The 133,552-nt window shown below is 44.9% G+C and overlaps 3 protein-coding genes across 15 annotated transcripts; all 3 read left to right on the top strand.

The window, feature by feature from the left end:
• The first annotated feature begins 15,790 nt into the window (after positions 1-15,790).
• Positions 15,791-60,954, top strand: PRDM10 (PR/SET domain 10). Of its 10 annotated transcripts, XM_066203642.1 has the most exons (24): positions 19,675-22,193; positions 25,403-25,594; positions 27,355-27,522; positions 29,106-29,165; positions 31,840-31,959; positions 32,912-33,119; positions 33,508-33,749; positions 34,809-35,012; positions 36,928-37,000; positions 37,631-37,748; positions 38,705-38,834; positions 40,897-41,121; positions 46,153-46,500; positions 48,259-48,414; positions 49,152-49,331; positions 50,152-50,262; positions 51,298-51,498; positions 52,040-52,183; positions 53,248-53,418; positions 54,646-54,786; positions 55,370-55,538; positions 56,128-56,240; positions 57,002-57,076; positions 57,625-60,953. In XM_066203642.1, the coding sequence occupies exons 2-24, from the start codon at positions 25,502-25,504 to the stop codon at positions 57,691-57,693; spliced, it is 3,519 nt and encodes a 1,172-aa protein (XP_066059739.1). In that variant the 5' UTR covers positions 19,675-22,193; positions 25,403-25,501; the 3' UTR covers positions 57,694-60,953. The 10 variants fall into 10 exon arrangements, with proteins under 10 accessions (XP_066059737.1, XP_066059733.1, XP_066059735.1 ...); XM_066203640.1 differs by lacking the exon at positions 19,675-22,193 and adding an exon at positions 15,791-15,811 and having other exon boundaries at positions 57,002-60,954; XM_066203636.1 differs by lacking the exon at positions 19,675-22,193 and adding an exon at positions 15,904-16,060 and having other exon boundaries at positions 57,002-60,954.
• Positions 60,955-61,385: 431 nt separating this feature from the next.
• On the top strand, positions 61,386-79,450 carry NFRKB (nuclear factor related to kappaB binding protein). 3 transcript variants are annotated; one of them, XM_066203398.1, is made up of 26 exons: positions 61,386-61,411; positions 61,994-62,270; positions 62,684-62,885; positions 62,977-63,104; positions 64,176-64,350; positions 64,545-64,646; positions 65,216-65,289; positions 65,703-65,787; positions 66,024-66,204; positions 66,403-66,511; positions 66,970-67,096; positions 68,051-68,116; positions 69,065-69,144; positions 69,229-69,269; positions 69,687-69,747; positions 70,574-70,748; positions 71,083-71,189; positions 71,624-71,747; positions 72,132-72,208; positions 72,835-73,055; positions 73,550-73,844; positions 74,525-74,743; positions 75,176-75,952; positions 76,789-76,895; positions 77,636-77,771; positions 78,509-79,450. In XM_066203398.1, the coding sequence occupies exons 2-26, from the start codon at positions 62,148-62,150 to the stop codon at positions 78,632-78,634; spliced, it is 3,918 nt and encodes a 1,305-aa protein (XP_066059495.1). In that variant the 5' UTR covers positions 61,386-61,411; positions 61,994-62,147; the 3' UTR covers positions 78,635-79,450. The 3 variants fall into 3 exon arrangements, with proteins under 3 accessions (XP_066059495.1, XP_066059494.1, XP_066059493.1); XM_066203397.1 differs by lacking the exon at positions 61,386-61,411 and adding an exon at positions 61,615-61,699; XM_066203396.1 differs by lacking the exon at positions 61,386-61,411 and having other exon boundaries at positions 62,038-62,270; positions 69,690-69,747.
• A 7,437-nt stretch (positions 79,451-86,887) lies between these two features.
• On the top strand, positions 86,888-108,118 carry ST14 (ST14 transmembrane serine protease matriptase). 2 transcript variants are annotated; one of them, XM_066203531.1, is made up of 19 exons: positions 86,888-87,015; positions 97,192-97,351; positions 97,574-97,701; positions 98,272-98,342; positions 98,756-98,916; positions 99,352-99,387; positions 99,666-99,903; positions 100,038-100,177; positions 100,595-100,692; positions 101,178-101,287; positions 102,094-102,224; positions 102,477-102,581; positions 103,605-103,712; positions 104,069-104,182; positions 104,352-104,480; positions 104,841-105,027; positions 105,671-105,945; positions 106,246-106,382; positions 106,895-108,118. In XM_066203531.1, the coding sequence occupies exons 1-19, from the start codon at positions 87,010-87,012 to the stop codon at positions 107,054-107,056; spliced, it is 2,496 nt and encodes an 831-aa protein (XP_066059628.1). In that variant the 5' UTR covers positions 86,888-87,009; the 3' UTR covers positions 107,057-108,118. The 2 variants fall into 2 exon arrangements, with proteins under 2 accessions (XP_066059628.1, XP_066059627.1); XM_066203530.1 differs by lacking the exon at positions 86,888-87,015 and adding an exon at positions 89,100-89,224.
• The last annotated feature ends 25,434 nt before the right edge of the window (positions 108,119-133,552 follow it).

The following is a 133,552-nucleotide window of genomic DNA, read 5'->3' as shown; positions in this document are numbered from 1 at the left end:
GAAAGCGCATATTTATGATTGCAAAAATGTGCTCTGAAAGAGTAATGTTAAACTCATGATAAAAGGAGCTAACAGAAATCATCAAGGAACGCATCTGGTACCATTAAACTCTCCGGGAGCAGCAACTTTAGCGAACTGGTGCATTGAGATCCTGTCAGTACCTGGAGAATGAATTCAGAGAAGTGAGGAAATCTTTGAAGATTCCCAGCATTCTCTTAAACTCCTGAAATTAAAGCATAAAATTAGTCTAGCCAGTGAATTGTAACCCAACCCTATACAGCTAAACTTGATTGCAGATGTAAATGGGGGATCACATCATTCGTACTAGTTCTGTGTGACAGGTATGTGCAAGGTAGAGCTTGCAAAAGTAGAGCTGAGTCAGTCTGGGTTTTTAGGAGATAGAATGCAAACTGAAGTTAGAAAAAACTAAAGAATGTGGTGGGATTAAGTAAAGAACTCCCTAATCCTTATTATTTGATATCATAATCATACTCTGTCATCCTGATTTTCAGCTTTCTGATTTGTTTTCATATTTCTACTGCAGTTTCTCACGCATTTAACATAAACAAAGTAGATTGTTTTCACATTCCTCTCTGTGATGAACTGCTGGTTTGACCACTAGGGTCAGAAGGGTGTTCCTCTCATCCTCCAGTCCTTGACCAAATCCCAAAAACTATGTAAGTTGAAATTCCCAAATAAACTTCCTTCTTTTCTCGCTTCTCAACCTGATGGGTGAGCGTTGTTCTTTCGTGTCTTAATTTGTAACAATATTCCAATATTATTACTGCAGAACACAATTCAGCAATATTAAGAAATACTAAGCATTGCATCTAGGAAAAATATAGTGCACAACTTGCACAAATGATGCCCAGCTAACTGCCCAACTCATCTGGAGCCATCCTGCCCTTCCAACAAGACCTCTATCGGTCACCAAGGCTATGTAAGGGGCAGAAAGCAATGCAAAACTGTTATTAGCCAACTCATTGATCCAACATCCAGCTATTTAAGTGCCTGTGGGACATAATATTTCTCCAGACCTATAAATAACACCAGAAGGTTGCCATCCTGATCTGGAATTGGACGTCTGTATTTGGCTGCAGGACTTCCATCTGGAAGTCCAGGGTTCCTGCAGCCTTGCAGCTCAGCCTTCCATCTGTGACTCAAAATGACAACACACTGGGGACAAGATGTACAAAGTCCAACAACAGTGAGATGAAGGAAACTGCTGAAGAAACTGAGCTTAAGATATACAGTCAAAATGAAAATGCTCTATAGAAAGAGGGTAACAAGAAATGCAAAAGCCTTGAGAGGCAGACAGGAGCTTAGAAACAAAAAGATGACTTCTAGGGGAATCCAGTGTAGTTTAGAAGACTGAAAGGATGGAGAATAATGAAAAACAGATGCATTGCACATGGGGTCATAACATAAAAACAGGGATAAATGGAATAACTGCAGACATGAGGAAAAGCAGCACAGAAATCTGTGAAAAGAAGTGACAGAGTAAATGGTGGTGGACAGCAAGCCTTTCTGTTTCTGCCCAGAGACTTCTTTAAAATGGATTGGCATGGAAGGGAGAAAATCTACCCTTCATTATACCAATAAAGCCTTAACTCTTGATGGCCATCTTCCCACTGTTCTGGTCCATGCCTGAAACAGTGCCATTCTTCTGGCTTCCACTGAGGTGTTCAAAGTGGGCAGATCTGCACAGCAGTTTGTGCTGTGTTCATCTCAAACAGCACAACCCTTGCCTACAGCATGTAACAGACTGTTAAGGAAACAAGCCTGGCATTAATACTCCTGTAAATGAAAACTTGAAAATAACCCTTCTGTTATGTTTGGAGATATTATGGATTTGCTGAAGCACTAGCACAGAAAGGTAAAATTTAAAATTACATTGGAAAATGAAAAATGCATTAATCCGGGATGCTTAAGGGCAGCACAAGAGAGTGGCTGCTAAAGAAAGCTGCTGCTCCTTCAACACTTGGCATATGAATCTCAGCATCCAGAAAATGTGCTAAATCTATGATCTCCTCTCATTTCTAGATGGGGGGCAAAACCAACGGTGAATTTACTGGACAATTTGTTTTTCTGAAGACTATCTAAGGAAAAAGCAACGTCTGAGAGACACAAGGAATCCATTTTGGAATCGAGTTGCACATATGTAGAATTCACTTCCCAGGAAAAGAAATTACTTCTGATATATAATTCAATAGAGTAATGAGCCCACACTCAGAATGAGGATCCCAAATGTAGAAACAGCAGAGACTAACCACTATTTCGGCTAATACACAAACTGAGAATTTATGCTGCTCATTTTCTCTCTCCAGATGGATCCGAGGCTTTGAGCACTGGCAGGATCTCAAGGCAGAGCAATGCTTGATGCTTCTCCAAGGAACTGGACACAAACATTGAACCTGACAGAGAACTCAAAAGACTGACAGTCTAGAGGTCTACAAGTAAAGGCACAATGAAAATGCTGTGAGAGGGAGAGAGGAAGGAGAGGCTCCTTTGCATAAAATATTTAGTGAACTCTCATCCTCTTGCTCAGTGAGACATATCTTCCTGCAATGGCATCCTGTCTCCTTTATCTCTTCTAGTCCACCTGTGAAGACTGAAGCGACGTTTAACCTCTGAAGATGGCACAATCAGTCATTCATGTATCAAGGCAACCAAACCATTCCAACTTAAATAAGCTGAGGCCCACAGTTGTGGCAGAGAAGCCATCTGAAAGAGAAAAAGCCCACAATTAAAAAGAATCCATCAACTGATAGTGGTTCATTATGGTGCTGAGATTTCTCATGTTGTCCTTGGATCTTTCTTCCCTCACCCCTCCTCTGCTTGCCTATCTCAGTCATTTCAGCAGTGTGAAAGGTTGTTCATTTTACAGAGGTCTTCTAGAAGAAAGATGAAAATTCAAATATGTTATATTTAGCTGCAGTTCCACATAAGTCAGTATTATTGCAGCTTTTATATTACATCCTAATTTGTCCCACAAATGTATGTGTCAAATATTAAAGTAGAATGATTAATGACTGTCTTGGTTTGGAAAGACAGGTGTCTGCCAGGGAAAGCTGGAGCTTCCCCTGGAATGAAGGGTGTAAACTCCCTCCCTCCAAATTATTATACTTTTGCAATTAGGGGCTTTCAGGCAAAGATATGGGAATGGGAATAACAGCTCTTTACTAGGAATATTACAAATACAAATGTAGTAGTACAAAAAAAACAAGCAAACGAAAAATCCTAGAAACCCTGAAAGAGTCAGAATATGACCTGACACCCTGTTGCTCAGGGTGTTGGAAGCACTCCAAATAAGTCCTCCTGGAGTAACAGATGTGGTTCCGTTGGAGTACAGATGATCCTGTAGAAGAGTCCAGTCCTGGCGACGTGGGTCCAGTCTTCCTCTGGGAAATCCAGTGGAAAAAACAGGCTGCCCTGCTGTTGTGAAATCTCAGCTTTTATCCAGGTAGGAATGCTTGGCTCCTCCCACTGGGTGGAACATCTCACAATGGGATGATGTAATTTTATCAGTCATGTGGTAAGCCTTAATAGCCCATTAACAGAAGATATCCTCCAGAGGGAGGATGGGCCGTGGAAGTGATAAGGAACATTACTCAAACTGGTTTTAACACCTGCCCCCTCCCCCCTGGAGTTATGAGGAATGGGTTATACAGGAGATAAAGAAAAAACCCAACTGGTTTCAACAGATGGCAAATAGAGTACACATTTTTGGTTACATATTGCAACCCAAGACAATGACATCAAACATAATGAAAGGATTCAGTATTGATACAGGAGACTTGCTTGAAAAGAATAATTTTAACTTCTTTCACACATAATTTATTTTTGTCCTCTACTGTAAAAGAAACCTGAAATTGAAAATAAAAATGGCTTATGCTACTGGCAAGCAACAGAAGAGATCTGATTCATGATTTAATCCTCATTCAGTATTCATTGGTAGATTAAAAGCCAAATCATCGTAACAAATGGCACAGCAATGAACAACACGGAATATAAAAACCTCAGGACTTGTCCTGCTAAATAAATGTGGAATCATTTGCATCTTTGAAGATAAGTGTAATTCAACAGCAAGAAATTGATCCCTCTCTCTGCAATCAGGTCTGATTCAGCACCTCTTCCATCAGGCATCATAGAATTGCCTGTGCTAACAAGCTGTTTCATGGCACACCAGTTGCCTTTTATTTCACCCCAAATCACTTGTTTGAGCAGTTACTCAGTTTGCAAGAACAGGGTGTGTGAGGAAGGAACTCACGATACAGGACCAGGCAATAAGGAATTTAAAATGTTTAGGAGACACATCATGTCTGTAGTAATGCACATGTCTGATAATGTGAATTACTAGGAACTGTAGTTTTCCATCAGCTGCATGGTACCTTTAAGCACTTCTTTTTCCTGTTGCACTTAAAAGCAGAACAACTCCAAAAATCCATTCCTTACTTTAATTTGGTATCAGCACAGAAGGCTGCTGTTTGCATCATTCTGTTTAAACAAATATTAAGACATTTCCTGTTACAATCATCACTGGGGCCTCACAGTTCTCAAATACCGAGTCATACTTCTTATTTCAACACAGCAATATTGACTTTAGGCGCTGGAAATGCACACCTGGAGACACAGGACTTATAGCTTTGCCCTTTGGCACTATCGCCAGACTCAACATTGGGAAGGAGCTGTAGGGTCTTTTCTGAGTAGCAGCTTGGTCTTCAACTGAGAGTTGGAGGAAAATCAGTGAGATAGAGGAATTCCCAAGCACAGGAATTCATATTTGTAGACCTTGCTCTACAAGTTTTTCATTTCCGTGCCCCAAATACACCCAGGGCTCTACAGCACTACTGACTTACAAACTCATTCAAGAAAGAGACTTTGTATCGTGCTCCAGGGTTTTTATATCCTTTGAAACAGAGTTCTTTGTAGGGCCACAAGAAGTGAGATGTAGCAGTGCTTTGGCAGCTTTTAAACTCCTAAGGCAGCAAGTTTGAATATAGTTTCTGTTGGTAATAAGAAATAAAGAAATACATGTATTTGAAGTCAGTATCAGTTGAATAAAGGCAAAGAGCAGGACACAGCTGAAAGGAACTAGAACATGTAAGAAGAAGCTGAATCCCAGTGTCTCCAAGGGAAGGAGGGGACCGCCTACAACTTCCACCCCAAACCTGTGGCCTGAGGGGGAGAACAGTCTCTTTCTGAATCACATTTTCTCAGAAGATAAGTCAGCTCCTGAGAGGTCTTTAACAAAATCCCTGTCCTGTAACTTTCCAATAGTCTTTTCTCATATCTTGCAGAGGGCTGAATTTGAAGTTGCTCCTTTTATTTAACCATGATTTTCCCTCATGGGAAGAGAGAACAGCCCCATGTCTTTTGCCATCACAGCTTGCTTGCCATGGCTTGAAGATCCCTTTTCTCCCCCAACATTAAAGATATTTTGCCCCACAATAATGAAAAACATCATTTTGCAGGACAGCTTTACCCTGGTATCAGTGTATTCAGTGTTTTTGGAAGCACATTACAAGGCTTCCCCCAACTCTAGGCTTTCCTGCCTTGTCCCAGTCACTTGTTTGACTCCCCAAGGTCTCCACCAAGATGCAGCTCATTGGCTAAGTTACAGAAAAGGAGTCTTAAGTAGAGCACACTATTGAGATTTGCGTTTTCACTTTATAATGCAAATGGCTGGTAGTTAATTCCCTTTTGGGATTTAAGAGCTGAATTTAAAATGGAAAATGATGATACAAAAATATACATCAGAAAGCATTGCAGTGTGAGTAATGAATACTTCGCCACATGAATGCAGATTCTTGGGGTAAGCAGACATCTTCATTTCTTCATTTAAAATCCGTATTTTAAGAGTTTCCCTCAAAACTGCTTTTGGCTAAATTCTTCTCTAACATACTTGTTGGTATGCTCTCAGTGGACAACAACAAGGGCAAAATTTGACCAGGTTTTCTATTTTTTAAAATCTCATAGATCAGCAAAGTTAAACACATCAATATTTTACAGGGCATGATAAATAACACCCTTATTTCTGTTAAGAAGTCTAACGAGACCTTTTCCACACTTACTGAAAATACAGCTGGACAACAGACCCATTTGCCAGTTCCTTGTCGACTGGGAAGGCTAAAAAGCAATCAAAAACAAGTAGCTGCTTAGCAAAGATGTTCAATCACTATTCACTGACCAGTTGCAAAAGTCTTCTATCATCTCCCTTTCTTTTTCATAACTACCATTTTACTTCTAATGGGGGAAAAAATAACCATATATAATTATGTATGCTTAGATCAATTTATGCTTAAACACATATACAGATACACCCCTGCAACCTTAAAGGGACCTGGGGATGCAAGTACTCTAATCTGCATTTAAAATTCAGAGTGCTCCACTCCTTACATGATCAGGCCTTAAGTAACTCAACCAGATTCCTTCTACTTGTTCTGTCTTCTGGAAAATATATCTTTACATAATCCTTCAAAAGAATCACTTCTATGCACACAGACACTGGCACAAACACATCCACCAGTTTTCATAAACCTTATCCCAGTAAAGGATGGAACTGCATCAGCATGAGAAGAAAACTACAGATCACAGCAGGTAACTGCAAAGTTCCTGATCTATGTTTAGAAGGGCATAAACCTGGGATCAGGTTGATAAACTAGAAATTATTTGTATTTGGATACACTTCCTTTGGAACATGGGTGCAGAGCTGTGCCCAGGGAGCACATGTGGGGGGTGAAAGGGGAGCAGCCCCCAAGCCAGGTATTCCCCTGGCCAACACCATGTGCTGATCCAGCATCAGCTGGATCATCTAGAAAAAGCACACGGGTCGACCTCTTGGCAGGGTCAGTAATTAAATATCTGTACCACCTCAAAACCTAAAAAACAATGACTTACACAAGCCTTATTTCAAGCTTTCCCTTTGTCAGTACAAGAATATATCAAATAGTCAAACTTTTCGGTTTTGCCCTTCTTTTGTTTCTATGTTTTTCTGCACATTGCAAACTGTCCAGGTTCTCCAGGCTCTGTTCTCTTTTGTTTTGTTTTGTTTTGTTAGACTGACTTCAGTGAAACCCTAGATCTGAAAGTCCCCAAAAAATCAACAAAGAACGTATTTCAGTGTGTTAAATTTGAGAAGTCACAATAAGGGCTGTGGTATGGTACTATGATATCACTCACCAAGAACTGTTACTTCATTGTGAATGGAAACAGCATCTGGCACGGGGTAGGAAATCATTTACTAAAGGAGCATCCAAGCAATGAAAAATAAGAAAAATAAGATTCAAATGAGTTTATGGCTATGTAAGTTGTCTTCATTGAGAAGATGTTTCTTTAAAGTCAGGGAAGGAAAAATATTGCACAATATGTCTTTTTTCTACCTTCAACTCCAGTGTTTGCCAATAGCTTCTCAACAATTGTGTGATTCACTGTTGAGTATTCCATGCTGAGAGAAGCCAGCATTCTGTTCAGCACAGGGCTCTTTCATTACTTTTTATTTCATATTTCTGTTATCAACCAACCTACCAGCTGTGAAATAAAACCTGGAGAAAAGCTTTGAAAGGAGATAATTTCCCAGCAGGTGTCAGAGAAATACTGAATTGACTTTTACTCTTAATTACACCTTCTTTGTGGTTTTGCTGTGTCGCATTTGCTTTATACTAAATGAAATAGTATTATTTTAAAACACTTTTTTCTACACTAAAAGAGAAAGTGAACAGGTCAAAATAAAACTAGGTAAGAGATGGGAATAAAAGAGAAACAGGCATCACCAGCACAGTTCCTAAAAGTTCTGCAGGGAATTAATGAGAAAAGAGCAGAGAAGAGGAGCCAGGATGTGGAATTCAGTGAAAAGATCAATACATGAAATCACAGAATCCCAGAAGGATTTGCAATGGAAGGGACCACAAAGCCCATCTAATTCCACCCCTGCCAAGGGGACACCTTCCACTAGACCAGGTTGCTCCAAGTCCCATCCAACATGGCCGTGAACACTTCCAGGGATGGGGCAGCCACAGCTTCTCTTTGCACATTTACAACCTTTGGAGGCTGAGGACAACCACTAGGATGTGAAGCAGCTCATTCAACTTTTAGGGTATTCTCGGGTGAAACAGAACTCACCAGGGGGATGAATTCGGCTTGTATTAAGCTGATCTAAGTATTGAAAAATGACCTTGTCATCTTAAGCCCATTCCTGTCCTTTGCCTTCCTGAACACCTCAGCAACTATAAGAATAACTTTCAAGATAATCTTACTCCAGTGGCAAAGACATTTCAGTGTAAAACTCAGGTTTTGAAGGGCTGGGCCTGCACCTGGCAAGTCTCTTGATTAAAACTACTCAAAATTTGCTTTGAGAAATGCCATTGCTACTACCATGCTCTATTATTCAGGCAAATTCACTAAGCAGCAGATTTTGGAAATCTGAGATATTTTGATAAACCTGAAGAGCCCAGATCCTACCTGAGCTCCCAGCGGGGTGTACTAGCTTTAGAGACAGTCTTCCCAAGCAAACAGATTTTAGAGCCCTGGAAAATACCAAGCGTACTCTTAACAGCAAAACTCTAGAAACAAGTCTCCAGGGGGTTGCCTGCAAAATGAAGGCAGAGCAAACCCGTCATGATGCAGGACACACAAACACTCTCAGCTGGAACTGCAGCAAACCTTTTATTGTGAACTGCAGACTCATGCTCAGGCAAGCAAATCTGGAATTTTTCCACTACGTGCAAGCTGGGGTTACAGGAGTTCAAAGCAACAGTTTAACAATTCCATAATAACAGAGAAATGCAAAGTCCTGTCATAACTTTACCATGTAAATCTGCTGCTTTGAAGAAAACATCTTTGTTTTGGGTCAGGCTTGCCAGGTGCCTAGGCACACCTGGAATACGTAACATTTGAGTGCACCCAGATAACATCGCCTGAGCTTTGACAGTGAGGATTGGTTCCTGAAAAAAGACTGGTTCAAAATAATTAGGTCATGCTCTGTTCACTAAAAGATTTTGGGGAAGCAAATTTGTTATTTCTTCCCAGGCTAGCGTATCTGCATCCTTCCTCCAGTGCTGTTTCACTGAAGCACAGCAGAAGCCATGCCAGCATACCCTGCTCTGGGCATCTCCGTGCTTTTCCCCTGAACTGCACATTCTTATGTTTTTCCTGTCTGTGTGACTACTGAAGTTTCTTATTTGTAGCCATCTGCACCTGGGAAGAGGCTGCAGCTTCAATCTTAATGGCCGTCTTGGAAGATATAATTTAGTTTTTATCAGGTTCAGAGATAAGGCAGCATTAACTCCCTGAAAAATCCTGGCACTTGCTCCATTTGATTCCTCCTGATCTCTGAAACCAGTTGTTTCCAAAGGCATTCAGATATCTGTCTACAGCATGGGTGAGCGTGGGTGGAATATACTTACCTTCCAACTCAGTTAAGTTGGAAAACATTCCCTTCTTTCAAACTAATCACTCACTAAAACATACATTTCTCTTCTACCCAGACAACTACCCTCTTGAAGGACACATCCAACAGCAAAGAACCACGCTGCAAAAATATTTTGAATGCAATCCAAAATGACACCAGTCCAAGGGTCTGCTCAGACAGCACCTGCTGCAGGGTAAGGACTCACACAGGAAACCCCAGCCCACAAGGTGGCACAAGAAACACAACCCCACCCACATACCATAAGAGGGGGTTCTTCCACTTAAAATCCCAGAATGATATAAGAAAACATCAGCAGTGCTTTTCTTTCCAAAGATCTAATTTTTAACATGTTATGATAAAAAATTGAAGAAGGACTTAAGGCCGTGGTAAGGAGAGCCTTGAAATTAAGAAAAAAAAGCCAACCAAAACTGTAATTTTTTTTTCTGCACCAGTCCTATAAGCTGTTAATAGGGTAATGATACAAATATCAGATTTAAAACAGACTCAAAGTACACCTTTATGAAAAAAAGCCGAATCAATTTCTCCAAGAACCCGTGGCTAAAATGTGACTAAGATCTACCTTCAGCACCTGAACAGCAATACAGCTCCAAGTTAGACTTCAGAGCTCACTAATAAAGCCTCCTGATCTTGAGCAGCTTCACCTAGGACCATCCCCCCATAAGCCCAGGAGTCCTATTTGAGCCAAGCTCAGGGCCGTTGCTTCTTGTCCAAATAATTTTAGAGGAGTCTTGGGTTTTAGCTTAGTATCAACTGTAACTGGCTATGGATCTTAAATCTGTGCTATTGCTCTAGGCTAGGTGAGTTATTAATGGATTTTTTTTCTTACATTTATTAACAGCCTACATCATGACATGCATATTTTATTCTAATTTTGGACTAAGATCTGCCTTGTCCTCTTGAACTTGCCTGCTCACCTGTATTTTTGAATGCTCTCAAGATACCATCTCTAGATGAACCTTACTCATCTTCTATAGGTGCTGAAGGATGGAATGGGAACTGGTGAATATTTCCACAAGCTTGGGAATACAGACTTTTAGATAAGAGCTGGAGATATCCCAGGGGACCTTTTTTGCCCTTAAAAATCAATCCATATAATGAAATCTTCTCTGTAAAAGCCCTGTTGCCCCACTAGAGCAGAGGGGCTGGGTAGGCAGCTGGGAATGAGGAACGTGTTAGATAGGAGGGAACAAAAGAAACACGGTTTGTGCAGTCTGACAAAACAAACCTTGGGGAGGATGTGACTGCTGTCTATAAATATATCAGGAGAGTAAACACTGGGGTAAGGATAAAGACCCTACTTAAAAGGCGTGAAGTGAGTAGGAACAGACTTCAGAAAAAAGAACCTACTTGTCTTCAATGATGTTTTTAGTCCCTTGTTCAAAACTGCAAGAATAAAAGCGTCCCCGATGATGGAGACTAGAATGCAACAAGAACACACTGAGATCATAAAGCAACAGCCGAATTTTATAGTCGGGTGCCCCCTTACATAGGGGCTTCAAATTTCCCATGTTTACATAAGTGACTGGTTAAGGATCTTTACTCCGCCCACCTCACTGAGCAATGGTATGGGTGCATTCATATTCAAAGGGATTGGGTGGGGTCCTCTGTTGAGTTTGAACCTGACCTATCACTAACACACCCGGGGACTTGTTTACTTCTGTTCCCTAACAAGCTATCCTAGTCGAGTTGTCTTCTGTTAGGCCAAATTATCTGTGCAGCTACAGACCAGCTGTAGGTGTCACGTAAAAGTCTCAGTTTCTCATCAGGGAGAGCCTGCTCAGGTTATACACTGAGGTGTCTGTGAGGGACAGGACTTGGTAGCTAGGAAACCCTCTGCCAGCTCCTACATCCGTGAGAAAGTCAGACTTCTAATTTCTAACTTCTGCAGAAGGAGGAAGATTGACCATCTGACAGATAAGTATTTTTATCTGTATAAGCACTGAAAAAGGATACAGAGTTTTTCCAACTGGGAGACTTGCTTTTAGCTGTTCCATAAAAAGCCAAGATAAACAGAGTATAGAGTTAGAACATGTACTAAATTAAATGTTAAAATAAAATTTTGTTTTAAAAAAATGTGGCTGCTGTCTAAACATCTACCATAAGTTATCGTGGAATGTGTTTTTATGTTGCTTCTTTTATTCATCTACCAAATGTATGCAGAAGCAGGAGGAAAATCTCTGAAGATCCCTTCTTTCCTGACAGAGGTGGGGGAAAGCTGACTGTCATCTCATCACCACATTTTGAAAAAGGCTGTCAAAGGCTGTATAAAGTGCTTGTATAATGTGCATTATAGGAATAATTTTATAGAGAATATTAAACCTTTATTTAACTTTCTAGTGAACTCAGAAATGTCCCAAGGCGTGGAGAGTTTCCTGAGTCGTTCTGGCCTGCTAATGGAAAGAAAACCCAAACACCCTCTGTGTTTACTTTGCAGTTGATGCACAAATTATTTCCTGTAAATGGCAATGCTACTACACAACCAGGGCTGGGCCGTGGAGACACCTGAACTCCAGTGGGAAATCATCTGGTAGTGTTGGGTGCTGACAGTTTAGTGCTGTCAGGATCATTATAGCTGAGATCCTTCCCAGAGAAGAAATTCGTGCACTAAGTCAACAGTAATCCCAGCTAAAGAAGCAGCTGACCTAGATTTGAAGTTGAACTACATCTGTCCAGTGCAGATTTCTGGGAAATGCTCCAAGAATGAACAAGTCTGTCAATGCAGAGAAGAACTGGGTTCCGCTGGAGTTCCTGTACTTGCCTAAACTGGGCTTCCTAGAACCACAACACGCTGCCTGAGGAGAGGCTGGGGTTCCACACGAACAGCTGAGCAAAAGAAGGAAAAATCCCTTTCTAACTCTACAGAATCTTTCAAAGAGATAGTTTGCAGCAAAAGCACTGAAATGTCAAACTCCCAGTTGATTTCTGTCTCCTTAAAACCACGGGATCTCAAGGCATCATCAGGAGCAGAAGCTGCCTTTATAAATATTGTTCCAATGGAGTCAGGGATATATTGGAGTGGCAAAATATTTTCCCTGCAGGCATTTTGGCATCAGTACTCACTTTTCCTATCCCAACACCCCAGCAGGGCTTTGCTAAATAGATTTTCAGTGAACTGAAAAGCTGCCTTTTCCTAAAACTTGCTGTATCTTTTACCAAATGAGCAGTGAAAATTAGGGGATGGGGGGGCTGTGAGGCAGGTTGTTTCCTGGCTTATTTCTATGCCTCTTTATTATTAGATATTGGAGGATAAATCCCACTTGGTTGAGGACAAATCAGGCAAAAAGAGAGCCAGTAGGGAATGCATGAGGTGAAATGCTTCAGCTAATGGTACATTTTTCATTTAAAATAAAATATAAAATTTTGAGTTGATGCAGATGCTGTTATAACACCCTCAAATTTGTTTTAGCCATTTTTTTCTTGTAGTTAAAGGGATTAATTCAGCATGTAAAAAAAAAACAAAACCAAAAGAACCAAAACAACAACTAATTTTTGGGGGGAAGAATGATCCTGAGAACCAAACTAAAATAATTTTATTGTATGCGTTTTACATGAGGTCACTTTAATTAAACTTATTGTGGCTTACTCTAAACAAGTGAATTCGTGTTTTGTATTCTCTGTGCAGGATGAAAAGTAATTACATTTCAGTTGCATTATAATTTAGCAGGTTGTAGCAGACCCAAGGACAGAGCTGAAGTTTTTCTCTCTTCTAGATTGGAGTTTTAAATCACAGCCAGCTGCTGACTTGCATGGGGGTGGGAAGTGGGTGCCACAAAGCATAGCCCAATTCCATGTGCAGTTTAATTTGGGAATCTAGACCTAAGTACCTACTTGTCATGCACAGAATGAGACTGGGAGGTCACCAGGGCCAGGGAGGCAGTGGCTGCTTCTATAACTCAAATGAGTTTAGAGCACTTGAGCATTTTTCTTTGTCATGTTTAATCTATATGTTCCTCAAAATGGGATTATGTCATGGAGAAAAATCCAATAACCCAAACAAAACCTGAAATATCCCTATAGATGGGGGAAAAAACAGAAAATCTTCCTAGGGAGTTTGAGAAAGGGTTGGGAAGCAGCTTTAGGGAGTGGGGTTCAGGTGTGCGAGGCTTGTTTTTAAGGCAGAGACTTAGGAGTGGTTTTTCTAGGTGAAAGGAAGGGGTGAGGAGGCCGAAGGGAAAGAGGACAAGAAGATACTCATGAGTAAATTAAATGGGGTGGAGTTCCAGTGTGCTTTTCCACTTGGAATATGAAAAGGGGGGAGAAGACAGTCAGGACACTTGCTTCCGTGTGGGAACTAGTGGAAAAATGAACGTTGGAGTGGCCAGAGGGAAAAGACAGAACAGGAAAGATGAGAGAAATTGCTGCAGCAGCAGAATCCGAATGAGATGATGCAGGGATGGAGACATGGAGCTGAGCAGGGAAAGGAGGACTTTCAGGAGGATTACAGCACCTTCCTGACTGGAGGTGAAGGGAGTGTATTTCATGCAGTTCACTTGAACTATGAAGATCAGAAATAAATAACCTCATGTGAAGGCTGCTCTCTCTACTAGCACAAGGCTGTGGGGGAAACAAAGCCTGTGCTGGAGCATCAGAAACAACACATGGAATGTGGGAATTACAATAGGCATTACATCAGATGCCAGATACTGCAGGGGATGAATCAGACCAGCATCTGGCAGATTGGTGCATTCACGGTGAACTTGCACTGATTTGACTACAAAGGGAAAAAAATAACCTGTGGAACAACTTTCAGTGTGAGCCCTGTTTCAGGAAAGGGCATTGTTTTGTATTCCACCGTGGGACTACATCTCTTGTGGTGGAGCCACCAAGTCTTCAAAAATGTTAGGGAGACTCTTGGAAAACCCAAGTAAAAATGCACTTTAATTTTTTAAAAAGTAATACATGCAGCTTTTAAAATTTTTAAGAAATAAAGCAGTTTTGTTTGCTTTTTTGTATTGCCTTATGGTACTTGATCTCTTAAAGTTTCAGCACAGTATAATGAAATTGAAACTGGTTCTGTGGGACAGAGAAATAAATTGGCTCCATTACTCCCACAGAGAACGGCCCAGAGGTGCAAAGAGGTATAGCTAAGGGGAAAAAAACCCAGCAAACTTCTAAATTAAACTAATTCTGCTGACTTGAGGTTTAAAACCCACATCTACCATTTTAAGATCAAGTTCATAGACACAAATTAGAAAATTTGTATCTCTGTGGGTTGTTTTTGAAATTTTGATTGCGCATGGAAGGGGGTCAGTACAATGGGATGATTTCAATTTACAACAGCAGCTCTTAATTTAAAAGACTAGTCCAGGCTTTAAAAGGACAGACCTAAAGGAGAGTTACACTTAATGGCACCAACATTTGACCCTTTTGCTGTTCTCCTAGAACAGAGACTGAGCAGAATCAGTTCTGTAAAACTGATTTTGGGTTAAACAAATTAATATTTAACCCAAATTTCCCCTTCCTGTCCTCCTGGGCTTTGGTCAGTTGGCAACAATGGCCCATTGCAGGATCTGTAGCTGCCCTTGCTGCAGTGAATAGTGGTTTACACACAGTCCATGAAGCCATTTAGAATAAAACTAAAAGGTCCCAAACACAGGGAATGTCTGGCTTAAATATCCACTGACCTACTTGATTAAAGAGCTAGCCGAGTGCGTGCTAATGGCAAATGAGCGATACGAAGGGGATGTTTTTCCTTGCCACCATAATACAAGTACATAAATACTAAATACATACTAAAAAGTACGGCAGTAACTGCACTGGAATGACCAATGAGTTATATTTTTGAACAATTGTAATTATCCTTCTTTGAGCTGACATGTAGGACTCATGTACCATGACAAAATTAAGTTATAGCATCCTTTACGGTCGTTTTAGGCAGTAGGAGCCCTTTAGTGGGCATTTTCTCATGGGTTGACCTTCGACCGATTATTAACAGCTCACGTTTCAGCTTTTAGTTTATCAGCTTTAAGTAAAATTTTAATAGAACCCGCTGGTTTTGACACAATTCTATCTAATTATGCTCCAAGGAGATGCCAGATAGCACTGAAGGGGCTGCCGAGCATTGCGGACGGGAGGCCACGACAAGTTTGCGAGTAACCTCCTCATTCAGGAGGCAGCGGGCGACTGGCCGTCCGCACCTGTCCCGGAGAATTCGGAGCGAGCGGTGTGTGTGGGAGGTGTCGCCGCCCCGCCCCTTCCCGCCACCAAGGGGCACTGCCCGGCACCCCCGCTCACCCCCCCAGTAGGGGGCACTGCCCGTGGGGCCCACACCGCCTCCCCCAGGAGGGGGCGGAGCGACGCGATGAAAAGCGCCGCTTGATTGGCGGAGATACCCCTGGTGGGGATGAGAACGGGGCTCTGATTGGACGCCAGCATCCGAAGGTGGGAGTAAAAACCCGGGCAGAGGACCCCTACCCCGCTCCCCTCCTCGCGGATTGGGGTGTTTCCCCCCACCCCCTCCCCACCCCCTGACCTGGGCGCTCCGAGCCTTTCCCTGAGGAGTTCTGTGCCCCATCGTGGCTGGCGGAGGAGTTTCAGCCAATCAGCGCGCGACGCCGCAGCTTGTTGCCAGGCAGATTATGGTAATGAGGCCTGGGCGGCCCCCCCCCGCTCTGCAGCTACCATTGTGAGGTGAGGACAGGTGGGGGGTTCGGGGCCGCCGCGGGGTTGGCGGCAGCGGCTGGGGCGCGGCGCCCGCATGGGACCCCCTCAGGTAACGCGATGGGACGGTCCGGGAGGGCAGCGCGGCCCGGGGACGCCGCGGCGGCCGCCGGGGGTTTTAGACTTGTTGTTTTAGTCGCACCCAAGATGGCGCCCGGAGCTGGCGGTGCGGGGCCGGGATAAACCGTTCGCTCCTGCCGGGGGGGGGGAGGGGGGGGGAAGTAGGGCGTACTCATTTTCCTTCCCCACCCCCCCCTACCCCGCGGGAGAGGTACAGTCCGCTTACCCCCCCTTCCTCGCCTCAGCCGGGATCCCCCACCCACCCCGGACATAGGGAGGAGGGGGTGCCCCTATCCTTGTTCCCCCCCCCCCATCCTGCGTGGTACGGTCCGGACCCCGGCACCTGAGCGGCGGGGGGGAGGTGCTGGAACCATATTTTTGCCCCCTTAGCACTGTGGGGGTCTTCCCTCTCCACCATAATTCTGGGCCGCTCGCCCCGCGCTCAGCCCAGCTCCTCCACCCTCCGCAACCAGCCCGGCCCAGTCCGGCCTGTCCGCTCAGCCTCTGCCCTGGCCGCCCGCCCGTGTCCCCCCTCGGCCCTCAGTGGCTGGGGCCGGCTGGCCGCCGGGCGCTCTGACGAGGGGCTGATGGCGCTGCCGCCCTCAGGCGAGGGCGGCTGCGGGGGCGCGGCGGCGGGAAGCGGGCGGTGTGAGATGGGGGCACTCACGCCTGCTGATTGGCTGCGTGCCTCGCGCCCCTGCCTCCTATTGGCCTAGTTAGAGGATGGGGCGTCTCACCCCGTCTTCAGATTGGCTGTCGATGGCCGTGGAGACTCTATTAGGGGTGTGGGTAAAGGCCGCAGTCTGCCCTGTGAGGGGCGGTGGCGGGGTGTGTTCTTGGAGTCCCACCTTCGTGGGGTTCTCTTGCCTCAGGGGGATTCTAGGGAGCCCAGGGCATCCGTGTGGCTCCAGTAGGGCAAGGCTTCTGGCTGAGTGGCCGTGAGGCTTGGTGTGGAGGGAAGTTAGGCCCTTCCACACTGACCTGAGGTGGTTCTATTAATGAGGGTCCTGGTATGAGTAACAGCAGTTGCTGCAGATGGAAACTGTAGGGTTCACTGCTCTCCTGACGGTGGTCTCGTTCCAAAATCCTATTCCTGTGGTCTTGGTATGGTTGTAGCAAGTGGATACTGGGATCTTGTTGTCCCGTTTCCCGTTCCTGTACCCTCGTTCCATTAAAAGTGAGTTGATGTGAGTTGGTTAATTGGTTGCGTTGGAATGGAAGAACAAGGTCCTGATGCCGTGCCTTTCAGAATTACTCATCCTAAAGGGATAATCCACCTTTTTAGGGCTATTTGCCTGTACAACAGCTATGCGTGGTCACCTCTTTCCTCTCAGCTTACATTGCAGAGCCTCAGAAGGGCTCTTACAAGGGTCCCTAAATTAAAATTTAAATTTGGTTTAGGCTACTGACAGTAGTCATAGTCCTGACAGTGCAATGGAGGGTTGGTATTTGTGATGCACTTTTTGGTACCTCGGCATCAACCTGTCTAGTATATCACTATGTATTTATATATTTATGGTTCTTACAGGTCTTTAAAGAATGATCAAGTGAAAAACCTATGAGTGTAAAATGCCTATGAGTGCTTCCCTGTGAGTTTGAATGAGAGTAGAGACTATACTGAAATTTTGTGTTCTTCTGTTAGATTTTTAATAATTAAGTTATTTTTTTCTTGTAGTTCAGTTAGAAGATGAGATACTAATGAATCACCAACTGATTTTACAAGAGAATTCTTTGCATCTTTTCTGGACACGATGAAATAATTGTCAGTCTTCAGCCTTCTTATACCTTCCTTTCTAGGAAAAGTAGTACAGGAGCATCTATTGCTCTAGTCTGTCCTTAAACGGAAAACTTCTCTCTGAAACTGACGGTTTTGGCATTTTGCTACATGGATGCTTCTCTTGTGTGAAAAGAGACAGCTTTATTACCTTGTTTATAGGATGAAATATCGGTGTAATTGTTATTATCGTAATCTAATAGAATAATTGACAATTTGATTTTAAAGTTAAATGGGTCTGTAGTATTGTCTGCTCTCTGCCCCCCCTTAGTCCTACCCTTTGCAGAGAATCCCTGGATGAGCTCTCCTGGGGTAAATTGCTCTGTAGCGAGCAGCTGCTTCCAGTGTGTTCCTGACCACCTGCAGATGCTGGCAGCTGTGTGCACTGAATTGTAATGGACATCTAAGTGTATCTAATTAAGGGGGCTGGTTTTGTATGGTGAATTTTGTTTGGACTTGAACATGAGATTGGGTCTATTTGTCACTTTTATCTCCTGCTAGTAAAACATGCAGTAGTTGTATCATAGCCCTGAAATGGCTCTGTATGTCAATCCCCACCTGCTTGAAAGTGCAGATAGTCCATTTGTTCTCTGCGTTAGTGCAGAGTAGCAGCTATTCTGAAGCAGCCATCTTAGGTATTTGTTTTTATGTGCCTAAACAAGGTAGTTTTGTTTTTTCGAATTTTACAACAGGTGAAAATTCAGAGGAGAGGTGCAGGGGGGTGGGAGAAGAAGAGAGGAAGCAGCACCACCTGCTTGTAGGAAGGGGAAGAATCCCCTTCAGCTGACAGTTCTTTTGGGAAGAGTTTACTGGAGGAGGAGGGATGGGAGACAAAAAATTGGCAGGAAGAAGCTGGAGGGGAATGGTTTGTTTTCTTTCAGTAACCCCTAACAGCCATCTTGAGGGCTGTGTGGGCAGAACTGTAAAAGACACTGATTCAGACATTTATTTTCCTTTTGTGTCATCTTGTACTTCAAATGCATGTTTTCCCTGCTCCCTTGCTTTATCAGACTTCTCTTTCTGTGATTTATAAACCAAATCCTTTAGGAAGACAGTGTCACTGCCTTGAGCAGCTAGAGCCCAAGAACCTGCAGTATGTGATTCAACAGCCCATGATATCACAGGGACCTCAGAGGATGAAACATTGGGAAGACAACATGAGGAACACAGCCATAGATTCAGGAAGCTGAGGGTGGGAGAAAGAAGTCAGTTGCTGGAGTAGATATGTGGATGTTGAGCAAATGGGAAGAGAGGTGACTAAAGAAGAGATTTGCATATGTAGAAAGTAATGAAGTCGGCTCTTTGTCCATTGCGAGGGAGGACAGTGTGAGAAACCTTTTATTATACAAGAATTAGGACTGAAGAGACATGTCCTTGAAGCATCTCTGAGTGGGTGTCTAAACCCAGCCTAGTACTCCCCAGGAGGATGTTAACCTGTGCTCAGGCTGGATTCTCTCCTGTATTCTGTGGTAGAAACGGATTTTTAGCTACTTACCTGATAAGTTGTGAGAGAATAGTTACATCAGACTGTTGTGCTGTCACCTTCAGTGCGTGGGCACTGTCCCTTTAGAAAAGGGACTGTAACATGTGATTGGGCACAGCAGCAGAGGACTGGCCTTGGTCTTAGAGATCTCCTCCAGCTCATTGTTGCTTTGATGATGGATGTGCCATATCCATAAGGATATGGATATAGATAGATTCATTATACACAATGGCAGTAAAGAGTGAGTTGGTGTTTGGCTGAGCTCTTCTATTTATTATACAACAAAATAAATTGAAGCCATTTTTCCCTTTGTGGAAATAAATAATTCTTGCTGTCCCAGCCCTAGATTTCCATTTTTAACTCACCAGTAAAGCATAAATATTGTGGTTTTATATGACCTGATTGAAAGCACTCACACAAAATGTACCAGGGCCAGAGTTCCTTGAAACAGTACGTGCCTGTGATGGATGGGAATGCAGAGGAGGTGATGACAGTCCTGACTTAGTCCTCAATGAGGTTAGAAACCTTCTTGCTGCAATGAAGGCATGTTCCTGCTAAAGGATCTCAGGAAATGCACTGGCTCTGCCTTCTAGGCAAACTGGAATAATTAACTTTATGTGTGGGATAAAGCTTTTTGCAGGCACATGTGATGTTCCTTTTGAGCATAATAAATCATTTTCTTATTAAAAGCTGGAGGAAGACTCAGAGTCGTAAAACCCCTTTTGTACCAGTCTTGCTGCCCTTGCACATGGCTGGGGTGACACAGTTGTCAGTGAGCTCAGTTGTGGGAGGATTAAGCCAATAGTGCCTGCTGTTATTGCTGCAAGGAACCTCAGGCTATAGCAAGGCTCTGGGGAGTAAATCACGTTAACTGGTTTGTGCACTGTTACCATATTGTAAAGTGGATTCTCATTTGAGATACTGAGTGACTTTATTGCTCCCTGAGCAGGGAGGTGGTCTTTTCCCCTTGCTCAGCTTTAATATTCCCCCTTTCTCATCCTGGAGAAGGGACAAAAATGAGTGTTTGGCAGCCACTGGCTTGAATTTTTCAGCAGAATGCCTTTAGTGAGCCTCACAGAGGTTTCTGCAGATGAAGTCCCCAGAGGTTTTTTTCTCTGTACCTTCTTGTGTAGTCGCAGCATTGAAAGAAACTGTCATTCTTTAATAGCAGGTTTACCAAGAAAATATGGTTATTGGTGATTTTAATTTTTTTGGTGGTGCTTTTTTCTGACTTTCAGAGCTTTCCGTTGAAGCCCTAGGTGAGTTCACTGGGTTTAACTTGTGTTTAAAACCCTTAGACACCAAACACAAACCAGCAGCGACTTTGCTGTTAGTGGTTTTCTCTTACAGCACCGTTCACTCCTGAGTGTTTGTGGGGGGATCATGGATGCCCCTGTGATGGGCCACACGTGGAGCTGTGGTGGCTCAGGGTGTCTCATGCTGAGGCACCAAAGCTAACGAGGACATTGTTGTTTGATAGGGAATGAGGCTTTTTGCCCCTCTGAGCAGTGCTTTCCCATCTTCTGGAGCTGAATGCAGTGCACGGGGGAGCTGCTGATTTAATAACACAGCTCCAGAGTAAACACTATCCCATAGAATCAGGAGGGAGGAGTTGGAGAGTGTCGCAGAGTTCAAAAGGAGATTTTAAGCAAGATTTCAAAAAAAACCCTGTCAGACAATGACACCAAGGTGCTTCCCAGGAGCAGCAAAGGAGAAGTTTTGTCATTAATGACATTTCCTGGATAGAATATAAAAGGCAAAACTAAAGAGAGATGGCTGTATGTCTGTGACAGCAGCAGGTCCTAGAAGGTGTTGAGAAAAGGAAGGTAAATGTAAATGGTGTTCTGAGATAAACCTGTCTTGTCTTGAAGGGATGGTTCATTTACTTGCACAGCTCAGAATGAGCTAATGTTCCGCTACAACAGATACTTCAAAGTCACAGGAGCTGTGCTGGTTCTTGGATCATGTTGTGTCGCAATTGGTACAATATATAGTTACACACAGGACTATCACTGCCTCACCACTGCCATACTGGAGTGGTACTGGACTATATTTGTACTCTCCAGTTATGCCTATTACTGTTTCAGCTTGTGTCATCACCCAGCATGGACAGGGTGAGGCATGCGTGTTATTTGGGGAGGAAAATGCTGTGTCTGCAGTTACTGTAAATGCTTTAACATCTCCCACTGGCATTGCTTCTTGCTTATGTTTGTGATGCTCATTGGATTGTATAAAAGCATTGGGGTGCTGGTAGAATTTTGGTTGACTATTGGGTGATGTGTCATAACTGACTAAGCTTTCAACTTTCAGAAAAGTAAAAAGTAATATTTCATCATCTTCAAGTTACTGAAGTACTTGCTGTGAGCATACAAAAAAGAAAAAAACCAACAAACCCCTCCCCAAAAACCCACCAAACAAAAAAAAACAAACACCAAAAAAAAAAAAAAAAAAAAAAAAAAAAAAAAAGGGTGTACTGAGTAGTATTTGAGCCAGGCCTCTTATATTTTATAGTGGAGAGAATATAGTTGTGACATACATAACACATAAATTTAACATAAATTTAGGCAAGCTGTTTGGATTACAGTTTTACTGAATCTCTACATGGATTTTTATTACAAAATGTAGCCTACTTTCTTCATACTGAGAAAAAACTGAGTTTATCCTATCACAATGCCTTTTATCTTTAATTATCTTTTTTTCTTTTAGGATTTCTGCAACTGAGTTTCAATTTCTGTTACACAGAATCTTATGGTAATCCCTTGGATGTAGCAGAGCTTCCTGTTGAGGTGCATGTCTTGTTGTTTAGCTTGTCTGAAAATGTCTAATGTGCTTGATACTGTGAGAAAAATCAACAATTGCAAAGGATAATCTGTGGGAGAACAGTGTGGAGAGCAAGCAGAGAGCGCTCCCTGCATGCCAGTGATTTGGCAATGCTTCTGTCCAAAGTTTCACATTTATTTCTGCTAAAAAACTACCAAAGCTAAGAGAAGACCACAGGGAAATGGTTAAAATTTCAAGACACTGGCTGGCTGTTTCAGGGCTGTAATGGGTATTGAGAGCGGGATCTAGAGAAGGAAATATGATTGTGCAGGATTAACAAGAAGGAGCATCCTATTCAGGACCAGTGAGCAAAGTTAGTTTGGTCTTCTTGTAATCCGTCAGAAAACTTGCTCAGGTGTTGGTGTTTTGTGACAGTTCTATTGTCAGTGACTTCGGATAAGATGTTTCCAGCTCCTGGCCTTGATTTCAGGGCTCGTTTCACAGCTGAATTTCAACACCTGCTCCTGCCCCCCCCCCCATTTATTTGCCCTGCGACCTCTCTGGGGGATGGCCTGTCTCCTCCTGAATTGCCTTTGCTCTCAGCACATTCATTTTCCCAGGGAAATGTGTTTTTTAGTGTGTCTTCATAATTACAGATGTACTGAGGGAATGCATACTAGAGGCAGATCTGAGGGTAAATTTGGAAGTGCAGAAGTTGAAAGCATCAGCAAATCCTGCTGTTCCTACTACTGTCCCTTATTGCTGCACAATTGTCTGGGCTGAGCTGTTTATTATTTTCATTTCTGTCAAGAACAGCAATAACCAGACTGTTTATAGAATCTTCAGCAGTGGGCCACTGAATTTGGCTCAGCCTTACTTTTTTTTTCCCCCCAAGATTTTAAGTTAGTGCCAACTTTCAGAACCATGAAATGATTGTCTTCTGCTTTCCTTTCCAACGTTTTTGTACTTTTTTCAGAGATGAATCTTAATACCCAGTTTTGTCTTTTAAAGACCCTGCCTGAACCCTTCGGTCTCCTTTGTACTCAAGTTGTAAGTTATCTGTGTCAAAATGACTCTGCAGGAGTGAGTCAGCATCTTCCTTCAGACCTTCAGTGTCTGCTGGTGGGGAATGTCAGCCAAAAATTCTGCTACTTGTTGCACCATGTGGAGTTAGCAAGAACTGTACCTTTCCCTTAATTCAATTAGTAGGTAATGTAATTGCATTCTTTTTAACAGGGCAATTATATATTTTTTAAAAATCAAACCACCCCAAATTGAAACCTCTAATGTTTGTTTTTATTTTTAGTTTTCTAAGCAGTTAGTAATTGATTAAACTACCAGCTACTGTTAGGGCAATTACTTGAATTGGCTCTTGATTAATACTGGCAGTCTAGGACAAGAGCCGTTGTGGATAAACCAGCTGAAGAATATCAACAGGATAGGTGTTAAATTTTGCAAAGAAGTTGTTCACAGTGTTACCGACAAAAATGCTGTCACATTTCACTTGGGTAGAGATGATCATACACCTGATATATGTATATATTTATATAGTCTGATCAAATGAGTGAAGGAGGTCAGTGAATGAGGTAGGATTAGATATGAGAAAATCCCTAATTTAATCCTTAATAACATAACAAGTATCTGGGAGAAAGGTTCAGCTGGGGATGGATGGTATTTATTTATAAATCAGAGCATGTGTGCACTTGGATATATAAATAAATAATATTTATCCATAAATTGCTGCAGTTAATTTGTTCATACTAAGATCAGGCATTGAATGCTGGTATATGGATTTAATTTTAATTTTTCTCCCAAGTGCTTTTTGGGGATGTTTTATATCAAGCAATATTAATGGAGATGAGACTTCTGTCCCTGTGTTCCCGTAACTGGAAATGTTTGGATATAAGAGAAAGTCAAAACTGTTCCTCAGTGTCTGCTTTTGTGGGGCCCATGTGTGCTGGGTTGCTCAGCATGTGACAGCAGGTGTTAACTCCAGTCACCAGTAACAGCATGACTTGGTGTCTAGCAATGCTAGAAATATCTTTCCCAATGTTTTTCTTTGTGTATATGTAAGTAATACAATTTTTTTGCTCCACCATGCAGTCCAGTGACATTAGCCCAAAACTGCCCTGCCCTGGTGATTTATCCATGCTGGCCAGGCCAGTGGAACAGTCAGTGCTCAGGTCTGCCCAGCTTAGTCCTTGCTGGCAAAATTAGGGGGAGAAAGAAAGTGCCTGCTGCTTTTTTTACCTCTCCTTATCTATTTTTCAGTTTGTCAATGACAAACTGCTTGCATTTATAAGGATAAACTATGACTAAAATAATTTGCATTTAAAATGCAAATGAATGAAAGCATCAGCAAGGAGCTCTCTGCTTCCTTCCTGGTGCACAGATGGGTACTGGTGTTGGATCAGCTCAGCAAGGCACTGGATATAAAATAAAGTTAATTGGAGTAGCTGAGAAATGAAATGGCCTCAGCCTCATGATAATTCCTGGCCTGTGATTTAATATGACATTAGAGATGAAGGATTGGGAAGGTGCTGAACCACTGACTAAACCAATCACTAGAGCTGTAGATTACCCTTCTGGGATTGCAATGGCAGGTTGAGGGGCCCCAATGAAATCGCAAGAGGCGATTTTAAAAAACCAAGCTTGGAAGCAGTTTGTCAGGATCTCTGAGAGTTTAAGACTCATTGTTACTTTTTAGTAATTGGCTGTTGTAATACTGTACTAACCTGGGCCTAGGGTTTTCTCCCAGGTCAAATCTATCTGTACATGGAAAACCAGTTGGTGCTCAAACAATTTGGGCATCTCTGAACATAGTGTTTTCTTGTTGGAAGCCTCAGGTCCATTTTTTGCATTATTCGTTGATTTCTAGGCCTGTAGGTACCAGAAGGATAATGAGAAGAAGCTGGTGTGGATGGCCTGCAGCCAAGGAAAGACATGCAGGAAGAATTTGGTGTAATCTTTCAGTGCAATTGGTGTAATGGTTGATTTGTTTCCTCCTTAATGGCACATGGAAAGTGGTGAACAGCAGGACTTGATCATGCTCAGTGAGATAAGATTTCTGTTCCTTTATTCCCATAACGTAAGGTGTTTGGGTCTTGTAGGAAGTGTTTGTAAAGCCAAACCTGCTTTACACTGTTACTGAAGTATCGGAGCTGATAAATCACTCATAGCTCCATGCCATGTGTCATGCTGGTTTTAATGTCTCTGTTCTCTGTTTTTTTTACAGCCATGCTGCTGAAGATCACCTGGTCTTCTGGAAGCAGAAACGCTTGAACAGATGAATCCCTTCAGCCAGACATTTCTCTTGTAGATCTTTTTTCTCCTCATGGAGCACCCAGGCAGGGAGGAGATGGACTTGAAAGAGGAAAGTCCTCAGGTGTGGACTGAGTCTGCAGCACAGGAACAGAATACTGCTCAGGTGATTAGCCAGAGCTCTGCCTTTGCTTGGTCTGGATTGGGATTGGTGGGGAGGGTTAGTTCCCATTCTGCCTTGATTTAGTTTAGAAGCTCAGCTTTCATTTGAGCAGAAGTACAAACATTTCTGTGGTGATTTGGTGTTAAAGCTTCAGAAACTGAGCTGTGCAAACTGCAGCAGTGAAGACACAGAGCTCTGAAATGAGCTGAACAAAACCAGGCAGTAGCTGTATAAGTTTCAGTGTCCAAATATATTTATAACCACGTGGGAGAGAGTAAAGGGTGTTCAGAGTAATGAACATGAACAAAATCTGTGCTCTGTGGCAGCCACTTTTGATGGCATCATTCAAATCAGTTGGAACTGTGGGTGGACCTTGGGGAAAGTAATACGAGTAATTTTTTCCAGCCAGACATCTGGGTAGTGAGGAAGGGAGAAATGTTAATTGTAAGTGACTAATGCAGTCAGGTTCTGCTGTATGCAGCTTGTCCCTCTGCCTCTGAGACAGTGCAGCTCAGAATTTCTAGAATTCTGTAAATTGATTTACTCAAAAAGTATGGTAGGAAAACAGTGCTGCATGGTATTTGACCCATAAGCTGAGAAATTCTGCCTCTCTTAGTAATTTCCAGCTTTGAAATTTGCAAAGAAAGGCAGTTTTTAATGTCCTGTGTTCCCTTCTCTCTACAATGGGATAACCATGCTGCTGTTTGCACACAGCAGTTTTAAGGCTTAATGAGTATTTGCAGAGTGCTCTCCAAACGTGAAATTGTAGTGTTTGTGAGAGGATTTATTGTACAGAATCAGCACTGAGCATCCACAGTGGAGTACCAGGTGTCTTCTGAAGCATAAGCTAAAAAGAGAAACAAAATAAACAAAATATGTAACTGTGGCATCATTTTATGTGAAAGAATTTTATGTGGCTGTGAATTCTTGTACTCAAACTAGGTTTCCTGCTCACTGTCCTGTTTTTCCCATACGCTGAAAATGCTTTTCAGCATGTAACGGATGACAAAAGCCAAACATGTTCCTGTTTCCACTGGAATCCAGTGTTCTGACTCATTTAATGTAAGCCACTGATCATCAGTTATGATCATAATGTTCTGGTAAAATCAACTTGTTTAGATTTAAAGTGCTGCCCTAGACGTAACTTGTTCCAGTAGTCCTTGGAATCTGTACTTAATGTTTTCAGGTATAGGTTTGTCTGTTCAAGTAGTTGAATTTTCTACTGATGTTGCACATACATACTACAGAGAAGCAGTCTAATATGCCCTACTGCTGCCTCTGAGAGCTGCAATATTATAAGTTGGGGTGTATCAGAGTTAGTAAGTTTTGTTAGCCTCTCATCAGACAGCAAAAATTACCTCCAACTACAGAAGTGTCTGAATGAAGTTATCATCATAAATCCTGAAAGGGATATGAGCATATAGGGAAAAAATATCCGAATAAATTTAATAGATACATCAATTAAAATATGAACTTGTTCCCTTACAAATTTTCAAAGTATCATGCAAGATCTAAGTATGGGTGGGTGCCCTTTTAGCAGTTACATCTTGAGTTGCAATGCAGAGTAAAGCCAGAGACTGATGCGAGTTGTGTCCAGATTTCTATTGGTAGAATAATTGAGTGAGATTTGAAATGTGTGTTTTTCACTGCATTCAGGTTAGTTGGGACACAAGTCCTCTCTGCTTTCCAAGGCAGCCTGTGGCTCTGATGCTGTGTCCCACTGGCCTGTGTTGGTGCAAATCCAGGATCTGTTTGTTCCCCAGGTGCACTTTGTCCCCGAGGGGGGAACGGTGGCCCAGATCATGTACAGTGACGAGCAGGAGCGCGGCCCCGCACAGCAGGTGGTTTACACAGCTGACGGCACCTCCTACACCTCTGTGGACACCTCGGAGCACACCCTCGTTTACATCCATCCCGTGGAAGCTACGCAGGCATGTGTGGTTCTGAGCCCAGCCTGGTTTTGGCACCTAGAAAACACAACAGTCTTGTTTGGGATGAATGCCAGTTCCCAGCCAAGTGGTATGACTGGAAAATAGCAGGCAGTGGCTACCAGCAGTTTTCTCTGCCCACTGCTGAGCAGGGACTTCATGCTGTTCATTTGTCTGATGTGCAAATCTGCTTATCAAAGCATGGTGAGGCTATGAATTATGAAATGCTGGTTACTTCACTGAAGGTGGATGAGATTATAATTTACTCAAAAGTGTTTTCCAGAACAAGGATAATCTCACCAGAAATTCTGCCTCTTGTATCCAGTAAAAAGCTAAGAGCCATCTATATTCCTTTTGGAAGAGTCTCTGTTTTGTGTAGTACAGTTGTCATAACTGATAGTTACAATAACAGTTGTGTCTTTTTGCAGAGCATCTCTGTTTATTCAACATAATTTTGTAGTCTCTGTGGAGACCATTTATAGACCATTTACATTCTTTTTCTTCTGCATAATCATATCATATAGCCTTTATTCCCTTTTAGCACACGTTTATATGGGGTCAGTATGCTGTGCATCTCTGTCTCTCTCTGTGTGGAAAGATTAGAAAGGAACAGGCTTGCTTTGTCAAGAGTGTTTTACAATACCTTTGCTGACAGGGCAGATTGGCTGTGCTGCAAAGTGAATGTACCTGACACCTCCATCATGCTGGCAGGGCCCCATGTGTCACAGTGTGTTTTGGGTAGCTCTCAGCTGTCCCAGAAAACCTGCTTCTGTGTGGAGGGATATCCTGAGAGGATATCTCCCAGGAAGTTACTGGCCAACTAACTCCAAAACTCTGCATGCTGCCATTGTGTCAAAAGTTGTGTAGTATTCAGATCTCTTCTGCATCTAAGGTGAAGTTATCACAGTGCTAAAGGAATTTGTATTATATTATGCTTTATTTTGTTGTAGCTAGGCTGCTACAAGCTCAGATATTTCAAGTTTTGACTAAGTAAGGCTGGCCTCAGTCAACCTTTAGTCTTGCTTTTCCTGGGATTCTGTCAGTATTGTTCGGTTGTTCTTGCAGAATATTAAAGTTGGCATGGCTTCTATAAAAGTAAGCAGCATCCTGGCCATATCAAAGTCCCATATAGGATGCGCATGATAGTTCCTCAAAAGAAAGCATGCAGCAGTCTTGTGAATTTTCAGGCAGAAAAAGCTCACAGTTACCTTCTATCCTACCTTAAAGTGTTACACATTAAGGGCATAGATAAAGCTATCGAATTTCATCCTGTAGACTTTATCAAATCAACAACTGACCAAGTGATTTTTGTAAATAAAAAAATAGACCCTGTGAAACACTTTAGCTGTACAGATGCAAATGACCACATAAATTTATTAACTCCTTAGGAAGCATTACCTAATTTTTAGTTTCTCTGTGTGTAGATCTACTTGGGTAAGTTGAAATAATTTGCTGTGATAACAGGCAGGTTAGGAGCTGATAAAGGCTCAAATGTGGGTTGTTCTGTGGTGGCAGGGTAACATTTGTGTGAGTTGGGAGTAAAAACCCCCAGGGCTGGTTTGACAAGCCTTTTTCACTTTGTCTAGACTCTGTTTACAGATCCGTCCCAAGTGGCTTACGTCCAACAGGATGCTACCACTCAGCAGGTAAGGAAGGGTTTTCATTTTGGGCCTAAAACTTTGAGGGAACAGTTAGGAAAGGTAGAGGGACATTCATGTGGTGCAGGAGGATAATGAGCTGTCTCTGAAGTTGTCCAGTGACAATCTTAGTCTTGTGCTGTCACCCTGATCAAGACCAATGAATAGCCAGAGCATGAATGACAATAAAAGTTAAGAATGATTTTGGGTTTATTCTCTTTAATTCATATTCAACAAGAATTCTAATTTACTGCCCCAGATAGCATGAAAAACCTTTCAACAGTGTTCCTGTAGCAGATGTGACTGATTTCATCTGAGTGTGCCATTTTGGAAAGGCTGAGTTTCAGTTGTCCTCATACAGGTTCTGATCCAAATGCCTTTAGTCCACAAAGGGTTCTCGAGGGATAGAAAAATAGGAATAAATTCTATGTTTACTAGAAACATCACAGAAAATTAAGTGCAAAACCTGAAGAAGTTCAGTGGCTGGTGCCCTTATCAGATGTGCTGGGCTTGCCAATGTGAGGTGGTCTGGGAACAGAACTAAACTGCGGCCTGTGTTTATAAGATTGGAATGATTTTTTTTCTTATTCTTTTTACATCTATCATGGATGCAGAAATTTTGTTGCTAACTCTTATGGTATCTTTGGGAACTGTACTGTGGTAATCAGTTGTAGACAGGTGCTTTCAGAGCTCTCTGGCTGGAATTCTCTGCTTGTCATAGACTTAAAATCATTACTGCTTGGTGAGTCTTTAATGACATGTGCGAATGGATGTGTTAGATCTGAATCATCACCAAAGCCATCATTAAAATGTGTGTTTATTGACAGTCTTGGGGCAGAGTGAGGCATTGAATGTTTCCTGAAAACAAATTTTTGTGCTAAAAGACCTAAATGTTTGAGGCATAGATGAGAAGCAACGACTGACACAATAAAGGTGTTACCTGTCATCTCATTCTCTGGTGTTTTGTTCTGGAATTTTTTGCTCCACCAATTTCCCTGCATTAAGAAGCCAAAAATTCCTATTTAATTGTCTTAAATCTCATTCAACAAATATATGATTAATTAAAAATAGAGATTACTTGTGCAGTGCAGATGACAGTGACAAGAGAGGTGATCTGCTGTTATTATCCCAGAAGCACTTGTCTGTGTGTCCTCAGCCTGTCCTCCATTCCAACACTATCTGACAGCAGTCCTAACACATATATTAATTTCTGGTGAATGGTTAATCCCTCATTATATCAACCCCTGCCTTTGCAGTTGTTTTTACATCAGCATTTCAGGTGGGACATCCCTGAACTGACAGCTAATGATAAAATAATAATTAAAGCTCCTCTTGTCTTTCAGAAGAAACTATTGTAGAAAGAAAGTGGAAGGTTTATAAAAATAATGCCCAAAATCCGTGCAGTGCCTGGCATGAAAGTGCAAGTAAGGGTATGTTTGGTGTCAAGAGTAGTAGGCAATGCTAAGAGAGGGTACAAATAGATCCAAGTCTCTGTGACCCTCTTCTTGCTGGCACACTGGAGGAATAATGGTGCGTCTTCTGTTGCAACTTGGCATGAGAAGTGTCAATACCGGACTGTCATGATGGTTTCCTCCTCATCATCACAGCATTCCCTGAAGTCTTTTTGCTGTTGTTTTTCAGGAGTTTCATACATTACTCTTAATACATCTTTAAGCAAAGCAACTAGTTTGGAGTTCTAAGACCAAGTGCTTATATTACAGATTTCCTTGTCTGTTCCCTCACTACTGGCCCAATTCACTGTTCTCAGTTTTATCTGATATTTATTAAGCACTCTGCAGAGAGGCAAGAGCTTGAATTTTGTCATAAAAGCTGCTAAACAATCAGAGGCACAAACTAGAAGCCACATGATGTCAGCTGTAGAGAAGGATGAAAAGTCACACAGAATAATGGTGCAAATTCCTGTATAGATAAGCAGGAAACAAAAGGCAGTAAAGGTGATTTTTTGGGTCTTAGTTGAGCTTTGTTTTATTGCTGAATGGAATGGAACAGTGTGGTAATATGCATTAATTTGGTTGCTACAGCACAAAAAATGAGTATGTAAACAAAAATGTATAGTGTGACCAAACGTAAAGAAAAATAACTGTTGGGATCCTCTTGTTTGTGATCTTGAGCTTCTCACGAGGTCAATACACCATCTTGGTTTTTTAATGGATCTTGAGTCATAGAATCACACAAGGATTTGGATGGCAAGTGACCTTACAGCTTATCTCGTTCCAGCCCCTCAGGGTTTGCTTGAGGAAAAAAAAATCAAAAAAAGAGGAAATGTTTCTTAGTCCTTCTTTACCTTTTCCTTTGAAAACAAAAGTAAATTAGAGCATAGAGGAAAAGAGAGCCCAAATCACTGGTTTCACCAAGAGCTAAAGAGCTCCTAACATCTGTTTTTAGTGCAATTTGAACCCAGGCTGCATAGGACTTTATTTAAAAATGTGTAATAGGTGATTCAGAATTTGTGGAGTCTATAGCTTTGAAGCCTTTCCCTTTGTCCCAGGAGCTGCAGGTTCTGTCCAGCCCATCATCCCTATTTGAATCCAACAATCATGGGAATGCCACAGTTTTTTGAGCAAGTGCAGGGCTCAAGGGAGCTGTGCATACTGGGCCCTGCCTGTGTGTTAAGTGACTGATGAAAATGCTGCAGTGCTAAAATGAGTGCCTGTGATTTTAGGTAACGGTGCTCTTGCCTGCTGCTGCTCAGAGCATGAATCCCACCAATCTGTCCGTGCTCGGCAGCGTTGCTGACCCCCCCCAGCCAGTGGCTCAGGAGCAGGGGCCACAAGCAGATAGAGTAAGTTGCCAGGCACCCTTTCCTTTTCCATGTACGAGTGCACTGATTCCATTGCTCCATCATCTCTGGGGATGAAATGTGGCTGAGTGATCCGGGAGGAGATGTGAGAAAACGGTAGTGCAAATTTGTACTGTCTTCCATAGTCTCACCATGGAATGCATGGGGGTTTAGGAAATCGTGTATTTAATATACAGAGAAACCTGTTTCACAGATAGTTCTGTATGCAGCCACCTTAAAACTCTATCAGTGCTGAAAAGTGAAGTTAACAGAAAGTGTATTGCTGACTGACACATCCACATTCCTCGTCAGTGTTTTCAGGCAGCTCTGCTGGGTGTAATATTTCTTGTTCTCCACCTGAGAAGCTTGTGCGGGTGATGGAATATGCTCCAAACTTCAAATGTTGCGGTTCTTTTAAGGAAAGAAAAGGCTAAATTTGAAAATTAGTGGAAGGATGCAATACCCTCAACTGTCCTTCATGTCCCATAGTTTATATATAGTCTCCACGTTACCTCACCCCTTATTGACCTCTGCCTTTTTACTCTGGGGATTGGTTTTGTTGGATTGTAAAGAGAAGATCATGGGCCAAAGTGCAGGATTCTCTCACTTGTACAAAAGAAGTTAAAATACGGCTTTAGGCTCTAGGTAATATCTGTAGAGCCTGGACTTAGTTTCAAACTTCCTGCAAGGGTCCAGAAGATCACTGAGTTCAGTTTCTTCTGAGAACTGAGTCCTTGGCAGGGTAGAGCCTGGGAGTAATACAGATGTTTTGAGTGAGGCCATCAGCAGCAGTGAGCCATGCAAAACATCCTTTGGCAGCCATTTAGCACCTTTCCTTGTCCTCCTCTCCATTACCAGAGGCAGCAGGAAGGGTAAACTAGCAAGGACCTTCATTGCTTGTCCTTGTGGTGTTCTTCATGAATCAGCTTAAATTGTTTGTGAATTCTCTCCTCAGGCATCATTACCGGTGCATAACCAGGTGTTACCTCCTATGGAGGCTGTGGATGGTTCTGATCCTTTAGCACCTCTGCAGAATCAAATGGAAAGGATAGAAACAAAAGAGGAAGATGATGAGGATGAAGATGAGGATGAAGATGGGGAAGACACTGACATGGATGAATGGGATCCAGATCCACCTCGACCCTTTGATCCCAATGATTTGTGTAAGCATGTGCAGTAATATGTAGTGTACTATTTGACCTCCCCGCCCTTTTTTCTTCCCTCTGCATCAGCCCTTTACTAAAGAGAGGTAAAAACCAATCAGATTTTAGCAGTAATGAGTAAATGTGAGTCTTTATTCTCAGAAATGTGAATTCTAATTGGGCTACATTACTGAAAAGACAAAATTCTGTCTTTAGTAAAGTCTCTGAGGTGCGTTGTTCTTATTTTGCTGGACACTGGCCTAATATTTTAAAATGTAGACATTTAACACTATTGGCGTAAGTGTTCCCACAGCTGAGCCAAAGATGTTCAGAGAGAGATAAGGCTGTCTCTGAGCTGGTGTGTGAGTGTCTGCCTGAAAGTCACATCCTCTCTACCTTTATGTTGCAGGGTGTGAAGAGTGTAATAACGCGCATCCCTCAGTGTGTCCAAAACATGGACCTTTGCATCCCATCCCAAACCGGCCTGTGCTGACCAGGGCGAGAGCTAGCCTTCCCCTGGTGCTCTATATAGACAGGTTTTTGGGAGGTGTGTTCTCCAAAAGGCGTATCCCAAAGCGTACACAGTTTGGGCCTGTGGAAGGACCCCTGGTCAGACAGACTGAGCTCAAAGACTGCTATATCCATTTGAAGGTAAGGGTGAGAAAAGGGGGAATCATTTTGTGCCTAAGCTTTGATTTTCATTGTCACTCTCTATCTTGATCGATTCGCTAGAGATGTCTTGGAACTTTCATCTCTGGATGTAACTAAGAAACACCCAGATTGCTTTGGCCTCAAATCTGCTCTGTTTATTCAGAGTGACACACTAATTCTGTTGAATGTTCTAGCATTATGGTGATAGGATATATGTATATGTATAAATACATATATATATATAGGATGCATAACATGGAAGGCTGTGAATCACTCTCACATGAGCTGAAGCAACATCTGGACATAAAAATAGCAGCCCCTTCTGAGGACACTCTGCAGCCATTCTTTTGTGACATGTTGTAACCTCAGTTCAAAATATTTTTCTTACCTTTCTCTTCATAAGATGTAGGGGAGAGGAGATATTTTTATTCCCTTTCTTTTGCCAAGTAACTGGCATAGGGTAAAATGGATTTGAGTGACTTTTATCCATTTATTTACTGGTTTTACTATTAAAAATTGATTGTTTATTTGTTGGAGTTGAGATCCACAGTCTTAGGAGGGCTGTGATGGTTCATGTCTGACAAGCAAGTTGTGACTATAGGCAGATTCAGCAACCAAGAGAAGCTGACCTAAAGTGCTACTTCCTGCTTGAGGCAATGTCATGAGTCAAGAAATTAAAGGAAAACTGTTAGAAACTTCTGACCGATGTTTCTGTAGCCTTCTAAAGCTACAGCTTACAGCTTTAACCTACTAAAGCTAAAGCTTTAGTGTGTCATTTGTTTTAGTCACACGCTCATACTATGCCTGAACCCTTTAATGAATGATTCTTGTCCCTGAAAGCCTTGGAAGGATCCATTGTGCCTCCCTCCTTAATCTTTACCTGTGGCTTATTATTTTTCTGCCTGTTTCTGGATCCATGTTAGCACAGAGAGAAAATTAGCTCTGCCTTCATTGCTCCCCTAATGTAACAGTTGCATGGGCACAGTAGTTTTCTTAGTAACTCAAGTTCTTGTGTGCTGCCAGGCACTTACAGTCACATGTAATTGGATTTTGCTACAGGTTTCTCTTGATAAGGGTGACAGAAAAGACAGAGATTTGCAAGAGGACCTGTGGTTTGAACTTTCCAGTGAGGCTCTGTGTAACTGGATGATGTTTGTGCGTCCAGCTCAAAACCACCTGGAACAGAACCTGGTGGCCTATCAGTACGGCCACCACATTTATTACACCACCATTAAAAACGTGGAGCCCAAGCAGGAACTCAAGGTATGGCATTGCTTGTGTGTCAGGATTCTCTTTTCCTACTGATTAAATAGTACCTTAAAAGTTCCTGCTTAGTAAGTGCCAGAAACTACTGCTGTGAATAGTTTTAGGGCTTTTTTCCTCTGATGGCCTGAATTGAATGTCACTGAAGTCAGTAAGTAGTTAGTCACCAACACAGGTACTTTAATGAGCTTTGGCTCATAAGGAAGTTAAAAATATGTAATTTATTTGCCTCTCTCTCTCATGCATATGAGCATATACAGCATATACCTGGCACAGCATATATTTTGCTGATACAATCTAATTTTTATTGCAGCAATGATATTTTTTTTAAATTCTGGATGCCCTTTCAAGTTAGCCCTGTGTGTTCCTGACTTCTTTTCTGGTGCCTTGAGTGAATATGGTCTCCCCCTTCACCTGGCTTTCCTGGAGCTTTTGAAAGTTTGCATGTGAAAAATGATACAGGATATTGTGACTTCCTTGTGGTTTGCTTTTTGTTCCCTCTAAAAATTTATTGATTACGTTGAGCCCAAAGCAGCGTGACTGGCTGAGATCGCCTTAATTTTCAACATTTTTGGGGGCGCTGGGTGGGGGAGGACCAAAAAAATTTTGTTATCAGGAAACTTTGTTGTTCTTCAAATCTGTTCTTGCATGTAGATTTCAACAATTTGTCTGGAAAAACAATTGTTCAGTAAGTGCATTTACTAAATCAGGGCAAAAGCCTACTTACTTACACTGTTTAATAGCAGGACTATCTGAACTCAGACCTTATTTTTTTTTAAGCTGAATTACTAGAAATCTTATAAATCTATTTTAGGTGGATTCAAACAACATTTTCTCAACAGTTTTAAAAAAAATTTGAAATCCGACTTTAGATCTGTACAGACCTCCATGTGGGAGGATCATTTTTCTTACTTTATGTCTTAGTAGTTCTTTTGGGGTAAAATGGCTTGCTAATTGAAAGGTTTGGTAACGTGATTCCCTCCCCAAGTGGATGTAGGGCATTCATGCACATTTTGTCCCGAGATGGAAGTAGTTGAAGCTGGGAAGTTCTGATTTGCCTGCCAGGTGTGTAGTCCAGGAGCTCCAGGCTGTCATCTTTGTCCAGCTGGTGAGATTCCTGCAGAGTGACACACCTGCTGGAGAGTCCTTGAAATCCTACTCACCTCTGTGGCCCACTGCAAGTTCAAACTTGAGTTTTTCATGCTGAAAATCTGTTGATGCCTTCTTTGAGAAATCTCTTCTAAAATCCACTCTTTTTCATCAAACAGATGAAATGATGGAAGAATTCTCAGCTAAATGTGAGCATCTGCTTTTAGGCTTTAATAAACTTTGTCTTCCTGCCTCTTGTTGTCTTTGCCAAAGCCTTGAATTCCTTGTATGACAAAAGTGGGTCTATCATGCTGGCACCCAGCAGATCTTTGTTTTGGAGCACATTGCTCCAATCCCTCAGAAGCTCAGAAACGTTTTTAATGAGTCTATGTGGATGGTGCTGCCTATTGGCTATGTAAGGAGAGTAGGAAAATAATGGGAAATCCTCCAAGTTAATAACATTTCCATTCTTCTTGGTACAAGTATCAGTAGTCTGCTGACATCCTTCCTTTACAGTCATGGAGCTGGGTTTGAAGAGATTAACCTTATTTCCTCTAGAGCCACTGGTTGTCATGTGCAAGATTAACATTCATGTTAGGAAGCTAGACCTTTAAATTAAATGAATATACTTCGTGAACAAAGCTCTTTCATTCCTCACTGGGAGCACATTGATCTTACTGGACTTTATTACTGAGGATGAAAGGAGCAATAAGAGTTAGTGGTTGAGGCAAGTGAAATAAATGTATTGCTTAAAACCCGTTTCAAACAGATTTCCATTAGTTTTGGCTCCACCTAAGTTTCTTGTTACCTTGTGCTCCTGCTGCAGGTGTGGTATGCTGCCTCCTATGCCGAGTTTGTGAACCAGAAGATCCATGACATAACTGAGGAGGAAAGGAAGGGTAACCTGGGATTATCTGCTTTCAGTGTGGTGGTGGAGGTTGCGAGTTGCACTTGTTACTTTCAAGTATATGGCCTGTATAGTGCTCCCAAATTTCTGCTAGGTTGGGAAAAGTTAAATTGGATCTATTGGGGCTTATTGCCAATAACTCTTCTCATGACAATATTACCCTAATTTAAGCCTTTGCCTCAGTTTCTGGGAGGCACTAAGTTGCTTCTTCCCAGGAGGAGGTCTGTTTCTGTACTCAATGTGTACTGTGTGTCATAAACTGAGGTGTGACTGCTTTAGATTTAGAAATTTCCCTTGAGCTCCCTTAACTTACGCCAGAGCCACAATCCTGTAGGTGCCCTTCCATACAAGGGTGAATATCAGAATCCCCCTGAATTTCTAACAGTGTTGACAGTCCATAGGAATTGTCCCCAGTGAACTTTGTGTCTCTGTGATGAGCTTTAGTCATGGCACAGTGCAGAGGGCATAAAAGCAAAGACCAGTGGAGCAGAGCTGGGTATTCTGCAGCCTGTCTAACCTTCAGGGGAGAAACATGCCACACAGAGGATAGAGAGGCTGGTTGCAAAAAAATTAGGTGTTTAGTTGGCGATGGGTGAAATGGTGTTATTGACATTTCCGATAGTGCTCAGGGAGCAGGAAAAGAACTGGCCGTGTTACGAGTGCAATCGGCGTTTCATGAGCTCGGAGCAGCTCCAGCAGCACCTCAACTCCCATGATGAGAAGCTGGACTTCTTCAGCAGGTACTGACAGCCTTAGCTTCGTTTGTGGATCACTGTGGTACTTCCCCAAACATATAGAAAGGAGGGGCTCTGTCCTGCAAATATTAGTGACCAACTTAGGATAGATCAGTTCAGCACCAGAAGGAAAAATCATGGCAGTAGAAGCCTGACTGGTACAAGAGACTCTGTGAAAGAAGTAGCTTGAGAGAAATAAATACTCTTTTGAAACTGGTGAAGGTTTTTTGTTTCCTTTTTTTTGGACAAAGACTTTAAATACTTGTAATGTTTCAGTATCACAGTATTGAAATACTACGTTTCTCAGAGATATAGAAGTACAAAGCTTGGAAAACAAGGCTTCTAGTGCCTCACTGGCCTGGCAAGGTAGTTTATCCTGACCTATTAAAAACTGAATCTACAAACACCTGTTAGAGAGCAGAAGACATTGGTGCCTTCTTTCTCCTGAAATGTAGCAAGTGATTCTCTTTTGTTCTGCTTTTTTGACACAAAATTGTTCCCTTCTGTTTAGTGCCTGACATCAACAGCTGAGCACTTTTTGGGGAAGGATGTTACGGCTTCAGATTTTAAATGGGTTTCCTTGTGCACTTGTTCCATCATGCTGAAAATGCTTCCAGCACACCATAAACTGGGGTGTTGAAGTGGGAGGCTTGCCATGGCTGAGGGCTGGATGAAAGCAAGTAGTCCTCTTGGTCTCTTGATTGCTGATAGAAATTTTAATGTGTTCTGAACTTTGGTTTCTCATAAAGCACGAAATAAATAGCTACCAGCCAGAAACCCATTGTTTTTTGCTGCCAGAATTTCTTCAGTTTTTATTTTTTACTGCATTTTATTATTTACTGCATCATTGTTGCTGAGTTGAATGGGTGACTAGAGATGCTGAAAAAAAAAGCATAAAGTCAGTGGAGAATCCAAATTCATCTCTTTTTGTATTTAACCTGGAGCACTCTTGTATTCTGCAGAGCCAGAGGCCGAGGTCGTGGGCGAGGAAAGAGGAGATTTGGACCAGGCAGACGCCCTGGGCGCCCTCCCAAATTCATGCGCATGGAAGTAACCAGTGAAAATGGTGAAAAATGTGAAGAAGGGACACAGGTATATTTTTTGAGATGGAGGGGAAAAAATAGCACATGGAATCTAAACTCTTGACTAAAAGGATTTGGGGCATCAGTGCAAACTGAGGGTGTGCTTTGGACTTACACGAGTAGTTCTTGGTTTCTAGCTGGAATTCTCTGCCAGGAGAGCACACTACTTCTCTTCTATAAAACCTTTAAAATCACTTGGATTTCTGCAGCAAGTTTCACTCCAAAACACTAAGAAGTGAGGTGGGTTATTGTGGCAGTTTAGCAGCCTCACAGAAGTCATTTAGACAGTAAAACGAATAGGAATTCAGGCTCCTATTTCTCCTTTCTGGAATGTGAGATCAGCCTGCTCTTACAGCTGTCGCTGGTGGAATTAAATCAGTTTGAGATATGATTCTCTATGATGTTTTAATATTAACAGAAGGACCTCCTTTAGGTAGGCTTATTGCAAAATGTTCTTTTGCTTGTAGGTGTTTGTTATATTTTGCAGGGATGTAACATGACGCATTTAAGTAAAAAGCTAAATTCTCTGATGCTGACCCTGCTTAGGTTACCTCTAAGTCCTTTTATGAGCAGTGACAGGAGGGATCAGTGCTCTGGTTTATGACTTAGCTAAAAGCTGATATCTGGAGTAATTTTCCTCTGGCATCTCACTGGGTCATGGCTCTATGCTGACTCAGAGGGAGGAATGAATACTCTGCCTGTGAATTCCTGCTGCAATGCCCTAAACGCTGCATTAGGTGCAGGCAGTTGTGAGCTCAGCCTCTCTACAGGGTGACGTGACACATGCGAGCCTCATTTAGACACGTAAACCTAATGCTGGTCCCAAACCCTTCAGTCTGGGGAGATGGCGCTTGCTGGGTGCTGTCCAGTGTGTGAGTGGTCTCTGGACTGGAGGTGGCTTGTGTCCTGCCAGCTTGGAGCATGGCCCAGGGCTGGCTCACATGTGTCTGTGTAGTGGGACAGGGTGATGTCCCAAGCCATTGGAGGTCTGCTCACCTCACTAAAGCTGGGCACAAGTTCTGCCTGGGAACTGAAGAATCAGGATGCTCAGAGCACAGCTGAGTGTCAGCAAGGTAGAAACTTGCCACCCAGACCTGGGCTGGTGGTCTGTTGTTTAGACACATTGTTTACACACCTATTGAGGTGTGTAAACCTATTGTTTACTAAGGGTCTCTTTCTGGTAAGCACTTACAGTCTGTAAGGGCCTCATTCCTTGGTTTTCTTCTCACGCACCCACTTTTGTGTTTTGACAGCAACAGCCTTCAGCTGACATAATTAAAGATTGTCTGATGCTCTGTTTCCTAACTTGTGCTTTTAAGTTTCTTCAGTTGAATTACGTGATGTCAAATAAGGATCTAAGTGTGTTTGCGTGTAACAAAAGATGATTCCATTCCAAAAGAGTAACTGGAACTTAAAGAGGATGAATGTAGATTTTTGGCATGTGCTTCCTGCTCACATCATCTCCCTTTTATGCTAATGCAAAAGGGGAGGAAAAACAGCTTTGTGTGATATATGGAAGTGATGTGTGCAGAGCTGGAAACTGGATAAAAAACGACATAGTGCCCAGTGTGATCACCTCATTTGTCACTCTCCAGTTCAGCACTCCAGATAGTTTGTTAGAAAGGAGAAGACACTGCAAAATGACACACAGTGTTTCAAAGCAACAACAGTTTCCACGAGACAGAAATTCTGTCCTTTCCTGGGTCTGCACTAGTCACTTTGGTTAAAGCAGAAATAGTCCTGAATGCGGAAGAGCCTTCTTGGCTATTAACAGTGGATAATGTTGATTGTCTGTGGCTGATCAGACAAACGGATGGCCCATGGAGAGTTACCCAACTGCAGCACTGCCTCCCTGGTGCTCTGGGTGATGCTGCTGTAGGTGAAGATAATGTGCTGAAAGCAGCAGTGGGACACAGTAGGAGAACTGTAGGAGTTAGCGTAGACACTACACTACACTTTTTTTTTTTATAGCTTGTGACTAAATATGTACAAATCTTGTCTGCTGCATATTATCAAAGTGTTTTTCAGTGGGTGGGGGGAATAATCACTGGTTGTGTGGTTTGCGATTTCAGGACTTGCTGCATTTTTCCAGCAAGGGGCAGTTTGATGAGGCCAGACAAGCCCCACTGAACGGGCTGGAGCAGCAGGAACAGACTCCGGTGCCACCAGAGCCACAGGCAGCACTGCAGCAGCAGGAAAACCACATGCTCCACGTACAGCCACAGCACGAGGGTAGCACGGTGCCCACGCAGAGCACCATGACAGCAGATGACATGAGGCGAGCAAAGCGCATCAGGGTAAGCACAGAGGATGGGGGATCGCATTCACTGTAACCCAGGGAATGCTAGGCCTGCCTGCCAGGGCCAGCTGGTTCTCCTTTCACTGTCATATCCATTTCCAAATCCCAAATAAAGCATCTCATTCCTAACAGGTTTTTTTGCACTGAGAGGAAGACAAATCTCACATAAAGGACCAGTACCTCATAGGTGCTAGTGAGAACTGGTGAAGAGCTGGAGCTGATTGAATTCCATCACAGTAATTCTTGCTTGGAAACACAGTCCATCCAAGCTGGCAAGCAGAGGTGCTTCAAACAGCTGGCAGAATCGTGGTGCTGTGGCACAGACTAATGACTTGCTCACAACTACTATCCATGTCTCTCAGAATTCTCTTTCAAGTAATTGCCAAAGAGGAGCCACAACCTTAGTTTGGATCCACTTAGATGATGATAATACTTAGTGATAAAGTCCTTTTTTGGGGTAGAAAACCCTGCCTTTGAGAGCAAAACCTGTGTTAAGAACAAACACTTTGAACCTATGCTCTGTCAACTGGCTGAGCTGCTTTTTCTCTACTATGTGTGGGAGGGAAATGACTCAAGCAAATAATCCTTGAAGCTTTGTAACTGGGAGATCAGTTTATATAGCTTAAGATCTTCCACGTGTTAACTTTGGATTAAGGAAAGAAACAACTGCAGTGGGAGTAAGGGTTCATTTTTAGGGGATGAGAAAGGATTAGAAAAGAGTTGAGTAACTATGGTGTATAGGAGGATGTTGAGCCAAATTTTGCTTGCAGTTTACAGCAATATATGTGCAAGATCAATGGTGATGTTACCCCAAAAATGCTGTGGAATGTCTTGAAGGAAGAGTTTGTCTTGGGCACATCAAAACTGCACACTTTTTAACCATACAAAATGCTTGCAGTCTCTGAATGACAAGTTTCTACTAGTGATTTCATTGTCATATGTTAAAAGCTTGGGGGATTTTTTTACTGAATGTATTGAAGGGTGTATAACAGGGTACAGAGAGAGATGCTGACGTTTTGACAGAGCATGAGGATGTACTGCTTACAGTGTACTACAGTGTCCCCAGTAAGAAAAGAAAGTGTTGGCCATTTCCCTGAATTTTGAACCCAAGATGAGAACCTAGGATCCTCTGAAATAATGAATGTAGGAAGAAAAGGACAGAAATTCTGAAGTTACTTCTTTGTCTTGACATAGCTTTTGTACTCTGTAAATTCATCACAAATGGATGACAGCTCAGAGGAGTGCAGTGGTGGTTCAGTGACATGTTTGTATCTCAAGTCTTCCAAACTTTCCCTGTATCTGGCAGCTCGTGTTCAGCAGAGTCCTGGAGATGTTTCAAGCCAGGAGCACTGGCAGAATGGCAGATGGATGCTTGCACAGACCTTTCCATATTGCATCAGACTGTGAGCAATGAGCACTTGAGATAAGACTAAACCAGCAAGCATCATTTTTTAAGCACTGAAAAATCACCCTCTGAACACTCACTCAACTCAGCTATTCACAGCACCTGCCTACAATAACATGCACTTCATATTAAAAGCAAGCAAGCATTTTGTTTTTAGATATGTTGTACATTATTCACTTCCAAAGAACAGGTAGAAAATCCCGACTCCTGCTTATGGTTCTGAAACCTGTGTAGCTCTAATTCTTCCTTATTATTTAAATAGGATTTAGTTTTCAAAACCAGTCATTCTTTGTGAATTGCTTCAGCTTTTCTAAGGCTTAAGACAGTGGTGCTCTGAGACTGTTTTCATTCTAGCTGGAAGCACTGATCTGTCCTGCCCCAGGGTCCAAGTCCTGTTAGGATTGGTTCATTTTTCAGCCTCTGCTTTAGAGCCTGTGGGGTTTCCTTGGACATAGACCTTAACTATGACAGTTGTGTCCCTAGTATTGAAAGAGATACACTCACCCTTCGAGAACTCTTGTAGAAAATTGTGGTCCACAGCTAAAATGAATATTTGTTTTTAGTTCAGTTCTGGGCAGTATGTAGGATGTCTCTGTGCTAATGCCAGAAACAGGAGGGATAGGAATATGATTTGGAAAGCACAGTCACTTCCTTCATGGTGAAAGAAATGTAAATGGTTGTGTAACAAGGAGCACAGCCAGTAAAATGAGGTTAGAAAAAGTCTCTTCTCCTTAACTTTTTTACACTCCTTATCCCTTACCTGTTGTCATCCTGCCCTAATTATTCCCTTCTGCTGAAAGCATTCCGTTCTCACTGATTCTGCTGTGCACATTGCATCCTTGTTAATCAGCCCTAGGAAAACAGGAAAGGTCACAAAACACCTTCAAGATTATCTTTGTTTTTATTTTTGCCCTTTAACTTCCCTTGAGCAGTTACGAACTACAGAGTAAACCTTGAAGATCTGTTTAGTGTTTCCTGAGGCAGAAACCTCAATGGAGTAAACAGTAGTTGGAAGAGCCCTTGTAGTGACCTGCAGAAGTCAAGGCTTCTGTTTTCTCAAGTCCGTTGCATAACATAAGTATTTTTCTCTCTCTCAATGCTGCCTGCTCAGCTGGAGCTGCAGGTAGGTTTGGGTTTCTGTTTCATTGGGGTTTTGCTGTATCTAATCCAATGGTACGTATCAACGCTGCCCTCTATGTTGTTTTGTCCAACTCCTGTTCAGTGTTTCCTGATTTACACTGCACCATAAATTGTAACATTCATTCTTCTTTAGGTAACCAATGTCCAGAACTAAGTGTTGCTGAATAACAATTTGCGTTCTAGTTCTTTTCATACCAGTTCTTTGTAGATTTAAGGTGGATTTTATAGGAGTAAATTGCTTGGATGAAGAGCCATAATATCAGTCTTAAAGTTTTGGAGGATTTGTTTGCGCAATTGTTTGTGCTGGATCAATACTACAAGTTAATGAGACAACACTTAGTTCTTTTGTTCTGTTTTTATAGTTGATGGATTACCTAGGCAAAAAGGAGTAAAACATTTCACCTTCTGTAGCCCTTAAGATAACAACAGGGCTATGTTGAGTCTGGCCTGCTGTATTAGCAGTCATCTCCCTGCTAAGGTACCAGTGATCAAAACTCAAATTCATAGTGCAGTTAGGACTTGAAATACATCTTTTCACCTATGTTTTATTAGCATCTCCCTGTGGTTTAGGGGGGAATTATATCCTTTGGACTCCAAGCAACACATCAGTTTTTGCACAGCACATGGCTATCTTTCCAGTTCCCGGTGTGACTTACAGCAGATCCCCGTGTTTCCCATTGTCTCTGCTTGTAAAATGGAGAATGGTGATGATGACAGTTCCTGGAAAGCCCTATTTGGAGCTCCTGTATTAAAGTGTTAATTTTCTTTTGGTAGCAAAACATCTGCTCTCCTGTTCTTTCCTGGAATGAAAGCGTAGGTTTCCCTCTGCAGTTCAGATGGTGAAAAGGATCTTTCAGGTTCACAAATTTAATTCTTAGCACCACATTTCACAGTATTCCCAAAGTGTTTCCTCATTCCAGAAGAAGAGCTCCTAACTTTACTTAATCAGTTCCAGCTGTTGGCATGCACTTAAGGGACACAGCAAAGGTCAGTTGTGTCAGCTGCCACATTCCCACAAGCAAAGGAGACAGGAAACCAGGGAAATCTGTTTGCAGAAATCTTGAATGTGTCTCATGGAGAAGTGGGTCATATGGAACACATGTGGAATGTTCCACAATGTTCTAGTGGAATCCATGTGGTCTGAGTTGGGAGGGACCTTAAAACTCATGCAGTTCCACCCCCCTGTTATGGGCGGGGATGCCTTCCACTATCCCACTTGCTCCAAGCCCCATCCAATCTGGCCTTGAATGTTTCCAGGGATGGGGCAGCCATAGCTTCTCTGGGCAACCTGTGACAGGGCCTCGCCACCCTCACAGCTGAGGATTTCTTCCTAATATGCCACCAAAACTTATGCTCTTTCACATTATTTCTCCAGCTATCATGATGTAGATTCTGTGCGTGATGTGAAAAGAGAATCATCAATAAATAATGGTTTATAGAAATTGAGAGAAGAGTGGATATTGCTTAGACTTTTTGTGGAGGAATGGAGCATTGAAGTGTACTTTGAGTGCAGTATGGGTGACAATGTGCTGTGAGATTTCATAGGACTCAATTCTAGCTTTGCAACTATCTAAGATGAAAGTTGTCATCTAATCTTGAAATGCAGGTGCAGGACCACCTTCCCTCTTTCTACAGACAGTGCATCCAGCAGCATCTGTTTCTCCAGCAGAGAGTGCTGGGTCAGGATTGGGGTGGCTCTACAACATTTATCTGAAGGGTAAGGGGAGAAAACAGAGAACAGTCATGAAATGTTACAGAGAAGGCAGAGTGAAGGCAAACACACCAGAACAGAAGAAGGGCTGAGAAGAGACATTGTGCCCAGTAGGAATGGAGAATTGCTCACAGCTTCTCACCTGCTGCACCTAAAGCTGCCATTCTGCCCTTACCATCACGTTTTGAAACTCTGTTCTTGTTTTTGACAATAGTAAAAATGTTCAGACCAGTATTGCTTGAATTTATGTTGCACTAGAAGTTCTCCAGGCAATGCTAAACCACTGCTGCACATCTCTGTGATGATCTTTAATGCAGAAGGTGTTTCTGTAAAGGGCTGTGGAATTTCATAAGCCCTGCTCCTGAGGGAAACACAGGGTGCTGGCTCACCATTCCTTTGTGTGGTGGCTGAACTTGTGACATGATGCCAAATAATCAGCTGGGACTGCAGCTTTTCTCAGGCCTATGTCTGTGCTTCAGAGAGGACTTAATTTTATTTTACAGAAAAATGGCATGCTAAATAAGAAGAAATCAGGGATGGAGAGAAAACTCTTGCACTGTGTTCTGCTAACTCTAGGTGTAACTGCAGGTGTGTCCCCTGATTTCTGCCTGTCACAGCCTCCCCTGCTATAAATTGGAGGCAGCATATGATGGAAAATAATTTCTTTAAGTTTAGGTTCATTAACCATTCAGTATATTTTATCCCAAATATCTATGGATGTGGAATCTATACATGGTAATGAAAGCTAATGGGCTCTTGGATGCTTCTTTCAGAATGCAGCTCTGCAGCACCTGTTCATTAGGAAATCCTTCCGCCCATTCAAATGCCTGCAGTGTGGGAAGGCCTTCCGGGAGAAGGACAAGCTGGACCAGCACCTGCGGTTCCATGGGCGGGAAGGGAACTGCCCTTTGACCTGTGACATCTGCAACAAGGGCTTCATCAACAGTGGTGCCCTTGAGAGCCACATGAAGTTCCACATGGACCAGAAAACGTACTCCTGCATTTTCTGCCCCGAGTCCTTTGATCGCTTGGATCTGCTTAAGGATCACGTGGCCATCCATGTCAATGATGGCTATTTCACCTGTCCCACCTGCAAGAAACGCTTCCCAGATTTTATCCAGGTGAGATGCTGTACTGATTTGAAGCACTGCTTTGGGGGTCTCTCACAAGGCTGTGGGTTTCTCAGTGCTCTCCCTGTATAACTGCACAGCAGTTCATTCTCACAGTGTGCAGGGGTCCACCTCAGTCAGAAACTGAAAAGGAAGAATGACCAAGCACTGCTAGACATTGTCTTGTGACACTGAAGTGCTCTGTCCACTAAATCATCAGATGTGATACTTCAATCTGGCATTAGAAGGCACTGTAATGCAGAAGGGTGGGTGCCTTATTCCCAAAAACTGCCTGAAGCAGAGGTCCTGTCTACTTCATCTCCATGGCAAAAAAAGGAATTGTCTTTTGCTGTATTCAACTTGTGCTTGAACACATCTTGGCCTTTGTCATTAAAACTCTGAACCAAAAACTGAGTGGTTTACATCTTTAATGCCTTGCCTGTTTTCTGTCAGGATCATTCATTTGAACAGCTTGAAGAAATGCCAGAACAGATCAGGATAGTCTGCTTCCTGACTTCCCCTCTGGGCTTCAGCTGGGCATTTTATTCTCCTTCCGTGCACACTGCACTGGAGCAGTGAGTAATGCAGCTACTCTGCACTATGCTGAGCACTTGGACAAGGTCATTAGTAGAATTTAAAGATTCTATTTCCATGTCCAGTAAGAAAACCTGAGATGGACCATGGACATATTCATTATCCTTCCTAGGGACAAAGCAATTGATGTGTCTTACTTAGCTGCCTGACTGAAATTGAAATGTAGAAATCCAGTTTAGATCAGTAATAGGAACAGCTAGACTATCCACTAGGCTAAAGAGGAAAGGATGGGGGGAATTGATTTACTAATATAATTCCATCCTGGCAGAAGTCCTTTATTTTCTGCAAATGTTCAACAAGGAAGAATGTTGATGATTCAGAAATGCTGTACTGCAACTTAATTCCCTGTAAACTTTCCCATGCAAATTATTGGAAGTCCCATGGCTTTTCCCCAACTATTCAGTTGTATTTTTGACTTTTAACAATGATTTTTTTTCTTCTTCTTGCTATGTGAATAATTAAGACTAGTCACTGCTGCCTACTGAAATACTTCTGTGTGGAACAGGTAGAGATGCCAAGTTGTTCCATGTATGATCAGTATAAGAAGATGGTAAGGATTTAATTAGAAATCCATTTCTGGAGTAGTGCTTGCATTTCAAATGTCAAACCTCATTAGTTTCTTTATTGGGGTGAGGAAAATAAAAAAAACCTCTAGATGTTTGAAGAGGTGAAGGATAGTCCCAGAGTATGGAGAAGTAATTGCCATTCAGGAATGGAATGAAAATGCCTTTCTAATTAAGTTTTTTTTTTTCTTTGCTAATTGTGATTGCAAGCTCATTGTGTCTGATTGAAAGGAATTAGATCCCATGTTTTGGTTTGTTATAAATGAAAGGAAGATAATGAACCTCAGATGAATGTGGTAACTCGAGGGCGACTCTGTGCAAATGGTACATCACGGACTTTCACTGCCCATTAAGTGAAACTGTGCAATAGCTGATGCCTTCAAGAATCAGTGTTGAGGAAATCAAATCACCCATCCAGATGAGTAATAAAAATATTATGGCTTTATAGAAACTATTGCTGAGGTATTAACTGTTCTGATCAAACAGTTTTTAAACCAAAGCAGATTAGATACCTTAAAAACCTTTTTATTTTCTTTCCTATTGCAAAGAGTTTCCTAGACTGTGTTATCACTTGCTTCTCTCTTGAATAAACTTCATTTTTCTGCCATTTCAGGTCAAGAAGCATGTACGCAGTTTCCATTCTGAGAAGATTTACCAGTGTACAGAGTGTGACAAGGCTTTCTGCCGCCCCGACAAGCTGCGACTCCACATGCTGCGGCACTCGGACCGCAAAGATTTCCTGTGCTCCACTTGTGGCAAGCAGTTCAAGGTGAGGTGGCTCTTGGCTGGATAATTACTAGTACAAAAACCACTATTCCTTACCCTCCTTCAAGGAGGTAAGCTCATGTTCTCAAAGGTGAAAGAAAATAACACGTGTAAACACACTAGACTTGCCTGTGAGTTGCATGCATTGCTTGGTGTCCTGTGTGAGCCATGACATCCATTTCTGACAGACAAGGGGCAAGGTCACCTTAGCATCTTATTTCAAACATGATCTTATTCCTAATAATTTAATAGGAATTAAATTAAGGAACTTTTAGGAAATAAATAAAGGATTAGGAAATAAATAAAGGAACTTTTTATCTGCTCATTAAGAATTGGGACATCATACACCTCCATTGCCAGGTGTCTGGGTTACATTGCTATCAGTTCAGTTAAGAAACTTCTTGCTGATGCCAGTGGATTAATAATGTTCCTGGCCAAGATGCCTGTGTCCATGGCATCCGTCTTGTCAGCACAAATCATCCAGATGCCTTTCCAAGTCCTGCTGAAACAGATGGAGCAGACTGTGAGCCAGGTAAGCTGTGGTGGCAGCAGCCTGCTCCCTGTCACTGAGCTTGTAATGGGACACTGAGGGAACTAGTTGAAGGAACACATTTTTCTGAGACAAAGATTTTCTGGAAAGAGATCCCTGAACAACTCAAACTGTGGCTCTTACGCATAACAGGCAGTATGGGAGTTTCTGTGACATTGCTGACATTTTTCTCCCCAATTTCTCTTTCCCAGAGGAAGGACAAACTGCGAGAGCACATGCAGAGGATGCACAACCCAGAAAGGGAGGCCAAGAAGGCTGATCGGATCAGTCGCTCCAAAACCTTCAAGCCTCGGATCGCGTCCACTGACTATGAGAGTTTCATGTTCAAGTGCCGTCTCTGCATGATGGGCTTCCGCCGCAGGGGCATGTTGGTGAGTGCCTGGGTGCTGTTACAGCCTCTGTACTCTATTCTGATGGATAGGTAAGGAAGATGGAATTCCAGCATTAGAACACAAGGATCGTAAAAGGGTTTGGGCTGGAAGGGACCTTAAAGCACATCTCGCTCCACCTAGCTGCCATGGGCACTTTCCACTAGATCAGGTTGCTCCAAGCCCTGTCCAATCTGGTCTTACCCAGCCAGGATGCTGTGAAATGAATTTTGGCAAATTTTGGAGCTGAGTTAAGGTGATACATCTTTTTTTAAACCTGTGTGGTTTACCTCTTCAGCAAATTTGCACATTTTTGCTGCCTGCGCTGTACATCTGGTTGTCAGTACCATATTTCAACACTAAGTAATGCTGACTGATGTATACTGTATTTAACAAGACATGAGATGATAATACTGCCTTGTTCAGCCTTACTGCCTCAGTTTTTCTTACTGTCTTTCCTGTTCTTTGTTTCTCCCCCTTCTCGAGGGCCTCTTCTGGCCATGTCTTGTCACTGCCTCTGGGTAAAGGCTGTTCTGCAGCATTACCTCACTCTCAGATATCAGCTACAAGACTGTTCTGGCAAACTATTTCACCCATTCCTACCTAATTTTGGTTAGAGAAACTGTAAATGAGACCTAGTGAGACCACATTTACCCCTCAGGCAGTTAAATATGAGTGCACAATAACCCTTGCAGCTGCAAATGCTTCCAGTGCTGCTGGCTTGCGTCCTTCAGTTTTGGTTTGGCTGTTACCCATGTCTGGAAGAAGCACCAATTGTTTAGCTTCCAGCTGTAATATGTTCTTGTTCTCTATTTCTCCTAAGGTGAATCATTTATCAAAGAGACACCCAGACATGAAAATAGAAGAGGTGCCAGAGCTCACGTTGCCCATCATAAAACCCAACAGAGATTACTTCTGTCAATATTGTGATAAGGTGTGTGGGAAGTCACCCCTCGGATGATAGCTCAGTCCCAGTCCTGGATGCAACCAATTTGTCTCTGCATAGAAGTCTCTGGTGGGGTTTGTAGCTTTTCTGAGGTGCTTGCTAGCAACATTCCTGCAGTACTGTCCAAAAGAAAGAGAAGACAAAATGCACTTAGGCCAAGACAGTGGATTGCTAATTGAAAGCTGCAGTTTTCCCCTTCCTGCTGTGTTTGGCATTGGAAAACTTGAATACTGTTATCAAGCAGACAGTCACTGACCCTTGGTGTTGGGTTAGCCCAGGACTAAGTATCCTGTCTGTGTATAATTCCTGGCCAGTAAGTACTTTTGGTTTCTGTATTACTTCTAAAAGTTAGTCTTTAACACCTTTTATTGTAAGCTGCTTACTAGGTCATGTGCCAGTAATTCCCAGTGGTCAGTGGAGCCTGAAGCTGCTTCTGCAGTGCCTTTGGGTTCTTGCTCTTATTCTCCTTTGCTTTTTATGCCTGGGGGCCTTTATTTACCAGGGTGTGTATTCTGACTGTCCTTATCCTCAGTATGTCTTTCTGTGATGCCTCTTTCCTTTTGTTTGAGGGGACAAAAATAGTTTTAATTATTAGATAGTATTTGTTTGTTGATATGCCTAAAAAGAACTAAAAGGTATGTTGATCACTGAACCAAAACAGTTTGATGCTTTGTGTCAAGTAGAGATATCAACCCTCATAACAAATTAACATTGCGCATTTGATCTTCACATATGGCAAAAAGGGTTTTCCTCTTACCTCCTTGTCCTGCTTTGCTGTTTGGTTGAGGCAAACAACATGTTCTCAAAAGGCTTCTCTGGGATACACAAGGAATTAGTCGCTTTTTCAGGTTGATGAAACACTGGAAGGTGTATGTTCATGCCTTTTGTTGTAATTGTTTGGGGATTTAACTAAATGTATTCTCTAAAGCAACATGCAAATCTTCCAGATCAAGATAATTGGTAGCTGTTTCCTGTGCAGACACCAGGTTTGCACCATTTTAATTCCAAATCTTTGCCCTGCAGGTGTACAAGAGTGCCAGCAAACGCAAAGCACACATCCTGAAAAACCATCCTGGTGCTGAGCTACCTCCAAGCATTCGGAAGCTGCGTCCTGCAGGCCCAGGAGAGCCAGATCCTATGCTGAGCACCCACACCCAGCTGACAGGCACTATTGCCACCCCTCCAGTGTGCTGTCCTCACTGCTCCAAGCAATACAGCAGTAAGGTGTGGGAGGTTCTGGCCTCAGACAGCCTGGGGATGCTCTTTCACCATGGTCTCTGTCATCTGTCTGTCCACAAGCAGAGCTCTCTTCTCAGAGTGCTGATTTTGTGCTGTGTGCTGACAGTGCAGGCACAGTCTGCTTGTTTTAGGGCCAAAAATTCCATGAATAGAGGGTTTGTGCTGAAAAGTTACCAGAGCACAATCATGAATGGAAGAGCTTGGAAACTGCTCTCCGGTAGTTACAGGGGAGATGAGCAGGGAAACAAAACACAGAAAACATGACCTTTGGAAAAAGTCATAAAACACTCGTCTATGCTGGAGTAAAAAGCTGTTGAGGACAATACTTCAGTGTCAGCTCTAATCAGCAGCAGATTTGTGATCCTTGTTTCCAACTTTGCTGGCCAGAAGATCTCATAGTGTGAATCTTGATGCTGCTTTACTGAGGGAAACGTAAAAGCTGTGTTTGGCCAGGCTGTTGGATTTCACATGGCCCTGAGCAGAGTTACTGACCATCCTTCCAATGCTCCTTTGCTTCTCTCTGCAGACAAAGATGGTGCAGCACATCCGCAAGAAGCACCCAGAGTTTGCTCAGCTCCCAAATGCAATCCATGCACCACTGGCGACAGCTGTCATCAGTTCCACACCGGCTGTTCTCACCACTGACAGCACGACTGGAGAAACTGTTGTGGTAGGGGCTAGAGGCACACAAGGGCAGTGCAGGGAAACATGCAGAACAGGAGCCTTCTGGTATTAGTAACCCTGGTTTATTTGGCAGACACCACTTTAAAACTTGTATTAGGACATTATTTGAGATCACTTCTGGTTTTGAACCTCTGTGGTCCAGTTTTGTGCAGTCAGGAGCTGTTCATTTCTTTCTGGGGCTTTAAGGATTTGTCTTTTATCCCCAAATCCATTTCCTTCTTTCATTCAGACCTACTGACTCCACATAATGAACTCGGGGATGCACATCTTATGGATTTTCACTGGGAATTTTCTCCTTAAGTGAGAGATGCAGTTCCTGGCATCAAGAGGACAAGTTTAACAGTGACTGGGGACTGGATCAAACTGTGTACAGGGAGTCAGATCATTTTGTAATCCTTTGGACAGCACAGCACTGAGCAAGATGAATCTCCAGTGGCTGATGTCCATACCATTAATACATCAGCTGCCACAGAAGTGAAAGCTGAGACTAAAAAATGTGTCCTTCAGTGTTGTGGGATACTGTGTAGTTTTAAAAGTCCTGCTGATCACAATTTAAAACTTTCTATATAAAGACTAACTGGATAACAGGCTTGAAAATGGAGAGGTTCAATCAAGATGCTGTTGGCTTCATAAACCTGATTAAGTTATGTACTAAATGTCTTTACACATTAGAAATACAGTTGTCACTCTGACAGGGAATAAGAAAGGTGGAATATGTCCATGAACCACTTTTTGACTTGGAAACCAAGTCAGCTCTTCACAAATACAGGACTTTTGTTGTTTAACAGAATACTGGTATGTCACAAGATGAAAATAATTATTTTTATTATGATATGTTAAGTTAGCCGTTAATGGTCCTGACTAGGATTTAGACAGAAGAGAGCAATTCTAGTTGGTGATCCCTGGTGACTACTTATGACCCCTACCTCTGTACACATTAAGTTCTCATAAATAAATGACCAGACCCACTGTAAATGGAGATAAAAGAACTACAGCCCCGAAGAAGTACGTCAATATGATGATGATCTCTATCTCTCTCTCCCTGCTCAGACAACAGATTTACTGACCCAAGCCATGACGGAGATATCCCAGACCCTCACTACAGACTACCGGACTCCTCAGGGAGATTACCAGCGCATCCAGTACATCCCTGTGTCTCAATCTACAACTGGCTTGCAGCAGCCTCAACACATACAGCTGCAGGTTGTTCAGGTGGCCCAGGTGAGTAACCTGGTGGGGATCTTGCAGTGCTTCTGACCCCTTCACTACTAAGCCTGTGTATTTTTGGGGCTCTGGCACACAGAAGTGTGGTAAGGAGTAGTTACAAAAAGTGCTGCAGCTACTTTTTACAGAAAAATCAAGTGATATAGCATAGGGCTCCCTTCATAAGCACTTGTACCGGGCATAAATAGTCCTTGCCAGCCTTGGTCAGCTTGCTGGAGACGTATCAACACAGTCCTGATTTAGTTCTACCCATCTGTGTAGCCTTACTCGAGTCTGCTCTAGAAATGTTTTCCAGCAACTGGGAAGGTGGATCAGTGGGTGACCCATTTTCTGCAGTTCAAGACTGATTTGTACTTCCTTGTCCTCAGTGAGTCAGAGCCAAAATTTGGCGGTACAGAGAGTGGTTGCATGTTCCCTTCATAGCATCTATTAGAATATTCATTCTCTTGATGCTCAACAGCCTCCTAAAAATGAAATCACAGGGTAACTAGAGTAACTGGTCTGAGGAAAATATCTCAGGCAGCTGTAAGAAACCGGTTACCCACTGCAGGAAGCTGAAACTACTGCGTGTTTATATTTTAATCTGAAATTCCTTGTTCTCTCTAGCCTCTCATTACAAATCAGGTTATGAATTTGGTTAGTAAAGGCCTAAACAATGGCCCCAGTTGATAGAGCCTGTGGCTGTTGTAACAATACAAAACAATGAACATTGATTCCTGCAGGTAATATTAGCAAGATCTTAATTTTATACATATCCAAGACTATTAATTCAATTAGTACCATTGATATAATTAGCAACTGTTGCTCAAAACCTTTAAAAACCTTTGAGTACTTGTCTTGATGCAGACCTGTGTCAAACTACAGAACTGGATACGCAGATCTTGAGAATGTATACATTGTACAGAAAGATGCTTACAGAGCAGTGGTTAACACTAATCCTGGCCTTTGAACCCTTTGGTTTAGTCCAGCCACTGCCACAAACAGCTTGTATGATGTTAGGCAAGTCCTTTCATTGGTGTCACTGAGATAGAACCATGTCTGTGCCATTACACCTGTTAAATATACTTTATCTGCCGGGGTACAAAGAAACTCAACAAGGTTCAACAGGTGTGCTCCACTAAGGCTCCTACTTCATTATTCCAGAACCCGTGTCCCAGATGAGGTTTACATGGCTACTTTTGCAAAGAATTTGAGGTATAGACCTCTGCTTAATTTTTTTCCCAGGCTACCTCACCTCACCAATCCCAGCACTCCACAGTGGATGTGGGGCAGCTCCATGACCCCCAGACATACACCCAACATGCCATCCAGGTGCAGCACATCCAGGTCACAGAGCCATCACCAGCAACTCAGTCATCATCACAGGTATTTCCCTCTTCTCTTCAGAAAATGCCTTCCCTACCAGCCTGCTCAGCTGGCATATTGCATGTGCTGATACAGGGGATAGTGTTTTCTTTGTCATTTAAAGGTTGAAATCATCAAGCAGTGCCCAGATGTCTCAGGGTATATGGGGGTGTTTTGTTGTGGGTTTGTTTGGGCGGGTTTGTGTGGGTTTTTTGGTGTGGGGTTTTCCCCCCCCTCAATAGTACATACAAAGGAGAGATAAATGATTGGAAACGGACACATTTGCAGCTAAATTAAGTTTGTCAGTTGAAAGACATAAATGGAAACTGGCATTCCTCAAATATTTGAAGTGCAGCTCTTCATGTCTTGGGTAGAATTTAGCTTCTAATCTCAGGTCTCTGCCATAGACTCTCATTGGCAAGTAACAATATCACTATTTCACTTTCCTGGTCTGAGCTTATTGACCACAGAGTGAAGCAAGCTGGAGGAGAGTTCTTAATGTTCAATATGCTCTGGAACCTGTCCTGTGTTTTCCCTTAATGAGAAGGTTGTATTTTGCAATCCTTACTACACCAAGAACACTTGCACCTTTTTTTTTCTGTAGGTAGGGGGTCAGCCTTTGAGTCCCCCCTTGCAACAACCTCAGCAGGAACTCAGCCCCTCACAGATGCAGACAACTACATCAACACCAAACCAAGCCCTCCAGCAGCAGCAAGGCTCCTCAGTTCAGCACACATATCTCCCTAGCAACTGGAACTCATTTCGGAGCTACTGTAAGTGTCAGCAGTAACTCTAACTACTTTGTCTGGCAAGCGTGTCTGACTAACACATGCCCCATGTCTCTAGCTACCAAATGAGACAGTGTTCTCAGAGTTCACTAAGCTCTGTGGTTAATATTCAAAGATATCAAGAAGATAGAGCGTCAGACAAACGTAAATGGTTGTACCAGCTCTTCCACTATGATCCCAACTGATCCAGTACATGGTTTGGACAGGTACACTGGGCTCCTTTATTCCAAGGAACTTGCATACAGCAAGAATCCATGTGTTGGATAGCTACTTGTTCAAATTTGGGTGCATGCTTGAAAGAATTGTGTGGAAGAGGAGTGTGACATGAAGATGATTTCTCATGTCCATGCAGTTCTGGATGGTAATTCTGTGATGATTTGAGTGAGAACAGGATGTGTTTTCTCTGCATGAATTGCCAAATCTCCAGCTCGTGTTATCTGGCATAATTCTGCTGAGGCCTGTAGGGCTCTACAAGCCCTTATACCTGAATTTCTATTCAATACCCACTGTTTCAGACTTTAAATTTTTCTGACATAAGACATGATCTTTGAGGGTTGTCTTTGCAATTTTTTAGCATCAGAGATTCAGATGATGACCATCCCCCAAGGGCAATATGTGATCACAGAGACTGCTGTGGGTACCCCGGTCACCACTGTCAACACGGGGCAAGTGAAAGCAGTTACTCAGGTAAGGAAAACCATCGTGGCCTTTTTTCATCCAGAATATTATCAGGCATAAAGCTCTTCAGCTTGGAGGTTTAAAGAATGCCAAAATCATGACTGGGGAAAAGAGTGGAGGTACCTAAAGAGATGCAAACTGTACAGTATAGTCTGCATGCAACCATTTACAAGGCTCATGTTGTCTGGCTCTTGTATGTATGACTCCGTCCAACTTAAAATCTTCACTTAATTACATTTGCAGAACAAAATTATTTAGTGATACTGCTTAGTCTTAAAAATATTTCTGATTAAGCACTATCCACTAAACCAAATTTCAGAACAGCTTCTGGAAACATTTCAGTAACTCTCTGTTATGTCTAAGATTAGAAAATAAGAAGAGTTCCTGCTATTCCTTGTAAGCAATCCAGCATAAGGAGATAGGTCATTGGCCTATGTTGATCTTGGTCACTGGAAGTGCAACTTGTCCTGGAACATGTGTAATACAGGAAAAAACCTTTCAGAATAGTTGAATTGCAAATTGCTGTTTTAATATGTAATGATGGTCTAATTGTGTCATGAGTTTAACCATTTGTAAACTGACCAAAAGCCAAGTAAGTCCAATGTCCTTTGAATCAAAAGACAGGCATTATGTTGCTCTCAAATGCATTTAAGTGAAATAGAGATAAGTTTAAAAGTTCTTTGTTCACACCAAAATTTCTGCCAGCAGACTATTAGAGAAGTTACAGAAGATACAGTGGTTATTAATTATTTTTTATATTCCCCATGCAGACTCACTATGTGATATCTGAAGGTCAGCCTGAGCTGGATGGTAAACAAAACTCTTCACTCTCCAACGAGATTCAGGTGGGTGTTTCCCAGCCCACAGCCCACACAGATCCCTTGGAATCTCAGACAAGCAACCAGCAGCAAACCACCCAGTATATTATCACGACCACCACCAACGGGAGTGGCGGGAGCGAAGTGCACATCTCCAAACCCAGGAGTTTCTCAGCAGAGCATGAGTGAAAGAGCCTCATTTGCTTGTCCTTGCCACCTCCCTGACAGCCCACATGTGGGGGTACCCTGGGACTCTATATGTTTCAATGTAAATGCTCACATACCTTCCACTAAAATCTTGGAGCTCTTCTTAATGCTTTTTAGAGGGTTTAATTCACAGTGACCACGAAACACCCTCAAAATCCTTCTGGGATGCTTTTTATGCAGCTTTTAAGAGAAAGGACAACAGAAATGAAACCTCTGCTGACCCTGGACTTTATTTTTGGCATGTCTGCTGACCCTTATTTTTCCTTTTTGGAAGTGTGTCCAGCAAACAATTTTATTTCAACTGTATGGGAAAAAGCTTGCCTAACTGAACGCTTCCTGGCAGATTGTCATATGTATCTTTTTAACAGGCGCCATTAAACAGGAGAACATCATGTAAATTGCTAGAATACGGCAGAATTGCTTCCTGTGGCTTCTAGCAGCCAGGGTGAAGGGGAGTGTGCCTGCGCCATATGAACAGACTGCGTGCAGGAAAGGAGCAACAGCCAAGCAGTGGCTCCTGGTGTCCCCATATGGGGATGGATTGAACAATGAAGCTGTGAAGATGTGCCGAAGCAGACCATTAAATTATTATTTTTTCAGCCCTCCAGAAGTGTTTACATGCTGTCTGCCCCGCCCTGTTTTACCCAGCAGTTCCAGAAAGCAGGAAAAGCATAGTCTTAAACCCATGTTGTTTGGAACAAACTGATTGAAATCCTAGGAGCACCTAAGGGTAGTACAGAGCCACTGTTACTTCTTTTCCCTCCAGTGTTTGCAGGGAAAATTGCTTTTTTGCCTGTAAACAAAAAAAACCCCAAACAAACAAAAAAAGGCTCAGCTAAATCTGCACAGCGGCTTCTGCTGTGATCTAAGATAGATAGTTGTGCCAGGAGAAAATGAGGATACAGAGCACTCCTAGCACTCCTCTGAAGGGACAGGGCCATTATCTCTGTGGCCACCGCAAAGTAAACATATTTCTTCTCTTCAAGACTGGATGGAGAGTTGGTTACTTTGTTTTTTTTTTTCCCAAATAACCTTGTTAACAATGCACTGTAATTCCTTTGGACTGTTCCAGAAAACAACCAGCCCTGCACTCCAGAAACACACAAGAAACATGCTCGTGGACCACTATTTATGGGACATGGAAAGCCATCCATGAGGGTTGCCTGATGTGAGGGACTTGGTCTAGGGACCAGGAGAAAGGGAAAGAGAAGAAGGCCATGTAATATGTTTTTCCTTACTTAGTTCTCCACAGGTATTCTTGGTTGGTTGTTTCAGGCATTCTGGTGGTTGCAAGAATATGACTAGAACTCCATTGACTTCTGATGGGATTTACTGTGAATGTCTGAAATTCCATTAAATGCTGGAAAACTCATCCCAGAACATCTGTGCATGACAGGATACATTTATTTATAAAACAAACACAAAGAAGGGTGCTGTGTCTTAGAGATAGAAGAACTTGAGAGGTTTTTTTTGATGTGTTTTCTCTTGTACTGCACTGAGTGTGAATATGGGACTCTTCCATAGGTATTCCCATGGATTCAGGTGTGGATTACCCATGTCAGTAAGCACTACACTTTGTGATACCAGGTTTTATGGAGTTAAAGCTCTTTGACATGAGAGAACTTCACACTCAGGCTGCACAAGACCAAATCTGGTTCCTTGTGGGCAAAGCCTTGTAGCAGGTATTGCTTTGGTAATTAATGTATCTGTTAATGTGTCCTGGAACTAGTACTGAGATAAATCAGTTGGAAAAATACAGGCCAGCTCAGAACAGTTCTGAGGTAACTTTGAAGTGATTTTCCAGAATGTGGATTACTTTGTTCCTGGGATTTCTCTTCTGTTGCTGTACCACCCTACTGGAGCACTAATGAGCCAGGTAGAATTAACATGGACCAGAGTTCCAATTTGGTCAAGTGCAATGATGAGTGACCTGAAATTCTATGGATTTGGCAGCCCAGCCACTGCAGCACTGTGGGCAAGGAACCACAATGCCCAGTAAGTAACTTGAATTCATGTTGCTGAGGACTTTGGAATTACAGTGTTGGGCCTTGCAATGTTGTTCTTGTGGGAAGAGAGCAGGGAGAATTTTGTCTTGGCTTCCTTCAGGCTTCTGCTGATTTAATAACAAGCCAGAAACGCTACAAGAGTAGGAAAATAGCAGGCTTGGAAATGGCAGTCTGGGAATAGTGGGATACTGCCCTGCAGGAGCAATTTTAAGAGTCTAAAAGTTTGACAATAGATGAACATCAAATAATGTTCCCATTAATGATGTTGCATACATGGGGTTTATAAACTAAACTACTTTGCTCTATTCACCTTTGTTGGAACGGTTCATGAATGTGGACAGTTGTACCAGTTGTTTAAAACTGAAAACTATTTAAAACAGAAAACCATTTTAAAACAGCCTTTTTGAACTCAAGTCTTCCTCATCAAAGTTTCTCTGCCCTGCAGAAGCAGCATGCTCAGGCTATTGGCCTGACTCCAGGTGAAGTTAATTCCTAGTGTCCCAAGTTGAATGAATTGCCTGTGAAAGAAGCATGCCTGGAAATGGAAGTACTAGAGATTTTCCTTCCAAAATAAGGAACTACAGTGATTGTATAGATGGTAAAGGTTGCACGGATTTTTTTTTCTCCATTTCTGCAGCACAGAAGGTCTAGGATGTATTATTATTGTTTTTAAATCAGAGCAACCCAAAGATCTTTCTGTCATGTCCCGCAGAAGTGTATATTCAGAGTCCTCTCAATTGCCTGCAAGGTCTGTGTTTTGTTTGGAGATGCTGTCCCTTGGAGGTGTTTTGGGTCAGAATCTGTATTTTCTTGGGGGAAAAAAAACAAACCCAGCCCATGCACCCTGATCTTGTACCTCTTCGACTGCTCGGACCCCATCTATTATTTAACTGTGTATGTTTATTGTACATTTGGTGACTGTTGTTGTGTTCAGAGTCTCGTGCAACCTGGCAGATGTAAAAAAAAAACCCAAACGAACGTGAAAATAATAAATGTTTCTCTCTCTTTTTTTTCTTTTTTTTTTTTTTAAATCACTTGTGATGACCAATGTGTTCATTGCGTAAGGTGTTCAGTGGAGGGTGAGTGAAGTAGGGTGTGGATAAATGGAATGATAACAGTATAGAAGTTACAGGGAAAAATATATTTTGCTACTCTCTGCATGGAATACAGAATTTCCAACCTCCCACAACACAATCCAAGGGAGTGTAGGTAGACAGTGGAGTGGAGCCCCCTCTGTTGAAACCCTTGCAAAGTAAGGAATTTTTAAAACTATTTTTAAATTTTAAAGGTACTACTTTCTAGCTGATCAGCTGCACAGCATCTGAAAACTGAGGGAGATAAGGATGATGGATCAGCAAACACTGACAAAATTCCTCTAGGAGTGACTCATGTCCCGATCCCAGGGTTATCTCAGGTACTATCCTGACATATCCACTCCAAAGGTATAATCATCGCTTACTAAAGATGTGAGACTCAAGTCACTCAAGCTCCACCTAAAAGTAAAGAAAGTATAAGAATAAGTTAAAAGCAGGGAGAGGTTAGGGAAGAGTCCATTGTAGCTTCTGCGCTGAATCTATCTCTCGCTCATTGGGTACGACCTGCACTCCGGAATTTTAAATGAGCCAGGTTTTAACACAGATTAGAGCTTGTCTAGACATTGCTTTGAACACATTTTTGCTGTCAGGTACTGTCACCTGCAATCCTGAACCTTAACCTTTCAAGATTTTAGTAAATGAGCGTTATTCTGGGAACTGTTAATATGAGTCCTTGGAGGAGGATGTCAGTGGGTAAAGGCGTGCAGACCCAGGAAGAACGTCCCTTTGCTGTATGAAAAATTGCTGCATTAAAATTCAAAATATTCAGCCTTTCAACACTTCACTGTAATATCAGCACAGCATCTCAATGAGTAACACACTGCCCAGGACTGCAGTCAAGGCCTGTAAATCTGCGACTGATACGTGGCTTCAGCATTCCACAACTACTGTATTTTTAGGGGAACTTAAAGCCTCGTCCTCTCGCAGGCCACTGCGCTATCGCGGGCCGCGGTGACTGGGCGCCGCGCGCAGGCGCAGTGAGTACGGCGAGGCGGGGCATTCGCGCAGGCGCGGCAGCGCCGCCGCCTTCCGCCTTCGGCTGGGCCGCGTGAGGGGTATGAAATAAACCTGTTTTCTCTGTTTTCTTCGCTGTCCCACCCCGTTTTTAGCGGGTTTTTATTGCCCTTTTCTTTATTTCGCGTGTTTCGTGCGTTTCTTCGCAGCTCAGAGCGGCTCGGCTGTGTCGCGCCGGAGGGGACGGGGCTCCTGGCCCTATCACACGTTCAGCCTAAGACAAACCCCACTTTAGACCTGTGACCTTCGGTTCTGCACCTTAAAACCGCCTTCAGGATTTAGATGTAGTCTGTCCTGGTGTTTAACAGTGTTGAAAACAGTTTCTGCAGGTGGGAAGGAAAGTGAGATGGGTCAGCTGTACTTCCCAGTCTACCTGTCTGGAAAAGCACTTCTCCATTGGCATGATCTGTGTTGTAATTGAAGAGTAAATGCTAATGCTTCCATATGTGTGCTGTATATGTATGTATGGGTTTTTTATATATATATATGTGTGTGTGTGTGTGTGTATATACATACATATATACGTGCATAAATATACATATACATATACATATACATATACATATACATATGCATATACATATACATATACATATACATAACTTTGCTATATATGTATACAGGTATTGCAGGCCAACTCCGCAGCTTCCATTTAAACAACCACCCATCAAAGGTGGCTCCTCCGTCACTCGTCACGTCCGGATGGGTGTATCTGGGTTTGGCATTTTTATTTGTTGAGAGTTTTGCTGTCGTTGTCCGGAGCAGAAGGGGTGGAGGATGGATTCCCTGGATCACATGCTCACAGACTCCCTGGAGCTGGAGGGCAATTGCACACGGATCATGGAGGATTGCATGCTGGGCGCAACCCGGGTCAGTCTGCCTGAGGACCTCCTGGAGGATGTGAGTACTGCTGAGACACTTCACCTTATATAACCTCTATGTAAATTACATGTTTAACTCTCTTTTGGGAGCTTACAGAGCAAACTGAAAAGGAGAGGTGTTTCTGACTGCCTTGGAAGAAGTGTCAAGAATTGACACTTCTTTGATTCATTTCAGGACAATATCTTTTAAATCAATTCTGTTATGTTCTTATTATCTTAAAATTACCTTTAAGAAGATTGTTACAAGCTTTGAATTTATTTTCTTGTTGCTAGTAGTATCAATTTCTTGACCTTTCCTTTTTATGCTCTGTTGTTTCCTGTGTTTCATAAAACACTGTCTCATGACTGCTCTTACTTAAAAAGCATCAAGGGCTAGAAAATGATCAAGGATGTGGCTGCATTTTCTTTACTGTTGTTTCTTGCTTTCTTTAGCCTGAGATCTTCTTTGAGGTTGTCAGCTTGTCAACATGGCAGGAGGTCCTGACAGATGAGCAGCAAGAGCACCTAAAAAAATTCCTGCCTCACTTCCCTGAGAACAACCGAGAACATCAGAACAAGCTCATCTTGGCACTGTTCAGTGGGGAGAACTTTCGGTTTGGGAACCCGCTGCACATCGCCCAGAAACTCTTTCGGGGTCAGTCAGCCTTATGAGCTTCCCTGCGGGTTTGGGGCAAGTTCTCAGCTAGCAGCTGAAAACCCAGCTGCGTGTTTTGTCTTTGTTACAGATGGACACTTCAATCCCGAGGTGGTGAAGTACCGGCAGCTCTGTTACAAGTCACAGTACAAGCGCTACCTGAGTGCCCAGCAGCAGTACTTCTACAGGCTCCTTAAGCAGATCCTCGCTTCCCGCAATGTGAGCGTGCGCTGGGATGAATAACTTGTTTTTATCAAAAGTGTCTTGGTGCAGTCACAGTTCTCTGAGGCCTTTCCTTTAATGAACTGAATGAGTAATGCTTCTGGATTTTCCAGTGGCCCAGAGAGAACTACAGACCCATTGTTATATTTGCAGATTTCAGGTTGTATAGCTCTCATAGCTCTCACTTGTGTGTACCGTCTTCTTTTCATGTCCGCCTTGTCCCCACTTCCTGCATTTGCTCCTTTGCAACATACCATTTTGTTTATAAGTCATTCTGTCTTCATTTGTTTGCCATTTCTGAAACAAGTACAGTTGCTAAATACAGTTACAGTTAGAAAATATCTGGATCCAAACTTCTGGTTCTCATGCCTGCAAATCCCTGGTAAAGTCTTCCCCTATGGATACTTCTTTGAGCAAATTGTTGCCAACTGAAATGTGTTTATTGCTTATTTATCTTTCACTACACTTAGACATTGAAACATACAGTATGTAGGGATGAAGAAGAAAGTTTGTCTTTACAAAATGCCCTACAGTGTTGTGGGAAATAGAGAATCCCAGAATGGTTTGGGTTGGAAGAAACCCTAAAGCTCATCTCATTCCAATCACCTGCCATGATTGGACAGCTTTCACTAGACCAGGTTGCTCCTGGCCTTGAACACCAGGGCATCCACAACTTCATTGGGCAACAATATGGAATGCGTAGGAACTTAGTTCCTCTGTAGCCAGGAGAGGTAATTTTTTTTTCCAAAAGAGACAGTGTTCTATGTCATTGTTATATATTTGTGTGGAAACTACACCTCACACCAATGATTTAAGTTCTTCTCAACAGTCTACATAAACTGACAGATAGTATTATGTGTGCAGAAAAAGGTGCAGAAATTTCACCTTGTTTTTTTTTTCCCCTTTAAATGATGGTCTAAAATGCTAGGTTTAAAATGCTTCCTAAGGTATCCCTTGTACAAATTTCAAGTGCTGATGGCACCGCATGCTAACCTTGCTGAAAGTATCTGACCTGGCTTACAGCACTGTAGCTGACATAGCTAATGTCACATGAATCTCTCCTTTCAGCACTTGCTGGAATTAGCCAGGAAAGGGGGCCCTGACATGACCCTAAGGAGAAAGCAGTTCCCACCGACATATGACTCAGAAGAACGAGACAGACGGACGCATCGGCGCTACTTGAAGATCCTGAGGGAAGTGAAAGAGGAGTGTGGAGATACTACCTTGTCTTCGGATGAAGAAGGTAATGCCCTGGGCTGAACTAAAGACTCCCAAGTGTGAATGGAAGACAGACACATTTTTGATGTGAGGACAGAGCCTTTGATAAAAGATTGGATTCTAGGCTCTACTTCCACTGGCTGTGATCTAATGAACACATGGTAATAGTTACACAGATTGGTGATGGGTCACACAGAAGTAAATTTATCTCTGTTTTAGATCTAATCTCGTGGCCTCCAAGTTCTCCAGCACGCTGTTCAAGTCCACCAGTTCCCCTGAGAGTGATCCCCACGTTGTCAACCTTGGACATGAAAACTGCAGGTAAGAACCAAACAAGGGGTCAGTATGGATAGAGGGGGAAGAATTACCTTGAGACCCTGCAAGAAATTACCTTTAAAATCTGGTTTTTTTATGGGAAATCTTGTAATGCTTCATTTTTGCAGTCTCCAACAACAGTTGGATCTTTTCCTAGTTTAATCTTTTTCTTCTTGCAAGGCCAGTATTTGAACACAAGAGTAATAGTTTCTGTAATACTACTGATTCCTCTCTTGTATTTTGCCTTTCGTGGTTGAAGCATTTTACCTTTCGTGGTTGAAGCATTAGCATAGTCCAGTTCAAAATACTTGAGAATCTCTCCTAAAGTGACTGTAATCAATTCTACAATCTCTACAAGCTGGTTCTAGCTTCTTTCCTCTTTCATGCTTGCATCAGCAGTGAAATCTGATAACTGATGTTGAAGCATTGAAAAAATGAAAGAAATTCATATATGGAGCAATCAGTTACTGAAACTTGGAGATTGCTGAAAGTGTAAAGGGATAGAAAATGGCATTCCAAGAAATGTGGAAGGTAACAGCAGTGGAAAACTCTGCAAATAATTGTTTTCATTGCAGACAAGATAGAACTTGGGGAAAGCGATTTAAAGATGATGTTGAAGAAGCACCATGAGAAACGAAAACGTCAGCCTGTAAGATGTTAAAAAGTCTTTGGGGATGGGACCACATTTTATCTTTGATGTTTTTATCTCTTTGCCATAAAGATCATGGTACTTCTGAGTGAGAAAATGATTGCTATTTTTTGTGTGCACCCACCCAGCAGCCCTTTAGTGTAACCTGGGTTCAGTTGTCAGTGTATGGATGCAACTCCTGGCCAGGTTTATCTGGATAAAAGGATTTTGTAATTTTAGTTATGTGTTTTGGGGCGACAAAATTTTGGATGTCAGGGTTAGAAGACTTCCCAGCTTTTGTTGTGGAAAATAATTTAATAAGATGATCCTGATTGAGTTTGGTGCATTTTAGTACTTGGGTACTTCTTCATCTTGGTGCTGTCTTAACACTTTGTCCATTCTCAGTTTAATTTCTCTCCCATTGTCCTGTACAGGATCACCCTGATCTAGTCACGACAGATGTGACCCTTGAGGACATCATGACTCGAGTGAATGCTGGCAGGAAGGGTTCCTTAGCAAGTCAGTGGATCCTTTGCCTTTTTCATTTCATATATGTTGCTTTAAAAACTAGAGGTTTTCTGTTGAGGGGAAAAGTAAAGGTTTATGACAGCAGCTGGGGAGATGGAATGATTGAGGTGTGAACAAGTGCACACAACATAGATTTCTAGATACATACTTAAATTGTTTATGAGTCTCAATTAAGGTACGGTAAGAAGATGTCTAATTATTCTTTTTAACTCTAATCATATCTAAAGCCTTATTTGACCCCGCGACCTTCAAGAAAAAGGTGAAGGACAAGGAAGATAGGAAAAAAAAGAAGCCGAAGATTATTAAATCTGAGGTGGAAGATTTGGCTGACTCTCTTGGCAATGCAGATGGACTCCCATCAATGTCTCAGGATTTTTCCCCCCTCCCTCTGTCATCTGTCAAAGAGGAGTAAGTGCTTCAGAGGGCCCTGAACACCTTGCATGGATGGAAAAAGCAATGTGTTTCAGCTCACACTTTTGTGGGACTGTTGCAGGCTGTGTTTTGGTGCAGTTTGGGATGTGTGAAATGTGTGGTATTCATCTTTGTATATGGAGGTGAATATTTACTCAGGGAATTTACTCTGCTTGTGTTCTCTTTCATTTGAAGACCTCTTGAAGATATGAAACCATGCCTTGAAATAAATGAAATATCATCCAGCTTCTTTTTCCTTCTTTTGGAGATACTGTTTCTGGAAGGACCTGCTACCCTCTCAGTGGTAAGGAACCACCCACTTATCCAGGAATCTTTGCATGAAGGAAAATCAAAGAATAGAGGAGCTTATAGCTTTGTAATAGTGATTTTTCTCCAGACTTACTTTGCTGTAAATTATAATAAGATTTAGATTACATATTATAGAAGTTAAACCCTCTGGGAGTGCTACCACATTCTCATTTTAACATGTTTCAGGAGTTTAGTCAGTTGAATCTGTGATTCTTTCCATACTCATTCTATAGATCATAGTTCAATATATTTTATATATTAAGGGCAGAGATGGGGAAGTGTTTTCCCCTTCTTTGGTCTGTGGTTACTTGAGAAATCAGGTGACTATTTCGCATACATAAAAACCTTTTTGTCCCCTGGTAGGAGGATATGTTCAGATGGTTTGTGTTCTGTGAAGACAGTCATAGTTTAAAGTGTGAGATCATTAATAAAATAATTCTTTTTCCTCTTCAGCTTGAAGATAAAGTTCTCGATTGGCAATCTTCTCATGCTAGTGCACTAAATAACTGGTTCTCCTTTGCCCCTAATTGGTCTGAATTGGTTTTACCTGCCTTGCAGTATTTGGCAGGCGACAGCAGAGGTAAGAAGAGATGTTAAAAATACTAATACACTGTTCTAGTCTAAAGGTTTGCATTATAGCTTGAATCAACTTTTCATTCATCACCACAGTAAATCCCTGTATTGCTGGCAGCGTTTCCATGATAGGCTGTTTGGCTGACATGTCTTGGTTGTGGTCAACTTGTTTTGCCTGAAGATAGTAGATAAGACCCAGTGTGATTCCCAAGTATGTGAAAATATCTCTGAAATTGCCTCTAGACAGAGAATTTCTCATATTCAGGTCGTGGCTTCAGGAAGGAATTAGCCTTTTCCCCCACAGTGGGAAGTTGTAGTTGTCTTTGGAGATAATAAAGAATGAACTAGATGATGCCCTGAGCAATCCACTGAAACATGAGGTTGGCCCACCTTGGGCTTGGGCCGGCTGAGTTCCAGCCATTCCTTTCAAACTGAATTATTCTGTGGTTCTGATTTGCTTAGTGGGAAGTTCTAAAGGCAGAGACAGAGTAGATTGTGGTGGCCTTGCAGCATATTGTCCATAATGCTGGTGAATACTGTAAATCCCAAGTTGTCTTCGCATGAGCCCATGAATTTTCACTGTACAAAAACAGTCCCTGGGGCCTCATATTTCTTTTTCCTCTTCATCCTGAAGATTAAGTTGTCAACAGGCAATTTTCTCATCCCAGTGCACTAAATAACTGGTCTGAACATGATGAACAGCAGGAACAGGCTCTCAACTGACAGCCTGTTGTTGGAAGGCTCATTATCCTGTTCTGTTCTTTCCTTGTGCTTGCCCTTATACTCTGGAATGCTCACCTTCCCTTTGGGCAGGGATAAATTTAGAGATGCATTTACATAATCATTTAAAATGCTCTATCTGTCACTGTGAGTCTTTAACTTGACAGTTTGCCTTACCTCAGTAGGATTTTGAGGTTGGACAATTGTATAATGTCCCTGACGTGCACATATGTCATTGTAGATGCTCCTTCCAGCTTCTCACCTTTTGCTGAATTCAAGGAAAAAACTCAGCAATGGAAATTGCTTGGTGAGTACCTTGTATTCTTCTATGATGTGTACTAAAGGTTTGTTGTTTCCTCCAGGACTTTACTTTTCTTCTTGCTGAAGCCTGGAGAGAAACAGAAACAGAGCTCTTAATTCCATGGTTAGGCATTTTGTTTTTTTTAGCTGAGCTAATACGTGGTTTGGATTTGAGGTGTTCACAGGACGTCAGTATAAGCAGCAGACAGAGCATAAATGAACAAAGGCACTGGGCTGTATTTCTTTTTGTTGCTGACTCAACCATGTTTGTCAGCATTCAAATTTGTCTGAACACCTCATATTTTTCCTTCTATAGAGCATACCTCTCATGATTCAGAATAATTAGTGATTATTTCCATTGCAAAGAAATCAAGCTTCTCTGTAGAGCAAACTGATACTATTCTCATTTTTAAAAGCGGGAACCAAAGAGCAAATGGATGATCAATGTGCTTAGGCTCATTATTGAACTGATTGAATTACAGATGCTTTGTGTTTATGTTCATTCCTTTAATTTACTGCACAGAATTTTTCATTCTTAATTATGGTGATTCTAGTGATCATATTTGCAGGCTTAAACTGGCAGAGATTTGGAGTCAGTAAGCTTTTCCTGTGATCCCTTTCACAGTTTTTGGTGGAGGTTATGTAGGCAAGTGTTTCTGCTCATGGATTCAGTAACTGGGATCACTTTGGCGGGTGGGAACAGGTGAATGTGTCCCAAACAGCAGCTTGCCTTTTGTGGTAGGAGTTGAAGCACCATCCTTTGTACCAGCACAGGGGAATCACTGGGATTTAACATTTTCTAAGCCTGGAGATGTTCAAATATTGCAGTTTGAACATCTACGACTGGTAATGCATTGAGGAGGGAAGGGAACAGGAGATGACTGGGAATTACAAGCACCTGGCTTCTTAACAATTAAAAAACTCCTATTTTTACCTTTTCATGATTTCTTACTAGGTAGTTACCAAGATCATGAGAAGGAACTGGCAGCACTGTTTCATCTCTGGTTGGAGACCAAAGACCAGACTTTTTTCAAAGTGAGTCAGACAAAAATCACCTTCTAGAAACACGAAACCTGACTGTGTTCTACCCAACACTGAAATTTCTCTCTTTTTCAATAGGAAAATGAAGACAGCTCGGATGCCATGCCACTGCCCAGAGTGTAAGTGTGTAACACTGCGTGAAAGCCTCTGTACTGCTGCTGAAGCTGTGAGATTTGGGCCTTGTGCCTCTGGATCTTAAAAACAATTTCACATTGTGGGGCAGGAGAAAAATTGATAGTTTGATTTTATAAATGCAGGAACTGAACTTTAAAAAGTCAGCTGATTTTATCCAAGTTCACATATATTATCAGAGCAAAACTGCAATCTAGCTTAGGTTCTGATAATGAGATTATTTATAGTCCTTACTTGTCTTCAGGTAGTGCACACAGCATATTTTAAGATCTCTGCAGGGCTTTCTTTTGTTACCATAAATGCTGTCAGAATTTGTTCAGAAGAATTTGCAGAAGGATGAGGGGATTCATCCTTTGGGACTGTTGTGGGCTTGTGCTCAGAACTGATGGTGCCCTTTGTTTCAGAAGGACTGACTATGTAGTCCGGCCTAGCACTGGAGAGGAGAAACGGGTGTTTCAAGAGCAGGTAAGAGAATCTTCATTTTAAAGGCACTTGCTGAAACAGTTGGCCACTAAACCATGAGAATTTGTGAGGGATGGTGGTGTTATACTCTATACAAATGTAGTTAATGTGAAGAATTGGTATGTTGCTTCTGCCTTGAAGTCAGTATCTTGGCCTTGCGTAAAACTTGCTAATGACATAGCCTAGCTGCTTGTTTCAAAACCATCAGTATTTCCAGTGGGTAAAATTAATTTGGTAAAAAGTAATTGGATAAAATTAACGAAATTGATAGTGTCGGTTGTGCCAACCCCGCTGTCTCCTTTGCCATCCCCCACCATCGGAGGATGACTTGTCTCTTTATTTTTTGGGAATGTATGTGTGCAAGCAAAAAATAAGTGTCAATAAGTGCACCTGTCCACTTAGTTATCTTGTCTGTAGTAGATGCAAGTGGGAATTAGAGAGAAAACACATGATGGGGATTCTTCTCCCTTCTCTCCATGTGCTGTCTGCAGAGCAGAATTTATAAGCTGAATTTTGGAAATCTCTCTTTAGCCAGATAAACGGAGGAAGGGGAAGAGGACCGAAGGTGTATCTCTTGTATTCCTGGCACCTCTCTAGTCTGTGCAGCTGCTTGACAGTGAATGCGTTGCACCTGCACACCTTGCTTAGGTGGAGCATTGTGTTTTGCATGAAGTAGTTTGTGATTTTCTTGATCCAAAATAAGTTTATATTTGAGCCTTTAGTTTAAAAATGCTTTCTCTAGAGAATGATAACAACTTACCTTGTAATATAACATAAGGCTTTGCTGTATGTTTCCTGGTAATATCAGTGCTCTTGTGTCCACCTCCAGGAGCGTTACCGTTACAGCCAGCCCCACAAAGCCTTCACCTTCCGAATGCATGGCTTTGAGTCAGTTGTTGGTCCTGTGAAGGGGGTGTTTGACAAGGAAACCTCCTTAAACAAAGCCCGGGAACATTCTCTCCTGCGCTCAGACAGACCAGCATATGTCACCATTTTGTCCCTTGGTAAGGTCATGGCCAAAAAAGCTTTTTTAAAGAAGAAAAACATTTTTTTGACCCCTCAAACAAGAACTTTAGGAATCTGCATTGGGAATGAATGCTGTTCCCCAAGCTCGTCACTATTGGCACAAAGTTGGCACAGTTGATGTACTTTAAAATCATCCTTTATAATCTCTCTTCATATTTTTGAGGGATTTTAGGGGCTAGATTTTAGTAAGTAGAAACTGTGAGAGCAAGGGTAATAGAGCAGTCCCAAAATGTATCTGGAATATGGTAAGGAGTACCTGAGTACCGCTGCCCAGTTACAGCTGGAAGTTTAAGCTCTGGTTTTGTGTTTCAGTTCGTGATGCTGCTGCTCGACTTCCAAATGGAGAGGGAACTCGAGCTGAAATCTGTGAGCTGCTCAAAGATTCCCAGTTCCTAGCTCCAGATGTCACAAGTGCTCAGGTAAGTCAGATGTCATGTCTGGCCTCAGATTCTCATAAAAATACACTGCATGGACCCAGGCAGCATTCAGTGGCAAAAGCCCAATAGTTTTTATGCTGATGTGATGAGCAAAAGGGAGCTGTGTACTACTATGCTGAGCTGCTGCAAAACTGCACCAACTTTGAATGATGAAACACCAGCTAGGAGAGCCACAGAGTTAACACTGTCATAGAGCTGCTCACATTTTAGATTGAGGAACAGCCAATTTTCAGAGCTTTGGTGGAAGCTTCATTTAACCCAAGGTGGCAAACACCATCCAGTGCTGCAACATCTGCCTTCAGTCCTCACTCAGATGGAGATTGCTCGCAGCTTACTCAGGTTTTATACCAAATAGGATCACTTTTCTGGCTAGTCCAGCTAGGGATATCTTGTAATCTGTGAATTCTGAACTTCAGGTTAACACTGTTGTTAGTGGTGCTCTGGATCGACTGCATTATGAGAAAGATCCCTGTGTGAAATACGATATTGGGCGGAAGTTGTGGATCTACCTGCACCGGGACAGGAGCGAGGAAGAGTTTGGTAAGCACTGGTTGGTGATACCTGAAGAATTAAAAATGTTTATAAAGATGGATAATGAACATTAATTTGTCGGTCTAGCTTTTTTTTCTAGTCAGTTTGCTCATGTTAGTCTTTCAGCACTTAAACCCACTCTTAGAGAGCAGTGTGTCACTTTGAAGCATTTGTTTGAAAAATACCATCCCACGTGCAAGAACTGCAGATGTATGGTGCTTATGTGTCTTATTTTCAGCCTTTTCGGCTAATTTACAAAAATGTTTTTCTTTGCACATGACTCTGTGTGTTTAACTTCTTGTCTGAAGAAGAATCTGCGGCTCTTCCTTAGCCTCTTACTTAAATCAGTTTGCTTGTGTTTCAGGTGCTCTAACCATCAATTTGTTCTTGCAGAACGGATCCATCATGCTCAGGCTGCTGCAGCAAAGGCCAAGAAAGCTCTTCAGAAGCCAAAACCTCCAGCTAAAATGGTAGATTTCTTTGCTCAGGGTTGAACTGCTGCTTTTGGGATTGAGAAGATTAGTCTTAATTTAATCCATAAATTCTACATCCATAGCAGGTGATGAAAATTACCACATCTGAGTTAGCAATTCATGATGTAGATGAATGTCAGTGTGCAAAATGAAGAGGGAGAGAGGGAACTTTACCTCCACCCAGCTTCCACTGCTATCCTCTCGTTTGTGCTCCCTGTCAAAAGGATGATCTTTCAGATCTAGTCTTGGGGTTATTTTGTAGCAGTGTGTGTGCAACACATCTGTTCTTCCTCTTGCTGTGCTGAAGCCATCAGGGTATGAATGTCTGATATTAAATATGTCTGAAGTACTTGTCTGTTGGCACATTAACCAAGGTGAAAATCTGCGTGTTCTGAATGTTTGTCACAACTGAGGTGCACTTTTCCCTGAGAGCAGGAGCAGCCAAACACACTAATTCATCCATGGCTGCAGCTGGGGAAAGGCAGTCAGTCATGTTTGATTTCAGGATTTAGCAGCAAGGTGTCATTCACCACCATACAGAACTCAGGTTGAAGTGCTCAGTCTACTGTAGGGTGCAGCAATGAACCCCAGATTTTGTGATGCTGGATCTGGTTTCTTTGTAGAAGTCAAGTAGCAAGGAGGGTGCTGTGAAAGCCCTCCCCACCAGCACAGCAGAGCCTAGTCAGCTGAGCCTCAGTGACTCCAGCATGCCACCAACACCTGTGACTCCTGTGACACCAACTGCACCTGCATTGCCAGCAACACCCATCTCACCTCCACCAGTGTCTGCGGTCAGCAAGAGTGTATCTGGTGCTGGGTCAGAGCCTGCAAAACCCAGCCAGAGGTACTGCTTCTGTCCCCTACGTCACTTGGGAATGCTGCTGGCTGTTTTTCAGTAATTTGTATAACTCAGTAATGAGGGAGCTAGGGTTATTTAGCCTGGAGAAGAGGAGGCTCAGGGGTGACTTTATCACTCTACAACTCCTTGAAAGGAGCTTGGAGGTTGGTGAGAGTTGGACTCTTCAGCCAGGAAACAGCAACAGGACATAGTCTCAAGCTGTTCCAGGAGAGGTTCAAGTTGGGCATCAGGAGGAATTTCTTCACAGAAAGCAGGATTAGACATTAAAAGGTTGCCCAAGGGAGGTAGTGGAGTCCCCATCCCTGGAGGTGTCCAAGGAACAAGTGGACATGGCTCTCTGTTCTGGGCTGGGTGACAAGGTGGGGATCAGTCACAGGTTGGACACGATGATCTCGGAGGTCTTTTCCAACCTCAGTGATTCTGTGATTGTGTGAATTTCCTGCATCTTTGCTGACCTACTGGCTCTGTCTTTTCTGTAGTGTTCTCCTGGTGTCTTCCCCCACCATGCCCCAGCTGGGGACATTGCTGTCCCCAGCTCAGAGCTCACAGGCACAGCTGGGGCCAGCGCCCACCCCACGTGTGATCAGTCACAGCAGCTCCTCAGGCCTGCCACAGGTCCGTGTGGTCACTGCCCAATCCAGCCTCCCAGCCATGTCCCAGCAAGCTCCAGTGGTCACACAGCAGCAGCAGCAGCAGCAGCAGCAGCAGCAGCCCACATCAGTGCCTCAAATCCGTGTTCCAGCTACAGCCACACAAACCAAAGTGCTCCCTCAGGTGAGTTGGAAGGGTAGAGTAGCTCTGACATTTGATCTGACTTGTGGTGTTTTGGTGTGATGCACAGGCATTCTGTGTTCATTTGGAGCATGCACTTACTGCAGACAAGAGCACAGAAACAGTTTTACGTATGCAATACTGTTCAGTGCTCTGTTCAGTTATTTACCTGGCATCATTAAATTAAGCATTACATTAAAAAGTCCATAGAACTTAAAATCACAGAATCTTTAAGCGTGGAAAAGACTGTCAAGATCATCAAGTCCAGCCATGAACACAGCAACACCACCATGTTCACTACTAAACCATATCCTCAGGTGCATCATCTACACAATTTTTTTAACACTTCCAGGAACGGTGACTCCACCACTGCCCTAGGCAGTCTGTTCCAATGCCTTACAACCCCTTCTGTGAAAAGAAAAAAAAAAAAGAAAAAAAAAAATCCTAATATCCAAATTGAGCTCCCTCATGCAACTTGAGGCCAATTCCTCTTGTCCTGTCATTTGTTATCTGGCAGAAGAGACTGACACCCACCTCATTACAATTCCAAGCAGTTGGAATCCTTGTAAGGGAATTCTTGTGAACTCCTGTGAACTCGCAAGCTAAGGCACAATACAGAGAAGAATCACTAGACGGTTCCTACTGTGGTAGTGTGCTCATAGTCTTTCTCCTCTCTTCCCTAGGCTGTGATGACTCTGCCTGTAAAACCTCAAAGTAGCCCTGTGCAGGTGCCAAGAGCAGGAAGCTCCATGGCCAGCCAGGCAGGTATCACTGTTACAGGGCTGCCTGCAGTGCCCAGCCCTGCTGTGAAGCCAGTGACCAGCTCTCCAGGCAGTTCTGCTGCTAGCACCTCCTCCACGACAGTCATTCAGAATGTGGCTGGCCAGAACATCATCAAGCAGGTGAGAGGGAGGGAGAGACAAGGAATTGGGCTCCGTGATGTGATTGTTTCCTCTTGTGCAGATGTGAACATTTGGGAGCTGTAACGCTGTGGCAGTTGATGGCCTGTGCAGATTGACGCAGTGCTGATTTTGTGTGTTTGAGCCCTGTTTTTACATACAGGTGAAAGATGTGTCTTGTGCAGGTTCTTTAGTCATCTCTCCTTCATTTTTTTTTGGAAAAGAAACCAGTCCCACAAGTATTTCCTACTTCGGATGGGTTTGGGAATGCCATCTGATACACATCCAGAACCATTTTCAGTAATGTACTGAGTGCTAGTCTTACTCCATGTGAATTCTAGTGGGAGCAAACATCATCCTTTTGGGAAGTTCTGCTTTGAGCGCGCCTTAGACCTTGTCCTAGTTTGACGGAACCATTTCTCTGATCTCTCCCAGGTGGCTATTACAGGACAACTTGGCGTGAAGACCCAGGCTGGAAGTAGCATCCCACTCACAGCGACCAATTTTCGGATCCAAGGGAAGGACGTGTTGCGCCTGCCCCCGTCCTCCATAACTACGGACGCGAAGGGACAGACAGTGCTGCGCATCACTCCAGACATGATGGCCACCCTGGCCAAGTCTCAAGTCACTACTGTAAAACTGACTCAGGACCTTTTCACAGCTGCTGCAGGAAGCAGTGCTGGTGGGAAAGGCATCTCGGCAACTTTGCACGTGACATCCAACCCTGTCCAGACTGCTGAGTCTCCAGCCAAGACAAGCACGGCATCTCCTGCCTCTTCTAGCCCAGCTGGAGGCACCGTGGTTAAAGTGACTCCTGACTTAAAGACTGCAGAGCCGACAAGCTCTGCTTTCCGCTTGATGCCTGCTCTGGGTGTGACTGTGGCAGATCAGAAGAGCAAAGCCATAACCACAGTGGCATCCACGGAGGCCAAGCCAGCTGCCACGATCAGAATTGTGCAGGGGCTGGGGGTGATACCCCCCAAAGCCGGGCAGACCATCACTGTAGCCACTCATGCTAAGCAGGTGCCGTCATCCTCGGCAGTGAGCGTTGCTGGCACAGGCCACACCTCCTTACCCACCGTGAGTGCCACAGTGTCCAAAGCAGTTGCTGTGGCCTCAGGAGCTGCAGGGACCCCCATAACCATTGGCACAGGAGCCACGGCTGTGCGGCAGGTGCCCGTCAGCACCACAGTGGTATCTACGTCCCAGGCAGTGAGTAATGCTGAGCTCTCGCTGGGGGTGGGTAAAGAAGGGGGGTGCCAAAATACACTGATGTTTTATGGCTGAAAACTGCTCTTTGCATCTACAGAGACTCACATTAATATGGCAGAGTCATACAAGAATTTAGGTTGTGGTGGACATTAAAGCTCATTCAGTCCCACCCCCTGCTGTGGGCAGGGACACCTTCCACTAGATCAGGTTGCTCCAGGCCTCATCCAACCTGGCCTTGAATGCTTCCAGGGATGGCGCAGCCACAACTTGTATTCTGGGTATGGGTCTGCAACTCATTTCATGGTGTTCAAATTGCAGCTAAATGCCTCCAAAAAGTCAGATACTTCGCTTATCTCCTCTTGCAAGTGAATGAAATAAACTTTGCATATCTGAAGTTCTGCCTCATGCAGCTCTGTGTCTTGCCCTACACCTTGGCAGTAATTTCCGTTGGAATGCTGTCATAGAACATTGAGAACTAGAAGTGCTTGTTACATTATTACTGATTTCCCCCTTCAGTGCTGTTTTAATGCCCACATCTGAAGGCACCATAAACTGTATTGTGGTTATATAAGCTAAATGACACTATGGTAGTTTCCTAAGGATAAAAATCATGGATCCTGTGATGCAAAGATGATGCAGATTTTCAGGGTTCAGAGGCAGCTGTGTAGTGAATAAGAGGGAGGTGAGTTTTAAGGAGCCTGAACTGGAGCACAGATGTCATCAGCAAAGCTGCTGCTGGATTCTGCTCAAAGGACTCCCACAAAGCAGGCGATGTTGTTGGGGAGTTTCTCTGCTGAGCTCCCCATGGCTCCTCACACGTTCTTCCCGTTCCCCAGGGCAAACTTCCAGCACGGATCACAGTGCCCCTGTCAGTGATCAGCCAGCCAGTGAAGGGCAAGAGTGTGGTCACTGCCCCCATCATCAAGGGCAACCTTGGCGCCAAGTGAGTGCTTTGCATCTCGTAGTTCTGCTTTGGAAATCACCTGAGAAAGGTCTGTGTTCAGTGGGTTCCTGGGGAGCAAGGAAGCAGAGGCTGGAATAGGATTGCAGTCTGTTAACAGGTCCATCAGCTGTAAGAAACTGAGTGGATATGGTGTCTGCAATGAGATTGTAATTTTTAGTTATATATTTTGAGATGCAGCTTCCAGCAAATACACCGAAGAGAACACATTCTGTGCCTTGAAAACAGCTGTTCAATTAGTTCTGTGTGTTTGAGCAAGAACTAACACACTGAAAAATAATCTGTAATCTGAAGCCATCTCTCCATTCAGGAGAAGTTAAATGCCTTAGTGAGAATTCCTCTGGCATTCAGATATTGAAGGCTTTTTGTTTATTCTTCCATAAATTCTGATAGTGTCTTCCTTAGTTAATATTTCAAGTGCTCAGCTGTTTTCTGCATTGACAAGTGTTCAGGTCTGATGAGGCTAGGCCAATGATGTCCGTGGTCCAGAGTTTATGGGTGTGATTTGTGTGCTAAATTTATTTTCTATCTGTTATAAATACTGACATAAACTTGTCGCTAGTGTATTTGCCAGTTTTATGGAGGGAAAGAAACCCTCTACTTAAAACACTGAGTACATATGTAGAACTGTAATCTACTACCAATTGAAGAATGGTTTGGAGTTGGAAAGATCGAGCCTGCTGTTCTGTTTATTAACCTTTCAACAATTATTTTTCCTGTAGCATCAGTGGATTAGGCAGAAATATCATCCTGACTACAATGCCAGCGGGGACTAAACTGATTGCTGGGAACAAGCCTGTGAGTTTTCTGACTGCACAGCAACTACAGCAGCTGCAGCAGCAAGGCCAAGCCACACAGGTAAGGGCACCGAGAATGATCATTCTCTTTGCTTTTTTATGACTTAATATCTCCATGAGGACTTTAAACTGGATACATGGGTTGCGGAAAAAGAGCAAGCACACAGCTTGGTTGTAGTGTCTGCCTTAAGCACATGGAATCCATCATCACCTTTACCTTCTCTCCATCCAAATAAAGTTTTTAAATGTTTTTGAAGCACTGCCAGTATAATGAATGTAAAACCAAAGCTTCTGTCAGAATTTTTATATATACTCAGCAGTCTTTGTAGTGCTTTGTACTTTGGCTTTTGTGGGTCACTTTTTCTTGAAGAAATCACGTAACTGCTTTGCATATCCATCTTTCTGGATGAACACTGGAAACCTAGTGTTCTGTAATTCCAAATAATTAATCTGCATTGACAGCTGATATAAAGAGTCAGTAGAAGGGAGGTATCAATGGATCCAGGTCCTTCTTAACATGTGTAAAAGCAGCTGACAAACAGGTTTTTATTCAAACTAGTTTTCAGGCCATCCTTCCTAATCTGGAAATCTCCTGTCACCATCTCACGTGGGCAGTGGATGGAATAATCTTATTCCAACAGATTCTGTTCTGGCAGTGTTTGTGGTGCTTGGTGTTGTTCCAACAACTGAGTTTTTGTTGGCAGCAGAAGCAAGTACTTCACCAGAATGCAATGCAGGTTCAGTCACTCTGTCACCAGGTTGTTCTTCACAGGAGTTTTTTCCTTCTGTTTCATGCAGGTGCGAATTCAAACAGTTCCAGCCTCCCATCTCCAGCAAGGAACAGTCTCTGGCTCTACTAAAGCAGTGTCTACTGTGGTTGTGACAACAGCTCCGTCACCAAAGCAGACACAGGATCAGCTGTGAACACTGGTTTGAACATGGATCACTTTTTAAGAACTTCCCTGAGCCTGCTGTCATCCTCCATCCAACCAACCACCTGAGGATCCCTAACCCCAGCCATGGCTTGGGATTGGACTGGCTTCTCCCGTTGCTTCTCCAGGGTCAGCACTGTGATGTCTGGGTAGAAATTCTCCAGAAAAAAAAACATGCTGTACCTGCAAAACAAAACATTTCAATCCAGATGCATAAATCCAGCTTCTGTGGAATTGATGATTTAAGAAATGTCTTCCTGTTCTTTTTCCATCCGAAGGACTTTTGACAAATACAGTTCCTGTGCATTTTCAGTTGTAGACAAAGCAGTTAACCTTGATCTTCATTATGCAGGGGAAGTTGCTTGGAAGGGGTTATTCAGTGGCTTTTCAAAGTCATGGAGAAGATGTCTCCTTTTACTGGAGTCTGCTGTCACTGCTGTTACCTAGTGACTCAGCCTGGTGTATTTGACACCAGAGTTATTGTAACTCACATCCATGTCAGGTTGCTGTCAAAGACAGGGTGAGAGTCAAGGTGGTTTTTTGCTGTAACAGAGTGAGTGACCATGGGGGAGAGGGAGAGGAGATACAGAAAGTCACTCACTGTGCGAACAAGTCTTGTCAGCAAATGGGACTGTAGTGGAAAGGAAAAAGTTGATGTTGACAAGAAAGATCCTCTTAGTTTTCCTCAACAAATAAACCTTTTTATCAGTGGAAACTAACTGTACCTTGGTTTAAAAGGTTGGAATATGTTTTCAAATACACCCAAACTGTTGTCTCTTGGGTTCTGAAGAAATACTTTAACCCGTGACCCTGGCTGTTAGTTTTGGTTTTACTTTTACAGTTTTATCTGTGTAAATATTTCTGAATTTTGCACATAGTGAAGATGAATTTGTGACTGTTCTGACATGACCTTGAAGCTGAGTGAGAGCAAAAGATGTGCTGGACCAGGAGAAGAATAAAAATGTAGAAAGCCTTACAGATCTCTGCCATCTCCTTTTGGTTCTATACAGTGTGTTTTGTGTACAATCATTGTCCAGCTTGCCTGTCCATCTGGTCTTTCTGGTAGACTTTTTTAAAAAAAGATGGTTTTTTGCTCCAAGTTACATATTATAGAATATAATACATTTAAAGAACCAAATTACGCAGTTCAGGACTGTTGTGGTTGGAGCTGTGTGTGTGTTACTCTTTTGCTGGGCTTCAGGCTGGATGGGGTTGTGGATCTTTCTGTACTGTATCTAACCCACTTCAGAACAGCTTTGAAGGAAAACAGGTATTTCAGTAAGAAGTGGCTGGATATAAATACTGAGTTAGCAGTACACATCAGTTCAGCATTTGAAAGCAAGTGCTTGAATTATGGTTTATATGCTGCAGGAACAATTTGGAGTGATAAAGGTTTTCTATCCTGCTTTGTAATGTTTTATACATGTTTTGCACTTTTATCAATCAGGAGCCAGCAGAAAGATTGTGATTTGGGAGGGAGGTGAGGACATTCCAAAGTCCTTTTAGTTATGACGTTAAAAGAAGAAATTAAGGAGGCACCAAGTAATTTCCTGTTACTGCTTATGTGAAAGAGCCTCTAAATTCAAAACATAATCAAGATAATCCTGCTATCTTCTGTTCATAATTAATAAATTAATAACCTGCAGTCAAGTAGTGAAAGATGGTTACATTGTCAAGACGCTTTAATTTCTGTCAATTCTCATGAGTGTCTTGCTGGACACAGGAGGCTTTGGCAGTATTAAGTTTAAGAAAACAAGAAACCTGCATCTAATCTCAGAAGTTTAGTGTGTCTCAGGTGGTTGCTGCTGATTTTAAGTGTCTTGCTCTCGATCACCATCCTGCTTTTGAGCAACCTTTGCATTCTTTGCAAAAGAACCTGGATGCTTCTCTTAGGTTCCTGCTCTTCTATTTTGAAGTCCAGTTTTGGGGGAAAAGAGCGTTATGCACTGCATGGGCTTCTGATTTTGAATGGCCATGTGCTGGCTTGGATAGCGTGAGAAACAACTGCTCACTTTAAAATTTTAGAAGGTTTATTAAACTTTAACAAATACAAGAAAGGACTGAATAAGGAAAAATTACAGCACTGAGAGCATGGGACTAAAACGCCATGTGCTCGACCACAAAATGGCTGCACCGCCTTTTATCGTCCTGGTGCTGCATCTGGTGACCCTGGCCGCTCCCAAAGTCCGTCAGTCAACTCTTCTTCACCGTCCGTTGTGGAGACTGCGTTCTTGAAATTTGGTTTGAGGTCAGGTGGTGCCCCCTGGTAACCAGCCAGCCCTCCCCCAATGCCCTGACTACCAAGGCGATCCAGTGCCAACAATACGAGGGCGAGGGGAAAGAGGACTGTGAGGAGAGCATGTCACAATAACGGAACTATACATCAGTAAAACTTCTCTTAACATGCACATAGTATTCATCCCTTAATTGTGAGAGCCAACCATTGCATTTCCCATCTATAACAGTAGGATGTGTTTACTCCTAGCTTCTAAGAACAAAGTACAGCCTGTCATGATTCAGCTGCCACTTGTCTGATGAGCTGCTCCACTCTGGTTGAAAAATAACCCCTAAGCTACTTTACTTCAAGAGCCCTTGTTTTTAATAAATAACTTTTTAACTTCTACGCATGAGGCAAAACCGCAGAGAAGGTTTCTAGTGGTTTTGTGAGGTGTGCTCAGACTGGGGGAGGGTATGTATAAACATGTTCCAGATGGTGTATGCTCCGACACCCTCTCACTCTGCAGCCTAAAAGCTGTTCTGGATGAATCCTGCAGTACGAGCTGCAAGGGCAACATGCAGGGGAAGAGAGCCTAGAGAAAATATTTATACTGACATTAGCCATTTTCCACCTGTCCTTCCTGAAACTAAAGGGGCATTCAGCCTGATGAATCTCTGCCATTACCTTTTCTAGTTAAAAAATTAAGTACAACCTGTTTTTGTCACATTGAGATGCTCACTAGGTATCAAAGAGCCTTGTTTATCTCCTAAAAGCTGTGGATTAGGAGTTTATTTCCACCAAGAGAAAACTGTGTAAAACCTGCTGTAAAAAACTGAGCATGCTGCACAAACAGCCACAGGCCATTTAAAACCTTTCTAACTTTTGTTAGAAAAAAAGTTAGAAAGGGAAATCTGTATTTATACACCTCAGTAGGATGCCCTCATAACCCCATGAACTCATCTTGAGGTTACCTCAGGTGTCCTTTCAAAAGAACCATTAACTGGACATGTTTTACAGTTGATCTTCATTTTCCTAATAGCTTTGAAAACACTGACATTGTTTCTAGTAAATGCAAAAACCTTGTTACTTGTCATGTGACAAACATGAATCACCTCACAATGGACGCAATTCTTGTGCCTGCCACAAGTTGTGTACAGAGTGCCTGAGCTCAGGACCCTTCTGGGTGGGTGCTGTTCATCCTGTAGGATGGCAGTCTGGAATTTAGACTTTGCCCTACAGGCTAAACACTAAACACAGCAGTTTGTTGAAGAGCTGTGGGGAAGGGAAAATTTGTACTGCTGGGTCCATGCTGGAAACTGGCTTTGATAGATGTTATAAATGATTAGAGCCAATTTTCAAAGTCAAAGATTTATTTAACAAATTTGAAAAGCAATTTCGGGAAACGCCACGATAAATCAGGACAACATCGATCGAATGTTGGGTGGACAATCCGGGAGCAGCAAAGGGTGCTTCTCCGGAGTACTGCCCACAAATTCGGGGTCTCAGGGGAGGTGTTTTATACCATTTTTCTACCCTGAGGCGAAAACAAGATGGTAACAAAGAACCCGAAGAACATGACATCATGTACGTAACATAATCATTGAAATGTCTGGTGTCCGCAAGGGATATCTGAAAGAGTTTCCTGAGAAATTGAGAAGACGTCTGAATGAAAAGTCTCTGAATCTTCTGTCGGAAGGTTTCTGCCGCCCTCTGCCCAGGTTGGTATGGGATCTCCCGATGAGCTGCGAAGATGTGGTCAGCCCATGCTTATGGGCCGTTTCCCGGTTACCTCTCTGGCAGATGTCGAGGTAACACCTTTGGACTGTGAAAAGACTGTGGTGTGCAAAGAAATGCCCTGGAACTGTTTCCAGGAATTCAGGGGATTTTACCTTCCACTGCAAAGTTTTAATGCACACAATTTTAATCCACGAATTTAATACTATGCATCTATTACAATAGAAAAATGGTTTAATCCTATATTTACCCCCTTTGCAATGGACTCATCTCAATCTGAGATTTATTGGACCCTAGTTATGTGAATAGACCAGATGTTTGTAGATCCAGAGGTGGTAGGCTGGAATCATCTTTCTTAACCTGAGCTTTGAACTTCTCAACAGATAAATCTGCATTTCTCACCCCAAGACTGCATTTGCAGCTGCTGATCCCTCCAGAGGACAACTCATTTGACCTCCCTCCTGTTCCTGTAGGGTGAATCACCCTCTGGACAGAGCCATTTGGTCTTGTGGACTGTTAAAGGATTTCTCCATGAGTTGTGCAAATTTGGGTATTAATTTAGGGATGACGTGGGTTATGTCACATGACCCATTCAATGTGGATCAGTTCATTCAGGCCTGGATTAATTTTTATACATAGCATCCTGCATTGAGGCCTGAAAACTGAAACGCAGTCAGAGGTCAGTATTTTAAGAACCAATTTGTTTCTTTATGTTGGGAAGTGTTCACCAAACCAATTTGGTGAGCCTTGCACCCGTATCTCCTAACATTACTTTTTCTCACTGTCCTCCAGTTTGCACCTGGAACAGGTCACCTGCCAGACCCAAGATCCTTGAAGCAGAAACATGCTGGTCCTTCAGAGCTCCAGGATCAGGTGGTTTTCTAATGACACTTAGAGAAGATGCCAACCAGACCCTGGAGGAGCATCAATAAGTGGCTGTGCTGACCCACAGCAAGGCCATCAGGGCCTGGAAAATAGAAGAGCAAACCTGCTGTAGGTCACAGAGCTGACGCTGCTTGAAGAGTTAACAGGGACCTGCAAGGTGTTAGCATTGTTTGGAATTTGGTAAGTGGCTTTAACATTTCTGTTTGTCATCTATAAGCAATTTATGGCAACAATGGAAAATTTTGCAGTTTGTGCTTGGGGAAGCAATGGCTGCTTGGTATTTACAAGACATGCATACGAAGATATGCTGCTATATATAGATAAATATGCTTGATTACTAAAAAAAAAAGGAATTTGCACTGAGGGCTTTTAAACTGCTTAAGCTAAGTGCTTGTAAGTCAGCCTGTGGTGAGAATTATTCTTGTGTACTCAGTTATACAGTGAAATTATGGGCATGAGACAGTCACAAGCCCTGGAGTCACTGCAGCTTCATGAATGACTGATCTCCCTTTGCATTCCCTTTGTTTGTGTAAAGAAGTAAGTTCTGTTTCATGGCTGGAATGTCCTGAGTAGCTTAATGACAATTAGTAACTTGGTAAGCTGAGCTTTTGCTTCTAACACTGCTCCTGTACTGAGAGTGACTTCCAACTTAGGATGGCCCCTAAAATGGCTGTGAAGGTGCTAGTGCTGGTGCAAAGGCTGTAATCTGTCCTGTCACTTTTATCATTGCAATGTCATATGCAGCCTCTGTACTTTACCAAAAATCCTAAACTTAGCTGGGCTGTTGTTCCAACCTCTGCTAGAACGGCTGGGAGGAGGAAAAGTGTTAATGTGCAAAGTTGAGTATTTCCCAAAAAGCCCTAAGTATTTCCTTGGCAGAAAGATAGCACCCTATTCCTTTGAAGGGCAACAGGAAAGTTTAGTCTGTTTTCAGGCAGTTGTGACCACGAGAACCCCAAGTCAGAGGGATAAGTCCTTTGTAATTATTACAAAGCCGAATTAGGCTGGTTGATAGGATTTATTGTATTCTTATTTTTCAACTTGTGTTGTGGAGGTGAGTCAAAGAGATGGGGGGTGGGCGGGGGGGGGGGGGGTCTGTGAAAGGGCACAGTTTTCTGCTCACGTAGCAAACCTAGGCAGTCCTTTCAGTGGGAAGAAAACTTCCACTGACTGTGTCTATGCACCTGAATTTTAACAGTTTTGTCAAGAATTGCACAGTTTGCATTAGGACTGGATTTAATCCCTGCTTATATTTTTCCTGCTTTTTTTATGCTCTAAGTCAAGCATCATAGAGAACAATAAGTGGGTGGGAACAGTGGTCTCAGTTCGTAGATTCTCCAAGGGAAGTGCTATCTTCTGTCAGGAGTTGAAATGGGTTGCAGGGTGAGGCAGGTTTCTCAACATCTCCCTGCCATCCGGTGGGAGGAATCTGAGGGCTGTCCTTCAGCCCTTGGGAGTCAGCAACAAGTACTTGAACTATAGAGAATTTCTCAGTTCACCAATTTTTCATGCAGTGAGAGAGATGTAGTTTGGATATTACGAAAACTCAAAAGACGCATTAATGTTAGAATAGATTGTTGTGCGAGGAGCGGAGTTTCCAGGCAAATATTATACCCAGAAATGCTGCTTTTGGGGTGGAAAATGGACTAGAGCAGGTCTGCAAGCATGATCCAGCCAGCAGGGAGTTCTAACAATATGCAGGAGAGCACGAATTGATTCTCACCTCTGCCAGACTGAGATGTGGGGGAGAGCTCACATCCTGTTCTTCTACTTTAGGTGGGCGCATCAACAGCATGTGCAGTGTCCAGGACCCTGGGACAGCTGGAACATCAGGCAGTTTGTCTGAACTTGTGGAAAAGAAGAAGGCAAGGCAGAAAAAAGAAGCTGAGGCAGCTATGCCAGTTTGTAATAAACCAAAAAGAAATGGGCAATTCTAGCGCATGGTCTGCATCTCTCTACTTTAAGCTAAGTCAAGGCCTCAGTTTACACATTCGCAGCTCGTTAGAAGGCAGACCTTACCTGACTTGGAGCCTTGGGCGTGCCCAGTGGTTTCAAAACACATGGTGCCAGAAACCAGGCAGTCAGGTCTGTCCACTCTTGCATTTACAGTTTGGCTGGCAAACACTGCTGCTGCTAATTCAGAGCTCACAAAAGAGGTTCTCTGCTTTCACGAGCCATTGAAGGGCTCCAGAAGGAGACCTGGATGGCTTTATAGTCCTGGTAGCAAGCTTACATTCCAGTGTTTCCTGGTGCTTTGTATTGCTTTGGGAGCCTCATGACTGACAGGTGGCTGGCACCAGAAGCACAGGCACGGCAAATGACCCCCCTGGATTCTGGAAGCGAGTCTAGGAGCTGTCTGGGGTGCGTTGGTGGCTGCTCTCACGCTCATCCCAGAGATGATGATGGGATGAGCGTGGTGGAGCAGGGCACTAGACCCCTTGGTTCTGGCCAGCTTTCATGGTATCAGGAGGGCAACGCTACTTCTGATCTCTGCCAAAATCACGTTTTGGGAGTAGGGCGCTCATTCCTGAGCTCGTGAGAGAAGCATTTGAGATCAAAGGCGAAGTTATCCTTCAACAGCTTTGGGAAGGGGAGAGGCACCTCCCTGTTCTTCCCCGAAGCAGCGTGTGGCCAATTGAGGGCAACTCACTGCACTTTTCCAGCTCCCATTCTCTACAGTCAGTAATTATTCCCTTGCCTTGCAGACGGAGGGACTGGATCAGCCCAAGCTGAACGTGCCCATCCCCAGCAGTACCCAGCCTTTGCTCTGGGGGCTGCCTGTTCAGCTGGAAAGCACAGCGCTGCTGGATGACGTTTTCCTCTCCTCCCACTGAATCAGCCTTTTATTTACTCTTTGGAATGCAAAGTAACAGGACACCTGTGAGTTTTATCTCGCTTCTAGTCTTTTGTAATGCTTTGGAAGTTGCCGGACCGGATTGAGCCTTTGAGATGGGGTGGTTTCGGGGTTGCCTGGCAGGAATCTGGGTGGGAGGGCACTGTCGGTGAAATTTGAATTTGAGAGTCGCGCTAAGAGCACAATCCGTGAGCCACACTACGGGAAGGAAAAGCCTTTGTCCCTGACTGAATCCGGCCGGTCGCTGGCGTGGATGGATGGTGCTCCCTTGATAGAATTCCTAGCAACTGCCTCCACCAGAAGACGTTTCCCTGCAGGCAGCCGGCCTCCATTCTCTCTGTAAGCAGTTCTTCTACCCTTCTTTCATGTGCATGGCATTCCCAGGGCTGGGAGCTGATGCGGAAGGATCCTGCCTGCCCAGTGTTTGCTGCTCCTGCAGCTGATCCTTGTCTTGGGGTTCGAGCTCAGGGCGATTTAGCTCTTGCAACTCGCACAGATTCTGACCAAGCCGGGCTTGGTTCTCAGATTTCAGGGCCCTCCTTCCTCCTAATCTTCGGGTCTGCTCTCAAGATGCTGTTGTGGCTACCCTGAGACAGCGCGAGGAGGAGACAGCTTTTATTGGATAAACTGGTTCCAGCGGGAACAAACAGGCTTTGCGGCTGACTGCTGCCATTGCATGTGGGTGAGTGCCTTGAACTTTATGCTTTATTGCGTTTTCACCGTTCCTCAGCTGGGCTCACCATTCTACTGTCAGACGTGGAAGTCTCTCACCAAAAAAAGCACGTGGCAGACAGGTTGGGAATTGTTAGTGTGTTTTGGGGCTGTACGGTGCCCAGGAGGGGACCTGTTCCCACCACGGTGACTCCGTAATGGCTGCAGCGCAGCCACGAAGGAAATCCCTGTGCTCCAGCAAGAGAAACGGGAATCCTAGTATTGAGGCCTCGAACCAGCTGCCTCCCAGCTATATAATATTTACATTTAGCACGTGTGTTGCTTGCTGGTTTTCCCCACGGTGATTGTGTCCCCTTGTTCAAAGAGGACTCATGAATTAGTTTGTAAAATGTCAGTGCCTTGAATGGCAGGAAACAGTGAGCATTCACGGCTGTGTCGAAACAGGGATTTTGGATCTTCGCATTTTGCCCTCATCATCCCCCCTGAGCACGGGTGTTTGCCTGGCATCAGCCTGGAGGAGACCAGTGGATGCACCAAACAGGAAAAATGTGTAGAGTGCAGGAGCAGTCGTTCAGCTGGGAGCAGCTGCTTGTACCCAAAATATGCTGTTTCACGGGGGTGTTAAGACTGGCTGCAGCCAGGCAGGTAAGGGAGTGGCTGTAAAAACAGCGCTGGGCAGGGCTGGGCATCAGCGGGAGCGCTGAGAGCTCCTGACATCAGCAGCCTGACTAACACGGCACCTTTTCAAGGGGAGTACCTTAAATCCAGGGATGCTTCCTCCTGTGCCGTGTTCCGCGGTGGGTGGAATTCTGGCAGCTGCTGAGGGGGCAGGGAAGGCGGTGGTTTATGTGTTTCTACAAGAGCACAGAAGTTATGTTTCTTTCACCATAGCAGGATCAGAGACTTCACTCCATCTCTGTTTTTTCCCCCCCCAAAAAAACACTTGCAAAAAGCCTGCAAACTGCTTCGAAGGAGACAATTTAGGGCAAGGGAAAACAAAGGAGTCTCAGCAAGGGATTTCCTGCCGTACGATCACCAACTCCTGTTGTACCAGAACCAGAGTTCTGGGAAATTTTAAGTGTTCAAGTGTTTAAAAAAGTCAGTTTCTGGGGTGCATGTAATTGGTGTATAAAGGTTTGGATCAGCGGCGGGGTGGCCAGTTCAACTTTTGATGGGCATATCACATATTCATATGGACTGTCACAGGTAAGATGGAGAAAGGAAGAACCTTTCCATGAAAAAGTGAGTTTGATCCAGCTATTTTAATCCTGACTTGCTCTTGAATGTGAGAAACCTAAATATTGGAGTGTGTGTGTATGAATCATATTTTCAGAAAGGAGTAAATGGTGAAATAAGACTGAATGCAGCTTTCAGTGTTAGAAATTCTTTCAAACCTGCATTAGAGTGTTCTCAGAACTCCAGTCTTCCCTTTTCCTCTCTGTTTAATACTAAACTACATAGTCCCCAGGGGCTGTTGCTGTGTGAGCATCCCCTGAGTGCCACATTTTGGTGCACGTGCAGTTTCTGCAGCACTGCTGTGTTCACTTTGCATCTGGTCTCTGTTAGCCAAGAGAAAGCTCATTCCTACAGTGCTGTAGCCTTGCTGACGGCAGGTTTCAGGCTGGGAAAAGGGAATATTTTGCTTCTGAGTGTACCAAATGTTTTTGGGAGCATGAGGCTTATCTCTGGGGTAAACTATCTGTTCCTGCTGAGACTACCCTCTTTGCAGCGGGGTTTCATAGCATGATAATGTCGTCACCTGAGGAGGGATGAGACCCTGGATACACAAAGCATTTCTTTAGGAACTGTGCATCTCTGCATGCCAGCCAGCCCTCCTGCCGACTTCAGGGCGGCTTCTCTTGGTAAAAGACAGATTTTTCTGGTTTCATTTCCTAAAGCAAAGCTTGTGGCTGAAGGATCTCTTGGGTGATGCAGAGCTGACGTGGGGGTTTTGGGCACAGCTTTTTGGGCACGGTGTTTTCCCTTATATCTGTGGAGAGGAGAGGCGGGAGCCGCAGCTGGACATGGGAGCGGTACAGCGCCCGCGGGGTGTTTCCAGCTGCCCGCACCTGCCAGAAGCACAGGAAGGAGGAGCTGGGCACCGTGCCCAGGCCAGAGCCACCGCACCATGGCGGCCTGAGCCGTACGGCGCTGCCCTGGCCATGGAGCGCGGCCCCCCGGCCAGCGCCGCCGGCGTGCGGTACAGCACCCAGCTGCAGGTGAGAGCACACCTGGGCGCGGGGAGCTCCCAGAATACCCGCCAGCCTTTGGCCGAGCTGCCTCGTCCTCTGCTCGCTCGGGTTCCTTCGAGCCTGGTGGGTTCAAGGTGGCTCTGAATCCCTCAGGAAGGGGGGGATTCCGCCTCACTCTTGGGTAAGGTCAAGAGCACCTGTCTGGGGGACGTTGCTGAGCTTAGCAGAGCAGAAAAAGCCCCTGGCTTTGGGGAAGTGGAGATCTCTTTGGTGTCGGTGCTGCCGTTGCTCCAGGGGTTTTGATTTCAGCTTAAGCTGAGGGCATTGGGGTTGTGAGTAAAGGTAAACTCCTTGCTGGTGAGCTGTGTGCGGAGCCTGTCTCTGGGTTGTTTAGCAGCAGATCCAACTAAACCTGTTCAAGTGTCGTAAGGGCCAGTTTTAACCGAGGGCTGTGGGTCTTCGTTCACGTGAGCAAGCTTCTTGTGTAGATCTTCCTGGCTGAGGGTCAGGCAGGGGCGGCTGAGTTTGGGTTGTACCTCCAGAGCCTATTCTGTACCACAGAGCTGTTCCAAACACAGGGTTTTGGATTGAAGCAGACAGCAGCGTTTCCCACCCCACCTGCAGGCTGTGTGGTGCCTGTCTCCAAGGCCTGGCTCTAGTAGTTGTTATCTTGCAGCAACAAAGGAGCTGCTGGCTCTAGCATTGATCAAAAAGCTGTCCTGCAGCAAGAAATTTTTTTTTGCCTCTGGTCCCACTGTGTGGTGTGTGCCATGGCTGGGAGTGAGTGGGAAAGAGATGCTCTCACTCAAGCAGTTCAGCTCAAGCTCCTTGCTCCTGGCCAGGTCAGAGTGACACTTGTGGGACATGATCTTCCTTGTCTGGTTTGTTCTCCTGGCAGAAGGCAGCTTTATGCTCTGATTTGTTTTTATGCAGGACTGAGGGCTTGAGTGGGTCCCTTCTCTGCTTCTGGATCAGTTTTTTCCCCCTGTGCCAATTCAGGAGGGGCTGATCTGATTCAGAACAGCTTCCCTAAAGACAGTTCCTGCCCTCCTGAGAGGAAACAACCCAAGGAGTTTGTCCCCTGTGGACTGTTGTTGGACTTGACCCCTTATAAACATGAGAGTGGTGGAAATGAGTGGTTTTGCAATGTCTTGTGTCTCCTCCTGTGCTGGTAAAGGAGCTGCCGTAGTTCTTGGGCTGAGGAGAAACTGCTGCTCCTCCTTGGAAAGGTGCAGAGTGTTTCTTTGGCATAGTGGCTGGCAGGTGAGGTGCTGCTCAGGCCAGTTTGGCTGCTGTTGGTGCCAAAGGCAAACAGGGATAAGGAAGACATAATGAGAAAAGGGCTGAGGCCAGACCTTTGCTCAGTGAATGAAAGATCATTCTGAGAAATCCTTGAGGGAGCAGCAAGAGTGTTTTGAGGGCCTGGCTGTGGGGAAGATATCAGAGCAAAGGTTCTCCCCTTGCCCGGGTTGGAATGTATCGTTTCCATCCAAAGGCCGCCAGGGACAGACTGGGAAATAATGTCCTGCCATATCTGGGCCATGAGCTGGGGTGGGGAGGGAGCAGCCAACAGGGATGGGTTTGGCAGACAGAGACTTTCCTGGTTGGAGGTACTCATGTTTTCCTTGCTGTTGGCTTCAAACATTGGAGACTTGTGGTCCTGATCCACCTCAGAGCTGTAGGAATGAGTGAAATGTTGCAGGGATTGTGGAGGTCAAGGTCTGGGGCTCAGCTGCTTTGGTTAAGCTGCTGGAGGCAGTTCTGTTTTCCAGACAGTTCTGTCTGTACCAGGAAATATGTACAAGTGATTTAAATGAGCTGTTTGCATCTGTGGCATGTTTCTCTGCTGCTCTTGGGACATCACTGTGTTGTAAGGAGGAATTTCATGGCTCATAGCTACACAGATCAGGGCTCTAGGGTACCTTTAGTCCCAGTTTCTCCTCAGGAGTTGCTAAGACTTAAGTGTAAAATTCTCTGCTACCACAGACGCACAAAAGCATCGTAGCTTTTTCTGAGCTGCTGTGGTGCAGGACAGAGCTGCACCGATCAGCTTGGATGGGGCAGCAAGCCAAGCCTGTGCTATCTCTGCAAACGTTAATATGAGTTTCTTCTGTAATAAACCTAAAGGAATTTGGTTTCTCGTATGACTCAGGGTGGTCACAAGACAATCAAATGCTGTGGAGGGTTAAGCTCAAACTTAGTGTGTGAGACCTTGGTGTGTGTGACCTGTATCTTTCACTATTGCACCTGCCCTCTGTGCCTGGAAGATACACAGTCTGGAGTACTCTGTCCTTGAGCTCTTGCCCCATATTCCCTTTTTAGTTTTGACATCATTGTTTTATAGCTTCATGGCCCTTAATACAGAACTGAAGTCCAAAAATAATGCACTGGCAAAGTTTCTTCAGCGCTTTGCTGCCCACGGTGGGGCAACACAGCACGGATATGCCTTGCGTAAACTTTGCTCCCATGTGTGCTGTTTCCATGTATTTCTTTTTAAGAGTAAGAAGAGAAGTGAGGCGATCTTATCAGATCTTTTCCCAGAAGAGTTGTTGGGGTTTGCTTGCAAGAGTTGGTGCAGGAGTTGACTTAAGGGTGGTGCAGCTGTACTTGAGCTACTTGGGTGAAGTGAGTTGCACATGCTGTTTACATTTGTTTTACTTATTCTGGTGGGAAACAGGCTGTTTCCCCTTATGCCAGCACTGCAAAGTTGGTGTTGGCTTTCAGGGTGATCCAGGAATTCTCAGCTTTTGAAAAAACAACTTTTCTGGCTCTTTTTGCCACACAAGCCCACCCTGTTGGTCTCCTGAGCTCTGATCAGGCTTGCTGGCTGTGTCCTGAGATTGTGGCTGAGTCAACAGGTTTCATTCCTCTCATTTCTCATGTGGTATTTGTTTTAGTTTTTATTGAACACCACCCGAGGCAGGTGTGGCTGGAAAAGGGGAGGTGGGAATTGCCTCTTGGATAAACAGGCTGGGATCTGAAAGTTATAATTACCCTCAAGAGTCAAACCATGCAGTCCAGTGACTCTGCTTCATCTCTGACCATCCTATGTCTCCTCCAGCCTGGCATTTTATGGGTTCCTTTCTTTGGTTGTGTACATTGGTATCAGACAGGTATGGTTTTTCCTGTGAGATTTGATTTGGTTGCACACCTGCTTTTATCTTGTGTGATCTGGGCAGCTTTGGCCCTGAGCAGTCCTGTGGCACACCAACAGAGTCTGGAGTTGGGAAAGTCAAAGGAAGTAGGTGAATCTCATGTCTGGTGATGGATGAACAAATTACCTGGTGGTCATAAGGGACAGGTGAAACTAATGGCCAGAAGCCCAGTCCTTCTGTGGGTCAGGGTCTTGTGAACAGGTGCAGACACTGAGGGAGAGATGGAGCAGCTGTTTTGGAGAAGAGTGGAACAGTCAGGGGTTTGGTGCCTGGGACGACATCATCTTGGTGGGACTTCCAAACAAGGCAGAAACCAGCCTCTGTGGAGGATGCTGATCCCAGGGGGGGCCCTGCTTTGCACACATCAGGCTGGATGATGTCCTCCATGGCATATCCCAGCCTTTCCATGATCCTCCACTACAGGAGGATCTCTCAGCTTTCCCATATGATCCCCAGTGCGTAGCTGGTTTCCACCACCCCCATGTGCCAGCTGCATTTCCTGCTGACAGAATTAGTCACTTCTGCATCTGGTTTGTCCAGTTGGACAGAGCACAGTTACTGTCTAAAAATACATTGTGTGGCTTACAGAGGAGGAGTGGGAGGTCTACTCTTCCCAGGACTGAGCTCAGACTCTGCATGGAGGAGCAGGAGCCCTCCAAGCGCTCAGGAGATTCATCTATGTGCACTTCTTTTCCAAGTTTCTTCATGGAGTTGCTGATGCTGTGACCAGATCCCTCTGACCTCTGTGGGGAGCCTGGCTGTACCGGCAAGGACTGAGTGAGGAGGAGCAAGAGGAAGTAACTGCTCCAGTGACTAAGGCAGAGAGAATATCAAGGGAGGTTTTCTGTTAATAATGTTTATTGGAGCAGTTTCCTCGAGAAGGGTGAGACAGTCAGACCTTGAGTCACTTGGATCTAGAGACCGTTTCTGGAGGAGCCATGGACAAGGTGAGAGCAGGATGTGTTCAGTTCCTGGGTGATTTACAGCTGCCACTGTTCAGAGCACATGAGGGAAATGTGCAGCAGCCATCAACTAAAGGAGATTACATTCCAGTTGTCTTTTTCTTGATTTAACTGTTATCTTTGAGCCTGTCTTGCATGTGATTTTGTCTGGTTTCCATCTAGCTCAGAGGATGGTGACAGGGTATTTTTCCTCCCAAGAGCTGGGAGCAAAGACGATGTGGAGCACAAGGAATGAGAGGGACAGAGGCTGAGTGGTACTCGTGGGGCACAGGGAAGTCTAGTCCTCACGTCAAACAGGTGGTTTTTGTCCTGAGTGTGGGCAGGGAGGTTTCAGCCTCTTAGGGTTCAGGACATGGGGCCTCATCTGAGACCTTCTGCATGGCCTGATTCCTCATTCCAGCAGTGCTTGAGGGATGCTTCAGATGCTTCACTGGATATTGGGAAGAGTTTGCAGGAATGGCTGTTGCTTACCCAGGCTGTAATGGGTGATGGCTCTCCTCACCTTTCCCAACAGCTCTTCACACAAGTGTCTGTGTTGGCTGAGGAACATAGTAGCATCCATCAGGTATGGGAAGGGGAGAGGACGAGAGTTGGAATACAACACAGAGGGCAAGGAGGGAGGGAGGCCTCTTTGGATCGTGTTTCCTATCTGCCTGTTGTCACAGGTAACTTCTGGCAAGTAACTGTCAGTGACTACACGTGCATGCACCTTGTGCTGGAGCGAAAACAAAAGTTACCGTCCCAGAAGTCCCTACAGTCCTGTCATTTCTCCTGAGCTGCTGCTGGTTCAGCTTTGGAACAAGAACAAACTGACAAAGGCATGCTGTAAATGCTCACAGGTTTAACATTTTTCAGCCTTTTTTTTTTCCTAAGGAAGGCAGAGAAATTGCCTAAAGAAAGAGCAGATGGTGAGCTTTCCTGCCTAATTTCCTTGCCCCCAGCAGCAGTACGTGTGCCTATGTGTACTGGAGGCAGACGGGAGCTTTGTTTGCCTTCTGATTTAATCACAGTGATGATTTTCTCCCTGGGAGAGTTTTCTCTCTGCAAAGACACAATCTTTAGCTCAAAGGGGATGTTTCAGTGCATCAACCACGTTTTGTGCAGTGTTGTACGGCAGGAGCTCCTGCTTGCCGCAGAGCCTTATTTTTTTCTGGCAGTTTGGTGAAACTGAAGTGTAGGAATTCTGCAGAGGGCTGAAGGGTTTTCTTATGGAAAATTGTTTTTCTTTGCAGTTCTTCCTTGCTGGCTCCAGGAAGTCTGGGGAAACTGATAGATCATTTAGGCCCCTCAGACTGTCTTCTTGCCACAGACTCCTGCAGATGTTAATAAAGAATGAAATACTTTGCTTTCTGCCAACAGCAGCAATGTCTTGGAAGTCCTGAGAAGGCTCAGCATTGTGAGCAGCCCTGTGGGAGGGAGAGAGGATGTGTTTGCAAGTTTTGTCACCAGTTTCTTCTCTTTACCAGGTTTGGGGGAGATTTATTACATGATTGGAAAACTGGTAGGAGCCAGGCGGATGTTTGGAAGACAGTGTGTCAAACTCCATGTAGTCTTGACTTTGATTGAAGAGTTTCTTGATTTAGGATGTCTCTATGTGTTGAAGATTTATTTGGTGTGTCATCTGTTTCAGAGTTTCCTTGGGTTATATCTTCAGGCTTTTCCTGTATGATCAGAAGCCAGAGAGGATTCAGAGCATTCCCCATGGGATTGTCCTCTGCAGCCCTGCTATGTCTGTTTATTTTGGAAGTGGGTGGATTCTGGGGATGGAAACAGTTCTTTCTGCCTAGCCTTAAGCAGTAAAACTCAATAATGAGCAAAGGCTCCTTCCCTGAACTGCCACATTATAAACTGGGAGGATTCCGAGAGCAGCTGGTGGGTTGCTCTGGTCTTGGTGGTCTTCTGGTGTTTGCAGAGGATTAAACTTAGAGAGTCCTTGACAAAAACTCGGAGTAAGGTGCCTGCCACTTCTCTTTCTGTTTTGAAGGGCCCCAGGCAAATACTGCAAGGAGGAGAGGCTGCAGTGGGGTGTGGAGGGTGGGAGGAGAGCACAGGCATTGGGTGAAGAAAAGGGCAAAAGAAGTGGGGGAGTGGTTCAAGTGGGAGCTGGGCTTTCCTGCCAGGTGAGGCTGAGGAAAGATGAGATGAAGTACCTCCTGGAAGTTCAATGAGGAAATGCAGTGAGGATGGCTTGTTCCTTATGTCTGCACAGCAGGCTCAGAGGTCCCACTGTTGGCAGTATCCCCTTTGCTAGTTGTTTTTCATAGAATCCCAGAGTGGTTTGGGTTGGAAGGGACCTTAAAGACCATCGAGTCCCACCCCCTGCTATGGGCAGGGACATGTTCCACTAGACCAGGCTGCTCCAAGCCCTGTCCAACCTGGCCTTGAACACTGCCAGGGTTAAGGCAGCCACAGCTCTGGGCAACCTCTGCCAAGGCCTCACTACCCTCACAGGGAACAATTTCTTTCCAATATCTAACCCTGCTATCTTTCATTTCGAAGCCATTCTCCCCTGTCCTATCAAGCCATATCCCCCTTGTCCATATTTTTCCTGAATTTAGGGGCTTGTGACATTTGCATCAAATTAACTGCAGCTGTTGGAGTAGGTTTGTGTGCACCCTGGGCTGAGAGAGGACAGGCAAAACCCTATGTTTGTGGAGACAGCGTTACCCTTCCGGAGCATGGGGCACGTGGAAATGCTGCAGATTTGTGCAAGTTGACACTTTGTGCCATGGTGTCTGTGCTCAGGTTCCAGAGCCCAGGAAGCTGCAGAATGCCTGCTAAGGAGAAAATGGGAAGGTGGTGAGCAGAAAGATGAGGGATCCTCCTGCTTTGGGCCTTTGTAGCAGGTGCAGTGCTTTTCCTGCCCAAGGGAGGCACAGATCAGAAGCAGTTGTGGTGAGCTCTGCCCACACCACTGCCAGTGCTGGGAGGAGAGGAAGTGCCAGGGTAGGTGCGGATACGGGCCCCATGATGCCCCCCATGATGTACCAAGGATGCTGTGTGGGATCCTCTGAAAACATCTGAGTCGGCAGCTGTTCCAACCCCCCCCTCCCCCGGGTCAGAGGTGCAGATACACGAGCAGGGCAAGGATGGAGGAACGGAACAGAAGGTGAGAGAAAGTGAAACCCTGAGGCACCAATGGTTTTACAGCTGATGCAGAGCTCGATGCTTCAACACGTCTTCCACTTCCTCACCCAGCCCATTATGGGGTAGTGATGACAGCAAGAGCTGTGTCATTCCTTGTTCCTCTCTTCCACATCTTGTCCCGAGAGCATGGCTGCTCATGGGCTGTGGGGATGTTTTGTGTGTTCATCTTAGCTTTTTGGTTTATTTCTTTCAACAAGTGTTTGTGCTGCATGGGAGATTCCAAGCAGAAACACAGGTATACTGGTGGCCCAGGAGGCATGACAGAGAACTGTGAAAATGTAAAGGAAGGAAGCAGCTTGATCTCTTCTTTTAGGGAAATGCTATTTATAGCATGCTGTGCCCCATGAGCTCTGGGTGACATACCAGCATATGGTGAGCACTTTGTGGGGACGAATGTTTCTCTGCAGTTTCATCTGCTGAGGCAGATCTTGGAGCTTGTGGGTTTGTGACTTGCCGTGGTCACAGGAGGGTATGTGGACTTGCCCCTGAATTTGCTTGAACTCATGACCTTACATTAGGCTCGAAAAGGAATTAGGTGTGCAGAAAAGCAAAGAAGAAACCTTCAGGGTTTGTCCTGCCTTGGCTGTGGAGCTGCCAGTGCTGAGGTTTGCCCTCAGTGCTGCCACATTCCTTGTCTTCAAATGTTCTTCAGGCTGCTCTGTGGCTGGACCTCCCCATGCCAGGCTTTTGGAACAGCCTTCCCACTGTCCTGCCTTCCCTTCTCTCCCAGGACATGAACAACCTGGATGAAGGGGTGGAGTTCCTCCCTGCCATGAACTCCAAGAAGATGGAGAAGCGCGGCCCAAAGCGCCAGGTGGTCATCACCGTCCTGATCATTGTTTTTCTGCTTGTCTCCCTCACCACTGGCCTCCTGTTTTGGCACTTCAGATGTGAGTGTGACATCTGGTGGGTGGTGACACATAGGGTGACACCCTGGGAATGCATCCATCCACATGGAAGAGCTTTGTTACACGGTGTTGCTCACATGTGCTCTCTCAAGCTCTGGAGACACCATTTCCACCTCTCTGCCCCGATTGCTGTCACTGGGGATCTACTGTGACACCGGTCCCAGCCCTTACTGCCCTTCCTGACCCTGAGCTGTTCCCTTCCAGATAGGAACACACCCATCCAGAAGGTTTTCAATGGCCACTTGCGGGTTCTGAACTGGGAATTCCTGGATGCCTATGAGAACTCCAGCTCTCCAGAATTCAGTATGCTGGCCAAGAAGGTGAAAAGCACGGTAAGAGGTTTCTTTCCTCCCTCCTTCTGCAGGCAAGGAATTTTTCTCTTGCCCCATGGCCATGGGGATATGCCGTGTAAGATTCCTTGGAGCTTTTTCTGCTTGCTGTGACACACTGGTTGGGAGCAGGGACTTTCCTTGGAGCTGGATCTTGACATCCTGGCTCCAGCCCAGTGCCACAGCATCTCCCTGTGCCATAGGAACTTCCAGGGCACATCCCAGAATCACTGGATGAGTCAGGGCCAGGAACTGAGCCAGAAGGGTGTCTGAAGGAGGCTGAGGCTGTGGCTGGTCTTGCCTCTTCGCTCAGACTTGGGGATTTACTTCCCCCAGGGAAGACTGGGGTGAACTGGGTCACAACGGGCTGTGATGGGCGGCTCTGAGCTCTTCTGGGGCTCTCAACTCTCCTTTCTTTCTTTGGCTCTGCAGATTCATGCACCCAGGGATGCCAGGTATGTGCCCTGGCCCCGGTGCTGGTTTTCCTTCACAGGCTTGAAGCTCTGTCTGTCTTTAGCCTTTCCCTTTTCCTCACTTCTGGACATGCTGAACACCCCTTTTTAACCCTTTCAGGTGGAGGAGATCTACAAGAATCATGCAGATATTGGTCCTTACCACAAAGAGACAGTGATCACCGCCTTCAGGTGAGTGTTAGGCACTGCCTGAACCCCATCCAGGATGCCGGGATATTACACCAGCCATTTACCCTCCTTCCCAGGATGCTGGGATGAAAGCACCCCAAGTAGTCATCCTCAGTGACACAGGAGAGGATGAGCAGTAAAGATTGACCTGAAAATGCATTTTGTTTTCTGCCAGATGTCTGGGGAAAATCTAGGTGTGGTGCAGTGAACTGCAGTGGGTGGTGCCTGGCAGCATTGAGAGAGACTCCCTGGGCTGGCAGGCACTTTGCTCTTTGCTTAACTTGTCATTGAAATTCTCCCTTCCCTGTGGCCAGGTTCCAAAAATGGCTCATCAAGTAGTCTGGCCCCTTCTTCTAGCGGTATTTGAGTCCTCCCATGTCTGTCCTTGCCCTCACCCACAACTGCCCTTTCAACAGTGAAGGCAGTGTCATTGCCTACTACTGGTCAGAATTCCTTGTGCCCAAGTACCGGGAAGAGAGCCTGGACAGGGCAATGGCTGACAAGCAGAGCCTGGTGCAGAGGTGGAACCCCCGCCTGAGAAACCCCATGCTGAAGGTGGAGTCGGTCATCGCTTTCCGTGAGTATTGGTTCTGCTGTCCCTGGGCCTCTGTGTGGGACCGGGTGGGATACTACTCTGGAAGGAGAGCATGCTGGTAACAGCCCTCCCATGGGAAAGCCAGCCCTGTGGGTGGTGTAAGGACCTGGATGTCACAGCACAGCTTAATGGATGTACAACCTGAAGGGGGCTGCACAGACCTGCTCCCCTTTGCTGGAAGGCTCTGTCTTCTCTGAGCCCAGGGAAGGGGGACAGGGATTAATTCTCCCTCTGCAGAGGAAAAGTTTGCTCCCTCAGCTGCCAGAGGCCAGGCAAGAGCAGCCTCCCCTGCCAGTTTGTGGGGAGAGACTCCACAAGCGAGACCAGATCAATGGCAGTCCGAGGAACAACCTCGGCTTTGTGCCCAGGGATTTCCCATAGCCCAAAGGGTGATGCCAGCTCTGTTTTCTCCTGCAGCTGTGGACCCCAGCATAGCTCACTCTGCCCGGGACAGTAAGTACAGTTGTTCTTCCATCTCGGTGGTCTCTTTAGGGTGGTGTTTCTCTTGCAGGATGGGGAAGGGTCAGGAGAGAGGTGCTCTGCATGCATGGCAGACCCCAGTGTGCTCCTTGGAGCCGATTTGGGGTTGGACAGACTGTGGTACAGGCCTTGCTGTTATCCAGGAAGAGCCATCTGCCCTGTGATGGCTTGCAGGAATTATTCTCTGCATCCTAGGGAAAGGCAGGGCAAGACTTGTTTGCCTTGTTAACTGTTCCCTACTCTCTGGGCAGACAGCTGCATGTTCTCCCTTCACGCCAAGGAAGGGGAAGTCACCAGTTTCACCACGCCAGGCTTTCCCAACAGTCCGTACCCCAACAATGCCCTCTGCTACTGGGCATTGAGGGCAGATGCCAGCTCCAGCATCAGTCTCACCTTCAAGACCCTGGAGCTGGAGCCATGCAGAGATGACAGTGACTACATCAAGGTCTACGACTCTCTGAGCCCCGTGGAGCCCCACGCCTTGGTTAGGTGGGTGTTCCTGTATGGCACCAAGTCCAGAGTGATCTGAGATGTCCTGCGCCTGCCACTGCTCAGAGCTGAGCTGTGCTGCTTGAGGCTCCCTGTGCAGCAGTGCCTTATGGATTCTGTCCTTTGCTTCCTAGGCTTTGTGGGAATTACGCTCCATCCTACAACCTGACGTTCCTGTCCTCCCAGAATGTCATGCTAGTCACATTAGTTACCAACAAGGAGGGGCGATTCCCTGGCTTTAAGGCTGAGTTCTTCCAGCTCCCAAAGATGAAAGGTGAGCTAAGATGAAAGGTGAGGCCTTGGCTTGTTTCCCCATCTCTCCCTGCCATGGGCAGCTGAACAGGGAGGTGGCTGTGGCTGCGGTCAGTTTGTCAAGGATGTTTCCAGGGCTGGAAGCAGGTCACCTCTTGGTGCTTGCCTTGCCTACAGTGTTCTTGGCCGCTTGGTAAAGATGTCCCTCGAGGAGGCAAAAATGAGAATTATGTTGGGTTAGACATGCAGATGGTTGTATACAGGAAGCATTTAATAGATCTCCTGGGTTCTCTAAAGCCTTGGAGCAGAGCTGCTCTCTCCAGAGAGTGACTTAATCTTGTTAAAGACTGTTGCCTTTGCCTCCGCTGACAGCCAGCTGAGGCTTGGAAAAACCACATCTAAATCTCTAACTTGTCATTACATTCCTGCTTGTGTTTAGCCTGTGGTGGGACCCTGAAGGGAGACAGCGGCACCTTCACAACTCCATATTACCCTGCACACTACCCCCCAGACATGGACTGTGTCTGGAACATTGAGGTGAGATGGGCCCTCTCTTTCCCGTAACAAGTCTGTCAAATGACCCTGGTTGTACAGGACATGGTGCAAGGGAGCTTGTAGCAGCTGGGGCCCAGAGGCTTCAAGTCTGGCATGACCGAGGGAGCTTTTAGGAGCTGGGGGCAAAGGCAGAAGAGGTTGCAAAAGGCCTGAACCCCACAGGAGCCCATGAAATATCCTGTAACTTTACACAAGAAAGATGAGAGTGTGGGCTTTGGGACAGGCTGATTACTGGCTCTTGACCAGAGGTCTGGCTTACACCCCTTTGTATGCCTGTTTCACTGGGGATTCTGGGGCCAAGGTGACTCAGTCACTTTTATGAAGCTGTTTCTTTTCCTGCTAGAAAACTGACCTCCCCTTTTCAGCTGTCTTCGTCCTCCCTCCAAGCACAACCCTCTTTCTGTGAAGCTATTCATTTTTCCTTGCTCCAAAAAGCAACATCCCACTGACTGTGCTTCCTTTTGCAGGTTCCCTCTATAAAGAACGTGAAGGTGCGTTTCAATATGTTCTTTGTGCTGGAGCCCGGGATCCCAGTAAGCTCCTGCACCAAAGACTATGTGCAGATCAATGGCACAAGGTGGGTGTTGAGTGGCTGAACCCATGGAGGGACTTTGTTTAGTTACACAGAACCTTGTGCTTTCCTTAATCTTCTGTGGGATCAAGTGTGCTGGTGCTGTCAGGCCTGGGAGGAGGCAGGAGGGTGGCCAGGACTGCCCCATGATTAGTGGGGAGCCCCACACTTGCTTCTGTGGTGTGCTGAAGCTGAACCCCTGCCAGATGCTGTGGAGCATCACAGCATACAGCTTATGTGTGGGAAGGCAGGAACATCTGGGGTGGGTTTGCTTGAATGAGCAGCTCTCCATTCTCAGTGGGTTCGTATCCTGTGATGCATTTCCTGATGTATTCCCCAGCCTGATATAAGGTGGGCGAGACAGAAAACTTGGTACCTCACAGGTAGGTGATTAATCTTGTTTCACAATGTTTTGGACAAGGAAGCTGACCCTGCCTCAGAGAGAGGGTTTCAAAGTCAGCACCTGCCTCTGCAGTGCTGTTCATGCACATAATCCCACCCGCCCATGGTGAGATGAGATCCTGCAGAAGTCCAGTGTATTTGAGATCAGACACATCATGGGGCAGGCAGGGATGTGGAAGAACTTGTTCCCAGTCATTCCTGAGATCGCAAGTTGATGTTTACAACTGGCCCAAACCTGCCAGCAGCAGCAGAATTCAGACCCTGAGGCCCAGAAGTCTGTGCTGGGATCAGACCTGCTCCCTGCTCTCCTGGTCCCTCAGCTCCCAGGGTGTGGAGGGATCAGGGATAGAAGGAGGTTTTCTTGGTGCTGAGCTCCAGCCCTTTGACTTCCCTTTGCTCTCTCCCTGCAGGTACTGTGGGGAGCGATCCCAATTTGTGGTGGCCAGTACCACCAACAAAATCGAGCTCCGGTTCCACTCGGACCAGTCCTACACAGACACAGGCTTCTCTGCAGAGTTCCTGTCCTATGACTCCAGTGACCGTGAGTTGAAACCCTGGGACTGGGGTGAGGAAAGTGATTTCCCTGAGATCTGGAGCTCCTCTCTGCTTACACTGCCCTGTAAACTGGGAAGCAGCCTTTTCCAGGGGGATAGCAGCTTGCCTTGCTTTCCTGCAAACCTCCTGGTCTTCCTGCTGTGTTCCGCCGTAAGCAGGCATAGGGAACTCTGCGGAAGGGATGTAGAGGGGACACCAAGAGGGCTCATATGTGATTTTGTCCCTTTCCCCCTCTCAGCCTGCCCGGGCAAGTTCACTTGCAATACCGGCCGCTGCATTGACAGAAGCATGCACTGTGACGGGTGGCTGGACTGCGTGGATGGCAGTGATGAGAGGTCCTGCAGTAAGTCCAGCCTTTGTTTCCCTTCGGCACAGCATGAGAAAGGCCGTGTTGCCCCAGGGTGGTTAGGCTTGTTCTAGGTAACGTAATTCAGTGCTGACTGGAACCAGCACTGCAACCTTCCTACAGGCTGGAGTGAGACTCGGTGCACAATTTGGGATCCCTTCTCAGCATAGGAGCTGTGGGTTCCTGCTAATCCAGCCCTCTCCCAGTGGCATCACCCTCCCTTTCCAGTTCCTCCCAGCTGGGAATGTGTTTTTCTGTGTAATCCTGCTGGTTGTGGGTTTGGCTGAGCTGAGTGGTGTGGAAGGACACATTTCATTACCCAACTGGGCAGGCTTTGCAGAGCTCATCTGGAAAACCTGTGGACACACGGGAGTTGTTTCTTTGTGCAACAAGTTTTCCTCTTGGATTAGCAGAGCTGTCCTATAGTTAATGTTATTGTGCAGGGTCTGCAATTTATTAGAGGACAAGATGCCCTGGTTTGGGAGGGCAGTTATCTGGTGAAGAGTGTGCTGCTGGCCCATGATCCTGGTTTCTCAGGTGCTTTCCCACTGCTTGCAGCAATTGTTTTGCTTCAGTATTGCCTCTGGCTGTCCTGCTATTGTGACGTCAGCTTCAGCCTCCACTGCCTCAGACACTACAGCTCCAAATGGCTTTGTTCTTCAGAAAAGTGGAAGTACTGTGGATGTACTGACTGTGTCGTGTATTTATGTACATGTGCATAGTCCTGAGCTGATTTCTGGGGTTCCCAAGTGCTTGCTGACCCATTGTGAGAGCTGCCATGGTGGGTGGGTTACTGGTGACTCCACAGGTGCTTTTGCAGACCTCTCCCCTAATTTCTAGCATTGGAACAGCCTGCCCAGGGGAGTCACCATCCCTGGAGGTGTCAAGGGAATGACTGGATGTGGCACTCAGTGCTCTGGTCTGGTTGACAAGGTGTTGATTGGTCTCGATTTGGGCTTGATGCTATTGGAGGTCTTTTCCAACCTAAACGATTCTGCAATTCTTCCTCTGCTCTTCCAGCCTGTACCAAGCAGCAGTTCAGGTGCCAGAATGGCTGGTGCAAGCCCAAGTTCTGGGTCTGTGACAACGTGAACGACTGCGGCGACAACAGCGATGAGCTACAATGTAGTGAGTGACTCACCTTGCAGGCACAAAGGGCTGAGGGCTCCAGCAGGCACAGGTGGCAGTGAAGGTGATGGAGGCTCTTGGGATGGTGGGAAGCAAGTGTTGTGCTGGAAACAAGCAGGCAGAAAAACCCAGGCATGGCGAGGACTCACCTGGTACAGGTGAATGAGCGCTCAGAGGAAAGAAGGATGAGCAGAGGTGTAGGAATAGAAAGGGCTGAATAACTGAGTGGTGGTGTGCAGTTTGGAGAAGAGATTGGAGACACACTATGTTGGAGCTGCGGAGGCTTTATTTTGTCTTGTGTGCTGAGGTCCTGCAAGATTCACGCCCAACCCTCAGGAGCTGCTCTCTGTCCCCAGGCTGTGCAGCTGACAGTTTCAAGTGCAACAACGGGAAGTGTGTCCCCAGCACACAGAAGTGTGATGGCAAGGACGACTGTGAGGATGGGAGCGATGAGGGCGGCTGCAACACAGGTGAGGGGGACTGTCATCAAACACAGCCGCTGATGGAATTCCTTGGGGCTGGGCACCCTCGTGTGTGTTTGCATGGGGTGGAAATGCCTTAGGAGTAGGCCGAAGAGGTGAAGGTGATGTGACCTCCCTGGAACCAGGGCTAACCCCTGTGCCTCTATCTTGCCTGCAGCGGGCCAGACCACAGTCCCCTGCAAGGAGTACACATACAAGTGCCGCAGTGGACACTGCATCAGCAAACAGAACCCTGAATGTGACGGGGAGCAGGACTGTGAGGACCACTCTGACGAGGACAACTGCAGTGAGTGCCTGAGGAATGGGGGAGACAAGTATGGGATTCTGGGCTGGGCCTCTCAGAGAAATACCCCAGTGTGGCAGAGAGAGCCCCGGGGTGTTTCTGTGCAGGAGCTTCATCTGGAAATACCCAAGCCACGTTCTTTAGTGTCTGTGTTGTTCTAGATTAGTAATACAGGGGCTTATCTCCCCTTTACAGAGTTGTCCAGTAAATGTTGTAGCTAATTTAGCATCTGTGCATAGAACATCAGCCCTTCCTGACATGGGTTACAGGGCACTTACACTGTCAGATGTGGTGGAGGAACAGAGGAGAGGCATGGGATGGGAACAGGAGAAACCAAGCACCCTTTCTCCTTCTCTGCCCTAGACTGTGGGCTCCGCTCCTACGTCAGGAAGTCACGGATCGTTGGCGGGCAGAACTCGGATGTGGGAGAATGGCCGTGGCAGGTCAGCCTGCATGTCAAGGGCCAAGGCCATATCTGTGGGGCCTCGCTGGTGTCGGCGAGCTGGCTGGTGTCGGCGGCACACTGCTTCCTGCCACTGCAAGGCATCAGGTACTGGCCTCGCATCCCTGTGCTTCCAGGTGTTTCACAGAATAAGCTGAGCTGAAAGAAACTCTCAAGGATCACTAAGTCCAGCTCCTGGCACTGCACAGCACCATCCCAAAGAGTCACACCATGTGCCTGGGAGTATTGTCCAATGCGTCTTGACCTTGGTCAGGCTTGGTGCAGTGACCACTGGCCTGGGGAGTCTGTTCCAGTACCTGACCAGCCTCTGGGGAAAAGAGCCTTTTCCTGATATCCAAGTTAAACCTCTCTTGACACAACTTCAGGCTATTCCCTTTGGTCCTGTCACTGGGCACCACAGAACAGATATCAGAGTCTGCCCCTCTTCTCTCCCTCACAAGGAAGTTGTAACTGCAATGAGGTCTCCCTTCAGTCTCCTCCAGGCTGAACAGACCAAGTGCCCTCAGCTGCTCCTTATATGGCTTCCCCTCAAGGCCTTTCACCATCTTCATTGTCCTTCTTTGGAAGCTCTTTAATAGTTTAATATTATTCCTATATTGTGGCAACCAAAACCGCATACAATATTCCAACACTGACTCTGAGAGGCATTGCACATGAAAACTGTTTAAGGTAGCGAGCAGTGCTGTCTCCAAGATGAGGTCTCACCCTGTGTTTCATGGCCCCCATGCAGGTACTCAGACCCCAGCCTATGGACAGCCTACCTGGGGCTGACTGACCAAGGTGACCGCAGTGGCCCCAATGTACAAACCCGCAAAATCAAGCGCATCATCTCCCACGCCTTCTTCAATGACTACACCTATGATTATGACATTGCTGTGCTGGAGTTGCAGAGCCCTGTCACCTTCACAGCTGTCGTCCAGCCCATCTGCCTGCCCGATGCCACCCACAACTTCCCTGTGGGCAAGGACCTGTGGGTGACTGGATGGGGAGCGACTGCAGAAGGAGGTGAGCACTGGCTTGTGATTTGGGACTGCATTGATGTATTTTAAACAGGTTGCCAAGAGAAGCTGTGGCTGCCACATCCCTGGAAGCATTCCAGGCCATGTTGGACAGGGCTTGAAGCAACCTGGTCTAGTGGAAAGTGTCCTTACCTGTGGCCAGGGGTGGAATGAGATGGGCTTTAGTTCTCTTTGAATTCAAGCCATTCTGGGATTCTAAAAGTCTGTGATTTCTGTGTTGAGAGAAAAAGCAGGGAGCTGCTTAAAAATGTGGTTTTTTATTTAAGCTGCTCCTCCGTTTTGGCAGGCACAGGAGCCTCCATCCTGCAGAAGGCAGAGATCCGGCTCATCAACCAGACTGTGTGTAACCAGCTCCTGACAGACCAGCTGACACCACGCATGATGTGTGTGGGGATCCTGACGGGTGGTGTGGATGCCTGCCAGGTAAGGCAGCACCTGGATTTAGTGCTGGTTATTAGGCAGGAAGACATTTGCTCAGCCCTGCTCATTCTGGTACTTCCAGTTATATTTACATTTTTAATATAAATCTATGGGAATCTTCCTGGATTCAGGCAATGGACAGATTACAATGGGCACCAGCAGCAAGTTGTGTCGATGTATGACTAAGATTCAAAAACTACAGCCCAAAACCCCAGGATTTAGACTCTGTCTACCAGGTAGAATGTACAACTGTACTCCAACTTCTGGCTGTTATTCAGTCTTAGCAAGCCAGGCTGCTTGACTGGTATTTTATAGCTCTTTGTTCTGGCACTGTGGCTCTTATTACCATGCGTAAATATTTGTTTCAGGGAATGGCCAAAAAATTGTAATGATAGCTGACTTAGATGGGGATTTACTGATTGATTATTTCTTGCTCAGTTTTTGTGATTGACTTTAACACTGCTTGAGGGTGATCTGTGCGGTTGGTGCTTATGCTTCTGTGTGGTTCTGTGCAGGGAGACTCTGGGGGGCCCCTGGTCAGTGTGGAGCCCAGCAGTCGGATGTTCCTGGCCGGTGTGGTGAGCTGGGGTGATGGCTGTGCTCAGAGGAACAAACCTGGGGTATACAGCCGGCTCACAAGCCTGCGAGACTGGATCCAGGAGCACACAGGCCTCTAGGGATGGATCCCTTCCTGGACACCTCTTGGACAGCACTGGCTAGAGACACTTGGCAGTGCCAGCCATGCACAGCCTCTACTGTGAACTTCAACTCTCCCTCTACCTCGCTGCAAGCGCCTGGGACTCCATGTGCAACCAGAGCTGGTGGTTTGGTTTAGCCCTTAATCTTAGAAATTTGGAGAAGTTTCCCTTGAGGGGTAAGCTAGTGCAGCTCCCATGAACAATTTGAATGAGCCATCATTCAAGATTACATATAGTAATAAACTTCAAAAAAATCAAATTAAAAAAAAAAAGACAAACACTTTGTGTTTAGAGACAAACTTTATTGGGCAAGTTCAAAAACAAGGTCTCAGCGTATATTCTGTTGTGCATTTGTTTTCAAATGGCCGTCCATAGCCCTTTCTCTGGTGTTCAGCCATAGAGGGGTTGAAGGGAGGTCTTGCTGTAGTTTTGGAGGGATTCCCTTTGGGATCCCTCCCTCATCCCATGGCATAGTCTCCTCCTTCTGTCCTGTGTTCAACTCTGCTTCCGGCATGGCCAAGTCCAGGGCTGGGGGCCTGAGAGATGTTGGGCTGAAACACCATCACTTGCCCCAAGGGAAGCCACAGGCAGAGCTCAAATGCCATCACTCACCCCAAAGAAAGCCATGGGCGGGGCTCAAGCACCATCACTCATTGTGAGGGAAGCCACAGGCAGAGCTGCTGGTACACGTGCAGATCCAGAGCCATTCCTATCACCGCATTGTGCCTTAACATCACTGAGCTGAGCTGATGCAGTGTCTGCTGAGCCCCAGGTGCCTGAAGTCACTGTGAAGAGCACAAGGGCTGCATCGAATTCTTCCTGGGGTGCTGCCTTCAAGGACAACATCAGTCAGCTGTGCATACCAGCCTTACACCTATCTTACTTTTGTAAAGAAAAATGTGACTTGTGAATGTGCTGGTTTTCTTCTTTTTTCCTCTGTAGTCTGTTCCTGCCCCAGCAAAGCACACTCCAGCTTAGTCCCTTCCTCACCTGTAAATACATTGTTTTGTAAAACTCTCAGAACTGAGATGCTGCAATAAACTGGGATATTTTCTAATACTGTGGCTCTGTGGTTCTTCCTGAGCTGTGCAAGTGTTCCTGAAACAGAAACCTGCAGCACAGACCTCCAGTGCTAAGGGGGAAGCTGAGCCTCTCCCAGTAAAACACTTCACTACTGCTGTGCACAGCAGCTCCACTATGGTGGAGAGACATGCAGAGTCTGGGGAGAAATCTTCACAAGAAACAGTTGTAAGGGCTCATAGGTGGAGGATTTGTGCCTCAGCCCTCTCTGCAGAGTTAAGGAACATTCTGAGATCTGTGGTTACACAGTGCTGCAGCAACACAAAAAGAAGCATTTACTGTGGTCATTCTCTTGCCCAGGGAGTATCAGCAGCACTTTTGCAGCACTGAGCAAATAAAAGTACAAATGTTTTCATTCCAGTGTCCCACAGTTGCAGTTAAGCTCCCCAGACACATGGCCCACTAAAATCTTCCCTAAGCATGAGTTGTTATGGATGATGGTCCCCAGAAGGTATCTGGCATAACACAGCATGCAAAAGGGTCAAACAGTTCATGAGAAGAGCCCAGCAGCTGGGCCCCAGCACCTGCACCCAGGAGAACTGCAGTGGGCTGTTCCATCACCTGAACACCAAATCCAGCGTCTGCTCTCTCTCCCTTGTGCCTACATGCAGTTTGGGGATCCTGCCACAGCCAGCAGGATCATGGCCAAGCAAGAAGAGGGGAGGAGATGATTTTCCAAGTCAAAGTGTGAACCCTGTGCAACCAAATCCACAGAGAAGTGTGTTCAGACAGGTTTTGATTTACTAAGTACAGTGTCACCTACCACAGCACCTTCCCACAAAAGCCCCATTCCACAGTCACTTCCCTGTGTCTGAGTACAAAGAGAGAAACAGCCCATGAACCGGCCACCAAAGGTCCACCAGGGCACCAGGAACATGGGCAACCTCAGTTCCTGCTCCTTCATAAGGATTATGAATGAATAAAAAAAATGCAAGAAATAAAGACAAACTCCAGTTCTCTGAGCTCCAACCTCATTAGATGTCCCTCTTGGCCAAGGCATAAGGACTCCTGAAACAGCATTTTCAGGAAGAAGGTTTGAGAAGTGGGAAGGGACAGGCTGTGAATCCCAGATCCCTCTGCTGAAGTCCAGAGAAAAGGGAGTCAACAAGAGAGAGAATGAATGGGCAGGGAAGGGAAACAAGTGTAGGCAAGATGGAGAACTGAGCCAGCCAGCTCAGAGTGTGAGAAATGAAGTCTAAACAACTCTGAAATGTTAAAGTAGTTACAAAGTTATAAAGTTAAGGTCAAAGTTAGTTTAAAATTTATAAAGATAGTATTAAAAACTGATTGTATTCATTTTTGTACTCTCTGCCCTAAAAATCCTACTAACTTTTCCCATCGCTTCCCCGTTAGGTAAGACTTCTGCTGTTCCCCCGCCCCCCCGACATTGCCGTACCCCCCATTTTAGTTTCCTCAGAAGGACTCTGTCTCCTCTCCACCCTGTTACTCCGGACTTGTCCTTCAGAATCCTACTCTCTGCCTACTTTCCACCTCCCCTCCGGCTACTCTCTGCCCACACTGACCCCCCTGCTCGCCAGTGCCAGCCCGAGTATGTAAATTACAAAGCCCAGGTGCATGATGGGACTAAATCGATATCGAAAACCTCTACTGGAAACGAGCCAACTCAGAATCTAGATCTGCGAAGGACAGCACTGAACTGGCGACACCCAGAAGGATGTATGGACAATTTCCTGTATCTCGCTGTAACTGCAAAAGTACTTTAAGAGCGGGACATCCCTGGGCTCGGTGCAACTCAAGAGAGTTCTCTGGGACTCCCGCAAGGAGAACTCCCACTTTGCGGCGAGAGCTGCAGAATGGATTGCACCTCCTCCTCAGCGGTGTAGGTCCGAGCAGGAGGGGCGGAAGCCACCCTCGAGACACTGCCCCCTCCCCTCCCTTCCTAAGAGCTGAAATCAGTAAAGGCAATTAAGGAGGAAACATTGTCTCCTGCCCATTTATAACAAGGGCAACTGGCCTTGCCTGCAGGGTGCCCAGGTGGGGTTCTGTGGGGGAGCAACAGGTCCAAATCAGCCTGGAAAGTTCCATCCCTTAGCAAAAGGTTCAGGAGTTTGCTGAGAGCCACCAGTCCGTTTGAGTTTTATTCCCTCATCAGTCCATCAGCAGCTCCCTGGATATTTCCCCCTGTGCCTCAGCACTCAGGCATCAGACAAAACTCCTTTATATTTGTTTCATGTGAAAAGAAACCCCTTGTCAGACCCCAAAAGCTGCATTTCATGTTGATGCAGCACATTTCTTACAACTAAGGATTCTGGCAACACAAACCAGCCCCAGTCTGTGCTCAGTTCTGGTCAGGGCAAAATGCCACTGAACTGGGAATGGGAAACTCAGGAGTCTCATCAAATGGTGGCAATACCAGGGGTTTGTGTAATCCAGCAACAGCTCAGGCTTGTCCCCCTACACAAAATACAAGGAGCAGATGTTTTTCACACACACACACACAGAATCACTAGGTTGGAAGAGATGTTCAAGATCATCGAGTCCAACCCAACCCTAACACCTTAACTAGATCATGGCACTGAGGGCCACGTCCAGTCTTTTTTTAAACATTTTTAAACTTTTTTTGTCTCATTGCATCCATCTTCTTAGAAACTGTGAGAAAAGTAAAGAGATCAGGGAGCCAAATAAACTTATCAGGGGCAACCTCAGCCTGAGAACACAAAGAACTGGCTGAAGGAAGAGGGAGCTGAGAGTGTAAGGTGCACTGGAATACTTGGGTGGAAAGAAAGGCTGCATTCACTGAAAGTGAACCCAGGCAAGGCTGCCCAGAGGTCAGCTCCTGAGTGGGAACAGCTGACTCACAGGAGGCAAGCCATGAGAAAAGCATGTCTCCAGGAGGAATAACAGCTGAGGAATCATAGGAAAACATCCCACATGATTGATTGGAGAGCCTTTCACACCCCCTAGCTGGGCCAGCCCAGCTGCTCCCATGCATGTGGGCAGCGCCAAGTCCAGGCTGGGGGAGCCGCCCCTGCACCCTGAGGTACACAGACCATCCTGCTTCACCCTTCTCTTTTGGATGCCACAGGCTACTCCAGGCAGCTCCACACCCACAGCAGTCTTGGGTCTTAAAAGGTCCTCTTGGCATGAAAGAGGATTGGCACTCTTCCTGCGTGGCTAATCCCCACTTCCCTGCCTCCCGGCCTTCTTGGCTGACCCCAGGCATCGATTCTCACTGTGACTCCCTCACATTCTTTCAGTCTCCAAGAGCCAGGATGCACAGCGGAGCTCTTCCCCGCCCTGTCCCCACACGACTGGGGCCGGGCCAGAAAAGCGCTTGCCTTTTTCCTTGGCGCTGTCAGCACCCATCAAAACAACCACACGATGGCGATGTCGACTCGCAAAAGAAGTAAATGCACTGCCATAGCTCGAAACCACCTGGACGGCAGAGCCAAAGTTGCAAACGTCCCTGCTCTCAAATAAATCTAGTGCTAGCACAAAAAGATTTCCCTGATCCTCCCTTTCTAACGCCACACTTTTATTTGCACCAAACTCAAACGGAAACATGAACTCCTTTGCCTGAACAAATCTTTTCATTCTCTCAAGAGTCTGATAATCAACTTGAAAATATCTGCCAAAACCAGCTCACAAAAATGCCAGCTGAGAAAGATCTTGCTGCCCACAATTTCAGCTGCACCCATCAAAATATGAGCACACAGCCTGCCATGGATACTTTCCTTCTCAGCTCTAGGTACCCTCCTTAGCCTTCTGTTTCACAGTCACAATCCAAACTGAACGGCACCAGCGACTGCTCACACACTAAGGCTTCATTCTTCGCCGTGTGTGATCCAGACAGAACTGAAGCCCAGCCACAGCATTCAGCTTTCCACAGCATTCAGCTTTGGCACTTTACAGTGCATATACTACGCACAACCACTGTGTGTTGTGCACAGTTTTCTCAGCTTTAAGTACACACATATTGTTTTTGTTTCACAGACTCCACACTGTTGATGTAGCTCTGGCTCAGCAAAATGTGGCAGGAGAGAAGCACTTGCTGGATTAGTCGCTTTATGTCAAGCCGAATATACAGTGGCAAGTCGGTAAAGAAGCAGTTCAATGAGAGCTACTTGTGCTGCTACCTATTACTCTTGCAGACTTCTGTGAAAGCAATTGCACCTTGCCTTTAGGCTCTGAGATGCAGAGAACACAATCACAGATGCAGTGGAGAAGGGAAGGACACAGTGATTGGATGAGTTTGCTGTGATTTATGTGAGAAAAGCAGGTTCAGCCCTGCACTGGCTTCTACTTCTAGAGCCTTTTGCTGGAAGAGCGGTTACAGAAAGTTGACAACTGAGCAGCAAGAGTGGAAAATGTAGACAGGCACACCTCTCTGGGAAGGGAGAGAGGCAGTGTGCCATGTGCCATGTGCTGATTCAGTACTGTTTGGAGAACACAAGCTTTAGGAATGCCTTCTGTTCTGCAGAGCTCTGCAGCACTGAAGGTGTAAGGAAGAGACTAGCACCACATTTAATATGAAGTTAAACAATGGCACGATACTTTTTCAAGCAGCAAGAGCATGCTCAGCTGACTCTGATTGTGAACCTTCTTTTCCCAGACTTTTGTAATTTGGTACACTGCTCAGTTTTGTTTCCCATGTATCTCATAGAAGTATGTTTTGTTTCCCATGGAAAAGGTCCAGTGGTCATGTCCAGGGACCTGTGCCAGGAGTGGGGCTTCTGCCTCCTAAAAATATGAATGGCACAAGATTTCTTGCAGATCACACCTGTCAAAAGCAAGGACTCTGGTTGCCCTTAGAGTGCCAAACACCTCCTCCAAAATGACATCAGGAGCCTGGGGGAGTGAGGTTTTTTTCCCATGGAAAAGGGCACTGGTCATGTCCAGGGGCCTGTGGCCTTCAGTAGGCTTCAGCCTCCTAAAATGAAAAATGGCGCAGGATTTCTCCCAGACAAAAGCTGCCAAAACCAAGGACCCTGGCTGCCCTTGGAGTGCCAAAGGCCCCCTTTCAAACTGACATCAAGAACCTGGGGGAGTCTGCTGTGTGAAGTTATAATGGTTTCCCCCCTCTCTGGTTTTAAAGAATGTTACTTCCCCAGTTTGTCCCTTCCCCTTATGCTGTCAATCCTAAAGTATCATTCCCAGTCTCCTCCCCTGAATCCTGTCATTCGGTCACCCTCCCCTGCTTCTAGAAAGTTCGTGGAAGGGCGTCAAGTGATAGGACAAAACAGGGGAATTCTCCCCCCTTACCCTCCCATTGGATCCCTGGACAGTCCGTCTTATCCCATTCCCATCTTGCCCCTTATTGGTTCCCTCCTGCAGTACCTCCCCTGTTTATAAGTTACTGTCCTTTCTGTCACAGGGGCTTAGCTGGAGCAGCTCCCCTGAGACTAACAGCTTCCTTTGGGGACTGTAATAAAGGTTTTGGCTTTCACCCTGATTGAGCCTGACTCCTTCCTCCGCCAGTGTTGCAAGCCTCTCCCAACATCAAGGGAAAGGATCCCTTAGCCACCCCTGAGGAGTGTCCCCCGCTTGTCTGGGGTATCGGGCTAGCCTGGGCAGACAGAGGCTTCACTCTCTGTGAGAGACACTGTGACACGGGTCAGTTTTGTTTTCCATGAAAAAGGGCCCCCATCCATGTCCAGGGGCCTGTGGCCATGACTGTGCTTCTGGCTCCTAAAACTATGAAAGGCACAGGATTTCTCTCTAGACCAAAGCTGCCAAAGCCCAGGACTCTGACTCCCTTGGAGTGCCAAACAACTGCTCCAAATTGACGTTATGAACCTGGGGGAGTGAGTATTGTTTTCTATAGAAAAGGGCCACTGTTCGTGTCCAAGGACTTGGGTGGGGCCGGGAGTGGGTTTCTACCTCCTAAAATGAAGAACAGAACAGGATTTCTTCCAGACCAAGGCTGCCAAAACTTAGGACTCTGGCTTCCCTTGGAGTGTGAAATGCACAAAAGCCAAAAAACTGAAAGATGAAAATACCACCTCCTGCAGTGTCTGAAGCAGTTGGATGCAGTGAGGGCATGTTTGGCAGGGAAACAGCCCTTGTGCTGAGCCCCGTCATGTAGGGGTTTCTGCAAGTCTGCCTGAAGGTCCCTCATGAACCTGCAGTTTTTCTGGCTAAAGCTCTCTCAGCACCTCCTCACTAGGCTTGTCCTCCACATCCTTCCCCAGCTCCCTTGTCCTTCTCTGCACCACACTCCATGTGGTCCCCTCCATGATTTTCTGCTTCTGAGTGGCAAAGCAGTGTTCTCACTGCAAAATGGAGCTTTTAGTTCTTGACAATGCAAGTGTCTGCCTATGGTAGCGGGAGGAAGTGGCTGATGGATCTGCTGTTGGATATTTCTTCACTCTGGCCACAGAGTCCTGTTGAAGAGATAATGAGAAGTCAGGGGAGACTTTGCTGAGCGATGTCCAAGCCCTTTCTCTCAGCCCTACCACCTGGTGCTCTGTGCCACCCAATTCCCCTTTTCTCAGAGCCCTTCTTTCAGCCCCATGCCTGAAGCCCTGCTGAGATCTGGCCCAGCTGCTGTGATGAGCAGGGGCCCTGCCCATGGACACCGAGGAGTCAGCTCTGCTCTGAAGCAGTGGGGTCATGGGAATGGGGACAAGGGTCAGTCCTTGGACTTCATCAGCCCAAACTGCTCCTGAGGCAGAGGAGCTTGGCAGCATCTCCTGTCCCAGGGCTAAGGATCGGTGATGGCCAAAGGCAGTTTGAGATGGTTTCCTGCTGTGCCCAGGGAGATCAGAGAGAACCGTGCAATGCAAGAGCATTGGCTGTAACTCAGTGAAGGGAGCTGCTCTGTCACTCCATCTGTCCCCTCCTGCCCTTTCTGAGGTTGAGGACAGTGACTGTGTTCCCCTGAAAATCAGCCTGACACAGCTGAGAGCAGAGGGACCCACAGCAGAGCAAACTGGCTCAGCCTTTCTCAGAGTCTCAGTCCCAATCCTGGCCAGGGACACTTCTGTCCCCTGGTGTCCCCTGGAGGCAGCTCGCAGCTTGGATGGCATCCTGAGGACACACCAAGGGTCCTGTCCGTGGCACTGCTGGAGGAGACCTGGCTCATTCCCAGCCTGCCCTGCCCCAGGGTAGAGGGAGCTGGGACACCCCATTTCTGTGCTCAGCCTACACAGGTGGAGCCCTAGGGCTGGGCCTGACCCTGCAGCTGGAACTGCCATTCCCAGAGAGCCCGTCAGCAATGCCAGGAGCACCTGGGAAAGGCAAGGAGAGAGAGAGCTGAGCCCTGAAGAAAAGCCTTTCCCTCTCTAGCCCTTCCCAGGCTGCACCAGTGCAGGACAGTCACCCTCAGGCCCTGGTCAGCAGGGTATGGGCACACGGCCAGAGAGATGCCCTTCATCTCTGGTGCTGCTCTGCCAACTCAGGAGGGGACTGAGGGCCCCGAGCCCCCAGGCTGAAGGCCGTGCTGGCTGGGAGGCGACACAAGAGCTGTGTTGCTCAGGGCAATGTCTGCGTGTCTTGGCTTGCAAGATGCAAGATGTAACCAGAGGTATGTATTCTATCACCATCTGTTAAGGCCACATAGGGCAGTGTTCTTTGTCTCTTCCATGACCCACCCCTCATAACTCTGGGGGTATATCTTCTGTTAATGGGCCAGCTGGTAAAACCAGGTGAGGCAGTGTTCTTTGTCTCTTCCAGGACCCATCCTCCACCCAGGGAGATATCTTCTGTTAACGGGCCATTGAGTCTCACTGCATGACTGATAAAATTACATCATCCCATTGTGAGATGCTCCACCCAGGGGAACAAGCCCAGCGTTCCTACCTGGATAAAAATCTGAGAGTCAGAACACCAGGACATTCTGTTTCCACTGGATTCTCAGAGGAAGACTGGACCCGTCTCACCACCACTGGACCTTCAGAGGGAAACTATACCCTTCTACAGGATCATTGCTCCAACAGAACCACATCTGTCACTCCCGGCGGACTTGATTGGACTGCTACCAACATCCTGACCAACAGGGGGTCAGGTTGTATTCTGACACTGTCATTGTTTTTGTTTGTTTGCTTTTTTGATACTACTACAATTTTATTTTAATTTTCCTAGTAAAGAACAGTTATTCCTATTCCCAGATCTTCACCTGAGAGCCTGTTAATTTCAAAATTATAATAATTTGAAGGGAGGGGTTTTATATCTTCAAGGGAGGCTCCTTGCCTTCCTTAGCAGACACCTGCCTTTCCAAACTAAGACACTCACTGCAGGGCAGGGCCAGCAGGTGCCACATCTCCCCTGCAGCAGGGCTTCCCTCAGCACTGCCTCTCTCCCTCCTTGCCCACAGCTCTGCTGTTGGAGCTGTCCTAGCCTGAGCTGTTCTGTGACCTCAGGCTCCTTCCCTGCCAAGTGCTGCCAGAGCCCAGCCCAGCCCCTTGGCCATCTCTGCCCTGCAGCAGCTCAGGGGTGCAGGGATTAAGAAACAGCTCACCCAAGCCTGGGCACCATGGAAAAGTGATGCTGGATGGATCTGGAGGCTGGGGAGGTGGAGGCACTTGCTGAGGTTCCCAGGAAAACTCTGGTGATGGTTTAAGAGCCTCAGCCCCTGCTCTACCCTGCAAAGCTGAGTTTCCATTCCCAGCAAGCTGATCCAGGGAAAAGTGGAAGCACAGATTCCAGAAAGCAGAGACCCAAGCAGGAAACCCCTGTCCTGAATGTGCTCAAGAAAAGTCCCCTTAGGCATGAGCTGGAGCTCTGAGCAGCCCTGGCCCACACAGCACCCTCTCCACAGCAGCAGGACCTGCCCCTGGCAGGAGTCATTCCTTGCACCCACAGCTCCCCTCCACTGTTGATGGGAAGCTCCCAGGCAGACTGAGAGCTGCCCCTGGCAGGTGGCAGATCCTCTGGCCTAGCAAAGAGCCCTGCTCTGCAGGACAGCCCTGGGCACCCCAGGCTGCAGCCCCACCTCCATCCCCTGCAGCGGTCCCTGGCAGCAGGACCTGTCCTGCCCTGCCCCTCTGACAGTGCCCAGGGCAGCCCCGCTCTGGAGTGAATCCTCTCCCAAACAGCAGCAGAGCCATCCTTGCAGTCATGTCAGGTGTCAGTTTTAGAAGATCCCTGTAGCGTGAGACTGACTGTGTCAAAAGCTGTGAAGATAGCTCCATGAATAAGGTCAGAATTGTTCTTCAAGTTGCTTTAAGCCTCCCTCTGCTTCACTGCTCTCAGGGACCTACAGGCAGTGACCTTAACCCTGCTGGGCTGGGAGAGGAGCTGCTCCTCAGGAGTAATACCTTTTTGAAGCTCTTCTTGATTGCCAAGAGCTGCCTCTGTGCCAGGAGCCCGGCCCAGCTCAGCAGCAACAGACACAGCACAATTACTTTGATGACCCTCTCTTGGGGCTTTGGTGCTGTTTACATCAGGGTCAGTCACTCAGAGTGTGCTCAAAACCTTCTCTAAAAACTCAAAGTCAAATTCAAACTTCAAAATTTCTTCAACTTCTGATGGGTCCGACTGAGGGACAGGACTGAGAAAGTGTCCCCAGGTTCCAGTTAGAGCAGAACACTGGAGGCAGTGATGACAGGTAGGGACAAACAAGGGAAAGGTGTTTCTGATGCTGAGCAAACCTGGAAGTGTTTCAGGAATCCAAAGGGCCAAGGCCTAAGCCCCAGCCCCTAGCAAGACTGATCCTGTCCCCCCGTCAGTGCTCAGGGCTCTTCCCGGCCCACTGGGATGTGGGGATGTGCAATGCCAAGGGCAGCACCATGGGGCAGCCCCTGCCAGGCTGCTGAGCAGGGACAAGGAGGCAATGAGGCCCCAGGGCTGCAAGGGTCACTTCTCCCCTCCTGGCCTCAGGCCCAGGCCCAGCAGCCATGGCCAAAGTGCTGCAGGAGTTGGCTCTGTCAGGGCCTTGCAGCTGCTGCCCATCCCTGTGCCCTGTGCAGCCCAGGCTGTGCTACGGTGTCCGTGCCCTGCGCCTCTGTCCCTGCAGGCTGTCGTCATCCCCCGGCTGCCCCACCTGGCTGGGCCCTTCCTTTGCTGACAGCTCTGCGTCTTGTCTGCCTCTGCCTGGGCACACAAAGCCTTGGGTTGCTCCAGACTTCTTCTGATGGACATGTTGCACCAGAGCCCCTGCTGTGGGACTGAAATTCCTTTCTCCTCATGTCCAGTATAGACCGCCCCAGCTACCCTTGGTGCTATTATTTCCCTCTCAGGCTGTTTTATACAATGAAAAAAACCCTCCAGCATCTGTAGAACCACCCTTCAATCCTTCTGAGGCTACTCCAGTTCTGTTCTCAGTCTCCACACAACAGAGCCATCAGCCTCTACATCCTCATTATGTGATGAGGCCCCCAAACCCCATTTTGGGAGATGGAAGGCTTCTGGCCACACCCTGCAAACAGCTGCTGCTGCCAAGGTGCCTTTGGTGCCTCAGACACTCCCTAGCACAGCTCCCACCATGGCACTCTGCACTTGAGTCCAAGGCTTTCACTGAGTTGGTCCTAACCTGGGGCTTTTCGTGCAGGAGGATCTGTTCTGGCATAGGAAAGGCAGTTCCTGCTGAAGCAAGAGGCTCTTCATGGAGTGGGATCGAATAACTCCAGCAAGGTCCTGCCTGCAAAGCCCGCAGTGGGAAATGAAGGAGGGAGGTCACACAGCTTTTGGGCTGAATAATGCTGAAACAAACCTGACAGAACCCGCACCGAGGCCACAAGCTCTGCATGCAGCATTCTCTCTGCAAAAGACAGCTTGGAGTTTCTGACAGCTCTGCCATGCTAAGGAAGCAATTAGGCAGCAGGGCCCTGCTCCTTGCTGCTGCAGACACGGGAAAACTTCAAGTGAAGCAGAATGTCTCCCAGAGCTGGAAAAGGCAAAAGTGTCGCAACACTACCTTCACTGCTTGTGGAGAGCACAGAAAACACAAAGGGCTCCTTCTCCAAGCAAAACTACGGAAACCCCCTCTGAGACCCCTGTATCTGCCTAAAGCATTCTCTCTGTTTCAAAGCTGGAAGAGGCACAAGCAATGCTACAGTAGCTTCACTGCTTGTGCAGAGCACAGAAACCACGCAGGGCTGCCGCTCCAAGCAAAGCTGCAGAAACAGCCCGCAAGAGCACTAGATGCGCCTAAAGCGATTTCTCGTGTACCAGGCTAGGAGATGCACTTGCGATGCTGCAGGAGCTTCTCTGTTTGTGGAGAGCCCAGAAAGCGTGCGGGGCTGCTGCTCCAAGCAAAACTACAGGAAGAGCCGCCGAGGGCACTAGAGCTGCGTAAAGCGATTTCTCACTTCCCAGGCTAGGAGACGCACTTGCCATGCTGCAGGAGCTTCTCTGCTTGTGATAAAAAGGAGAAAAGAACCTACATAGAAAAATGCAGTGTTTGATTTCATAATTTCCTGAAGGCTCCACTGTGATCCAATCCCAAAACATTCCTGCAGTGTCAAGTCAACAACTGGAGGGCATTTGTTGGGGTTTTGGGATTTTTTTAATTAGGTTTAAGAGGGAAAATTTAAGGGAGATGCTCGATAAGCTTTTAGGACTCCAAACCACCCAAAGAAGGTAATAAGAACATGGCAAAAAAACTGTCTGTTTTTCACTAAACAGGATTAAACTACTATGGGAGACTTTTTTAGGCAAGTCACTATTAGGCAGAGCAGCAGTACCATAAATTAACAGCCCAATTCACATTTGGAAGAAATTCCAGTTCAGAGCTAATCGAGTCAGTTGGAAGTCATCAAAAACTGTGAATTGCTGCAGAGGAGAAGAGTTTTTTCTACCCCTTACCTAGTACCAAGGAAAGTAAGGTCTCCCCAACAAGATATTCGTAGATTACTGCTGTGAAATGCGTCTTCTTTGCAAGGAAGGAAGCTGCTGTTAGAGCTCCTAGGGTCATTCTAAAAACCTCAGACAGAAAACTCACAGTCAATTCTAAAGGAGCCACCAGTAGAAATACCAAACTCATTTTAAGTATCACGCAGTGAGTACCCAGTGCCTGGGTAAGTAAGACAGAAAAATGGAGAAAGTGTAAATTATTACCCATTGAAAACTCTACCAAGCAAGATGCACAAATTGACCACACTTAAAAAATGCATTGCTTCTAAATGGGGACAGATATTAAAACAATAATCCTGAGCTTATGCACCTGAGAATTCCAAGATTTTAAGAATTGACTAAAGAAAACCAAACAAACAGCAATAACAACAACAAGACACAAGGATTGAAAACTTGCCTGTCAACAGAAATACCTGTTTTATAGAAGTTTCTAGTTTTGGTTTCAAAGATTTGACTTACTCCCAAATGAAGAGTCCACAGCAGCTTTCATCCAGAAAGAATCTCCAGGACCAGCCTTGCAAACATTTAACCACAAGTGGGCTTCTGAAAGCCCAGCTACAGTAGCTGAAAACAGCAGCTAATTCACTCTAACCATTACCTTTTCCATCTTATTGTACACAGATACAACATAAAGGCACAGCCTAAAGCCTTTTACTGCATCTTCCCCTCGCCAAAGGTTTCGGCTGCCCCAGCTTAGGACAAATTAAGAGACAAGAGAAAGCAGCTATATCCTAAGGAAAGTGCACAGCCCTTCCCTGCTCTTAAACTCAGGCTCTTGATTGGCTTTAGCTGAAGACAAAGTCAAAACATGCCTTAAGTGCCTTAAGCAACGAAGAGACTCTATTGGTTGATAGAAAGGCCCTAAAGTCCAGTTCAAAGTTCAGTAGCATTGCCTTTTAGAAAGTTAACTAATTCCTAGACATAATATAAACATAACAGAGCATTGCTAACATTGCTAGACACAATAGGTAGGCTGTAGGCCTAGGCCTCCTGTAAGAAATAACCCCATTGTCACACAACTGTGTTGCACAGAGGTGCAAGTACAAAACCTAGAATATTAGATGTATTTATACAGACTTCTACTGCCATTTCCAGCAACATATTCTTTCAAGAACTTCACTCTCTTTTCCAATTTCTAGAATAAAATACACTGGTACAGACTGGAAAACTAAACTTCACTGTCCCACTGGCTCACAGTTTATGAGGAAGTGCTCCTAGGACACTAATTAAATTTCAGCTGAATCTGATTAGTGCAGTTGCTGGACTGCAGAGCCTTGTCTTGCACAAGTTACAACTGAAAGCACAAAATACTGGATGGGAGAATAAAATGCCTCCTTTGGTTTTTCCTCCATTCAAAGGTATGGATGTGTCACCCAGAACACTTTGTCACTAGCTCACCTCTACTAACGTCTCAACACAGATCTACGACAATTTCTGCAGGCCAATGATGTGATAAATAAGAATGGTGATTAAGTTATAAGTTGTTGGTTATAGAGTTGTAATGTTTTGTTCAAGAGTTATAATGCTGTTTGGCAGTTTTGTCCACTCTGTATCCCCTACCCCAAAATCCCACTTAGCTTTTCCATCAAGTCAAGCTGTTGCTGCTCCCTGGCATCACTGCTCCCTGGCATCACCACTCTCCATTTCTGCTGCTGCTTTGCCTGCCTGCACCCAGCCTGTCCCATCGGCTTGTGCCCTGCTTGCTCCACTTCCTGTCGGACCCTCTTCCTACTTCCTGCTGACAACCGGCCTGTCAGTCAGGCTGCTGCTGCCACCCTTATGGTAATTAGAAGAGCCCAGCTGCATGATGGGACCATATCAACACCCTAGCCAAAACGAGCCAGCTCAAAGTTTCAATCTGCCAAAGACAGCACTGGACTTAGCATACACAAGGGTATTTATGCCGAGGGTTTTCATAAGTTTTTGTATCTCGCCATAACTTACGAAGTACTTAAAGAGCAAGACACCCCTGGACTCCATGAGCCAAGAGAGTTCTTTGGAACCCCCGCGAGGCGAGAACTCCCACTCTGCAGCACCAGCAGCAAAGTGGATTGCACCTCCTCCTCAGCGGTGTGGACAAAAGGGAGCAGCAGCGGTGTAGGTCACCCCTCGAGACCCTGTTTATTAATAAAGGCATTTAAAGGAGGAAACTGTGTCTCCTGCCCATTTTATAACAATTTGGGGGAACGTCCGGGATAAGCCACGCCCAGAAGAGGACCAGGACGGGAAGGCGCCACCCGACCTCTGACCTCCTGGATCGCTGGCCTCCTGGACCAGAGGACGACGCTCGCTAGCCTCGAGGGACAGCACTGAGGAGAACCGGTAAAACCAACCGGTGGCGGGAGTGGAGGCGAGTGAGTGTGTGGGTGAATGAGAGGGGGGCCGGCAGCTCGGACCCCCCAAGCGAGTCTGGACTCCTGAGTACCGCGGTTCCGGACTCCCGCGAGGGGGCCGGCCGGGAAAAGGAGGAAGCGAGTGGATCGGTGAGTGAGGCGTCTCCAGGGGCTTAGGGGGCCCCCCTCCGAACGGGCGGAGGAAACCTAGAGTGTGCGTGGCCCGTCATAGGTTGCCTGCAGAATAGGCCTCCCCATTTTCAAGCTACAAGGGTAGGCTGCCCGGGTCAGTCCGAGTGGATGGATTGATCCGAGGGAGTGAAAGGTGCACACCACACTGCCGGGGCTACAGTCCAGGACACACGGGTGATTTGTGGGGTCTGGCTGAGGTAGCTCACAGGGTGTGGAGAGTGTTGATGGTATGGTCACCTTGGTCGGGGGCACCTGAAGGAGAGGTGTGCTGTCCGGGGGTGAAGAGTGGCATTGGTCGGGGGTATTTCTAGGTGCATTTCGCGTTTCTGGAAGGGCCTAGAAGATATGCTGTCCGGGTGCCAGGAGTGAAAGTTAGGGGAGCTTCAGCTGGTGCGGGAAGCTCAACAGTAGTGAGAGAGAGTGAGCCGCACACTATACACCCGATCTCGGCAGTAGGCAGTGCTGACACCTTGGGCCCCGGTCGACCGGCTGTCTAACGGAGATTTGTCCTGGTGTATAGGAGCAAACGTGGGTACTGGCTGTGGTGGTAAGGTGGTTGAGGCCCTATAAGGGGGGGGGCCAGTTTAGGCCACTTACGGGTACCAGGGACTGAGTGGAAAAGGGTTGATTTAGACCCAGTGAGAATGGGTGGATATGTGAGTAGAAATCAGCAACAGGAGAGAGTAGAAAGTGAGGTAAAGTACCTTCCACCAGAGAGCCCCCTTGGGCGCATGTTAAAGACGTGGAATGAAAATGATAGAACTAGAAACCTGAAGGAAGGGAAAATGATCCACTACTGCACTGAGGTTTGGCCCACCCTAGACCTGCCAAATCAATGGCCTTGGTGCGGGACCAGGGACTCGTGGATGTGCAATCTGTTATATCAACACTTAAAGGCTCAGGGAGATTGCAATGCTGAGCAAGTTCGTTATGCTGCCTGTTGGCAGAACAGTACATCTGGTGAGGAAATTACAAAAATTTGTAAATTAACAGAAGGAAAGGAAGTAGATAAAAAGGAAAAGGAGAAAGAAGAAAATAAACAGTGGGACCCTTTGGACCATCTACCCCCTTCCCCAACTTATCCAGACATTCCCCGAATCCAACCTATAGACCATCCTCAATTACACCTGAGTCCCCCAGTTTTGCCTCCTTCCCCTATATCCAGACATTCCCCGAATCCATCCTATAGACCCTCCTTCATTACCCTTGAGTCCACCAGCTTACGTGAATCCCCCAGCTTTGCCTCCTCCCTCTATTCTGGTATCCCCATCTGCAGTCCCTACTGCGCCACCTCCTCCATTTCCTTCTCAACCTAATCCCCATATTTCAAAAAATAACCCCTTCCATTCCACCACCTTACATTCAACACCTGATAGCAAAAACACAGCACCTCCTTTACCATCATTAGTTCCCACTCCTCCTCCAAGTTGGGAATCAGAAATATCAGCCTCTTGTGCTGAAACACCCCAAGTAGCAGAAACCCCTGAGAGACCATACCAAAATACGAGATCAAAGACCAGGCTGTTCCCTCTGAGGGAAGTTCCCGTGGGAGGAGTGGCTGGAGGTATAGGTTTTGTCAATGTACCACTAACAGCCTCTGAAGTGAGGAATTTTAAAAAGGAATTAGGGAGCCTGGTAGAAGATCCTGTGGGTATAGCAAACCAGATAGATCAGTTCTTGGGCCCTAATATATTTACCTGGGGAGAGTTTAATTCAATCCTAAACATACTTTTCAACCCAGATGAAGTAAGATTAATTAGAACAGCTGGAATGAGGGTATGGGAGCGAGAAAATCGAACAGGCCCACCAGGAGACCAAAAATTACCAGTAGTCAACCCAGACTGGGACCCAAACCAAGAAGAGGGTCACAGGAATATGGAGGACTTCAGGAGGTTAATGATAAAAGGGATTAAAGAATCAGTTCCTAAGCCCAGTAACACCAAACTTGCCTTTGAGGCATCACAGGAAAAAGATGAAACTCCTGCAGCCTGGCTAAGCAGGCTCAGGAAGAATGTTCAGCAATACTCAAACCTTGACCCTGATAGCCCAGAAGGGCAAGTTTTCCTAAGGCTACAGTTTGTGACAAAATCTTGGCCTGACATTAGACGGAAGCTTGAAAAATTAGAAGATTGGCAAGGGAGAGAAGTGAATGAATTATTAAGAGAGGCATTAAAAGTATATTTAAGAAGAGAAGAAGAGAAGACCAAGGCGAAGACTAGAATTATGGTAGCGATAGCAAGGGAAAGTGTCAAAGATTGGAGAGTTGATAGAGACTTTCAGAACAGAGAAGGTATAAGACCCCTGGCAGGACGGGGAAGGAGTAGAATGTTGCCACCCTGGAGCACTCCCCAGAGACCGGGAGAAACTAGATCCTGTTACTATTGTGGTGAGGAAGGGCATATAAAGAGGGATTGTAAGAAGATGATTTTTGATGAGAGAATAGCGAAAGAACAAGAGGCACTAGAGAAATGGTTGAGAGGAGAGACTAAAGAAGACTAGGGGTGTCATGGGCTCTTTGCGCTAGGGGACCTAGGAGAACACCAGGAAGAGCCCATTGTAAAGTTAGAGATAGGTCCCCACCATGAAGAAATTGAGTTCTTAGTAGATACAGGAGCAGAAAAATCTAGTATTAAACAGCTCCCAACTGGACTGATGATAGGAAAAAAGACCTGTGATGTTTTAGGGGCAGAAGGAAAACCCTTTAAAGCCTCTATAGTTGAAGGTGTAGAGATCAGAGGAAACTCAAGAAAATGTGTCACAAACCTTATTTACTTGCCAAATATTGATAGTAACCTACTCGGACGTGACTTACAAGTGAGATTGAAAGTAGGAATTATTCCTAGAGAAGGAAAGATGGTAGTACAAATGATGAAGTTGACAACCAAAGACCTAGATGAAATAAAGCCAGATGTGTGGGCAGAAGAGGGGAGGTATGGATATTTGAACATTGCCCCTATAGAAATCAAAATGCAAGGAAGAATGTCACCAGTCAGGATAAAGCAGTACCCCATCTCAGCAGAGGGAAGGAAGGGATTGGCTCCAATCATAACTAATCTATTAGCTGCAGGAATTTTGGAGCCCTGCATGTCCCCTCATAATACGCCCATCCTTGCTGTTAAAAAGGGAGAGAACAAATACAGACTAGTCCAGGACTTGAGGGAAATCAATAAGAGAACCGTCACCAATCACCCAGTGGTATCTAACCCACATACTCTATTGAATAAAGTCCATACGGATCATGCATGGTTCACCGTAATCAATTTAAAAGATGCTTTTTGGTCCTGTCCCTTAGCCAAAGAGAGTCGTGACTGGTTCACGTTTGAATGGGAATGTCCTGAGACCCACAGAAAGCAACAACTGAGATGGACTCGCCTCCCACAAGGCTTCACTGAGAGTCCAAATCTGTTTGGGCAGGCTTTAGAGGAATTATTGAACCAGTTTATTCCTGAAAATGACACCCAAATTTTACAATATGTGGATGACCTTTTGATTTCGGGAAAAGAGCAGAGTGAAGTCAGACATACTAGCATAAACCTCCTAAATTTCTTAGGAGAAAAAGGCCTCAAAGTCTCAAAAGAGAAACTACAGTTTGTGGAGTCTCAAGTCATTTATCTCGGACATTTAATCGAAAAGGGGTGTAAGAAACTAAGCCCGGAAAGAATCTCAGGTTTACTGTCTATTCCGGCGCCAGTCACCAAAAGGGATATAAGGAAACTGTTAGGGTTATTTGGCTACTGTCGATTGTGGATTGATAGGTACTCCCAGAGTGTTAAATTTTTATATGAAAAGCTAGTGCAACCCGAACCAGTTAAATGGACAATAGAAGATGAAAAGCAATTGGAAGATTTGAAAACTAAATTATCCACAGCACCTGTATTAGGCCTTCCTGACCCCAAAAAGACATTTGATCTATTCATCAATACAGAAGAAGGGGTTGCGTACGGAGTACTTACCCAAGAATGGGCAAGCCAAAGAAAACCCATAGCCTATCTCTCCAAAATCCTGGACCCAGTAGCCAGAGGATGGCCAGCTTGCCTCCAAGCCATAGCGGCCACTGCAATCCTCCTCGAGGATGCACAAAAGCTAACCTTGCAAGGGAAAATCTTAATACACACCCCACATGACTTACGAACTGTTTTAAGTCAAAAAGCCCAACAGTGGCTGACTGATTCCAGAATATTAAAATATGAAGTAGTACTCACTACTGCAGAAAATATAGAGCTAACTACTTCAAAAATTTTGAACCCGGCCCAATTCCTCTCGGGGGAACCAGCAGCCAAACTTGAGCATGATTGCTTAGAAGTCATTGACTTACAGACTAAAATGAGGGAAGACCTGGAAGACACTCCCCTGTCAAATGGAAGAGTATTGTTCAGTGATGGATCCTCCAGAGTGGTTGAAGGGAAAAGAATTTCAGGCTATGCTGTAGTTGAAGGCACTGGAGGCGAACATAATCTGAAGATTTTAGAAAAAGGGAAGTTACCAGCAAATTGGTCAGCCCAGTGCTGTGAAATTTATGCCCTAAAGAGGGGACTTGACCTATTAAAACAAGATCAGGGGACTATATATTTAGACTCCCAGTATGCTTTTGGGATCGTGCATACCTTCGGGAAAATTTGGGAAAAAAGGGGCTACCTCAATTCAAAGGGAAAAGATCTAATTCATAAAGAGTTAATAAAAATGGTGTTAAAATCTTTAATGGGACCAAAAGAGATTGCGGTGGTACTTCAAACTGTACTCCAGACAATACCACCAAAGAACCGCTTTATGACAATATTGAACTAAAAACAATAAAAAATTAGGGCTAAATCAAGGACAACAAGGGGAATGGCTGACCCCAGATGGAAGAAAGTTTTTAAATAAAGCACTAGCTCGGAGAGTATTAGAAGAAATCCATACGTTAACTCATTGGGGGACCAAGGACTCTGCGATCATTTCTTAAGAGAGTATCTATGTATAGGTGTGTGTAGCCTGGCAAAAACAATTACAGAAGGGTGTCCAATTTGCCAAAAGATAAATCAAAAAGTAATGAGGAAAAATAAATTGGGAGGAAGACCAATAGCCCTAAGACCTTTCCAAAATGTACAAATCGATTTTACTGAAATGCCACCTGTGCAAGGCTACAGACACCTACTAGTAATTGTTGACCATCTGACACATTGGGTCGAAGCCTTCCCCACCAAAAGAGAAACAGCCCAAGTAGTAATAAAAATACTTTTAGAAAATATTATTCCCCGGTACGGTCTAATAAATAACATCGATTCTGACCGAGGTCCCCAATTTACAGCACAAATAGTACAGGATATCATCTAGGCACTAGGAATTAGGTGGAGACTACATACCCCTTGGCATCCCCAGAGTTCGGGAAGGGTCGAGAGGATGAATAAGACCCTCAAAAATGTGTTAACCAAATTAATAACAGAGACAGGCATGAATTGGCTAAAGTGCTTGCCTCTAGCACTTTTAAGGATCCGGGTCCGCCCCAGATCTGATGTTGGAGTTTCACCCTATGAGATGATGTTTGGACTCCCCTTCTTGTTAACTCCCTACAGCGCTGGAGATTACATAGACGGGGAAGCAGAAGCTCAAAAATATATAAAAACAATTAGCAACACATTGGCTGATCTCAGAAAAAGAGGGCATCTTCCTCAAGCCTCTCCCCTAGACGCAGATTTACATCCATTCAAACCAGGGGACTGGGTTCTAATAAAATCATGGACCAACGCTCCACTAACTCCTAAATTTGAGGGTCCTTTCCAAGTTTTGCTAACCACCCACACTGCAGTAAGGACAAAAGAAAAAGGCTGGACCCATTTCACCCGAGTCAAAGGATCTCTACCGCCCCCAGACAATCCTCCTGACACAAATCCCACCACCACTTCCAAATCATCTGAGTGGACTATAACCAGAGACCCAAGCACGCTCAAAATGACTCTAAGAAAGAAAACTGGAACTCATTAACGAATCAGAGAATAGAGGAAAACTGTTACTGAGCACCAAACATTTTGTTATTATAAAGGTTCTATTTAAAAGGGTTTTTCATCCCCAGTGTAGCAGTTGGAATGTTTTTAGTGTTGCTGTAAAATTTAGTAGCTGAAAAGTTCTTTGGTGTTGATTAAAAAAAACAAAAAAAACAAAAACAAAAACAAAAACAAAAACAAAAAAAAAAAAACAAAAACAAAAACAAAAAAAAAAAACAAAAAACAAACACCACAAAACCGAATCATCATGGTATTCAGAAACCAGAATAGCAGCCAATCTTTCATAGGGCATTACCTAGAAAGAACTAAATTTGAGAAAGTAGGGGTGGGTAAAAGTGGACTGGAGGGATCTCTACAGGTGACACTCAGGAATTCTTCAACCCAAGAGGCAAGACCGGGCGGAATCAAGTCGGTTCGTACCGGACTCTTGGGAAGGCTGATAGTGACTTTGCTAGCAGTCAGACTAGCCGAAGTAGCATGTACCAAGTGCTATCAGCCCATTCACGACGGTGAAAGCCCGCAGTCCTGGATAAGAGTCCCCATTCCCACGTTAACCCTACCTGTTTTGATATAACAAAGCTCTCCACCTGTGAAGAGGATGGAAAGCAGTATTGGGTCGCCAAAAATACTGCAAACTTTAGGCAGCGCCTTGCTGGGGAATGCCCTATCAAAGAATGGGTTTGCTTTGAAGAATTAAATCATTTAAACGAAGTTGCCAATCTTATTAAAGAAAAACCTGTGGTTAAGAAAGAGGATGAGATTAATGAACCCCTCAGCAAAAATTTGTTTATTGATCTTATTGAAAGAATTAGTCGTGAATAAGAGAGTACTCCCAGGAAATAAAGAGCGATAGAGGTTGATGCGGGCAAAGCCCGATCAAAGAAATAGAGGGGGGATTGTGATAAATAAGAATGGTGATTAAGTTATAAGTTGTTGGTTATAGAGTTGTAATGTTTTGTTCAAGAGTTATAATGCTGTTTGGCAGTTTTGTCCACTCTGTATCCCCTACCCCAAAATCCCACTTAGCTTTTCCATCAAGTCAAGCTGTTGCTGCTCCCTGGCATCACTGCTCCCTGGCATCACCACTCTCCATTTCTGCTGCTGCTTTGCCTGCCTGCACCCAGCCTGTCCCATCGGCTTGTGCCCTGCTTGCTCCACTTCCTGTCGGACCCTCTTCCTACTTCCTGCTGACAACCGGCCTGTCAGTCAGGCTGCTGCTGCCACCCTTATGGTAATTAGAAGAGCCCAGCTGCATGATGGGACCATATCAACACCAAGAACCCCTAGCCAAAACGAGCCAGCTCAAAGTTTCAATCTGCCAAAGACAGCACTGGACTTAGCATACACAAGGGTATTTATGCCGAGGGTTTTCATAAGTTTTTGTATCTCGCCATAACTTATGAAGTACTTAAAGAGCAAGACACCCCTGGACTCCATGAGCCAAGAGAGTTCTTTGGAACCCCCGCGAGGCGAGAACTCCCACTCTGCAGCACCAGCAGCAAAGTGGATTGCACCTCCTCCTCAGCGGTGTGGACGAAAGGGAGCAGCAGCGGCGTAGGCCACCCCTCGAGACCCTGTTTATTAATAAAGGCATTTAAAGGAGGAAACTGTGTCTCCTGCCCATTTATAACAAATGATACGTGAGCTAATTTATAAATAATGAATCAAATTAAAATACATTCAGGTAATAAACGTGCATGTTTACACAGAAAACATTTGCTGAAAAACACTAAACACTAGCAACAAAATTGTCTTTTCTCATTTTTTGACAATATCTGGATCAAAGAAAATACACACTGTGACTAAGATCTTGATTTTGAAGGCTAAAATGGATTTGACAGTAAGGGCCAATGACACCTGGCACTTGTTTACTCTTGAAATCTCTTTAACGAGATGCAAATCTCTGTTGGCTAACTTCTTCACTATTAGAAATTAGCAGAACTCCTGCACTGCCACAGTGACTGCAACATGTTCATGGTTTGTGGGGACCTAAAATCTCTCCACTTTTTTTTCCTTCTCATTATATTCATGGCTTTTCCTCCCCAAATCTTCAATATTTTCCCCCTCATTATAAGAAAATTCCTTCTGTCCTAAGATCTGGGGGATGTTTTGAATGGTTAGATTCAAAGGGGGGATGGAAATTTCTCTCCTACCAAAATTCAGAAAATAGTTTTCTGATTCTTTTGCACTGCCCGTAACTTCACTGTTATTGATTAGTCGAAATCCTCATGGCAAAGGTTAATTTAACAAGGATGCAGAGAGCAGAACTGCATTTTCACTGCCTAGACTAGAAAAGAACTGAATTTTCCTGGGTATCACAATTGGATACCGCTGACAGAGGCTGCCTTAAACTGGCTTTATTATCAAAACAGAAAGAGGGAGAATGATAGCAGGAAAACGGGAGAAAAATCAGAACATGCTGAACTCAATGGAAACAGAGAGTGCAGTTAAGATCAGCTCCATGGCTAGAGGTACTGAGGGACAGATGTCTGTATTTGGCTGATCAGAATGAAAGAAATCAGCATAAGGGGCAAAATGTCTAAAAGTGGAATGGATGTAAGAGCAGAATTCTTTGCATTACAGGCATCCATTGAAGGCTATGAAGGCACTCTTTCTTTCTATCATTACTTCACCTTATAATCTCAGCTGATATAAAGCAAAGTGCTATAATTAAAAATTAATTCATTTATTCTGAACACATTCCTTCCTTCATCTTTGTCTTTAACTTTGCTCTTAAAAGCTTTAACACACTTTTTTCACTTGACATTAAGCTTCCATTTCTTCCCTCCAGAGTTATGGCACTTCCCCATGTGATGCAGAGGTATGTTCAAGTCAGTGCACGTTCTGAGACTGCAAATCACAGAATGCAATGCTCTGAGCAATGCTTTCCCTGAGACTTTACTCTTGCATGTGCACCAGAAAGCTTCCAGGGGCCATTTTTGCCATTGAATACCAAAAAAGGTTACTACTATGATGGGAGGAAAAAAAAAAGTCAATTATTACCCAACAGACAACATCAAATGCACAACACAGCATCACATCATGGAATGATGATCACAACTTGTGTGGGACAACTGTCAAAGCAACGACTTGATTGAAAAATTTAGTACACTTCTTACTGAATTTCAAACTTCAAGGAATATTTAGTTCTTTAAAAGACACATTAAAAAGGAAAGAATTCAGTAGCTACAAAGACAAAATTATAGAGTTGTCACTGAATAATGACATTCCTTGGGTGTTTTTTTCTACCTTTTAAGTTATCTTTTTTAAAAAATATATTGAAATAAAATTTAAAACCCCCTCAAATACCTCTGAAATCCAGTACCTAAATATTTAGATATACCTGTGCCCTTCCGCAAAAAAACTCGTTCAAATTCACTTGCTACTATAATTGAGTTACATCATGCTTCATCAAATGTTGCAGTCACTTCAATAACTTTTTTTTTTTATTTCATTTTAGAAGCATTGAAACAGAATCCCTGTTGTACAAAAATTTGGGTTTCACTTTCATGCAGAGGATCTAATACGAAGATAGAAAAGTAGAAAATTAGCATATTAACAAATCAACTACTTTGCAGAGTGATTGCACAATGCACTAGAGGATCAAGTTCCTTTCAACAATTCATTTTCAATTTGGTGACAAATCATGATGTACAATTCCTTTTCTATCACGTTTTGATTTCAATCTACCTACGTGCATGGAGAAATATTCTTGCTAGGAATATGTAGGAATGAGGTTTAGATCTTCATATTGGTATAGGAATAATTTGATGCCTGCCTTCACTAGAGGAGAAAATGCATATGTTTGCAATAGTGATGGCAAACAATGTGCTTTTGTGGAAAATTCTTGCCATCTGGAAGGGTGTTAAATGAACACTTTGTTAGGTTATTGGTTTGTTTTGCTGATAGCCAGAGCACTTCTTTTCTATCTTTGGCATTTATTGTTCTTTGCAAATTGCTTTCCTCAGCCGCTATAGCAATACAATTTAACACTACTTCAAGCATATCCTCACTTGGGACTGGAAAACACTGACAAAGAAATGCATCAATTAATCATCATAAATTCCTCAAAGTCATTAGGATGGAACTTACTCTCCTATATCAGGGTTCAGTTGTCTGCTAGGAATACAGCAAGTAAAATTTAGCACAAACAACTTTAAATGTTTATCTTTTGCTCAATAACCATCTTCAGGCCAGATGACACACTGTTAACATGCTAAGTCGGCCATTGTATTGATTACAAAAAAGAAGAATTAGATACACTTCTACAGATTTGACCTGTATTTGCACTCACTAGTCAATGTTTTCTGCTGAAAAGAAGAAACTCTAGGGAAAAAATCCTATTAAGGTAAAATTAATAACTTATGTAAAAACCAAGTTAGGATAGATGAGACACATACCAAAGTTTTACACATGGGCAGATCTATTACTCAGCACTTCAGACCTGAATGTGAGCTTTGACCCAACACAGCTTGGAAGAACACCACGCCAAATTTGAGATCTCAAGCCGAAGAACAACCAGATAGATTTTCGTTCTTTATTTTCTGTACAGAGGGCAGAAAGTATGCTGCTTTACCATTTTCCCTCGTGGAGAAGCACAGTTATTTAGCTCTTTGCACAGTAATACAACTTCAACAGCCACACCTTACCCAGGCACTTAATTCTAAGCACACCATTAATCTAATTGGAACCAAACAAATATCAACACATTTCAGCTTCAATGGTTTCATAAATCCTTTGTTACAAGCTGAGGGTTTCTGCAATGAAGTGGACTAGCAGAAAAGGAATAATGAATGGAAGTTTACATCTATTCATCTACCGATTTAGTCCAACAGAAGTTGCAAGAGTTGGATTTAGTTTTCCACCCCACCTGTCACATTTTTCACTCAATTATTATGCAAGGAATTCTGATGTCTCAAATCTTAGTGTAATAAATCAGATTTGCAGTTTGATTCTAGTAAGTGGCATCAAATATAATAAATTATATCACAATAAACAGAATTCATGGAATTTGGTGTGTATTCCATCTAAATTTATCTGTCTCTGCATAGGCATTCTCATCTCAGAGATTCACAAGAACATCAAACTCATGCTTCACATACAATTCTTCGTTTTATTGTTAGACTAAAAACACA

The sequence above is a fragment of the Chamaea fasciata genome, unplaced genomic scaffold (genome assembly GCF_029207755.1).
Source record: "Chamaea fasciata isolate MVZ Bird 193981 ecotype frontalis unplaced genomic scaffold, bChaFas1.0.hap1 SCAF_24, whole genome shotgun sequence".
Taxonomy (NCBI): domain Eukaryota; kingdom Metazoa; phylum Chordata; class Aves; order Passeriformes; family Sylviidae; genus Chamaea; species Chamaea fasciata.
Note: the sequence above shows the minus strand (reverse complement) of the source record. Positions and strands in the feature narration are given on the sequence as shown.

Excerpts from the sequence above, each read along its gene's own strand:
- PRDM10 (XM_066203640.1), top strand. The coding sequence starts at position 25,502 with ATGGAGCACCCAGGCAGGGAGGAGATGGACTTGAAAGAGGAAAGTCCT. Across the intron at positions 51,499-52,039 it reads CCAAGCAATACAGCAGTAAG|ACAAAGATGGTGCAGCACAT; the intron begins GTGTGGGAGGTT and ends TTCTCTCTGCAG. Across the intron at positions 54,787-55,369 it reads CAACTCAGTCATCATCACAG|GTAGGGGGTCAGCCTTTGAG; the intron begins GTATTTCCCTCT and ends TTTTTTCTGTAG.
- NFRKB (XM_066203398.1), top strand. The coding sequence starts at position 62,148 with ATGGATTCCCTGGATCACATGCTCACAGACTCCCTGGAGCTGGAGGGC. Across the intron at positions 66,512-66,969 it reads GACCTGCTACCCTCTCAGTG|CTTGAAGATAAAGTTCTCGA; the intron begins GTAAGGAACCAC and ends TTTCCTCTTCAG. Across the intron at positions 71,748-72,131 it reads CAGGAGCGAGGAAGAGTTTG|AACGGATCCATCATGCTCAG; the intron begins GTAAGCACTGGT and ends TTGTTCTTGCAG.
- ST14 (XM_066203530.1), top strand. The coding sequence starts at position 89,168 with ATGGAGCGCGGCCCCCCGGCCAGCGCCGCCGGCGTGCGGTACAGCACC. Across the intron at positions 102,582-103,604 it reads CAGTGATGAGAGGTCCTGCA|CCTGTACCAAGCAGCAGTTC; the intron begins GTAAGTCCAGCC and ends CTGCTCTTCCAG. Across the intron at positions 103,713-104,068 it reads CAGCGATGAGCTACAATGTA|GCTGTGCAGCTGACAGTTTC; the intron begins GTGAGTGACTCA and ends CTCTGTCCCCAG.